The sequence below is a fragment of the Phyllobates terribilis genome, unplaced genomic scaffold, assembly GCF_046119375.1.
Source record: "Phyllobates terribilis strain yellow unplaced genomic scaffold, ASM4611937v1 Scaffold_11__3_contigs__length_659146591, whole genome shotgun sequence".
In the NCBI taxonomy this organism is placed as follows: Eukaryota; Metazoa; Chordata; class Amphibia; order Anura; family Dendrobatidae; genus Phyllobates; species Phyllobates terribilis.
The window spans coordinates 307,460,504-307,604,682 of record NW_027362771.1 but is presented as its reverse complement, the minus strand read 5'-3'; the positions used below and the strand labels follow the sequence as shown (position 1 = coordinate 307,604,682).

At 43.7% G+C, this 144,179-nt stretch overlaps 2 protein-coding genes and 1 long non-coding RNA gene across 3 annotated transcripts; 2 read left to right on the top strand and 1 right to left on the bottom strand.

Annotated features, from left to right (window-relative positions):
- Positions 1-28,475: 28,475 nt before the first annotated feature.
- LOC141166127 (carboxypeptidase A1-like) lies at positions 28,476-50,654 on the top strand. Its single transcript, XM_073652495.1, has 11 exons — positions 28,476-28,626; positions 30,267-30,348; positions 32,371-32,505; positions 32,888-32,992; positions 33,708-33,809; positions 41,455-41,553; positions 42,958-43,068; positions 43,189-43,279; positions 43,408-43,607; positions 43,735-43,819; positions 50,430-50,654. Exons 1-11 carry the CDS (start codon positions 28,562-28,564, stop codon positions 50,612-50,614), a joined length of 1,260 nt encoding a protein of 419 aa, XP_073508596.1. The 5' UTR covers positions 28,476-28,561; the 3' UTR covers positions 50,615-50,654.
- On the bottom strand, positions 32,060-53,893 carry LOC141166130 (uncharacterized). Its single transcript, XR_012251251.1, has 3 exons — positions 53,547-53,893; positions 53,353-53,434; positions 32,060-32,561 (listed from the first exon to the last, which is right to left on the bottom strand). It is a non-coding gene; the product is annotated as an uncharacterized lncRNA (long non-coding RNA).
- A 57-nt stretch (positions 53,894-53,950) lies between these two features.
- Positions 53,951-120,991, top strand: CEP41 (centrosomal protein 41). Its single transcript, XM_073652496.1, has 11 exons — positions 53,951-54,104; positions 70,459-70,522; positions 79,956-80,003; positions 82,523-82,584; positions 87,353-87,428; positions 87,980-88,136; positions 98,632-98,801; positions 107,166-107,233; positions 109,701-109,815; positions 111,414-111,632; positions 119,480-120,991. The coding sequence occupies exons 1-11, from the start codon at positions 54,069-54,071 to the stop codon at positions 119,617-119,619; spliced, it is 1,155 nt and encodes a 384-aa protein (XP_073508597.1). The 5' UTR covers positions 53,951-54,068; the 3' UTR covers positions 119,620-120,991.
- Positions 120,992-144,179: the final 23,188 nt, after the last annotated feature.

Below are 144,179 nucleotides of genomic sequence, written 5' to 3'. Positions count from 1 at the left end.
GTATTGCAGCTTTGGATAGGGGAGAATTGCCTGTTCCTATTCAGGATTTTTGGAGAGTTTTTTCTGAGAAGGAATCGCAGGTTTTGCCTCCCCATAGAGACTATGATTGTTCTATTGAATTTGTCCCTGGAGCGACTCTTCCTAAAAGTCGTTTATTTAACCTTACTATTCCTGAGAGGAAGGCTTTGGAGGAATACATACAGACAAGTTTGGCCGCCGGTCACATTAGGCCCTCTAAGTCTCCTGTGGCGGTTGGATTTTTTTTTGTAAAAAAAAAGGACGGCGGTTTACGTCCTTGTCTGGATTTTCGTGAGATTAACAAAATTACTGTACGCAATCCTTACCCACTGCCATTGATTCCTGATCTGTTTAACCAGTTAATGGGGGCCAAGTGGTTCTCTAAAATTGACCTTAAGGGGGCATACAATCTGTTGCGCATGAAGGAGGGTGATGAATGGAAGACTGCTTTTAACACTACTGTGGGTCATTTTGAGAATCTGGTTATGCCTTTTGGTCTTACTAATGCTCCTGCATTTTTTCAGAATCTGATTAATGACATCCTTAGACCTTTGATCGGCAAAAATGTGGTTGTGTATTTGGATGACATTTTGATTTATTCGCCGGATCTGGAGTCTCATTGGCGGAGCGTGCGTGAGGTATTACAGTTATTAATGGACAATTCGCTTTTTGCTAAGCTGGAGAAATGTGAGTTCGCTGTACAGAGAATTAGTTTTTTGGGCTACATTATCTCCAGCAAAGGTTTTGAGATGGATCCGGTTAAGGTTCAGGCTGTGCAGGAATGGCCTAGGCCTATTGGTTTGAAATCGATACAGAGGTTTTTGGGTTTCGCCAATTACTACAGAAAATTCATAAAAAAATTTTCTAGTATTGTCAAACCTCTGACTGATCTCACCAGGAAAGGTGCTGATGCTGTTCAGTGGTCTTCTGAGGCCATTGAAGCTTTTGTGTATCTCAAGGAGAGGTTCACCTCTGCTCCCATCCTTATGCAGCCTGATGTTACTAGGCCGTTTTTGGTTGAGGTTGATGCTTCCTCTGTGAGGGTTGGCGCAGTATTGTCTCAGGATAACGGGGATGGATTACATCCCTGTGCCTTTTTTTCAAAAAAATTTTCTGAGACTGAACTGAATTACGATATTGGTAATCGGGAATTATTGGCTATTAAACTCGCATTTGAACACTGGCGCCACTTCTTGGAAGGTGCGGAATTTCCCGTTCAGGTTCTTACGGATCATAAAAATCTGATATATCTTGATGCTGCCAAGCGCCTGAATGCCCGTCAGGCTAGGTGGGCACTGTTTTTCTCGCGGTTTAATTTCTCCGTTACTTACATCCCTGGTACTAAGAATGTTAAGGCGGATGCCTTGTCTCGCAGTTTTTCTCCCATAGTCGGTGCTGAGAAAGAGGAGAACATTTTACAAGAAGGTGTTGTGATAGCTGCTTTGGACTCCATTTTGGAAAATGAGATTCTTAAAGCACAGGAGAATGCCCCTTCTAACACTCCTCATGGGAGGTTGTTTGTGCCTGGGACCTTTAGGAGAGATTTGTTTGTTGAGTGTCACGAATCTCGGTTGGCAGGTCATCCCGGAATCTCTGAGACCAAGAGACTGGTGGGTCGCAGTTTTTGGTGGCCTGGATGGCAGAAGGAAGTCATTAAGTGGGTGCGTCAATGTACTATATGTGCTAGATCTAAGTCCTCACATACTCCTGCTGCGGGGTTGCTTTGTCCTTTGGAGGTTCCCAGTGCTCCTTGGACACATTTGGCTATGGACTTTATAACTGACCTTCCCCCCTCTGAGGGTTTTACTGTCATCTGGGTGGTCGTGGACCGTTTTAGCAAGATGTGTCACTTGGTTCCCTTTGTCAAACTGCCCTGCGCTAAAACTCTCGCTAAGGCCTTTGTCAAGGAAATTGTCAGACTTCATGGCGTTCCTACTGACATTGTTTCTGATAGGGGTCCTCAGTTCGTGGCTCGTTTTTGGCGTGCCTTTTGTGACAGGTTGGGAGTTCATTTATCGTTCTCGTCCGGATATCATCCTGAATCTAATGGCCAGACAGAAAGGAAAAACCAGGATGTTGAGCAGTTCTTGCGTTGTTTTGTGACAGACAATCAAGAGGGGTGGTCTGAGTTTCTGCCACTTGCTGAATTTGCTCTGAACAATCATACATCTTCTTCTGCTGGTTGTTCGCCTTTTTTTTGTTGTTCTGGGAGACATCCGTCGTTTGGGTCGTTCTCCAAGTTGGGATCTGCCGTGCCTGAGGAGGAGAAGTTTTCCGGTGATTTGGAGAGAGTTTGGACGGATGTGCGTGGTAATCTTCAGGAGGCCAACAGAAAATCTAAGGACTACTTTGATAGGAAACGACAGGAGGTTTTGTTCGCTGTTGGTGACATGGTTTGGTTGTCCTCTAGGAATCTGCGGTTGAGGATTCCTTCTAAGAAATTGGGTCCCAAGTTTGTAGGGCCCTTTAAGGTGCTTCAGGTTGTCAACCAATCTGCTGTTAGGTTGGAGGTTCCTACCTCCTGGAGAATTAATCCGGTATTTCATGTCTCTCTGTTGAAAAAAGCTGTTGTATCGGATTGTGACGCCTCTGCCTCTGTTCCTCCGGTGGTGGAGGACGGGGAATATGAAATTTCTCGCATCCTTAACTCTAGACTGTATAGAGGTAGTTTGCAGTATCTAGTGGCCTGGAAAGGTTTCGGACCCGAGGATAACTCTTGGGTGAGGTCGGATGATGTTTCCGCGTCCAGACTTATCAGAGCGTTTCACAGGAGATTTCCTGATAAGCCTGGTCCTAGGGGATCCGGAGGATCCTCTTAGAAGGGGGGGTACTGTTAGAACCTTGCTCTTAGTTTTTTTTTCCTTTGCTGGTCACATGACCTTGTTGGCCTATTTAAGCCTGCTCCGCCCTTCTGGCTTTGCTGGACTTCATTGTATATCTACTTTCTAGCTAGCCTGTGCTCTGTGTCTTGCTCTGTTAGTTTGCTTGGTCTACTGACCTCTATGTTCTATATATTTTGTTTGTTCGTCTGTCTGCTACTATTTCTGTTAGGAGGTGTCCCATATTCCTCCCAGTCCTTAGTACTTGTAGGGATTCCTTCCCCACATCTATAGGTCTCCATACAGACTAGCTTAGGACTTTAGCAGGTCTGATCGCAGGATCAGGTCCCCTGTTACATCGTAGGGATTAAGCTGAGTTCTATCGTAGGGACAGATCTCCTCTCTTTCCTTAGCTCTGGTAGCAGAACATAACAGTTGTCTTGTTGGAAGATGAAATTACGACCCATCTTAAGATCCTTGATGGAGGAGCGGAGGTTCTTGGCCAAAATCTCCAGGTAGGCCGTGCTATCCATCTTCCCATGGATGCGGACCAAATGGCCAGGCCTCTTGGCAGAGAAACAGCCCCACAGCATGATGCTGCCACCACCATGCTTGACTGTAGGGATGGTATTCTTGGGGTCGTATGCAGTGCCATCCAGTCTTCAAACGTCACGTGTGTGGTTGGCACCAAAGATCTCGATCTTGGTCTCATCAGACCATAGAACCTTGAACCAGTCTGTCTCAGAGTCCTCCAAGTGATCATGAGCAAACTGTAGACGAGCCTTAACATGACGCTTTGAAAGTAAAGGTACCTTACGGGCTCGTCTGGAACGGAGACCATTGCGGTGGAGTACGTTACTTATGGTATTGACTGAAACCAATGTCCCCACTGCCATGAGATCTTCCCGGAGCTCCTTCCTTGCTGTCCTTGGGTTAGCCTTGACTCTTCGGACAAGCCTGGCCTCGGCACGGGAGGTCACTTTCAAAGGCTGTCCTGGCCGTGGAAGGCTAACAGTAGTTCCATAAGCCTTCCACTTACGGATGATGCTCCCAACAGTGGAGACAGGTAGGCCCAACTCCTTGGAAAGGGTTTTGTACCCCTTGCCAGCCTTGTGACCCTCCACGATCTTGTCTCTGATGGCCTTGGAATGCTCCTTTGTCTTTCCCATGTTGACCATGTCTGAGTGCTGTTCACAAGTTTGGGGAGGGTCTTAAATAGTCAGAAAAGGCTGGCAAAAGAGATCTTTAATCCACACATGTGAAGCTCATTATTCTTGGTGCCTGAACTACTTCTTAATACTTTTGGGGGACCAAACAGAATTCTTGTGGTTTGAGGGGTTGAATAATAAATGACACTCTGAATTAACTTTTAAAGTTTTTAAAAAAATAAAAAATAAAAAAAAAAATTTGCTGCAGTGCATTTCCCACTTCCAGGCTGATCTACAGTACAAATGTCACAATGCCAAGTTAATTCCGCATGTGTCAACCAGCTAAATCTGCAGGGGGTTGAATACTACTTGTAGGCACTGTATATACTTAACAAAAAAGTGTGAAACAACTGAAAATATGTCTTATATTCTAGGTTCTTCAAAGTAACCACCTTTTGCTTTGATGACTGCTTTGCACACTCTTGGCATTCTCTTGATGAGCTTCAAGAGTTAGTCACCGGAAATGGTTTTCACTTCACAGGTGTGCCCTGTCAGGTTTAATAAGTGGGATTTCTTGCCTTATAAATGGGGTTGGGACCATCAGTTGTGTTGTGCAGAAGTCAGGTGGATACACAGCTGATAGTCCTACTGAATAGACTGTTAGAATTTGTATTATGGCAAGAAAAAAGCAGCTAAGTAAAGAAAAACGAGTGGCCATCATTAGTTTAAGAAATGAAGGTCAGTCAGTCCGAAAAATTGGGAAAACTTTGAAAGTGTCCCCAAGTGCAGTTGCAAAAACCATCAAGCGCTACAAAGAAACTGGCTCACATGAGGACCGCCCCAGGAAAGGAAGACCAAGAGTCACCTCTGCTTCTGAGGATAAGTTTATCCGAGTCACCAGCCTCAGAAATCGCAGGTTAACAGCAGCTCAGATTAGAGACCAGGTCAATGCCACACAGAGTTCTAGCAGCAGACACATCTCTACAACAACTGTTAAGAAGAGACTTTGTGCAGCAGGCCTTCATGGTAAAATAGCTGCTAGGAAACCACTGCTAAGGACAGGCAACAAGCAGAAGAGACTTGTTTGGGCTAAAGAACACAAGGAATGGACATTAGACCAGTGGAAATCTGTGCTTTGGTCTGATGAGTCCAAATTTGAGATCTTTGATTCCAACCACCGTGTCTTTGTGCGACGTAGAAAAGGTGAACGGATGGACTCTACATGCCTGGTTCCCACCGTGAAGCATGGAGGAGGAGGTGTGATGGTGTGGGGGTGCTTTGCTGGTGACACTGTTGAGGATTTATTCAAAATTGAAGGCATACTGAACCAGCATGGCTACTACAGCATCTTGCAGCGGGATGCTATTCCATCCGGTTTGCGTTTAGTTGGACCATCATTTATTTTTCAACAGGACAATGACACCAAACACACCTCCAGGCTGTGTAAGGGCTATTTGAGCAAGATGACCTGGCCTCCACAGTCACCAGACCTGAACCCAATCGAGATGGTTTGGGGTGAGCTGGACCGCAGAGTGAAGGCAAAAGGGCCAACAAGTGCTAAGCATCTCTGGGAACTCCTTCAAGATTGTTGGAAGACCATTTCTGGTGACTACCTCTTGAAGCTCATCAAGAGAATGCTAAGAGTGTGCAAAGCAGTCAACAAAGCAAAAGGTGGCTACTTTGAAGAACCTAGAATATAAGACATATTTTCAGTTGTTTATCACTTTTTTGTTAAGTATATAATTCCACATGTGTTAATTCATAGTTTTGATGCCTTCAGTGTGAATGTACAATTTTCAAAGTCATGAAAATACATAAAAATCTTTAAATGAGAAGGTGTGTCCAAACTTTTGCTCTGTACTGTATGTACCATACGCTCAGTGTGGGTTCCCCAATAACCAGCCTAGTAGTGGAAGCAGCCACGACCTTGTTCATTACTCATCAGTGAATTGCGTAATTGTCCTGACTATTGGAGGCAGACTGGCAAACTGATGGCAGCCATGGGATCTACGTGACCTCCCCGATACATCCCGTGACACTCCCATTTTATTACTCATCCTACGTTTATAAAGTTTTGAGTAAAACAAAAAAAGAAATTATTTTGTAGTGCTGAGACAGAAAAAGCATATAGACTGACATTAATTAACAAATTCTTATTTAAAAGAAAACCCCTAGCCACAGGCAGTGTGAAATAATGATGGGTATATTGACTTTAATGAACGATGCTAGGTTTCAATGATTATATCATAGAGGGACATTTACTAAGATAGATGTGCTAAAATTTGGTCTCAAGTAGCAACAAAAAGCTGACATACTTGCTTTCCAACATGTTATTTAGTGCTTTAGACACTTTTTGGATTGTACTTGACAAGGGGGGTATGATTATGTAAAGGGATTGTCCACTACTCAGACAACCCCTTCTCAATCCCTATGTTTCCCCCTTGTAAAATAATAACACCTATACTCACCTCCGGTGTCGGCGCCATTTTAGTCTCCGCACTGGCTCTCTCGGGGATTGCGTGACATAATGTCACGTGATCCCTTAGGCCAAACAGTGCTGGCTTCACCCTCCTCACCTTTGGATGAATCACATACATCCGGAGGAAGTGAGAGCTGCAGAGGTGAGTATAAATGTTATTATTTTGCTAGAGTGAAACATAGAGATTAAGAAGGGGTTGTTCAAGTAGTGGACAACCCTTATAAAGGAAAAGATCATGGCTAAGAGGAAATAGGTTGTAGCTTTGTGCCAAAAATTTGGTACAAATTATTGGGGTAAAGTAAGCAAACCAAGGTTTTATAAAGCTAGATTTTTCAATGAGCCAGCCAATTTTCAGAGTAAAACATAGTTCATTGTAACAAAGCAGCTCTCTGGCAGGTTCCCTTCAAAAAATCTACATGACTTCATCACTGATGACTTATCAATGTTAGGATAGACCATCAAGAATAGGGGCTTGCCCTACCAGATTCCTGATGATTAGCAGAATGAAAGTGCTGTTGGGCTTTATTAGCCCTCATTGTTTATATAGGCACAGTAGTTTGTATGACCTTAAGATAATGCAGAGAATAAAGCTATAGTTCCTTAAAGGGAATGTGTCATAAAACATTTTTTTCAACAATTTTAAAAAAATGTTAAGTTTTAATATTTAAAAAACAATTTTGTAAAAAATATGAAAAATAATGTAAAAGTTTAGCTCTTTTCAAGTTTCAAACAGTGGGGGGAGCAGCAGCTGAAATTTGACATGAGAATAACATGATGACGAGGGCAGTGGACATTATTACAGGATTGGGGACATTATTACAGGGCAGGAATCAATATTACAGGACAGGGGACATTATTACAGGATTTGGGACATTATTACAGGATTGGGGACATTATTACAGGATTGAGGACATTATTACAGGACAAGGGACATTATTACAGGACAGGGGAAATTATTACAGGATTGGAGACATTATTACAGGATGGGGGCCAGAATTACTATAAGGGGCTAATTATAAAACATTAATAGTGTATGGGGCCTATTGAGGGACAAAAGAAACGGAAAACATTTTTTTTAAATATTTAAAATAAAGTATGAAAAAATAAGAGAAAAGTATTTGGCCACTAAAAATGCTGTTTTATGTAAAAGCTGAAGTAAAAAAAGAAGTCCTGGACCATAACCCATATGATAATCACCATTAAAAAGAATTAAAAAATGCCAAAAATAAAAAAAAATGATCAAAAAGTCATATAGAAAAATAATGGTATCACTGAAAACGTTATCTCCTCCCACAAAGAACGTGGCCCTTCATATTCAAATTTTTTCTATGTGAGGTTTACTAGAAATTGAGACCCCTGGTATAAAGCTTGAATGTGCTGCTCTAAGGCTGGTTGGATCACTGGATCAGGCCAGTATCCATGTGCTACTCTGATGATGCACAGCAAAAGTTGCCTCTGCCTGCAAGTTTGGAAAGTACATAATTCAGGTCTGCAAATTGTCTCTTCTGAGCGGAAGAGGACTTGAACTCTAGTGCCACCTTTTGGAAGTAGCAATCCTACAAGTCAATATCGACCCTTTAACGAGCCTTGCAATATGACTTAGGATAAAACCCAAATCAGAATCTCAATTTGCAGACACAGTGTTTCGGGGTACTGCCCCTTGTCAGTGCAAAGTATGAGATCTGATTTGACTAGTTGAGAGGCTAAGACTGGGATCTAAGGGGTAAGGTTTCTCCTTGTGGAGATTGACATGCCAGTATGAGGAGACTTAAACGCCTTGCATGCTCCTCTGGGAAATTAAATATGCAAATTGTCTCTTCAGAGAGGAAGAGGAATTGAACTCTAGTGCCACCTATTGGAAGTAGGAATCCTACAAGTCAATATCGACCCTTTTACGAGCCTTGCAATATGACTTAGGATAAAAGCCAAATCAGAATCTCTATTTGCAGACACTGACGAGGGGCAATACCCCGAAACACCATTGCATGCACCGCGCACTGTGAGGATTCTCCAGTGTCAGCGCCAGAAACGGCGGTCATGTGACCGCAAGTATGTGATATTCATACTCCCAGCTACATTCCGACTAGACTGTTTCCGCTCCAGCAAATGAATGATGTCACTTGCGGGTCAGTGTTGGCCTCCACACCAGGTATTCTGACAACACGCCCTCCTGTCAGCTCGTCACTGCTGATCTGAACGGCGAGAGAGCGCACTATCATTGTGCACGTAGCGCAGGGACTAGCTCAGCCTCTGAAACAAGCGTCACTCATGACCCTTCGTTTCAGGAAGGGGCAAAAGTTGCGACAGTGACTGCAGCCTCTGCCCCTGATGACGATTTGGCTGAGTATCCCAGCATGCACTGGGATTTTCAAACAAAGTGTCATCAAAAAGGAAGTAGGGAAAAATAGAATACCAGTTAGATAGTGTTGTTAGGGAAGTATATTATGTTAGGCAAGTACAGTACAGACCAAAAGTTTGGACACACCTTCTCATTTAAAGATTTTTCTGTATTTTCTTGACTGTGAAAATTGTACATTCACACTGAAAGCATCAAAACTATGAATTAACACATGTGGAATTATATACTTAACAAAAAAGTGTGAAACAACTGAAAATATGTCTTATATTCTAGGTTCTTCAAAGTACCCACCTTTTGTTTTGATGACTGCTTTGCACACTCTTGGCATTCTCTTGATGAGCTTCAAGAGGTAGTCACCAGAAATGGTCTTCCAACAATCTTGAAGGAGTTCCCAGAGATGCTTAGCACTTGTTGGCCCTTTTGCCTCCACTCTGCGGTCCAGCTCACCCCAAACCATCTCAATTGGGTTCAGGTCTGGTGACTGTGGAGGCCAGGTCATCTGGCGTAGCACCCCATCACTCTCCTTCTTGGTAAAACAGCCCTTACACAGCCTGGAGGTGTGTTTGGGGTCATTGTCCTGTTGAAAAATAAATGATGGTCCAACTAAACGCAAACCGGATGGAATAGCATGCCGCTGCAAGATGCTGTGGTAGCCATGCTGGTTCAGTATGCCTTCAATTTTGAATAAATCCCCAACAGTGATACCAGCAAAGCACCCCCACACCATCACACTTCCTCCTCCATGCTTCACGGTGGGAACCAGGCATGTAGAGTCCATCTGTTCACCTTTTCTGCGTCGCACAAAGACACGGTGGTTGGAACCAAAGATCTCAAATTTGGACTCATCAGACCAAAGCACAGATTTCCACTGGTCTAATGTCCATTCTTTGTGTTCTTTAGCCCAAACAAGTCTCTTCTGCTTGTTGCCTGTCCTTAGCAGTGGTTTCCTAGCAGCTATTTTACCATGAAGACCTGCTGCAAAAAGTCTCCTCTTAACAGTTGTTGAAGAGATGTGTCTGCTGCTAGACCTCTGTGTGGCATTGACCTGGTCTCTAATCTGAGCTGCTGTTAACCTGTGATTTCTGAGGCTGGTGACTTGGATAAACTTATCCTCAGAAGCAGAGGTGACTCTTGGTTTTCCTTTCCTGGGGTGGTCCTCATGTGAGCCAGTTTCTTTGTAGCGCTTGATGGTTTTTGCAACTGCACTTGGGGACACTTTCAAAGTTTTCCCAATTTTTCAGACTGACTGACCTTCATTTCTTAAAGTAATGATGGTCACTCGTTTTTCTTTACTTAGCTGCTTTTTTCTTGCCATAATACAAATTCTAACAGTCTATTCAGTAGGACTATCAGCTGTGTATGCACCAGACTTCTGCACAACACAACTGATGGTCCCAACCCCATTTATAAGGCAAGAAATCCCACTTATTCAACCTGACAGGGCACACCTGTGAAGTGAAAACCATTTCCGGTGACTACCTCGTGAAGCTCATCAAGAGAATGCCAAGAGGGTGCAAAGCAGTCATCAAAGCAAAAGGTGGCTACTTTGAAGAACCTAGAATATAAGACATATTTTCAGTTGTTTCACACTTTTTTGTTAAGTATATAATTCCACATGTGTTAATTCATAGTTTTGATGCCTTCAGTGTGAATGTACAATTTTCAAAGTCATGAAAATACAGAGAAATCTTTAAATGAGAAGGTGTGTCCAAACTTTTGATCTGTACTGTATATTAAAAAATAGTTTAAATTATGACATTAAATAGATAGGGATTTATGATGCAAATAATTTGGATTTCGGACCACCCAATTAAATTGGCTCAGGTCCTAAAACCTATGCAACATTCTTCTATTGATTGGATGGGACCAGAACCTTTTTAAGAAGGGTGAGTCACACAGGGTTAGACAGTCATCAAGAATTAGGCACCACACTTTTGGACTACAGGGAGTTGCTCACTTTAATTCCATTCTCCATAGTTAGTCACTCTCCCACTGTATAATTAAGGGGTAAACTCCATCCTACAGGATAAAATCTGCAAGAAACTACTTAAGGGTATGTGCACACATTGAGTATTTTTTGTGCAGAAATTTCTGCATCTCTTGGCAGGAAAATGCAGCCTCAAAAACATTGCTTTTTTTTTTGCCGCGTTTTTGCCTTCCTTTTTTCAAGTGCATTCAATGGATGAAAATCGCAGGCAAAAACACACAGAGAATTGACATGCTGCAGATTATTTTCTGCACCAAGTCAAAAATACTCTTTAAGTTCCTCATTCAATGCTGGCATCAGGTTTTGCTAGCAAATCTGAATGGCAAAAACGCACCAAATCTGCAACGTATGCACACAGGCTAAGAGCATCAATCAACAATCACTGCAGGAAAGATGATAGAGCAGCTCTGGTCAGCGGCTTTGTTCTTTGGGCACCAACAGAGCAGAGCTGCAGAGTAACTGAAATTCACTACATGAAGCAACACGTACTCATATTACAGAAGACAGATTTTTTAAAGCAGAAAGATATAACTGATGTCCTTTCCAGAGTAAAATACTTATTTGTTTTGCACACATAACTGGATCAAAAAGTATTAATATTAATTTTAATTGAAAATATAGCATAATACTAAAGGTAGGGATGTTATATAACTGTCTCAGGCTAAGACATTAACTACCTGTGAAGTGTGGGAATGAAGCACATTGTGAATTTTCCATTTTACAAGCAGATTAGTAAATTTTGCACTTGGCCCGCTAAATCATGTGGCCTTGTTTCTTTACAAGCACATGAAAACAAGCCTCATCTCGATAAGCCGTACAAGCTAAGGAATACTGCCTGTGTGATGAATACGTCTTGTGTGCAAAAGGAGTATTTCTTCAATTTAAAGGCAATGTACCACTTCACAACAATTTTTGACTGTTCCAACAATCCTTAAATTAAGCAACTTTGCAATAGGTCTTAGTTAATAATTTCTTATCATTGTGTTTTTACAGCTCCTATGTATACTATGCTTCTCCATGTTATCAAACAGCAGATATTGTGGAGTGTGATCCTGGAGACTCCCATGAAAGTTCTGAAGTTTTTATTTTTGCAACTTGAAAAAGACACCGGTATGGCTTTGAAACGCGTTGTCTGAATAAGAGAACCCTCATCGAACCATCTTGTAGCAAGAGACTTTCTTCCATCTGCGCAGCCCATTTTTAAAGTGTTTTATTACTTTCACAGAAATTAGTGCTAATTTATAATGCAGTTTACACCTGATTCGGTGGAAATTGTATAACATTGAAAAGGCCTCTAAAATCGTATCAGAATTACGACAAAACTTGCAACATTTACATTTACACTCTAAAAAAAGAAAACGGACAAGAAAAGTAACTGTGCTTGAGCTGTAAAGCTACTTTTAGATTCTTTTATCAAAGGCAAAGGTTAAAAAGAGCAAATATTAGTGGAACAAATGTACAGCAACTTATGCCAGAGTAAAAAGATATTTCACCAGGCAGTTCCAGATATAACAGATTTATTAGGAGGAATGTGCCTGTTAATAAATTACGGTAGGTGCAGTTCTCACCAACAAACCTATGCAATGTCATCTGTGTAAAAAACACCACTAATAAATGCTGTGGACAGTTTTTGCCTCTATCAAATAGCAAATTTTTGTGTCTTTTCATCTCTGCTTTTTTTGAGAGCAATAACAATGTAATCTTCAATTCTTTTGCAGGATGAGTTAATATTTTCGTTGGTTCCCTTTTATTGTACCTACAACATTTTTGAAGACATTTTATTCCAGTTTTGGGTGGCGAGATAAACTAAAGGCAGCTGCCATGTTTTTTATTTTATTTGCAGCCTCCACTGCTTCATTATGGATGTGGCGATAAAAATTAGCTTAGAATATCACAGAAGTACATCTCACAGGTATACAAATAATCAAAGATGAACTATTCTAAATCTACTGATTCATCAACAGAAACCAATAGATGTATGTGCAGCACAATCAGTTTGCTATACCTTAATAAAGACCTCTATATCTCTACAATCAAGGGGGAAAAATGTATATAGTGTCATGGATTAACACGATTCAACCCAACGGAACATCATTTGGTAACAGAAAACAATCACAATCAGGATAAAACATACTACATAAAATAAAACACAAGTATGCATGATAATATGAATTTGAATGAATGAATCAGAGTCAAAGCACAAGCACCAAGTACACTTATAATAAACTAGCTATTGAACCCATTCTACGCCCGGGTGGCGAGCATTTTTATTGTTATATGGTCTCCCATCCTGGTATGTGCTGCCCCCATCCTGGTATTTGTGCTGCCCCCATCCTGGTATTTGTGCTCCCTAATCCTGTTCCCCCATCCTGTTATGTGCTGCCCCCATCCTATCCTGGTATGCATGGCACTCCTCATCCCTATCCTGGTATGCATGGTACCCCTCATCCCTATCCTGTCATGCATGGTAGCCCTTATCCCTATCCTGGTATGTATGGTACCCCTCATCCTGGTATGCATGGCACCCCATCCCTCATCCTGGTATGCATGGTACTCCTCATCCCTATCCTGGTATACATGGTACCCCTCATGGTCCCCTCACCCCCAATCCTGGTATGCATGGTTCCCCTCACCCCCCAATTCTGGTATGCATGGTCTCCTCACTCCCCAATCCTGGTATGTATGGTACCCCCTCATCCCTATCCTGGTATGCATGGTCCCCTCACCCCCAATCCTGGTATGCATGGTCCCCTCACCCCCCAATCCTGGTATGCATGGTCCCCTCACCCCCCAATCCTGGTATGCATGGTCCTCTCACCCCACAATCCTGGTATGCATGGTCCCCTCACCCCCCAATCCTGATGGGCATGGTACCTCCTCATCCATATCCTGGTATGCATGGTCCCCTCACCCCCCAATCCTGGTATGTATGGCACCCCTCACCCCCCAATCCTGGCATGCATGGTCCCCTCACCCCCCTCATGGTATGCATGGTACCCCCTCACCCCCAAATCCTGTTATGCATGGTACCCCTCATCTCTATTACGCTGCACACATACAAAAAAATAAACACTTATACTCACCTTTCTTCCCTGTGCTCCAGCGCTGCGTCCCGTTCTGCCGGAGGTCGGGGGAGGAGTGCGGCGCCAGAGTATGCGCGTGCCCATGCCACGCTGTCTGGCGCCATTTTGCTGAAGACACACTGCAAATGTGTCTTCAGTAAAATGGCGGCGGATAGCGCTATGAGCATGCGCTGATTCCGCCGCCGCACTCCGCCGCCGGTCTCCGGCCAGAAGAGAGGTGCCGCGGCAACGCTCCTCCCGGTCAGGTAAGTATGTAAGTATGGCGCCGGAGATCGCGGTATGCGTTTAGTGTCTACTCATACCGCGATCTCCGGGGCCATACACACTCCTCTTACCTGTAACGGCTGGATACGTTCTTATGTCTGGAGCCAGACTGCGCAGGCCTGTCAAGCTTGCGCAGTCTATAAAGGCTTCAGACAGATGGATGCATCTCTGGTTATATTATAGATGGTAAAAAAGTCTACCAAACTAAGGGTAATGGTCACCAGGTTTATGCTGTACTACCTAAGAGTAGCATAAAGTAGGGGCAGATAAGCTGATTCTAATGCGGGGTCCTTTGCTGGGCTTCTTGCTGTAGTTTTAATCAAACACTGTTTTACCTACTACTACACTCCAAAAGGTGACACAGCATTAGAATCACGGTTTATGTCCTTTTATTTTATGTTTCCAACAGATTCCAACTGATTTTCCCTGGAAAGATGTTTGCCCCCCTCTAAAAAAAAGAATGGTATGGAAATTATATTTGGGATCAGTGTACAATCCTAACATACATTTTATAACGCACATATAGTTTGTGTACAATTGTTCTATGAGCAAATCATCTAAGGTGTAATGTCCTAAAGAGCAATCTAAGTACTCTTTGTATGATTGTGTTATGAGTGGTTTATTGGATAGAAGAATTTAGCAGTATTTTAACCCCCTTCACCCCGAAGCCTGTTTTCACTTTCCTGACCAGGCCAATTTTTCATTCTGACCAGTGTCACTTTACGAGGTAATAACTCTGGAACGCTTCAATGGATCCCACTGATTCTGAGAATGTTTTTGTCATGACATATTGCACTTCATGATAATGGTAAAATTAGTTTGATATGATTTGCAGTTATTTGTGAAAATATTGGAAATTCATCAAAAATTTTTGCAATTTTTGCAATTTTCAAACTTTTCATTTTTATGCCCTTAAACCAGAGAATTATGTCACACAAAATAGTTAATAAATAATGTTTACCACATGTCTACTTTACATCAGAACAATTTTTGAAACAAACATTCTCTTGTTAGGAAGTTAGAAGGGTTAAAAGTTGGCCAGCAATTTCTCATTTTTCCAAAAAATTTTCAAAACCTTTTTTTAGGGACTATATCACAATTGAAGTGACTTTGATGGGTCTATATGACAGAAAATACCCCAAAGTAACACCATTCTAAAAACTACACCCCTCAAGGTGCACAAAACCACATTAAAGAAGTTTATTAACCCTTCAGGTGCTTCACAGGAACTGTTGCAATGTGGGAAGAAAAAATGAACATTTAACTTTTTTTGCACTAATATTTTACTTTAGACCCAATTTTTTTCATTTTCACAAGGACAACAGGAGAACATGGACTCCAAAATTTGTTGTGCAATTTCTCCTGAGTACGCCGATACCCTATATGTGGCGAAACACCACTGTTTGGGCGCACGGCATGGCTCGGAAGGGAAGGAGCACCATTTGAGTTTTTGAATGCTAAATTGGCCTTAATCGAGAGCGGACGATATGTCGCATTTGGAGAGCCCCTGATGGGCCTAATCAATGGAAACCCCCCACAAGTGAACCCATTTTGAAAACTAGACTCTTCAAGGAACTTATCTAGATGTGTGGTGAGCAGATTGAACCCCAAGATGCTTTACAGAAGTTTATAACGTAGAGCCATAAAAATAAAAAAATAAATTTTTTTCATAAAAATTATCTTTTAGCCCCAAATTTTTTATTTTCACAAGAGTAACAGGAAAAATTTAACCCAAATATTGTTGTGCAATTTCTCCTGAGTACGCCTATACTCCATATGTGATGGAAAACTACTGTTTAAGCGCACGACAGGGCTCGGAAGGGAAGGAGCACCGTTTGACTGTTTGAATGCAAAATTGGCTGGAATGGAGAGCAGATGCCATGTCACGCTTGAGAGTTCTTGATGTGCCTAAACAGTGGAAAGCCCACACAAATGACCCCATTTTGGAAACAACACTCCTCAAGGAATTTATCTAGAGGCATAGTTTTATAATAATGATTATAATGCTTTTGGTTTTACTGGTGTCTGAATTTATAATGTGGTGGTATGTGTAAGTTGTGTGGAGTACATCAGATTATAAAAGTATGTTGTGTCAACAGGGTTAAAACAAATGTTATTAATTTATAGACGTGTGGTACGCTTTGAAGTAATCCTTAATGCATAGGCCAGGTTTCTCAGGGCAGGTTTCACAATGGTAAATTGTGTCTTTTCATATTCCCCTCTTGGACCATACTCTGCACTTTTTTTGTGATCTTCCCTTCTTCGCTGTTTGGGGAACCTGTCCAGGAAAATGTTGACCTGGAATGATACGGGCACCATCAATTTCAGAAATATTAGGACCTGCACCTTCCGGAGGGCCAAACATTAGGGCCTTGATGACTACCTCCTGAAGCTGAAGGAAGGTTCCCGTATTGCCTGCAGATCGAAACAGCACAAAAGTATTGTACAGTGCCATCTGTACAATGTGCATGGGCAATTTTTTGTATTATACTTTAGCTTTTCGCATGACACTGTGTGGTTTGAGGACCTGATCTGAGAGATCTACACCCCCCCTTGTACTTTTGATTATCCAGGATACAATCTGGCTTTGGGACTTGTATTGTAGTACCTCGGACAGTGACAAGGGAGCCGTTGTCACAGTGTATGGTGGTCAAGATAAGGACATCCCTCTTGTCCTTATACTTGACCATCAGCATGTTGTCGCTGCCATGGGCTCTGCTTTCGCCCTTCCTCTGCAGTTGCCCGATTAGCGGCTTAGGGAGAATGTCGGATTTTTTTGCATGGTGCCGAATGCAACTATACTTCTGACAGAGAGGGTCTTGAAGAGCTGAATGCTGGTGTAAAAGTTATCTATGTAGAGGTGATAACCCTTATCCAGCAGTGGGTGCAGCAATTCCCACACAATTTTTCCACTCACCCTCAGGACAGGGGGGCAATTCAGGGGGGTCAATCTGGGTGTCCTTCCTTTCTTAGACTCTAAATCTGTGGCACTCTTGCACAGCTTGTACAGTTTAATTCCGTACCTGGTTCTCTTACTGGGCAGGTATTGTTGGCATTTTAGCCTCACTTTGAAATGAATTAGAGATTCATCCATAGAGATGTCCCTTTGGGAGTTGTACGCCTCAGCAAATTTTCTGCTGAAGTGGTCAACTAGTAGCTGAATTTTACATTTACATTTTAAAATTACAGTGACGTTCACTACACTAATTCCCTACCTATAAAATTAATCGGCGCTAACTATTCTTTGTTTTGCAAAAGAAAAACGGACGTCACTAACACTGTGACGTACGCTCCCCTAATGCACTAGCTAAGAAGTTACCCGGCGATAATAATTCTTTTTTTTTTGCAAAAGAAAAATGCTACCTCCCTACCTATGAAGCTACACTGTACTAACTACTATTATTTTTTTTCCCAAAAAAAAATCAGTTGTCACTTAGACTGCGACATTTGCTACTCTAATGCGCTACTTCCTTATCTATAAAGTTACTTTCTACTAACTACTATTTTTTTTGTACAAAAAAATCGGATGTCACTTACATTGCGACGTCTGCCACTCTAACTATATCTAAAAAATAAAAAGTCCCTTGCCGCAGAGCAGCGATCTTGATCAGAGCGCTGCAGAAATGGGAAGAGCACAAACGCTCAGCGCAGAACGCCGAGCACACGGAAAAAGCGCAAAAAAGTGCGCCAAAAATTCAATTGGGATTGGGAAGGATTAGCGGTGGGGAACAGGAAGAGGGATTGGGGAACTGCTGCTGTGATCACAGATCAGTCACACTGCAGCCAGCACACAGCACAGGAGACAGATCGCAGGAGGCAGGAGACACAGCACAGATCGCAGGAGGATCGCACTGGCCACCAATGATTTTTCTTTCTCTCTGGTAACACAGGGGGTATACAATCACTCTGCACGCCAACTCTGAGGTAATGATGGCGTGCAGATCAGTGATCGCTATTTTAGATTACCCCTTTGGCGCTGATTGGTTAGTAACTATTGTTCAGCCAATCAGCGCAAAAGGGGTTAATCAGCTGAAGTGACGTCACGATCACCCCACCTCTTGTGACTGCTGTAATTGGTCTCAGACCGCACCAATCACAGCATGTCACATTGATTTTTTTTTTCAAAACTTTATTGTGACATCGCTGTGATTAGCTAATCAATTATGACCAGCCAATCACAGCAATCGCAGATGCGGGGAGCGGTATAGCCCCCCCAGGGCGACGTGCAGGGATGGCATGCTGTCAGAGATAGCAGCCATCTTAACTCGGTCACCGCGCTGCATATCTGTGCCGTATATATATAGTACTTCGCTTTGCGGGAACGCAACTCCCTCAGCGCAGTATATGTACGGTGCATGTCGGGAAGGCAAGAAATCCCACTTATTAAACCTGACAGGGCACACCTGTGAAGTGAAAACCATTTCCGGTGACTACCTCTTGAAGCTCATCAAGAGAATGCCAAGAGTGTGCAAAGCAGTCATCAAAGCAAAAGGTGGCTACTTTGAAGAACCTAGAATATAAGACATATTTTCAGTTGTTTCACACTTTTTTGTTAAGTATATAATTCCACATGTGTTAATTCATAGTTTTGATGCCTTCAGTGTGAATGTACAATTTCCATAGTCATGAAAATACAGAAAAATCTTTAAATGAGACGGTGTGTCCAAACTTTTGGTCTGTACTACATATATATATATATATATATATATATATATATATATATATATATATAAAATTAAACTGATTGAAACCATAAAAACCAATCTAGGTTTACACTAACCTCTGAGCCATTTCTGTGGCACAGGTTTAATACTTTTTCTTTTGTTATCCCTTTTCTTTCATGTGATTGTATATACCGTATTGTTAGTTCTCATTTTGTAACATCTTTGTATATTTTTTTATAAAGATTGCCTACCTTTTTGGATTAAATATATAAAATTTAATAGCTCTGTTCCTCTTGCTCTGTAAACCGCAACCCTGAAGACATACGCTACCTGTAATGGGTGTCCAATCGGCTTGTATATAAGATTGGTGGTGGCAGCTAGTAGTTCCTTTAGTTATTGGGACATTGGCAGTGATCGTATCAGGGTATATATACATTCCATGCGTTGGAATCAGAGGTGTATATACCATACACTCACTGTGAGTCCTCAGATAACGGGCCTAGTAGTGGAAGTAGCTGCATACTCATCCATCACCCATCACTCAGTTGCGTAATTGTCTTGACGATTTCTGGCAGCGGAGTTGCATCCCTTCGCATACTGGCTGGTGGCAGCGGTGGGGTCTGCGCGATCTCTCTGGTACACTCCTGCCAAACTGGTGACAGCGCTGGGATCTGAGCGATCCCCCTGCAGTTCTCCCTGATGAACTGGTGGGATATTACAGTGCATTAGTAATCTGTGGTGAGCAATCATCCTTGTCACTACAAACTTGCACGGTCCCTGCGAGGATTCTGTGCAGAGTTTTGAGGATCAGACTCAGTGTTTATTTTTACACGGGACAATACTGTATGTGTAGCAATTACATCCCTTCTCCCTCTCTTGTTTTTCTGTTCTATCTTTTATTTGGCAAGTGACTGCTAAGATAGCAGCTGCTTATAAGAAGAACGAAAAAGCTGTGCTGATGTGTTTGTGTGAGGAGCAAGGCGTCGATGGGTCAGACAAGACCAAAATGATATTGATCTGTGCCTTGATGGAGGATGATGCCAGGCACCAACATGATGTTGCACCAGAGCCTGGGACCAGTGGAGCACCGGGATGCCCTGTTGTGGATCCGGTTCCAGAACTGTCCAACTCAGAGGTGGCCAGCAGAAATAGCTCCCAGAGTTGAACAGACTCTTCTTTCCACTCATTCTGCAGCAAATGGGAGGATGTGACCCTCAAATGAGGATGCAGCTTGTGCATGTGCTACAAGAACGCAGAACAAAGCATGAGTTTTCAGAGCGGCAGGCGCAGGCCGAGCAAGAAGCTGCAGCGCAACAGGCCAAGTAAGAGGCTGTAGTGCGACAGGCCGAGCAAGAGGCTGCAGCACTAAAGGCCAAGTGAGAGTTTGCTGAGCGACAATCTGAGTGAGAAGCTGTGGAGCAACAGGCTGAGCGAGAAGACAGAGAGCACCAGCTGGAATTAACCCGACTCCAGAAGGAGAAATCTACCCCACTGATAAAACCCTGTCCCGAGCTTTTTCCTGTCATGGACAAGGATACTCATCTGGACACATTTTTTACGGGGTTTGAAAAGGCATGCAAACAGTACCAGTTGCCTGATGACCAGTGGGCTCGATATTAACCCCAGGACTACGAGTCAAAACTCTGAAAGTGTTCGCCGCACTCCCTCAAGTTCAAGATGGAAACTACTAGGCCATTAATTAGGCCCTAATAAGGAAATATCAGGTGACTCCTGTGTACCGAAAAAAGGTCCGGACCCTCCAACGTGGAGATCCTGACAGCTACGGTGATGTGGTGAACGGGCTCAAAACCAACTTCAAGCCGTGAGTCCCGGGATTATCGGCTACCACCTTCGACAAATTGAATTGAACTGATGGTGAAGTACCAATTTCTTCATCTTTTCCCTGTGGAGGTGCGACAATTTGTGATGGACTGGGAGCCAAAGCAGGCTGCCAAGGCAGCACAGATTGCTGATACCTATGAGGCTAACCATATACCTGAGGTGCGAAGTCAGCCATCACCAGCTGGAAGGGGGGTAAGCCGACACCTAATGCCCCTGCCAACCGTTCCTGCATTTGACTCCCACTGGTGTTTTTTCTGCAAACAGATCGGCCACATCAGCCTCACCTGCCTGGAGAGGCAGAAAGAAGAATCCCACATCCAAGGCCAAAGTGTTACACGCACGCCGCTAGGTTCAGATAGGGGCGAGACAGGTTACATGAATTCTTTGAAAACCTGGGGGAACCGTTACTTAGGGCGACCATAGACCATGTGCTGTAGCTTCTCTCAGGCACACAGGGGTATTGACCCTAAGGCACAGACACGTACAGTACAGACCAAAAGTTTGGACACACCTTCTCATTTAAAGATTTTTCTGTATTTTCATGACTATGAAAATTGTACATTCACACTGAAGGCATCAAAACTATGAATTAACACATGTGGAATTATATACTTAACAAAAAAGTGTGAAACAACTGAAAAAATGTCTTATATTCTAGGTTCTTCAAAGTAGCCACCTTTTGCTTTGATGACTGCTTTGAAGAACCTAGAATATAAGACTTTTTTTCAGTTGTTTCACACTTTTTTGTTAAGTATATAATTCCACATGTGTTAATTCATAGTTTTGATGCCTTCAGTGTGAATGTACAATTTTCAAAGCCATGAAAATACAGAAAAATCTTTAAATGAGAAGGTGTGTCCAAACTTTTGGTCTGTACTGTAGGTTGTTTCACTTGCTGACCAGACACACTTGACAAGAGTCCTCATAAATGGTAGAACAGTAGCATTTAATAAGAAGCCGCACAGCCAGTGCAAGTTAAGTCTTATGAGAAACAGGCTCCAGTGACAAATAGTACAGTTTCCTTAGCAGCACAGCAGTTTACAGTCTTCCCAGTAGCACAGGACAGCACAGGTCTAATGCAAAGGCACATTAATGAACACAGCATTCTTTCCAGCATGGTGAGATGGAGGAAGGGGGGAGGGTTTGCTGAGGGAGATAATCCCTGTGACACCATTTCTTCCAGTGCTTATCTTTCTGCCTGACAATACTCTGCACTGCTAGTTCAGGAACTCTACCTGACCTGTGCTTAGCTTCACTCCTGACTTGAATCCTTTTCACTCACAGGGGCGCTTCTGTGAGATACAGATCACACACACCTTTCACTTCGGCTGCAGCCAGACAGTAAACAACTTCCCCACAATATCCCCTGGGGTTCTGCTAAAACACTCCCCTTCTCCTGTGACTGTGTTAACCCCTCTAGTTGCTGGATGCTTCTGGAGCACAACTTCCTGTCTCATGTGCTTGTGTTACTTCTAATAGTTGCTGAATTCTTTAAAAGCAACATCACTACTTCTGCATGTCACCCTCTGCAAGAGCACTACTTCTGCATGTCACAAAAGGACCTAATTAAGCTGTCACAGGGGAGGTTGGGAGGGCCTGTGACAACTTGCAGGCAGTTACTGTGGGTGACACCGTCACTGTGGGACTCAAGGACACTAGTGCAGAACAAACCCTCATTTGCCCTGAATTGGTGTCCCCTGAAGACCTTATCCAGCTTGCTGTGGGTTCTGTCCGTTTTCCTAAGGAAAGACGTGTGAAATGCATCTATCCTTGAGAAAAAAAGCTAGCCTGCTAGTGCCAACCATTGCAAGTTGGCACCCTGTTAATCAATGTCTGAACCTTCAATAACCTTTGCTACATGACTTAGGATATATTGCAAACCAGTGTGTTTTCTAAAAGGAAAAGAAACCCAGAAATTATGTGGCAAGGCTTGTTAAAGGGTCAAACATTGACAAAGGTATTTCTAATGGGTGGCATTAGAGAGCCAGCTTTCTTCTTCTTGAAGGTGAGGTAATTTGCATACCTACATTAAAGCGAACCTGTCACAGGATTATGCTAAGTAAACTACATGCAGTGTAAGGTTGGCGCCGTTACACTGATTAAAATGATACCTGGGTTGATGAAATCCGTCCTGTGGTTGTTGTTTAATCTTTATTTGCAGTTGGAGATAATGAGATTCTCGTGCTCTGGGGCGGGGCTTTCTTTGGTGCTCTGGCATTATCCTCATTATTGTGGCGTAAATGACAGGTCACTGATCCTTCAGTGACCTGCCTCTTATTTTAAATACTGTGCTTGTGCAGCTCATATTTTAGTCTTTTAAAAATATTTTTTTACCTCCAGCAAAATGGCAGTGTTCTGGTGCTTTGTGCTACTTCTATGCTCTGCATCAGTGGTTTGACTGCTGTAGTGTACTGGACAGGATGTTATGTGAAGGCTTGTGTGATGCTGGAGGAGTAGTGGGAGGGTTTTAGGCAGAGTTACAAGGGGGTATTGTCACTGCTGGCTTGCAGCCTAGCATTAGGATTGATGGGAAATGTAGTCAGAAAGGAGTAGAGATGGCTGAGAAAATAGCTGATGCCAAGGAACAGGAAGTGAAATAGAAAGGCATAAAACTAAATTCAAGTGGCAGAAAAGTATATGGGGTTCTTTAGGAGCATTATCCTTGAGCATTTAATGCAAAAACAGTAACTGAGTTAGGGTAGCGGACAACCTCTTTAAGCTTCGCTTCTTAAAACAATGTAGGTATGTAAATTACCCCTTCTGCAAGAGGAAGAAAGCAGGTTCCCTAATGCCACCCATTAGAAATACCTTCGTCAATGTTTGACCGTTTAACAAGCCTTGTCACATAATTTATGGGTTTCTTTTCCTTTAATAAAACACACTGGCTAAATATCCTAAGTCATGTAGCAAAAGTTATTGAAGGTTATTGAAGACTTGAAGACATTGACTAACAGAGTGCCAGCTTGCAATGGATGGCACTAGAAGGCTAAGTGCCCACGATGCAGAAATGCTGCATATTTTTTCCGCTTCTCCCTGGCAGGAAAAACGCATGCGTTTTTTACATGCGTTTTTCCAGCCAGGTAGAAGCGTTTGTCAAGCGTTTTTGCATGCATTTCTGCATGTGGGTTATCAAGCACTTTTCAAAGTGATTTTAGCATCACTTGGAAAAGTGCTTGACAACTTGGTCACACTATATAAATCCATGCAACCGGCATGGATTAAGGCTATGTGCCCACGTTGCATTTATGAAGCAGAAAATTTCTGCTGCATAAATGCAAGTCCTCTCCCGGAAAAACGCATGCGGAATTCCGCACGCGTTTATCGTGCATTTTTCGCGCGTTTATCACGCGTTTTCCACATGCGGAATTGCCTTGCGTTTTTTATGCATTGGACAAAGGCAATTCCGCTTGCGGAAACGCAAAATTAAATGACATGCTGCGGATTTTTGAACGCGGCATAAACGCTGCGGAAAAATCCGCAGCATGTGCATAGAACTTGCGGAATCCCATTGGGGACCATGGGGTGCGGATATACATGCGTTTTTCAAGCGTTTACGCTGTGGAAATTCCGCAGCATATACGCTTGAAAAATGCTACGTGGGCACACAGCCTTACAGTTAGGCTGTGTGCCCACGTAGCATTTTTCAAGCGTATATGCTGCGGAATTTCCGCAGCGTAAACGCTTGAAAAACGCATGGTAATCCGCACCCCATGGTCCCCAATGGGATTCCGCAACTTCTATGCACATGCTGCGGATTTTTCCGCAGCGTTTATGCCGCGTTCAAAAATCCGCAGCATGTCATTTAATTTTGCGTTTCCGCAAGCGGAATTGCCTTTGTCCAATGCATAAAAAACGCAAGGCAATTCCGCATGTGGAAAACGCGTGATAAACGCGCGAAAAATGCGCGATAAAAGCGTGCGGAATTCCGCATGCGTTTTTCCGGGAGAGGACTTGCATTTATGCAGCAGAAATTTTCTGCTTCATAAATGCAACGTGGGCACATAGCCTTATGCAGCAGAAATTTTCTGCTTCATAAATGCAACATGGGCACATAGCCTTAGGTCCATATATATTTGGACAGAGACCACATTTTTCTAAAAACAGGGTGGCACATGTTAAGGAGCTGAAACTCCTAAACCCTTCATCCAATTTTAATGTGGATACCCTCAAATGAAAGCTGAAAGTCTGAACTTCAACTGCATCTGAATTGTTTTGTTTAAAATTCATTGTGGTAATGTCTAGAACCAAAATTAGAAAAATGTTGTCTCTGTCCAAATACAGTACAGACCAAAAGTTTGGACACACCTTCTCATTTAAAGATTTTTCTGTATTTTCATGACTATGAAAATTGTACATTCACACTGAAGGCATCAAAACTATGAATTAACACATGTGGAATTATATACTTAACAAAAAAGTGTGAAACAACTGAAAATATGTCTTATATTTTAGGTTCTTCAAAGTAGCCACCTTTTGCTTTGATGACTGCTTTGCACACTCTTGGCATTCTCTTGATGAACTTCAAGAGGTAGTCACCGGAAATGGTCTTCCAACAATCTTGAAGGAGTTCCCAGAGATGCTTAGCACTTGTTGGCCCTTTTGCCTTCACTCTGCAGTCCAGCTCACCCCAAACCATCTCGATTGGGTTCAGGTCTGGTGACTGTGGAGGCCAGGTCATCTGGCGTAGCACCCCATCACTCTCCTTCTTGGTCAAATAGCCCTTACACAGCCTGGAGGTGTGTTTGGGGTCATTGTCCTGTTGAAAAATAAATGATGGTCCAACTAAACGGAAACCGGATGGAATAGCATGCCGCTGCAAGACGCTGTGGTAGCCATGCTGGTTCAGTATGCCTTCAATTTTGAATAAATCCCCAACAGTGTTACCAGCAAAGCACCCCCACACCATCACACCTCCTCCTCCATGCTTCACAGTGGGAACCAGGCATGTAGAGTCCATCCGTTCACCTTTTCTGCGTCGCACAAAGACACGGTGGTTGGAACCAAAGATCTCAAATTTGGACTCATCAGACCAAAGCACAGATTTCCACTGGTCTAATGTCCATTCCTTGTGTTCTTTAGCCCAAACAAGTCTTTTCTGCTTGTTGCCTGTCCTTAGCAGTGGTTTCCTAGCAGCTATTTTACCATGAAGGCCTGCTGCACAAAGTCTCCTCTTAACAGTTGTTGTAGAGATGTGTCTGCTGCTAGAACTCTGTGTGGCATTGACCTGGTCTCTAATCTGAGCTGCTGTTAACCTGCGATTTCTGAGGCTGGTGATTCGGATAAACTTATCCTCAGAAGCAGAGGTGACTCTTGGTCTTCCTTTTCTGGGGCGGTCCTCATGTGAGCCAGTTTCTTTGTAGCGCTTGATGGTTTTTGCAACTGCACTTGGGGACACTTTCAAAGTTTGCCCAATTTTTCGTACTGACTGACCTTCATTTCTTAAAGTAATGATGGCCACTCATTTTTCTTTACTTAGCTGCTTTTTTCTTGCCATAATACAAATTCTAACCGTCTATTCAGTAGGACTATCAGCTGTGTATCCATCAGACTTCTGCACAACACAACTGATGGTCCCAGCCCCATTTATAAGGCAAGAAATCCCACTTATTAAACCTGACATGGTACACCTGTGAAGTGAAAACCATTTCTGAGACTACCTCTTGAAGCTCATCAAGAGAATGCCAAGAGTGTGCAAAACAGTCATCAAAGCAAAAGGTGGCTACTTTGAAGGACCTAGAATATAAGACATATTTTCAGTTGTTTCACACTTTTTTGTTAAGTATATAATTCCACATGTGTTAATTCATAGTTTTGATGCCTTCAGTGTGAATGTACAATTTTCATAGTCATGAAAATACAGAAAAATCTTTAAATGAGAAGGTGTGTCCAAACTTTTAGTCTGTACTGTATATATGGACCTAACTGTATATAGTGTGACCAAGTAAATAGTAAAAAAAAAAGAATAAGAATGATAAAAAATAAAGATTATACTTACCTTCTGATGGCCCCCGGTCTCCTTCTCCGGTCCATCCGGTGTGTTGGGCGGCCTGCAGTGGTGTGAAAGGACCTTTCATGACGTCATTTAGTCATGTGACAGGTCACGCGACCGCTGACATCAATGCATGCTGCGTACATCGGGGACCATGTGGCACGTATTACCAAGCGTTTTTTAAGCGTTTTCGCTGCGGAAATTCTGCGGCAAAAACGCATAGTGGGCACGCAGCCGAATGCTAGCTTTTTTTCTCTTGGAGGATAGATGCATTTCACACGTCTTTCCAAGGAGACTAGGACACATTGCCTTGGAGTAACTTTTAAGTTTTTGGGTCCCAATGCAAAACCTGTAACAGCACCCCAGGTGTCGCAGGTTTTTAATACTATTCTTCTTTTTATATCGGTCAAAGGGTCCTGTTGGACCCCTATGCTCCAGGGTCTGGGTGCGACTGAAACCCTTGCACCAACTATAGTTACACTCATTATTGCCAGGCCTTTAGGTTATCCGAGGACAAACAGGACCCCCACATCTACTTGTTTGGTCTGAATGTCTGAGTATTATTAGATAGTGTTCAACCGCTGCTCCCTTTAAGCACATCCTCACTGCCATCATGCACTGAGTATGGAAAATAATGGTGTACTCTTCCAGGAAAGCGCCACACCTGTCCTGAGTGTCTTACTGCAGCGAAGTTCCATTCAATTCCGTTAAGCCAGTGTTTCTCAACTCCAGTCCTCAAGACCCACCAACAGGTCATGTTTTCAGTATTTCCTTAGTATTGCTCAAGTGATGGGATTATTGCCTGTGCAATACTAAGGAAATCCTGAAAACATGACCTGTTGGTGGGTCTTGAGGACTGGAGTTGAGAAACACTGCTTTAAGCTGATCTGTAAATTTAACACACCCAAAAAATCTGGACGAAATTTATTTCCTAATGTACATCATGTTTTAAAATCTATACTAGTGATGAGCGAGCGTGTTCTGTTAACCCTTTCGGCGAGCATGCTCAAGTGCTCACCGAGTATTTGGGGCGTGCTCGAATGTTATGTTTGAGTCACTCCATGTGCCTTATTTGCAACTGTTTGACAGCTTTAATACATGTGAGGAATGCCTAACAAACATGCATTCCTCACAAGTATTAAATCTGTCAGTCGCAAATCATGCACACGGACTGATTCAAACATAACATTTGAGCATGCCAAAGATACTTGGAAAACACCCAAGCATGCTCGTAAATCTCGAGTAACGAGCATGCTCTCTCATCACCTCATCATGTACCTATGTTTTTATTACCTGTGAATAAGATTTTGAAAACTCTTCTTGTGCATTCTCCTAGAATTTGTTGTAATTTTTTTGGTGTGAAATCTAACCTCACCCAATCAGGAGCTGTCACACCACAATCTGGAATTTTGTAGAACCTGCTTGGGCACCTGCGAAGTGACCCTGGAATAAAACATTACCAGCATAACCAAGTGGAACGAAGAAGAACAAATATACAGGGGGAACAGTAACGAGTAGAGAAGGGTGAATTTGGGTTATGATCTTATCAGCCCCCTTGTCTATAAGAAAAGGCTAACTTATTTCTTAACGACAATCATGAGATATACAACTTTTTGAAGACACATAAACACATCAGTATTCTGAACAAAATGCATAATCATCTTATTTCCTAGTATGTTGCCACAAAATTGCAATTTCATGGAAGGACTTCTGATAATAAAACTAGCATTTAAATATAGTAACCGAGCCAGCAGGTGGTTTGTTCCCGCCATGTTAATCAGGTACAAGTGGGAATAAAAGCAGGTGTACAAGAGACGCTGGCCAATCCCAGAGTAGGCTCTCTGCAGTTTATGAAGACAGAACAGTATATATACAGCACCCTGTATGCTAACATCCTGCAGAGTTCAAGATGAGGGGTGTTCTGGCGTTACTTGCCTTGGTGGCAGCTGCCACGAGCATGGAGGATTTCAGCGGGTAAGTACAAAATCTCTAGGTTTCTGTCCATTGCTTATATTTTTGGGTACATATAAGAGTTCTAGCACCGTGTTTTTTCTGTGCAGCTGTCACAATACAAACTACATACACTGTTAAAAGGAATCTGACACCAGGTTCTTTTTGTTCCATCTGAGACCCTGATTCCAGAGATGTAACACTAACTTGCTTGCTGCAGTTTTGATAAAATCACTGTTTTATCTGCTGCAGATCTTACAGTTCTCTGAAGGCTGAGCTCTGGAAAACACACAGACCACTGATTCACAACTTTATATGTACACTGTGCATAGGCAAAAAGCTGCCAATCAGTGAAGGGGCGGGGATATACAGAGCTCATAAATATGTAGAATGACATAGCAAATAGTCCTCTAATGATAATTTTTCTGCTGATAGAACTGTGACAAAAAACATAGAAAAAATTCCAGCGCCAACGAAAAAAGTAAAATGTTGACATTTATTTATGTTCCATAAAATCACACATCCAAAATCATGAAAAGGGCAAAGAAAAAGCAAAAAACATGGGGGAATGGGGAAACCTTACGCGTTTTGGACTACCATGTCCTTATTCATAGGTCCGAAATGCGTAAGGTTTAAATTCCCCCATGTTTTTTGCTTTTTCTTTGCCCTTTTTCATGTGTTTGGATGTGTGATTTTATGGAACATAAATACATTTCAACATTCTATTTTTTCGTTGGTGCTGGAATTGTTTCTATGTTTTTGTTTGCTGTGCTGGGGACACTGGCCCCGTCTGTTTTGAGCATCACTACATGGACTACATGTTGCCGTGATCTACCTTTCTTTGGTCAGCTGATATTTCCCTTGTATCTATTAATAAAACTGTGCTTTTATCAAGACTACAGCAAGCAGCTCAGTAAGTGACACATTACTGGAATTAGGGTCTCTGTCTCTATATTATGCTGCTCTCAGATTAGGTGGCACAAACCTGGTGACAAATTCCCTTTAAACAGATCTCTTAGACCTGCCTGCCTATTCCTTGCCTATTATTAACATGCACTCTAGCTGAACTCATAAAATTATTTTTCTTTTGAGGATTATACCGTCATTCTCACATGAATTTTACATGGATATCTACACCAGCCTCATCAGGTCTAAGCGATATATTTAATAATGTATGCAGTCTTTATTGAGAACTCCAGTGACAGATCCACTTTAGACAAATGTTAAAAACAGGCACCATGCGATCAAAGCCGCGGCAATCGGATTTACAGCTGCAAGCTTGGAATTGCAAGTACATTTGTACAGAGAAGTAGAGAGATGTACGATTTTAGGCCACGGCCCCACTATCAGTATTTGGCCAGTATTTTTTCTCAGGAGTGGGAGCCAAAACCAGGAGTGGGTGATAAATGCAGAATTGGTGACTTGTTTCTATTATACCTTTTCTCTGATTGTTCCACTCCTGGTTTTGGCTCCCACTCCTGAGAAAAAATACTGATCGAATACTGACCAAATACTGATAGTGGGGCCGTGGCCTTAAACAGAGAATTACTCAACCAAGCTCTAGTTGTTCTGCGTTCATTGTTTTACAGTGTGCAACACTATTAAAAATGTTAAGGATATGTAACTGGACACTGATGCTATATCATTCCTCAATGTCTCTACAGACAACAAGTCCTGCGAATCATCCCAGCCGATGAAGAACAGGTGAACCTGGTCCGTGACCTGGAAAACTATGAGGATCTGCAGGTAACAAAATCAATTACATTTTAGGTACTCTAAGAGAACCTGTTTTTACATGAAAGTAGTGGATTAGCTAGTTTGGCACTTGCCCCTCAATGAAAATGATACTTTTTTATTGAGATTCGATGTGCAAGTCATGAGAAATCTATAGTGGAATCCATATGCAAATCAGGTTGGAAGTGCACTGGGGGTGTGTCAATGCACTTGGAGTAAGCAATCCAAGTGCACTGATACGCCTCCACTGCACCTCAAACTGTGCATAAGGCTCCTGCTCTAGAACTCTCATGACTGGCACATCGGATCTCTACAAAAAAGACACCACACAGCCAGACCACTGCTTCCATTGATAGAAATGTGCTGACAGCTTCCCTTTAAAGCATGACTGATTCTGATCTTTTTTTTTTACAATTATATATAGACATGTAGCCTAACATTTATTGGAAGTGGCTTTATTTAGCATCTAAGATGCACCTAGATTAATTCATTGGTTTATGATGCAACAGATTGATAACCGTATGAGAATGCCTTGATTATTCTGTCATACGGGATAAAATCCAAAATTTGTTCTATGCTACTGCCTGTGTGGAAATGCAACTTTTTTTAAAATTTTGTTTCTAAATAGTTGCACATCTTAAAGGGGTTGTCCGGTCCAAATCGATAAACCTGCAGTCACACTGCAGACTTATGAATCCCCCCAGCGTACGCACTGTGCCCTGCGAGGATTCGCTGGTTTCTGAGCCGGGACCAGAGGGTATATATGCGTTATACATACTCCCGGCCAGAGCCCATCTAGTGGGTGCAGCCTCGCTCTCCGGACACTTGTATGGAGCGAGGCTGCGCCCTCTAGTTGGCCACGCTCACTAAACGGCCGTGTCACTAGTCGGGGCACGGCTTCGCTTAATACAAGTGTATGGAGAGTGATGCCACGCCCATTGGATGGGCTCTGGCCGGGAATATGTATAACGCATATATACCCTCCAGTCCTGGCTCGGATACCGGTGAATCCTCGTACCGCACAGTGGGGATTCATAAGTCTGTAGTCACACAGAGTAACTGCAGACTTATTGATTTGGACTGGACAACCCCTTTAAATGTGTCTAATTCCAGACAGTTTGCCAGGTCTAAATTGTCTCTAAATACTGTTGATATTTGTTAATACATATGTCACACAGCGATAAGGCACTATTGTGGAGTAAAAATTGCCCCAAAAATGAAAATACGCTGATAAATGTGGACCAAAGTGTTTAAATGTCTCCCACTGCTGTCGGCACATGTGCATGTCACACTGCTATACTTAGGTGGGGGGAATCTTCTCAGCAACGCACAGGAGCCGGTCTTCAGGTGTCCACGAGAGTAAGAGGTAGACAGCGGGATGTGGATAACAAAGGCTGGACAGAGTTGGTGGAGTAACAAAAAAGAAATAAAAATTGAAGTATATTACAGTCACATTAACAGTGAGAGCCATTTAGATCAGGAAATCCTGATGACAGGCTTGCATTAAATATTAAGGACATGTTCAGATCTTGCAGAATTCTGAAATATAGTGGTATATATAACCTACTATAGTACAGGATTTCTCATATATTTCTACTGGGGTGTAACCAGCCAGGTTGTGATGCTGAGCCTCATCCCCAGAGATCAAAGTCCAACCACAATTACAGTATATACAGTATAAAAGTAATGTAAGGAGAGAGATTTGTAAAAAGCAATAATGAAAGCAACAATTCAAATCATCTTATATAATTGTATTAAAAACAACGTAATTCTTCCTGAAAAACAATGGAGGAGGAAAAATCTAGCAATATTCACTATGATCCCATCAGACATTTCACTTGGCGTTCACTACCCTGCCAGTCCTTATTGGAATGCCTCACAACAGGACATCAATCGAAAGAAATCTCTACAATGGGGGCCTGAGATCTTTCTGACATTTTATTAGGGCATTTTGTGCACTAGGAAGCGAACACAGGTGCTGCAATTCTACTTCTATAAATTATTGTATTAACCCATTCATGTTTGGTTTTACAGCTGGACTTCTGGCAGGGGCCTTCCAGACCCGAGAGATTCATTGACATCCGTGTACCATTCTTCAGTCTTCAGGATGTAAAGGTCTATCTGGAGTCTAACAATATCCAGTACAGCATCATGATTCAAGACCTGCAGGTAGGTGCTGGTTTCCACAATAGAATGGATTCAAAGAAATGGAATGTAGTAGGTAGCTGAAAGAGATATGGGATTTCAACATGGTCAATGACATGTTAACTGTATTGGCTATATAATAAAGTGGAGTTCTAAAAATGTAATATAGGTTGGAAATTAATCGTACAGTTGAATATTGGCCAACAAGACTTGTGTGCAATGATACAACTATTAGAAGAAATGTAGGGTTGTGTATTAGTTATTAATTATTATATATTTATCGCTACAAATGCTTTGCATATGAAACACCAAACATTTCATTTGTTAAAGTACGAAAGTGAATTCTGCTAGCGAATGTATACTGCTAAATATCTTTATTTTTAGATATTTTTTCTATTCTTAACAGACCTTGCTAAATGAAGAAAAGAAAGACATGAAACTTGGACGTTCCATGGAAAATACTCGTTCTACTGACACATTTAACTATGCCACATACCACACCTTCGATGAGGTAAGAGATGATGCCTGTCAGTGCTTTACTACACATATCACGCTCTTTATATTGACTGGATGCATGCTGTAAACAATGGGGTATACTGGTCAGGGTCCTGTGTTGCCACTTGCTTCAATTTAATAATTTTAGTTAAAATAGCATAACCCGTGGCATAATGTGCATATAGAGAGCCAAATTCATAATTTGCAATTCATCGTAGTTACTTTTATTTATTTTTTTGTCTTGTGGTATTGGCTGATGTTTTTTGCACCAAATTCTTAAAAATAGTGCAAGTGGTTCGTGAATCAATAAAAGATCTTTATTTTTCTTTTTAACCAGTTCTTGCAAATTTTTAGCACCAACAGTCACAATTTCAAATTCTTTAAAAAGTCACAAAAATGCACCAGAATAAAAACTCCTCCAGAAACCTTACTCCGGCCAGGGACTGGAGAGAGATGCGCCAAAAAATGAGATATTTGGTAAAAATTTCATGAATCTGTCTGAAACATTTGGATGAGCAAAGTTGTTAAGGGAAAATAATAAAATAAAAGAGCAACTTAAAAAGTGGCGCAAAACGTAAGGCGCAAATACAAACGCCAATAAAAAGGGAGGAAATTACTCCAAAAAATGGGGAAACAACAATGATGAATCGGGTCTATGTGTTAAATTTTTCTACATGTGATAGACTGTGTGCAACAAAACAATGTAATGCTCAGATTTTATGTGTTCACAGATTAACAACTTTATTGACACTCTGGTGGCTGAAAATCCTGGATTTGTCAGCAAAATTAGGATTGGCTCAAGTTACGAGGGTCGCCCACTGAATGTTCTGAAGGTAAGAGTGGTCTACACTGTTGACAGACATACACTGTGTGCACAGTTATTAGGCAAGTGAGTATTGTGACGCCAATATAGTCGAGAGACATACAGTGCCTACAAGTAGTATTCAACCCCCTGCAGATTTAGCTGGTTTGATAAGATGCAAATAAGTTAGAGCCTTCAAACTGCAAACGAGAGTAGGATTTATGAACAGAAGCATAAATCTTACAAACCAAAAAGTTATGTTGCTCAGTTGAATTTTAATAAATTTTAAACATAAAAGTGTGGGTCAATTATTATACAACCCCTATGTTTAATATTTTGTGGAATAACCCTTGTTTGCAATTACAGCTAATAATCGTCTTTTATAAGACCTGATCAGGCCGGCACAGGTCTGTGGAGTTATCTTGGCCCACTCCTCCATGCAGATCTTCTCCAAGTTATCTAGGTTCTTTGGTGTCTCATGTGGACTTTATTCTTGAGCTCCTTCCACAAGTTTTCAATTGGGTTAAGGTCAGGAGACTGACTAGGCCACTCCAATACCTTGACTTTTTCCCTCTTGAACCAGGCCTTGGTTTTCTTGGCTGTGTGCTTTGGGTCGTTGTCTTGTTGGAAGATGAAATTACGACCCATCTTAAGATCCTTGATGGAGGAGCGGAGGTTCTTGGCCAAAATCTCCAGGTAGGCCGTGCTATCCATCTTCCCATGGATGCGGACCAGATGGCCAGGCCCCTTGGCTGAGAAACAGCCCCACAGCATGATGCTGCCACCACCATGCTTGACTATAGGGATGGTATTCTTGGGGTCGTATGCAGTGCCATCCAGTCTCCAAACGTCACGTGTGTGGTTGGCACCAAAGATCTCGATCTTGGTCTCATCAGACCATAGAACCTTGAACCAGTCTGTCTCAGAGTCCTCCAAGTGATCATGAGCAAACTGTAGACGAGCCTTGACATGACGCTTTGAAAGTAAAGGTACCTTACGGGCTCGTCTGGAACGGAGACCATTGCGGTGGAGTACGTTACTTATGGTATTGACTGAAACCAATGTCCCCACTGCCATGAGATCTTCCCGGAGCTCCTTCCTTGTTGTCCTTGGGTTAGCCTTGACTCTTCGGACAAGCCTGGCCTCGGCACGGGAGGACACTTTCAAAGGCTGTCCAGGCCGTGGAAGGCTAACAGTAGTTCCATAAGCCTTCCACTTACGGATGATGCTCCCAACAGTGGAGACAGGTAGGCCCAACTCCTTGGAAAGGGTTTTGTACCCCTTGCCAGCCTTGTGACCCTCCACGATCTTGTCTCTGATGGCCTTGGAATGCTCCTTTGTCTTTCCCATGTTGACCATGTCTGAGTGCTGTTCACAAGTTTGGGGAGGGTCTTAAATAGTCAGAAAAGGCTGGCAAAAGAGATCTTTAATCCACACATGTGAAGCTCATTATTCTTGATTCCTGAACTACTTCTTAATACTTTAGGGGGACCAAACAGAATTCTTGTGGTTTGAGGGGTTGAATAATAAATGACACTCTGAATTAACTTTTAACATTTAAAAAAAAAACAACAATATTTGCTGCAGTGCATTTCCCACTTCCAGGCTGATCTACAGTACAAATGTCACAATGCCAAGTTAATTCCGCATGTGTCAACCAGCTAAATCTGCAGGGGGTTGAATACTACTTGTAGGCACTGTATATACATAAGGTCTTGTGCACTAGAGATACACCAAACCTATGAGTAAGGCATGAAAAATAACCAGCTTAAAAAAATCACAATTTTTATTGATACAATATATAAATAAAACTAATGAAAACAAGAGATAAAAAATGAATCCACACAATGAATAAAACAGTGGAACAACTTGAGACCCTATAGATATGCATATATTGCTGAAGGCATATGAAGGTAGCATCACAAGAAGTTACAGTATACAAATTGCACATAACTAATATAATAAATAAGGTAATGAGGTATAAGTACAAGGAATTAATTTATTAATAGTAAATGAGTCTCAGTACCAGTAACAAAAACAATAACACTACACATCAGACACCACGCATAAACCATAACTAGATACCATAACACGTGGACATTAGCTGAAGAATGATATAGACAAGTGCATATACATAATACTGGGGATGTCAAACTCAAACACACAAAGGGCCAAAATGAAAAACTTAATGGGCCCCACATAGTCCTCCATACAGAATAATGGGCCCCACATAGTCCTCCACGCAGAATAATGGGCCCCTTCATATAGAATAATGGGCCCCACATAGTCCTCCATACAGAATAATGGGCACCACATAGTCCTCCTTACAGAATAATGGGCCCCACACAGTCCTCCATACACAATAATGGGCCCCACATAATCTTCCACACAGAATAATGGGCCCCACATAGTCCTCCATATAGAATAATGGGCCCCACATAGTCCTCCATACAGTATAATGGGCCCCACAAAGTCCTCCATACATAATAATGGGCACCACATAGTCCTCCTTACAGAATAATGGGCCCCACATAGTCCTCCATACATCAGACACCACGCATAAACCATAACTACAGACCATAACACGTGGACATTAGCTGAAGAATGATATAGACAGAATAATGGGCCCCACATAGTCCTCCACACAGAATGATGGACCCCACATAGTACTCCATATAGAATAATGGGCCCCACATAGTCCTCCATACAGTATAATGGCCCCACATAGGCCTTCATACAGTATAATGGGCCCCACAAAGTCCTCCATACAGAATAATGGGCACCACATAGTCCTCCTTACAGAATAATGGGCCCCACACAGTCCTCCATACAGAATAATGGGCCACACATAATCCTCCATACAGAATAATGGGCCTCACATAGTCCTCCATACAGAATAATGGGCCTCACATAGTCCTCCATACAGAATAATGGGCCCCACAAAGTCCTCCATACAGTATAATGGCCCCACATAGTCCTCCATACAGAATAATGGGCCCCACATAGTCCTCCATACAGAATAATGGGCCCCACATAGTCCTCCATATAGTATAATGGGCCCACATAGTCCTCCATACAAAATAATGGGCCCCACATAGTCCTCCATACAGTATAATTGGCCCCACATAGTCCTCCATACAGAATAATGGGCCCCACATAGTCCTCCATACAGAATAATGGCCCCACATAGTCCTCGATACAGAATAATGGCCCCACATAGTCCTCCATACAGAATAATGGGCCCCACATAGTCCTCCATGCAGAATAATGGCCCCACACAGTCCTCCATACAGAATAATAGCCCCACATAGTCCTCCCTACAGAATAAAGGGCCTCACATAGTCCTCCATACAGAATAATGGGCCCCACATAGTCCTCCATATAGAATAATGGGCCCCACATAGTCCTCCATACAGTATAATGGCCCCACATAGGCCTTCATACAGTATAATGGGCCCCACAAAGTCCTCCATACAGAATAATGGGCACCACATAGTCCTCCTTACAGAATAATGGGCCCCACACAGTCCTCCATACAGAATAATGGGCCCCACATAATCCTCCATACAGAATAATGGGCCTCACATAGTCCTCCATACAGAATAATGGGCCTCACATAGTCCTCCATACAGAATAATGGGCCCCACAAAGTCCTCCATACAGTATAATGGCCCCACATAGTGCTCCATACAGAATAATGGGCCCCACATAGTCCTCCATACAGAATAATGGGCCCCACATAGTCCTCCATATAGTATAATGGGCCCACATAGTCCTCCATACAAAATAATGGGCCCCACATAGTCCTCCATACAGTATAATGGCCCCACATAGTCATCCATACAGTATAATGGGCCCCACAAAGTCCTCCATACAGAATAATGGGCACCACATAATCCTCCATACAGAATAATGGTCCTCACATAGTCCTCCATACAGAATAATGGGCCCCACATGGGCCTTCATACAGTATAATGGGCTCCACAAAGTCCTCCACACAGAATGATGGGCCTCACATAGTCCTCCATACAGAATAATGGGCCCCACATAGGCCTTCATACAGTATAATGGGCCCCACAAAGTCCTCCACACAGAATGATGGGCACCACATAGTCCTCCTTACAGAATAATGGGCCCCACATAGTCCTCCATACAGAATAATGGGCCCCACATAATCCTCCATACAGAATAATGGGCCTCACATAGTCCTCCATACAGAATAATGGGCCCCACATAGTCCTCCATATAGAATAATGGGCCCCACATAATCCTCCATACAGTATAATGGCCCCACATAGGCCTTCATACAGTATAATGGGCCCCACAAAGTCCTCCATACAGAATAATGGGCACCACATAGTCCTCCTTACAGAATAATGGGCCCCACACAGTCCTCCATACAGAATAATGGGCCACACATAATCCTCCATACAGAATAATGGGCCTCACATAGTCCTCCATACAGAATAATGGGCCTCACATAGTCCTCCATACAGAATAATGGGCCCCACAAAGTCCTCCATACAGTATAATGGCCCCACATAGTCCTCCATACAGAATAATGGGCCCCACATAGTCCTCCATACAGAATAATGGGCCCCACATAGTCCTCCATATAGTATAATGGGCCCACATAGTCCTCCATACAAAATAATGGGCCCCACATAGTCCTCCATACAGTATAATTGGCCCCACATAGTCCTCCATACAGAATAATGGGCCCCACATAGTCCTCCATACAGAATAATGGCCCCACATAGTCCTCGATACAGAATAATGGCCCCACATAGTCCTCCATACAGAATAATGGGCCCCACATAGTCCTCCATGCAGAATAATGGCCCCACACAGTCCTCCATACAGAATAATAGCCCCACATAGTCCTCCCTACAGAATAAAGGGCCTCACATAGTCCTCCATACAGAATAATGGGCCCCACATAGTCCTCCATATAGAATAATGGGCCCCACATAGTCCTCCATACAGTATAATGGCCCCACATAGGCCTTCATACAGTATAATGGGCCCCACAAAGTCCTCCATACAGAATAATGGGCACCACATAGTCCTCCTTACAGAATAATGGGCCCCACACAGTCCTCCATACAGAATAATGGGCCCCACATAATCCTCCATACAGAATAATGGGCCTCACATAGTCCTCCATACAGAATAATGGGCCTCACATAGTCCTCCATACAGAATAATGGGCCCCACAAAGTCCTCCATACAGTATAATGGCCCCACATAGTGCTCCATACAGAATAATGGGCCCCACATAGTCCTCCATACAGAATAATGGGCCCCACATAGTCCTCCATATAGTATAATGGGCCCACATAGTCCTCCATACAAAATAATGGGCCCCACATAGTCCTCCATACAGTATAATGGCCCCACATAGTCATCCATACAGTATAATGGGCCCCACAAAGTCCTCCATACAGAATAATGGGCACCACATAATCCTCCATACAGAATAATGGTCCTCACATAGTCCTCCATACAGAATAATGGGCCCCACATGGGCCTTCATACAGTATAATGGGCTCCACAAAGTCCTCCACACAGAATGATGGGCCTCACATAGTCCTCCATACAGAATAATGGGCCCCACATAGGCCTTCATACAGTATAATGGGCCCCACAAAGTCCTCCACACAGAATGATGGGCACCACATAGTCCTCCTTACAGAATAATGGGCCCCACATAGTCCTCCATACAGAATAATGGGCCCCACATAATCCTCCATACAGAATAATGGGCCTCACATAGTCCTCCATACAGAATAATGGGCCCCACATAGTCCTCCATATAGAATAATGGGCCCCACATAATCCTCCATACAGTATAATGGCCCCACATAGGCCTTCATACAGTATAATGGGCCCCACAAAGTCCTCCATACAGAATAATGGGCACCACATAGTCCTCCTTACAGAATAATGGGCCCCACACAGTCCTCCATACAGAATAATGGGCCCCACATAATCCTCCATACAGAATAATGGGCCTCACATAGTCCTCCATACAGAATAATGGGCCTCACATAGTCCTCCATACAGAATAATGGGCCCCACAAAGTCCTCCATACAGTATAATGGCCCCACATAGTGCTCCATACAGAATAATGGGCCCCACATAGTCCTCCATACAGAATAATGGGCCCCACATAGTCCTCCATATAGTATAATGGGCCCACATAGTCTTCCATACAAAATAATGGGCCCCACATAGTCCTCCATACAGTATAATTGGCCCCACATAGTCCTCCATACAGAATAATGGGCCCCACATAGTCCTCCATACAGAATAATGGCCCCACATAGTCCTCGATACAGAATAATGGCCCCACATAGTCCTCCATACAGAATAATGGGCCCCACATAGTCCTCCATGCAGAATAATGGCCCCACACAGTCCCCCATACAGAATAATAGCCCCACATAGTCCTCCCTACAGAATAATGGGCCTCACATAGTCCTCCATACAGAATAATGGGCCCCACATAGTCCTCCAAATAGAATAATGGGCCCCACATAGTCCTCCATACAGTATAATGGCCCCACATAGGCCTTCATACAGTATAATGGGCCCCACAAAGTCCTCCATACAGAATAATGGGCACCACATACTCCTCCTTACAGAATAATGGGCCCCACACAGTCCTCCATACAGAATAATGGGCCCCACATAATCCTCCATACAGAATAATGGGCCTCATATAGTCCTCCATACAGAATAATGGGCCTCACATAGTCCTCCATACAGAATAATGGGCCCCACAAAGTCCTCCATACAGTATAATGGCCCCACATAGTGCTCCATACAGAATAATGGGCCCCACATAGTCCTCCATATAGTATAATGGGCCCACATAGTCTTCCATACAAAATAATGGGCCCCACATAGTCCTCCATACAGTATAATTGGCCCCACATAGTCATCCATACAGAATAATGGGCCCCACATAGTCCTCCATACAGAATAATGGCCCCACATAGTCCTCGATACAGAATAATGGCCCCACATAGTCCTCCATACAGAATAATGGGCCCACATAGTCCTCCATACAGAATAATGGGCACCACATAGTCCTCCATACAGAATAATGGGCCCACATAGTCCTCCATACAGAATAATGGCCCCACATAGTCCTCCATACAGAATAATGGGCCCCACATAGTCCTCCATGCAGAATAATGGCCCCACACAGTCCTCCATACAGAATAATAGCCCCACATAGTCCTCCCTACAGAATAATGGGCACCACATAGTCCTCCATACAGTATACAGGGCCCCACATAGTCCTCCATACAGAATAATAGCCCCACATAGTCCTCCCTACAGAATAATGGGACCCACATAGTCCTCCATACAGAATAATAGCCCCACATAGTCCTCCCTACAGAATAATGGGACCCACATAGTCCTCCATACAGAATAATAGTCCCACATAGGGGTGGTGGTTCTGGTGTCGAGGGCCAAATAAAACCACATTGCGGGCCAGATTGGTCCACGGGCCAGAGTTTGACATGTATGGCCTAGAGGAAGAACATTTATGCAGACATCATACAAAATCATGTAACAATATGGATCTAACCAACTATGGTGTTCATTGAAAGAAAAACGAATAGATTATTAGGTTATATATGCATTTTGTTTTCTATTCTAGTTCAGCACTGGCGCTAACCGCCCAGCTTTCTGGATTGATACTGGAATTCACTCCCGTGAGTGGGTTACTCAGGCCAGTGGTCTGTGGTTTGCTAAGAAGGTATGCAGTCACAATTTTTTTTACATTTGCAGTGTGTTTGTCGACTGGAGAAATCTGTTATAATATATATATATATATATATATATATATATATATATATATATATATATATATATCATGGCTTGACAATTATTATAATCAAACTTCTTAAAGTAGCACTCCAAGTTCTTTTTTTTTTAAATTTATCCTGTCATTAGTCCCTCAACATAAAATTAATATATTATTACTTTATTTAGTTGTCTCTTTCTAACTGGAAATTCATGGCATACTGCTCTTAAATCAGGTCATGTGATCACATGGTGACCCCCCCACACTGGGAATTACATGGCATTGTGTTGTCTGAAGGGGGTCACCACCTTAGTAACCAAAAGCTGCTATATAATGAAATTTCATGGACTATACCAGGGTAGGCAGGGGAAGAAGCTCATATCAAAGATAATGATGATGACTGCACAGTGCCTATCACACAATAATAATGTAGAATATCACGGTTCAGCCTCCCATACTGTATACTTATATTAGTTTATTTAGGAAAATATAGAGGGAAGAATGATCACAGCATCATCCCAACAGACAAAATGGAACTGGTTGTATTATATCATGTAATTCTGTATGGATGCATCATGGATTAATAGTAAAACATGGAGGAATAACATGCAGGATGAAAGCTAGGGATCAATATGGAGACTGAAAGGAAGAAAATAGAAAGTTTCAATGCATGAAAATAAGTACACTGTATATAAGAATAGAGCGGAGGGTGATAAACAATCAGGTGGGGATGCAGTTATAGAAGAAAAAACTGGAGTGTTTCTTTAAAGGTGTATTCCCATCTCCAAGATTCTATCCCAATATGTAGTAGGTGTAATAATAATAATATTAGCAAATACCTCCAATTAGAAATGTAGTATTGTTCTTCTGATAAGCTATGTTGTTTACCCTATGTACAGGGCATTGCAGTAGCTTAGATATCCATGGCTACGACCACTAACAACTAACTGTCACTATATGAGTGGTCGTAACCATGGATACCTAAGCGACTGCAATGCCTGCACATGGGGTAAGTGACATAGCAAATCAGAAGAACTATACTACATTTCTAATTGGAGGTATTTGCTAATATTAATACTACATATTGGGATAGGATCTTGGAGATGGGTATACCCTTATAAGTTTGTTCCCTACTGCATTTTATGGAGTTAAAAGGTTGTAATTTTACCTAACCAATTTATTCATTTGAACATTATTTGTTTCGATATTGGAACAATGATTACAATTAAGAACAACAGCATTAGGGAAAATTAATGAAGCACATATATATATGTAAGGGCTTAAGAAATATGTGGGGGACAGAAAAACGTAACGGTTATGAGATATTAATGATCTTATGTATTTCCTTATCTATAGATCGTTAAGGATTTTGGAAATGACCCATCTCTTACTGCCACTCTGAACAAATTGGATATCTTCCTGGAGATTGTGACCAACCCTGATGGCTTTGTTTTCACCCACACCTCAGTAAATATCCTCTGAGCTCAATGTCTTCCTTCTATACATGCATGACAATTTATAGCAGTGGTGGTGGATATTTTTTAATTGATGTGAAGCTCTTCGCTCATTACCATTATTACATGACAGAACCGTATGTGGCGTAAGACCAGATCCCCCAACTCTGGCTCTACCTGTATTGGAGCTGACCCCAACAGGAACTGGGATGCTGGTTTTGGAGGTAACATGCTGAGTTTATTCATGCGTTATTAATCAGGAATATACAGTATCTAAAACCACAATATCAGAACCTAATAACCGAGTAAGTGACTTCTACTTTTCTAATTACATTATACCGTTGATATCTAGGTGGTGGATCAAGCTCAAACCCTTGCTCTGAGACCTACCATGGACGTTCTGCTCATTCTGAGCCAGAAGTCAAGTCTATTGTTGACTTTGTGAAGAGCCATGGCAAAATCAAGGGATTTGTTTCCATCCACAGCTATTCCCAGATGCTCCTCTATCCATATGGCTACACGAGTGTTCGTACCCCAGATAACGCTGAATTGGTAATTTTTTTAAACTTTTTTTATAATGTGTTATAATAAATCAAAAATATACAATTTATTTATGAAGATACAGGAATCTGATTTTTATTATCGATATTTTCATCTTATTCTGCCTCTTTGTACGCAGGACCGTGTTGCTAAAACAGCAGTAACTGCATTGACTTCTCTGTATGGAACTCAGTACACATATGGAACCATCATCACCACCATCTGTAAGTCATGTTTTCACTCTGTGCACTTTTTTAATTCAAAATATACAGGAAATATGATTTTATTAAATTGGATCTGTCAGCATACATAAAATGTTCTATGAAGGGCAGCATGTTACAGATATGGGTCCAGGCTCCTAGTAGCCAAAACAGCACAAAAAGACCTTCTTATTATAGGACAGCAGAATAAGGTGACAGATCCTATTTAAAGGGTTATCTCAGGACGATCAGCTGTTGGGGAACCAGTGGCGTAACTTGAAGCTTGTGGGTCCTAATGTAAAATCTCCAATGGGGCCCCCAACTAACACAGGTATTTATTAGTAATAGTCTTTTCATATGGGGCAAAGGGACCTTTGGGGCCCACCTAGTCTCCAGGGCCTGGGAGCGATTGTAACCTATGCACCTATTATAACTGTTATGATCTGCTACAGAGACTAAGGAAAGACAGGAGATCTGTCCCTACAATAGAACTAAACTAGATCCCTACGATGTAACGGGGAACCTGATCCTGCGATCAGACCCGCTAAAGTCCTCGGCTAGTCTGTACGAAGACCTATAGATGTGAGGGAGGTATCCCTACAAGAACTAGGGACTGGGATAAGTTGGACACCTCCTAGCAGAAATAGTAGCAGTCAAAGACAAACACACAACAAAAAGCATAGAGGTCAGAAGACCTAGCAAAACTAACAGAGAACGGCAACAGAGCACCAAGCTAGCTCAAGAGTAGTAAATACAATGAAGTCCAGCAAGGCAAGGAGGGCGGAGCCGGATTAAATAGGCAAAAATGGTCATGTGACCAGCAAACTCAAAAAAACCTAACAGGAGAGTTCTAACAGTACCCCCTCTTCTAAGAGGATCCTCCGGATCCCCTAGGCCCAGGCTTACCAGGAAACCTCCTGTGAAACGCTCTGACAAGTCTGGAAGCAGAAACATCATCCGCCCTCACCCATGAGTTATCCTCAGGTCCGAAACCCTTCCAAGCGACGAGATACTGCAAACTCCCTCTACACCGTCTAGAATTTAGGATGCGGGAAATTTCATATTCCCCGTCCTCCACCACCGGAGGAACAGTGGCAGAGGCGTCACCATCCGACACATCAGCTTTTTTCAATAGAGAAACATGAAACACCGGGTTAATCTTCCAGGACGTAGGGACCTCCAACCTAACAGCAGATTGGTTAACTATCTGAAGCACCTTAAAGGGCCCTACGAACTTGGGACCCAATTTTTTAGAAGGAATCCTCAATCGCAGATTCTTAGAGGACAACCAAACCATGTCACCAACAGCAAACAAAACCTCTTGCCGTTTCCTATCAAAGTACCTCTTAGATTTTTTGTTAGCCTCCTGAAGATTACCACGCACATCCGTCCAAACTCTCTCCAAATCACCGGAAAAACTCTCCTCCTCAGGCACAGCCGAAACCAATTTGGAGAATGACCCAAAAGACGGATGTCTCCCTGAACAACAAAAAAAAGGCGAACACCCAGCAGAAGAGGATGTATGGTTGTTAAGAGCAAATTCAGCAAGTGGCAGAAACTCAGACCACCCCTCTTGATTGTCTGCCACAAAACAACGCAAGAACTGCTCAACATCCTGGTTCTTCCTTTCTGTCTGGCCATTAGACTCAGGATGATATCCGGATGAAAACGACAAATGAACTCCCAACCTGTCACAAAAGGCACGCCAAAAACGAGCCACGAACTGAGGTCCCCTATCAGAAACAATGTCAGTAGGAACACCATGTAGTCTGACAATTTCCTTGACAAAGGCCTTAGCGAGTGTCTTAGCGCAGGGCAGTTTGATGAAGGGAACCAAGTGACACATCTTGCTAAAACGGTCCACGACCACCCAGATGACCGTGAAACCTTCAGAGGGGGGAAGGTCAGTAATAAAGTCCATAGCCAGATGTGTCCAAGGTGCACTAGGAACCTCCAGAGGGCAAAGCAACCCCGCAGCAGGAGCATGCGAAGACTTGGATCTTGCACACACAGTACATTGGCGCACCCACTTAATGACTTCCTTCTGCCATCCAGGCCACCAAAAACTGTGACCCACAAGTCTCTTGGTCTCAGAAATTCCTGGATGACCTGCCAACCGAGACTCATGACACTCAACAAACAAATCTCTCCTAAAGGTCCTAGGCACAAACAACCTCCCATGGGGAGTGTTAGATGGGGCATTCTCCTGAGCTTTAAGAATCTCATCCTCCAAAATGGAGTCCAAAGCAGCAATCACAACACCTTCTTGTAAAATGGTCTCCTCTTCCTCCTCAACACCGACCATGGGAGAAAAGCTGCGAGACAAAGCATCCGCTTTAACATTCTTGGTACCCGGGATGTAAGTAACGGAAAAATTAAACCGCGAGAAAAAAAGTGCCCACCTAGCCTGACGGGCATTCAAGCGCTTGGCAGCATCAAGATAGATCAGATTTTTATGATCAGTGAAAACCTGAATGGGAAATTCAGCACCTTCCAAGAGGTGACGCCAGTGTTCAAATGCGAGTTTAATCGCCAGCAATTCCCAATTACCAATATCGTAATTAAGTTCAGTCTCAGAAAATTTCTTTGAAAAAAAGGCACAGGGATGTACTCCATCCTTGTTTTCCTGAGACAACACCGCACCGACCCCCACCGAAGAAGCATCAACCTCAACCAAAAACGGCTTAGTCACATCAGGCTGCATAAGGATGGGAGCAGAGGTGAACCTCTCCTTTAGAAACACAAAAGCTTCAATGGCCTCAGAAGTCCACTGAACCGCATTAGCACCTTTCCTGGTGAGATCGGTCAGTGGTTTGACAATAATAGAATTTTTTTTTATGAATTTTCTGTAATAATTGGCGAAACCGAAAAACCTCTGTATCGATTTCAAACCAATAGGCCTAGGCCATTCCTGCACAGCTTGAACTTTAACCGGGTCCATCTCAAAACCTGCACTGGAGATAATGTAGCCCAAAAAACTAATTCTCTGTACAGCGAACTCACATTTCTCCAGCTTAGCAAAAAGCGAATTGTCCATTAATAACTGTAATACCTCACGTACGCTCCGCCAATGAGACTTCAGATCAGGCGAATAAATCAGAATGTCATCCAAATACACAACCACATTTTTGCCGATTAAAGGTCTAAGGATGTCATTAATAAGATTCTGAAAAAATGCTGGAGCATTGGTAAGACCAAAAGGCATCACCAGATTCTCAAAATGACCCACAGGAGTGTTAAAAGCAGTCTTCCATTCATCACCCTCCTTCATGCGCAACAAATTGTATGCCCCCCGGAGATCAATTTTAGAGAACCACTTGGCCCCCACTAACTGGTTAAATAAATCAGGAATCAATGGCAGTGGGTAAGGATTGCGTACAGTAATTTTATTAATCTCACGAAAGTCCAGACAAGGACGTAAACCGCCATCTTTCTTTTTTACAAAAAAAAATCCAACAGCCACAGGAGACTTGGAAGGCCTAATGTGACCGGCGGCCAAGCTTGTCTGTATGTATTCCTCCAAAGCCTTTCTCTCAGGAATAGTCAGATTAAATAAACGACTTTTAGGAAGAGTCGCTCCAGGGACAAATTCAATGGTACAATCATAGTCTCTATGGGGAGGCAAAATTTGCGACTCCTCCTCAGAAAAAACTCTCCAAAAATCCTGAATAGGTACAGGTAATTCCCCTTTTTCCACAGCAGCAATGCGCCCGTTACAACACTTGTCATAACACTTAGGGCTCCAGGACTTAATTTCATTGGTAGACCAATCCAATACAGGATTGTGCAATTTTAACCAGGGTAACCCCAATATTACTGGAGAAGGCAAATTATCCAATACCACCAAATCCAAATTCTCTTGATGAATACCATTAATAGTGAGGGGAAATTCACAGACCTTGTGAGTAACACTCTTCAAGGGAGAGCCATCAACAGAAACCACAGAAATAGGGGATGACAAAGTTTTAGGTTCTAATCTAAGTTTTTCCAGGAATCCCCCATCAATCACATTCAGAGTAGAACCACAATCCAAAAATACCCGAAATTCAATTAATTCATCCTGAGCAGCAGTAGTGGCAGATAGGAATACTCCCTTAGAATTTAAACAGGCAATACGGGCATGACTGACTATTTTTTTTTCTTTCTTCATACGAAGCACACAGCTCTTAATAAAATGACCAGAATTTCCGCAATAGAAGCACAGGCCTTCAGAAAGCCTGCGGTCTTTTTCCTGAGAGCGGGGTGCCATCGCCCCAATCTCCATCGGCTCTCCATTGTCAGCACAGACCCTCTCAAGACTCGGAGCTGACATAGCAGAGGATTTGCTCTCATTAATCCTTGCACGCAGTCTCCTGTCCACCCGCATAGCTAATTGCATTGCCTCCTGCAAGTTTCCAGGTGTGGGATAAGCAATCAGTAAATCCTTAACCCTTTCACCTAGCCCTGCAAGAAACAAGCTTTTCAAAGCTGAATCGTTCCACCCCACCTGGGCAGACCACCGACGGAAGTGAGAACAATATTTTTCCACATTACCCGATCCCTGCCTCAAACGTCTTAATTCAGACTCAGCAGATGAGACACGATCAGGATCATCGTACAACAAACCCAAAGCAGAAAAAAAACTATCCACTGATCTAAAGCACGGATCACTAGGTTGGAGAGAGAAGGCCCATCCCTGAGGATCTTTGCGCAAAAGTGACATTATGAACCCTATGCGCTGTGATTCATCACCAGAGGATCCGGGTCTCAAACGAAAATACAATAAACAAGCATTTTTAAAAGAAAAAAAATCTTGTTGTTCGCCAAAAAATAAATCAGGCAGACGTACCTTTGGTTCAACAAAATGTGCTCCAGGACAGCTACTCACGTGTTGTTGGAGCTTGACCACCTCCAGAGAGAGTCCCTGCAAGCGTTGAGCCAAATCTTGAACCGAGACCATGATGGAAAACTGGGTGTCTTTCCTTAGAGAAATTTTTTTTTTTTCTTTTAGGGCTGGACTTACTGTTATGATCTGCTACAGAGACTAAGGAAAGACAGGAGATCTGTCCCTACAATAGAACTAAACTAGATCCCTACGATGTAACGGGGAAACTGATCCTACGATCAGACCCGCTAAAGTCCTCAGCTAGTCTGTACGAAGACCTATAGATGTGAGGGAGGGATCCCTACAAGAACTAGGGACTGGGATAAGTTGGACACCTCCTAGCAGAAATAGTAGCAGTCAAAGACAAACACACAACAAAAAGCATAGAGGTCAGAAGACCTAGCAAAACTAACAGAGAACGGCAACAGAGCACCAAGCTAGCTCAAGAGTAGTAAATACAATGAAGTCCAGCAAGGCAAGGAGGGCGGAGCCGGATTAAATAGGCAAAAATGGTCATGTGACCAGCAAACTCAAAAAAACCTAACAGGAGAGTTCTAACAATAACAATACCAGACTAAACACAAGAAATGCTGCATTACCATAATTGCCATCAATAGAGGAGAGAGGTAAAGCGCACGCTGGATACTGGTCTGTGACGTGTGGTGAGATAACACCTAAAGCCCAGTTAATCGGGGGGGGGGGGGAAGGGGTGCATGCGACTGGGTCACGCCTCGATGATGCAAGGGAGTCCGGAAGTTGACGTGACATCAGCGGTTTACAGAGGTGGCTGCAGCCGGGGTCACGTGATCGGGACTGAGCGAGCAGCGATAGCGCCACTCACAGGCAAATATGGCAACTTAAGGTATTTAGAAAAATACTTATTTAAAAGGTTTAAATCAATGGGCGCATTAAACATTGTAGTGGACCACCTCTTTAAGTTTTTTGGGTGAGGTTTAGATAAACTCTGCCCCATTTTGGCCTATGACAGCCCAATTTTGCAGGGACTGTATATGAAAATTTGGGACAGTTAGCAAGTATGCGTTACATGATGGCTATTCTAATGAATGGCTGTTTTCTAATTACAAAGATGTGCCAGGCAGGCCACAGTGTGAACAGGTTTTGCAGAATGGCTCATTTTTCTATTTTATAGTAGAGATCCCCTAATGATATCCGTATGGTTTTATATAGGGAGATGCAGAAGTGGGTATACTGTTACAATTACAGATGAATTATAATCATGCTGTCAACTGTGCATGGTTTTCTTGAATATACCTAATCTTTAATGACTCCCCAAAAGAAAAAGTTCATCTGGGTAAGGCCTGGTGACTGTTGTGGCCATGCAACCACGCGGACACAGGCAGAAAAGGGCCCCTGTGCAAGAGAAATATATGGGCCCTTTGCAGCCAAAGAGCTCCTAAAAAATGCAAAATTGCACCTGCTTTGGACGTAGAAATGGGCCCCCTTACCTCTTGGGCCCCTGTGCGGCCGCACAGGTTGCACCAATGTTATGTCCGCCCCTGGTATGCACCCCCCCCCCCAGCTTGTATTATATGCAATTCACAGCAACACAATAACCATCAGGGCCACCCAGCAAACAACTGTATAGACAACTGCCCTCATAATTGTAAAGAAGGTAGATGAGTTATGGATGAATCAAGTTTTATTAGAAAACATGTATAACGAAGCAAATCTAGCAGGTAGGTAAGGCATCATGTTATGGACATTTCATTCTCTTGTCTATGATCTTTACCTACCATTCTTGTTTTACAGACCAAGCCAGTGGAGGTACCGTTGACTGGACCTACAACCAGGGCATCAAGTACTCTTACACCTTTGAGCTTCGTGATACCGGCCGTTATGGTTTTGCCCTGCCAGCCAACCAGATTATCCCAACCTCCGAGGAGACCTGGCTGGCCCTCACTAAGCTCATTGAGCATACTCGTGATAACTCGTAATAAAACGTGCAATGCAATAAAGATTATTACTGAGACTAAAGATCGTGTTGTTGGAATATTACACATCATATTGAAACATATCATGTAAAGACATATACCAAAAATCTAAGCAGATAAGCCATTCCTATGCTCTTCTAGCATTACAGTCCGGCCCATAGTCCTGAACAGCTCATTTACATATAAGAAAAATGTGAATTTCTCTAGAATAAGACATCGCATCACAGATATCAAGGTATCATTTTATTCAGCTTCTTATGACCTACATGTCCATGTAGACTGCTTAGGAGGGTTGATCTTACTGACAGATTCCCTTTAAGGGGGTTCTCTGGTGATAACTTACTGATTTGTGAGGGTACAACTACTGGGACCCGCACTGATTAGCAGAATGGAGAACTGTTATCTTCTATGGAAAACTTTTATCCCTGTTGCAAAATGGAACCGCAGGTTGGATGCCTGACTACTGCTCCATTCATACACTAAGGGGGTGCCAGCAAAATCCGAGTGCAGCTCTCGGCGGCCCCATAGGAGATGAATGGAGCAGCTATTGAGCATACAGTGGTGGCCAAAAGTATTGGCACCCCTGCAATTCTGTCAGATAATACTCAGTTTCTTCCTGAAAATGATTGCAATCACAAATTCTTTGGTATTATCTTCATTTAATTTGCTTGCAAGGAAAAAACACAAAAGAGAATGAAGCAAAAATCAAATCATTGATCATTTCACACAAAACTCCAAAAATGGGCCAGACAAAAGTATTGGCACCCTCAGCCTAATACTTGGTTGCACAACCTTTAGCCAAAATAACTGCGAACAACCGCTTCCGGTAACCATCAATGAGTTTCTTACAATGCTCTGCTTGAATTGTAGACCATTCTTCTTTGGCAAACTGCTCCAGGTCCCTGATATTTGAAGGGTGCCTTCTCCAAACTGCCATTTTGAGATCTCTCCACAGGTGTTCTATGGGATTCAGGTCTGGACTCATTGCTGGCCACCTTTGAAGTCTCCAGTGCTTTCTCTCAAACCATTTTATAGTGCTTTTGGAAGTGTGTTTTGGGTCATTGTCCTGCTGGAAGACCCATGACCTCTGAGGGAGACCCAGCTTTCTCACACTGGGCCTTACATTATGCTGCAAAATTTGTTGGTAGTCTTCAGACTTCATAATGCCATGCCCACGGTCAAGCAGTCCAGTGCCAGAGGCAGCAAAGCAACCCCAAAACATCAGGGAACCTCTGCCATGTTTGACTGTAGGGACCGTGTTCTTTTCTTTGAATGCCTCTTTTTTTTTTCCTGTACACTCTATGTTGATGCTTTTTCCCAAAAAGCTCTACTTTTGTCTCATCTGGCCAGAGAACATTCTTCCAAAAAGTTTTAGGCTTTCTCAGATAAGTTTTGGCAAACTCCAGCCTGGCTTTTTTATGTCTCGGGGTAAGAAGTGGGGTCTTCCTGGGTATCCTACCATACAGTCCCTTTTCATTCAGACGCCGACGGATAGTACGGGTTGACACTGTTGTACCCTCGGACTGCAGGACAGCTTGAACTTGTTTGGATGTTAGTCGAGGTTCTTTATCCACCATCCGCACAATCTTGCGTTGAAATCTCTCGTCAATTTTTATTTTCCGTCCACATCTAGGGAGGCTAGCCACAGTAACATGGGCTTTAAACTTCTTGATGACACTGCACACGGAAGACACAGGAACATTCAGGTCTTTGGAGATAAACTTGTAGCCTTGAGATTGCTCATGCTTCCTCACAATTTGGTTTCTCAAGTCCTCAGACAGTTCTTTGGTCTTCTTTCTTTTCTCCATGCTCAATGTGGTACACACAAGGACACAGGTTGAGTCAACTTTAATCCATGTTAACTGGCTGCAAGTGTGATTTAGTTATTGCCAACACCTGTTAGGTGCCACAGGTAAGTTACAGGTGCTGTTAATTACACGAATTAGAGAAGCATCACATGATTTTTCAAACAGTGCCAATACTTTTGTCCACCCCCTTTTTTAGGTTTGGTGTGGAATTATATCCAATTTGGCTTTAGGACAATTCTTTGTGTTTTTTCATTGAAGACAAATTAAATTAAGATAATAATACCAAAGAATTTGTGATTGCAATCATTTTCAGGAAGAAACTGAGTAGATTCAGACAGAATTGCAGGGGTGCCAATACTTTTGGCCACCACTGTACGTACTGCTGCTCAAATGTAATGGGGATAAGAGTTCTCCTGTTCTGCTGATTGGTGCGGGTCCCAGATGATAGTTTGTTTTAGCCAGACACCATGTTTAAAGGGAATCAGCAGTAAAAAAAATCAGCAGTGGAAATTTTCTGCAAGATGTGAACATGGCCTAAGACTACCCCTAAAACAAGTTGTGAATAGTGTTGAGCGAGTATGTTCTATTAACCCTTTCGCCCAGTATGCTCGGGCCGAGCTCCGAGTATTTACAGCTGCTCGGTGATATGGTTGAATCGCTCCCGTGTGCATGATTTGCAACTGTTTGACAGTTTTATTACATGTGAGGAATGTCTATTTCTTACACATTCCTCACATGTAATAAAGCTGTCAAACAGTTGCAAATCATGCACACGGGAGCGATTCAACGATATCACAGAGCAGCTATAAATACTCGGAGCTCGCCCCGAGCATACTCGAACAGAACATACTCGCTCAACCCTAGTTGTGATAGACAGTAAGTCACTCAGTGTAAAACAATTGTACCAATTTAAGAGTAAGTCCAAAAACCTACGTGATCAGAAGATCACCACGCGTATCGCTGCTTTACCGGCTTCCTCCGGGGTGAAGTGAATGGTTTGTGGTGTAATTCAAAACTGCAACAGATCACAAAATACAGCTCTCTTATGGTTATGTCACAGGGAGGATAAAACAGAAGCACAAGAATGAAAAATGTCTCAGACAGGAAGGGGTTAAGCATTTACTGACTTATCAGGACTGATGATGCTGTAAGAGCTGACTGTATAACAGGGTCATCCGGTAATCCAGAAAGTCTGATTAGCCAATGTTCCCTGCAGGATAAAGTGGCGCATCCCATAATGGACGCATATCCCATAATGCACGCACATCTATGTATTTAGCGGCAGCAGTGTGCAGTTGAGTGCACACGTCCCAGTCTCCACAGTCCGGCTCCCCAGCACTAGTAGACTGAATACTGACATGAAGGAATACTGAACCACGGGACCGGTGACTCTAGAGCCGCCCTCAGCCCCGGGCACCCAGGCGGGAACACAAGTAGTCACAACCAGGGTGGCCACAGCGTCCCTGTCGCCTAGCAACCACAGGGAACTGTCACTAGCCGCAGCAGACACGCCCCTCCGCTGAGTAACGTCGCCTCTCATTAGTTTCCTTTCTGCTTTCCACCAATCAGAGGAACGGTTGTTGGCGGGTGATCCGGCTGAGGCGGAGGAGGCGGTTGCGGAGTCTCGGGCTGCTGTTTGAAAAAAGGGAATGATGTCTGCGCGGAGGAACATCGGGGACCCGGAGGTGAGAGGGCGGTCTGGGCCCAGAATACAGCTCGGTGTAGGACCGGTCCTCCCGCACGTAGCGCTGGATCTGTGCACGGAGCGGGACCGCTGCTATGTGTATACTGCCGGCTGCCCTGTGTGATGTACAGCCGGTCACAGCAGATTACGTGACCGGTCACTATACCGTAAGGGCACAGGCTGTACGGCAGAGCGCGACCGGTCACTATACCGTAAGGGCACAGGCTGTACGGCAGAGCGCGACCGGTCACTATACCGTAAGGGCACAGGCTGTACGGCAGAGCGCGACCGGTCACTATACCGTAAGGGCACAGGCTGTACGGCAGAGCGCGACCGGTCACTATACCGTAAGGGTGCAGGCTGTACGGCAGAGCGCGACCGGTCACTATACCGTAAGGGCACAGGCTGTACGGCAGAGCTCGACCGGTCACTATACCGTAAGGGTGCAGGCTGTACGGCCGAGCGCGACCGGTCACTATACCGTAAGGGCACAGGCTGTACGGCCGAGCGCGACCGGTCACTATACCGTAAGGGCGCAGGCTGTACGGCCGAGCGCGACCGGTCACTATACCGTAAGGGCGCAGGCTGTACGGCAGAGCGCGACCGGTCACTATACCGTAAGGGCGCAGGCTGTACGGCAGAGCGCGACCGGTCACTATACCGTAAGGGCGCAGGCTGTACGGCAGAGCGCGACCGGTCACTATACCGTAAGGGCGCAGACTGTACGGCAGAGCGCGACCGGTCACTATACCGTAAGGGCGCAGGCTGTACGGCAGAGCGCGACCGGTCACTATACCGTAAGGGCGCAGGCTGTACGGCAGAGCGCGACCGGTCACTATACCGTAAGGGCGCAGGCTGTACGGCAGAGCGCGACCGGTCACTATACCGTAAGGGCGCAGGCTGTACGGCAGAGCTCGACCGGTCACTATACCGTAAGGGCGCAGGCTGTACGGCAGAGCGCGACCGGTCACTATACCGTAAGGGCGCAGGCTGTACGGCAGAGCGCGACCGGTCACTATACCGTAAGGGCGCAGGCTGTACGGCAGAGCGCGACCGGTCACTATACCGTAAGGGCGCAGGCTGTACGGCAGAGCGCGACCGGTCACTATACCGTAAGGGCGCAGGCTGTACGGCAGAGCGCGACCGGTCACTATACCGTAAGGGCGCAGGCTGTACGGCAGAGCGCGACCGGTCACTATACCGTAAGGGCGCAGGCTGTACGGCAGAGCATGACCGGTCACTATACCGTAAGGGCACAGGCTGTACGGCAGAGCTCGACCGGTCACTATACCGTAAGGGCACAGGCTGTACGGCAGAGCGTGACCGGTCACTATACCATAAGGGCACAGGCTGTACGGCAGAGCGTGACCGGTCACTATACCATAAGGGCGCAGGCTGTACGGCAGAGCGTGACCGGTCACTATACCATAAGGGCGCAGGCTGTACGTCAGAGCGCGACCGGTCACTATACCGTAAGGGCGCAGGCTGTACGGCAGAGCTCGACCGGTCACTATACCGTAAGGGCACAGGCTGTACGGCAGATCATGACCAGTCTACAGAATCGTGGAGTCATAGTCGGTATAAAATGGACTGACTCCGGCTCCTAAAATATATAATAAATTGGGTACATTAGTACAATACAGGATGTGTTTGTAAATGTTTTCATAAGAATTTGGGAAAGTTATGAAATGTCCTATAAATGTCTGTTCTGTTCCTGATCTAAGGATCTAGACTTTTAGTTGAGATGAATCTGTGCTGCAATTTATGTACACGCTCAGTAGTGAGGCAGGGCTGTGGAGTCGTGAGTCATGGGGTCAGTGGTTTGACTTAACGACCCCATACCATTAGGATGCAGCCTGTACAGCGGATTACCTGTATATGAAGTGACCCGTGTGGCACAGATCACCTGGAACCTAATGCTTTTCGTTATTCACATGTCCGTGATTCTCCCAGCCCCACTCCGGTTGATTAATTGGTTTCTGCCTATGTTCACACATGGGAAAGAGTTGTCAAACAACTGGAGCTATGAGAAGCCGATTGGGGGACCCCCTGGACTAGTCATGCCTTTACATACAGCCCCTGGTCGGCTCTTTCAACCATATTGTCTCTGAATGGCTGCAATCGTCAGGCTGAGATTCAGACTGTGGTTTCGGCAGCATGGATCTAGTGACAGGTTCCCTTTAATGCTTTGTACATTTGAATGGTTGAGTTCTGTATGCAAAACAGACCAGAGTAGGACGTTTCATTTTTTTTTTAATGGTGAATATATGATCTGTAAATAGTCACAAAGAATGTGTGTCATTGAAAAACACTGATGTGAATAAGGACGTAAGCTATATTCTGACGAGTGATGTAACACTTGTAGGTGTCGAAAGCAATGAATATTTGGCTACGTTCTATCCAAGGTGAATCCGTTTTGTCCATGTGCAGTCCTTTATTCATGGACCCATTGACTTTGAATGTGGGAGACTTAAAATCCAACCAAAGTAGTACAGCAATATACAGTGGTGGCCAAAAGTATTGGCACCCCTGCAATTCTGTCAGATAATACTCAGTTTCTTCCTGAAAATGATTGCAATCACAAATTCTTTGGTATTATTCTCTTCATTTAATTTGCTTGCAAGGAAAAAACACAAAAGAGAATGAAGCAAAAATCAAATCATTGATCATTTCACACACAACCCCAAAAATGGGCCAGACAAAAGTATTGGCACCCTCAGCCTAATACTTGGTTGCACAACCTTTAGCCAAAATAACTGCGAACAAGAGCTTCCGGTAACCATCAATGAGTTTCTTACAATGCTCTGCTGGAATTGTAGACCATTCTTCTTTGGCAAACTGCTCCAGGTCCCTGATATTTGAAGGGTGCCTTCTCCAAACTGCCATTTTGAGATCTCTCCACAGGTGTTCTATGGGATTCAGGTCTGGACTCATTGCTGGCCACCTTAGAAGTCTCCAGTGCTTTCTCTCAAACCATTTAATAGTGATTTTGGAAGTGTGTTTTGGGTCATTGTCCTGCTGGAAGACCCATGACCTCTGAGGGAGACCCAGCTTTCTCACACTGGGCCCTACATTATGCTGCAAAATTTGTTGGTAGTCTTCAGACTTCATAATGCCATTCCCTCGGTCAAGCAGTCCAGTGCCAGAGGCAGCAAAGCAACCCCAAAACATCAGGGAACCTCCTCCATGTTTGACTGTAGGGACCGTGTTCTTTTCTTTGAATGCCTCTTTTTTTCCCCTGTACACTCTATGTTGATGCTTTTTGGCAAAAAGCTCTACTTTTGTCTCATCTGACCAGAGAACATTCTTCCAAAACGTTTTAGGCTTTCTCAGGTAAGTTTTGGCAAACTCCAGCCTGGCTTTTTTATGTCTCGGGGTAAGAAGTGGGATCTTCCTGGGTATCCTACCATACGGTCCCTTTTCATTCAGACTCCGACGGATAGTACGGGTTGACACTGTTGTACCCTCGGACTGCAGGGCAGCTTGAACTTGTTTGGATGTTAGTCGAGGTTCTTTATCCACCATCCGCACAATCTTGCGTTGAAATCTCTCGTCAATTTTTCTTTTCCGTCCACATCTAGGGAGGTTAGCCACAGTGCCATGGGCTTTAAACTTCTTGGTGACACTGCGCACGGAAGACACAGGAACATTCAGGTCTTTGGAGATGGACTTGTAGCCTTGAGATTGCTCATGCTTCCTCACAATTTGGTTTCTCAAGTCCTCAGACAGATCTTTGGTCTTCTTTCTTTTCTCCATGCTCAATGTGGTACACACAAGGACACAGGACAGAGGTTGAGTCCACTTTAATCCATGTTAACTGGCTGCAAGTGTGATTTAGCTATTGCCAACACCTGTTAGGTGCCACAGGTAAGTTACAGGTGCTGTTAATTACACGAATTAGAGAAGCATCACATGATTTTTCAAAGGGTGCCAATACTTTTGTCCACCCCCTTTTTTAGGTTTGGTGTGGAATTATATCCAATTTGGCTTTAGGACAATTCTTTTTGTGTTTTTTCATTGAAGACAAATTAAATGAAGATAATAATACCAAAGAATTTGTGATTGCAATCATTTTCAGGAAGAAACTGAGTATTATCTGATAGAATTGCAGGGGTGCCAATACTTTTGGCCACCACTGTATAGGTAAATGTTCAATAGATGAGGGTCCCGGTGCTCGGACCCGCATGTGTCTTGAGAACGGGGCCCATTGCACACTTCTGTTAGTGGAGAAGTGACATCTTCATTCCACCCTTGTATCTCCCATCTTTTTTTCTCCTTTCAATGTTTGTAGCTCAATTGTCTTTTCCGATGAGCTGAATCTTCATATGATTTGTTCACCGGGTAGTCCAGATATGCATTTGGCTGCACCTTCATGTAGGAGTTTTAAGAGATTGAGGAAGAAGCAGTCGGGAAACTTATTTTTAATTTAAGGCACTTGGAGTTCTTTGAGGATTTTTTTAGAGCACAAACTGAACAGAAATAGTCTAAATCCTAAAAATCTCAAAACTCTTCCAAAACTTTCAGTTTCTGCTCTGAATAAAGCATTTAAAACATTTTGGATTTTGCTGAGGATTTTCAATATCTACTCTGTGGATGTCAAAGGATGTTTATCATCTATTCAGTGCTGGGACCCATCCCCATCCCACCCCATCACTAGACCATAAGTATGAAGCCCCCTTTACTCAACCTTCCTCAGTCTTCAGCCCAAAGAAGACTTGAGCAACCTTGAAAATCAGTTTGTTTGTATGAACATACCCATAGGATATATTTAGACAGCCCGATCGGCTACATGTAAGCCAGTTGGCTGTTGTTTAATAGCCTGTTTTGAGCGGCTGACATAATTGTGATACTAACGTTTGAGTATTCATCTCCAGACAGGCAGTGTGTGAGGTGAGGGTCAGTACAGCAGAGTTGACAGTGCTTTGAAAGGTGAAAAGCTGATAGAAGGGTTTGTAATGTGACACAGAGACTCATGTGCTGCCCCTCCCCCACACTGCCTCATGCAGGAGGTTAACCAGGGGATCAGGGCTGTCTGACATTACACATCTCTCACTCTGAGAAATCTGCTGTAAGCAATGGTGGGCATGTTCTTTCCTTTGACTGTTGCTACCTACTTATGATTGGTCAGTATCATACAGGGTGAAGAAGTACACGCCCCCAATGAAAGCTATCTGATCACACCCATTTGGACTTAATGAAAAATAACTCAGTAGGGTTCCAGATGCTTTGATAGATAATATCTTCACATCGGAGAGATTAAAAAAAAAACAAAAAACTAAAATTGTTTTATTCTGTTTTCCAACCAATCTTACATCTTTTGTCCCGTTCAACATGAAAGATTTGGTGAAAGGTCCTCTTTTCTTTTTAATGTTTTTGCTACCTTTTATAGCGCAAAAAGTCGCATTTTTTGTAAAATATTGCACCAAAATCTTAGGCGCACATAAAATCACTCTGGGTGGTCTGGAGTACATTAGCTACAAATTCTCCAACTTTTTTTTTTTTTTTTTATGTGCGAGGTGTAAAATATGCCATGGAATAGCATCAGAATATGTCATGAATGCTCAATAAATCAGGGTTGTGCACCAATCTTGAAAACGGTTTCCGCTCTCAGACATTTACTGCTTTCTTTATTCCTTTCTCTGAGAGCTAAAAAAAAATGCAGTGCGCTTTACTGGGGCTGTGTTTAGATGATTAGTAGTGATGGGCGAGTGTGCTCGGCACGAGTATCGCGTAGCGCTCGGGTCTCTGTAAGGAGCTCGATTATCACCAATGATTAGGTAACATAGGTAAAGACCTTGATATATGATCGGTATAAGGATTGTGACATTTATTGCACGTACTTGGATGAATTCCAATATATATGTATATACAGACTGAGATAATAAATATATAATGTGTATGTATATATACAATGGGGAAAATAAGTATTTGATACACTGCAGATTTTGCAAGGTTTCCCACCTACAAGGAATGGAGAGGTCTGTAATTTTTATGGTAGATATACTTCAACTATGAGAGACAGAATCTAAAAATAAAATCCAGAAAATCACATTGTATGATTTTTACATAATTAATTAGCATTTTATTGCATAAATAAGTATTTGATACAATAGTAAGACAGAACTTAATATTTGGTACAGAAACCTTTGTTTGCAATTACAGAGGTCAGCTGTTTCTTGTAGTTCTTGACCAAGTTTGCACACACTGCAGCAGGGATTTTGGTCCACTCCTCCATACAGATCAACTCCAGATCTTTCAGGTTTTGGGGCTGCATTGAGTTTCAGCTCCCTCCAAAGATTTTTGATTGGGTTCAGGTCTGGAGACTGGTTAGGCCACTCCAGGACCTTAAAATGCTTCTTACGGAGCCACTTGTTAGTTGCCCTGGCTGTGTGTTTCGGGCCACTGGAAGACCCAGCCACAATCCGTCTTCAATGCTTTTACTGAGAGAGGGAGGTTTTTGGCCAAAAATCTCACAGTACATGACCCCATCCACCCTCCCTTCAATATGGTGCAGTCATCCTGTCCCCTTTGCAGAAAAACACCCCCAAAGTATGACGTTTCCCCCACCCTGCTTCACAGTTGGGACGGTGTTCTTGGGGTTGTTACTCATCCGTCTTCTTCCTCCACACACGGCGAGTGGAGTTGATACCAAACAGTTCTATTTTGGTCTCACCTGACCACATGACCTTCTATGCCTCCTCTGGATCATCTAGATGGTCGTTGTCGAACTTCAAATGGGCCTGGACAAGTGCTGGCATGAGCAGGGAGACCTTGCGTGCCCTGCAGGATTTTAATCCATGATGGCATAGTGTGTTACTAACGGTAATGCTTGAGACTGTGGTCCCAGCTCTCTTCAGGTCTTTGACCAGATCCTCCCATGTAATTCTGGGCTGATTCTTGACTTTTCTCAGAATCATCTTTATTCCACGAGGTGAGATCTTGCATGGAGCCCCAGACCAAGGAAAATTAACAGTCATCTTGTGTTTCTTCCATTTTCTAATAATTGTGCTAACAGTTGTTGCCTTCTCACCGAGCTGCGTGCCAATTGTCCTGTAGCCCATCCCAGCATTGTGCAGATCTACAATTTTGTCCCTGGTGTCCTTAGACAGCTCTTTGGTCTTGGCCATGGTGGAGAGATTTGAGTGTGTGGACAGCAGGGCTGTGGAGTTGGAGCCCATTTTGGTGGAGTCAGTATAAAATGGACCGACTCCTAAAATTATATAATAAATTGGGTACAGTAGTTGAATGCAGTTTGTGGGGAATATTTTTTTTCATCAGAATTTGGGAAAGTTATGAAGTGTCCTATAAATGTCTGTCCTATTCCTGATCTAAGGGTCTAGACTTTTAGCTGAGATGAATCTGTGCTACAGTAAATTTATCACTTAAACATGAGCCATGTATGAGTGAGTCGTGGAGTCGAAGTCGGTGTCATGGAAATTGAGGAGTCGGAGTTGGAGGTTTGGCTTACCGACTCCACAGCCCTGGTGGACAGGTGTCTTTTATACAGGTAACGAGTTCAAACTTGTGCAATTAATACAGGTAATGAGAGCAGAGTAGGAAGACTTCTTAAAGAAAAACGGACAGGTCTGTGAGAGCCAGAATTCTTGCTGGTTGGTAGGTGATTAAATACCGTACTTATTTCATGCAATAAAATGCAATTTAATTATTTAACTTGACGCTGTTTTTGCGCTTTCGTCTGTTAGGCTATGTGCCCATTATGCAGAAATGCTCCGGATTTTTTCCTGAGTGTTTCTGCATCTCCCTGGCAGAAAAAAACGCATGCGGATTGTACATGCGGATTGTACATGTGTTTTTCCTGCCAGGGACATGCGGATGTGAAGCGTTCTTCACTTGCATTTCCGCATGCGGGTTGACAAGCGCTTTCCAAGCGATTTTAGCATCACTTGGAAAGTGCTTGTCAACTTGGTCACACTATATAAATCCATGCAAACAGCATGGATTTATATAGCGTGACCGTGAGAATGTCAAAAAATAAATGTATACTTACCCTCCGATGGCCCGCGCTGTCTTGCTTCACCGTCCCGGCTGCCTACAGCGGTGGATTGAATGACCTGCCGACGTCAGCGTCGCGTGACCCGTCACATGACTCTGACGTCAGCGCAGGTCCTTCATTCCATAGCGAAGTGCCGGGAAGCAAGGAGGAGCGTACTGCGGGCCGCCGGAAGGTAAGTATATATTTATTTTTTATTTTATTCTTTTTTTTACAACTTTTTTAATGGTACCTGGGTGTGGATGAGACTCTCCTCTCATATACACCTGGGTACCATCCGCACATTAGAACGCTTGGATTACGCATCTACATATACAGTGATGCGTGATCCATGCGGTCTAATGCAAGTCAATGGCGGCAAAAACGCAGCACTTCCGCAAAATAATTGGTAATGCTGCGTTTTTTTCCGCAATGATAATCCGCAGCGGAAATTTCCTCAGCATGTGCACAGCACATGCGGATTATCATTGGGGGACATGGCAGGCCTTCAACCATGCGTTTTTTAAGCGTTTCTGCAGCGTTTTTACCGCTGTGGAAACTCTTAAAAAATGCATCGTGGGCACATAGCCTTACTCCTCTGCTTTCCAGAGCCATACCTTTTTTATTTTTCGGTCAATATGACCATGTAAGGGCTTGTTTTTTGCGGGACGAGTTGGACTTATGAACGATACTATTGGTGTTACCATATTGTGTACTAGAGAATGGGGAAAAAAATTCCAAGTGCAGTGAAATTGCAAAAAAAAGTGCAATTCCACAGTTGTGTTTTTTTTTTTTAACCATGTTCACTAAATGCTGAAACTGACCTGCCATTATTATTCTCCAGGTGATTACGAGTTCGTAGATGCCAAACATGTATAGGTTCTTTTTTTAGTCAAGTGGTGAGAAAAAATCCAAAGTTTGTTTAAAAAAAGTCGCTATTTTTCGGGATCTGGGGCCGGGTGAGGGCTTAGTTTTTGCTCGCTGAGCTGACATTTTTATTGATACCTTTTTGGGTTAGATACGATGTTTTGATCGCCCGTTATTGCATTTTATTGCAATGTTGCGGTGGCCAACAACTAATTTTTCTCATTGCGCCGTTTATCGATCAAATTAATTCTTTTTTTATATTGATAGATCGGGCAATTCTGAACTTGGCGATAGCAAATATGTGTATATTCGATTTTTTTTTTTTTTTTTTTTGAATGGGTCGAAAAGGGGGGTGATTTAAACATTTTACATTTTTTTTTAAATATTTTTAAAAACTTTTTTTTTTTTTTTTTTTTTTTTACTTTTCACATACTTCAATAGTCTCCATGGTAGTCTAGAAGCTGTGATTTATCTGATCGCCTGTGTGTAGCAGAAATGCTCACTGGCTATGAGCGCCGACCTCTGGGCAGCGCTCATAGCTTCCTGGCAATGACAACCGCAGGGGTCTCCTGCAGACCCCGGGTTGTGATGCCAACCCATTGGCGACCCGCGGTCATGTGACACGTATCATTCACGAATGGCTGAGATGGGAATTGCCCTTTAAAAGCCATGCTACAATCATAGAAGTCATAACTAGCCTTTATGTATGTGGATCACAAGTCCAGAAAATTGAAGGGAGTTATGGAACAGGATCACGTGGGTCGGGGAGAGGCTGAATGTCTGCATGGTAAAATGTTCACCTTTTATGGGGACGAGCATTGTCAGGGGAATGCCGCAGTCTCGCTAGCTTGGTGCTGTAGGTAATACCCACAGGAATGGAGAAGACAGTCATGCAGATCATGTACTGGAAGTCATTTGAGATCAGGCTTTTATTTATATATACTCTGTTAGGGGACATTATGCAATGGGTAAATGTAATAATATTGCCAGGTGAATAAAATATTAAATCAAAATAAAGAATACACACATACATTTTTCTCCTTCCCCCATGACGGCACCACGGAGAGAGGGGATCCGCCCTTCAAGGACAGGAAACCTACAGATAAAAAGGGCGGTACCTCTCTCCCGCATCAGTTGGTTTCCTGTCCTTGACGGGACCCTACAGTCCGGAGGAGGCATACCTGCGGGGTGCCAGAAGATGGACGTCGTGGGATGCCAGGCCCGGCCAGTCCGATCCAGGCAGCGGGGGTCCCCCTGCCTCGGCTGGTGCGGTGTCCTGAAGCGCCACCGCTGAGGTCAGTGGGCCTTTAGGGTGTGCGGAGGGGGTCTAGACGAAGAGCGAGGATGGTGCTAGACCCCCCTGGTTGCGGAGGTGTAAACGCGCGCGGCCCGACAGCATGTATTTAGGCTTCCGGGTTCACCGCGCATGCGCGGGCGCCCCCGGATGACGCGGCGCCGCAAAGCATGACTGGGCAATCCAGTCTGCGCAGGCACGGGCGTCCTCCCCCGCACCACGTGCAGGGGCTCACCCGGATGACGCGGCGCCGCAATGCATGACTGGGTATCCGGTCTGTGCAGGGGGGGTGGCCAGGTCACTGCAAGCACTATGGGAGGGACTCCCAGTGCCTTAAAAAACAGCTGAGAACGCCAGTATTTTCTCTTCTGGGCTCTGGCACGCTGTGGAAAAAAAAATAATTTCTTACACTGTAACAATGAGTGACCAGGACCTACCTGAGGAGCAGCAGCTACATCCTCAGTCGCCACCACCACCGCCAACCCAACGGAAAAAGGGACCGGAAGGCCAGGACCGGAGTGGAAGCGGGCGCTCTGGCAGATCGTCGCAGCGCAGTAAGGACTCCACTTCGGCATCTTCCAGGAGGACTCCGGCTACAAAGATGGCTCCACCTCCTGAACCGATACCTGCTCTTCCGTCTGGTTGGTAAGTGAACTTCGTGAAAGTCCACTTTGTAACTAGGGGCCCTTGCTCTCTCTCTTTTGTCTCCCGTAGGGAAAAAAGAGTAAAGGGAAAACAAAAAATAGGACTTGTGCATTATGCACTGAGGACTTGCCCACTACTTGGGAAAAGAGACTCTGCAGCTCCTGCATTGAGCAGACCATATGCGAGGGAACCCCGAGATTTGCCTCTGATCTTAGAGACCTAATTAAGTCACAAGTGGAAAACACTATTAAATCTTTTCAGGGCAAAAGAGTAAAGAAAACTAAAAACATATCCCCCGAGTCCACGTCTAGTAGTTCTGAGGATGACGGGGATTCAGACACTTCAACCTCTTCCTCCTCCTCTTCCTCGTCTACAGTTAGAGGAGGTCGGAGCTGTTTCCCCGTTGAGGAAACAGATAGCCTCAAGGCAGTCAGGTCTACCATGGATCTAACAGATCCCCGGCCCAAAAAATCCATATAAGACTTGATGTTTAGCGGTCTAGAACAGAAAAAGAGGATGGATTCTGACCCTAATTCAATCAGGCCTGAAACTTCAGTTCTACAAAGTCCCTCAGAGAAACTTCATTATAGGAGCAACTAGCCTTGGAGCAGGAAATCCGGGGACTAGTAGGGAAAGCAGTCCTCCAGGAGGTCCCGGTTGGGGGGGGGGGGGGGCATGGGCTTCTATTCTCCACTATTCCTGAGAAAAAAAACAGATGGGACATACAGGACGATTGTGAATCTGAAAAAGCTGAACAAGCTGTTGAAGGTGGAACCCTTCAAAATGGAAACAATAAAATCTTCAATAAAAATGCTGCTTCCTGGTTGTTTCATGGCCGTCCTGGACTTAAAAGACGCTTATTATCATGTCCCGATACACAAGGACTACCAGAAGTTCCTCAGGGTAGCTGTTCCTATGGGTGGAGTGGTCAAGCACTACCAATATACAGCCCTCCCATTCGGCATCGCCATAGCCCCAAGGGTCTTCACCAAAGTGGTTGCAGAGGTGATGGCTCATCTAAGGGAGCAGAATACCCTGGTCGTCCCATACCTAGACGACTTCCTGATAATAGGCAGCTCCTTCCTGGACTGCAAATCCCATCTGGGAAAGGTCATGGATTCCTTGACTCGCTTAGGGTGGCTTTTGAATCTGGAAAAGTCCAAGACAGAACCATGCCAGATACAGGAGTACCTAGGCGTCATACTGGACTCAAAAATTCAGAAGTGTCGTCTCCCCTCAGGGAAAATTAAAAAAATCTTAAACCTGATATCACGGGCAAAATCCCACCCGTCTATGTCCCTTCGGAAGGTCATGTCCCTGCTAGGTTCCCTGACAGCGTGCTTTCCGGCCGTTCAGTGGGCTCAAATACATACCAGAACCCTTCAGTGGGAAATCCTAGAGGCAGAAAAAGCTCTAAAAGGGCGTTTAGAAGGGCGGTTAACGCTATCTGTAAAAACCACACTTTCCCTAGAGTGGTGGGGGAACATACACAATCTGGGCCAGGGGATTCCTTGGACAATCCCGACACCGCAGGTCCTGACCACAGGTGCAAGCCCTGGGGGCTGGGGGGCCCACCTCAACAGCCTGGTAGCTCAGGGGGTCTGGACAAAATGCGTGAAACTAATGTCCTCAAACATGAAGGAGCTCCTAGCAGTAGAGCAGGCACTCCGGGAGTTCATGCACACACTACAAGGACATCACGTGAGGGTCTTCTCAGACAACCGAGTAGTAGTGGCATACCTGAACCACCAGGGGGGTACACGGTCCCATTCCCTAATGCAGACGACAGAGGTCATCTTTCACGTAGCCGAGGAGAACTTGCAATCCCTATCCGCTCTACACATAAAAGGAGTAGAAAACCGCACCGCAGACTTTCTGAGTCGGACTCAATTGAAGCAGGGCGAGTGGGAATTAACCCCTTTCCAACCCATGCCGTATTAGTACGCACATTTACGTACCCCCATTTCAGTGAGGGCTGCTGCGCTGAGCCCTCACTGAACCGAGCACATGTCAGCTGATTCTTACAGCTGACATGTGCCCGCAACAGCCGCGGGTGGAATAGCGATCCACCCGCGGCTGTTAACATGTTAAATGCCGCTGTCAATCTCCGACAGCGGCATTTAACGCGCGCTTCCGGGTTGCGCGTCATAAGCCCCGCCCATCGGCGACCCCGTCACGTGATCGCGGGTCACCGATGGGTGGGCATGACAACCCAGGGTCTGCAGCAGACGCCTGTGGTTGTCATGATCTGGTCGCTATGAGCGCCACCTAGTGGTCGGCGCTCATAGCACAGGACCATTTCTGCTGCATGCAGGGGATCTGCTCGTCCCCTGTATGTAGCAGAGACGATCAGACAACTGCTGCTTCTAGTCTCCTATGGAGACTATTGAAGCATGCAGTAAGTGGAAAAAAAAATGTTTTTAAAAATATAAAAAAAAATATATATAAAAGTTTAAATCACCCCCCCCCTTTCGCCCCATTCAAAATGAAATATATATATATATATATATATATATATATATATATATATAACAAAAAACCCACATACACATATTTGGTATCGCCGCGTTCAGAATCGCCCCATCTATCAATATAAAAAAAGAATTAATCCGAACGGTAAACGGTGTAACGAGAAAAAAATTCTAAACGCCAGAATTACGTTTTTTGGTCGCCCCAAAATTGCAATAAAATGCAATAACGGGCGATCAAAACATCGGATCTACCCCAAAATGTTATCAATAAAAACGTCAGCCCGGCACGCAAAAAATAAGCCCTCACCCAGCCCCGGATCACGAAAAATGGAGACGCTACAGGTCTCGGAAAATGGCGCTATTTTTTTTTTTTTTTAGTTTTTTTTACCAAATTTTGGAATTTTTTTTCACCGCTTAAATATAAAATAACCTATACATGTTTGGTGTCTACGAACTCGTAATGACCTGGAGAATAAGAATGGCAGGTCAGTTTTTAGCATTCAGTGAACGTGGTAAAAAAAAATAAATAAACAACTGTGGTATTGCACTTTTTTTGCAATTTTACCGCACTTGGAATTTTTTTCCCGTTTTCCCGTACACGATATGGTAAAACTAGTAATGGCGTTGGAAAGTACAACTTGTCCCGCAAAAAATAAGCCCTCACACGGCCATATTGTCCAAAAAATAAAAACGCTATGGCTCTGGGAACAAGGGGAGCAAAAAACGAAAAAGCAAAAACGGCAAAACCCAAGGTTGCGAAGGGGCTAAGTCAGGCGGTTTTTCGGCAAATTGTACAAAGGTGGGGCCGTCCCTCCATAGATCTGTTTGCCAACAATCAGAACAAAAAAACGCGCTCTTTTTGCTCCCTAGATCCCAAAGGGAACCCGGTAGCCGTGGATGCCTTTATGATCCCCTGCAATTACCCTCTAGCTTACGCTTTTCCTCCGACCGCTCTGATTCCAGCTGTTCTGAGGAAAATCAGAGAAGAGGAAGCGAGGGTAATCCTAATAGCTCCCTTTTGGCCAAAGAAAGCATGGTTTTCATGGCTGAGGAGGTTGTCAATCTCCGATCCATGGGTGCTCCTGGACCTTCTTTCTCAGGGTCCGGTCCTCCATCCTCAGGTGTCAGGCTTACACTTGACAGCCTGGAATTTGAGAGGGCTCTTCTGAAGGACAAAGGTTTCTCCCCAAATTTGATCACCACACTACTTCAAAGTAGAAAACCAGTCACCACCAAACTATACGGGAAACCCTGGAAGAAATTCCTGTCAGTCTCCGGTTCCTGGTTGGGTGGGGAGGTTCCGTTGACAGCTATCCTGGAATTTTTACAGAGGGGTTTGGAGCAGGGCCTGGCCACAAGTACCTTAAAAGTTCAAGTTGCGGCCCTGGGAGCACTGTATAATTTTGACCTAGCCAGGGATAGATGAGTATCTAGATTTATTAAGGCATCCGCTAGATCCCGCCCTATCCCATCCCGAAATACTACACCCTGGGATTTGAACTTGGTCCTTTCAGCCCTAACTGAGGCACCTTTTGAACCCCTGTCAGAAGCATCCCTAAAAACTCTGTCTCTAAAAACGGCACTCTTGGTAGCTCTCACATCCGCACGTAGGGTTAGTGATATTCAGGCCCTATCGGCAGGCCCCCCCTTCACGCAAATCTTGGAGGATAGGGTTATTCTGAAAACTGATCCTGCGTATCTACCAAAAGTGGCGTCAAGATTTCACAGGTCCCAGGAAATCACCCTCCCTTCTTTCTGCCCTAACCCTAGGAACACGAAAGAGCGTGCCCTGCATACACTAGACGTCAGAAGGTGCCTAATCCAGTATCTAGAGGCAACACGAGTGTAGGCAGGATAGCTCTCTCTTTGTCTGCTTTCAGGGTCCTCGTAAGGGGAAGAAAGCTTCTAAGGGCAAGCTGGCCAGATGGATAAGGGAGGCCATCACATTATCTTACTCCTCACGTGGAGAAGCTGCCCCGGAGAAACTGAAGGGCCACTCAACAAGAGCGGTGGCAGCCTCCTGGGCGGAGAAGGCCGGTGCTACGATAGAGCAGATATGTAGAGCGGCAACCTGGTCTCCCCTCCCACCCCCCACCCCCCCTACCTTCTTTAATCACTACCGGCTAGACTTAACCTCTTCTTCAAACCTTACTTTCTGGAGAAGGGTTCTGGAAGCTGTGGTCCCCCCCCTAATGAGTCACTTCTCTGCAATTCTCTCCGTGGTGCCATCATGGGGGAAGGAGAAAGACGTAGTTACTTACCGGTAACGGGATTTCTCAGAGCCCATGACGGCACCCGTACATTCCCTCCCTTCACATGTGGGTGCGCACGCTTATTAGTTAATTATTGTAGCCACGTGGTGTGTCTAGCGAGGTCTTAAATTGTAAAATTTTGTTACTAACCTGGTGGTCCTCTCATGCTCTGTAAACAACTGATGCGGGAGAGAGGTACTGCCCTTTTTATCTGTAGGTTTCCTGTCCTTGAAGGGCGGATCCCCTCTCTCCGTGGTGCCGTCATGGGCTCTGAGAAATCCCGTTACCGGTAAGTAACTACGTCTTTCCTTAGCCTACCACGTCATGAGACCGTTCATTAGTGCGCTGCTTCTCACCTCCTGTTATAATGAGTGCAATCTGACCTTCAGCTCCTGGAAGCAGCCAGTACACAGTGGAAAGAGCAGGACACCGCAGCTCCATTCATTATTTACCTCCAGCCGCCACTAGAGCCTGATAACAGCTGATCGGGTAGGATATTGGACCTCCACTGATTTGATATTGATGGCCTATCCTCTGTTCCTAAATGCCAGGGAAGAGGCTGATTGAGTTGTCTGGATGAACTACCCACATCAATGCCCTGTCAAAAATGACGATAACCACAAATCCAACTATGGCTGTCATCTCATTCACTTTTCCACTAGTTTTTTTTTTTTTTTTTTTAATGCCCCCTCCCCCGCCTGTAGGACTATTAATGGATACTGTTTTTTAAACATTATAAAATATACAGTATATAAATGCACAACACAAATGTCACCAATATTTTCTGCTTTGTACATTAATCTTTTTCTGTTTACTGTAAATATTTTTTCTCTTAGATTCTTAAGAAAAGAATCCCGCAGAATCCAAAGTACCAGCATGTGAAGACAAGGCTTGACACAGGTCAGTGCTTCTCTAATATTATGTAATGCAAGGAAAACAATACGTCAGAATTATTAGTTTGGCTAAAGCGATCTAGATCTGTGGTTTGTTGGAATTAACATTAAGTTTAAATGTTTATTCTCCCTTCTCTTCTGGGGCGCACTGCTGCTCTGCCTCCCGGCTTTTTGCTTGCAGCCAGCGGGCTGGTATTCTCGTAAAGATTGAATGTTCAGGCTGGCAGCATGGCTGAGCCGCTGTCCTGACTTGTACTCCCTCCATGCTGCAAACATAGCTGACAGTGGAGAAGCTCAGGATATGGATCTGAGCAGCACTTGCAAGCTCTATAGTAATGAGCTTGCAAACCTGCTCCTTGTCTAGGAAACCAGCAGAGGTGGCTGGTAAGCTTGGCAATGAGCAGTACACAATAAAATTAAAAATCTCTCCATTCATGAAAACAGAGAGGATTTTAAATAAGAGAGAAATTGCAAAGCTCTTGTTTTTAGCATTTTGAAAGTTGACCCATTTATGACTATGAGAAAAGCCCAATGGTTCTATCTAGGATTTTGATCTTCATAGCCTGTCCTTAGGATAGGTCCTCAGCATCTCATTAGTGTGGAATAATTGGCAGCCAGACTTCCAAACTAAACTGAGCATGGAACCGGGAAACCACAGCTCCCTACACTGTAATGACTATTCATAGTCACTGGAGATCAGCTCCTATACTCTTCAGCTGTGATCTTTCAGCTCCATACACTACTAAAAGGGGTAATCCAGTGGCGCTCTCTTCTGCATTGGAAGTGAGCGGTGCAGATGACTGTGACATGTGTATGACCAGCAGTTATCGTGCACGTGTCCTACAGGACATGTACATGATACATGCCAATCAAACATGCGTCTCTGAAGGGGTGGGGGGTCGTAACTCCATTGGAAGTAGGCTGCTCGCTATAACCCCAGATAACTTCTGGCCTCCGCAGGACCTGCGAGCAGCTGGTATTGATGACCTATCCTAAGGATATTCCATCAATATTAAAGTCCTGGACAAACACTTTAATTCCACAATTTAGGAATTTATGTTTAGAATTGCTGAGCAGGTAAATGATGAAAGCAGTTGTACTTTACGCAGTTACAAGTGCTTCTCAAAAAGTTAATTTATTTCAGTTCTTCAATACAAAAAGTGAAACTCCTATATTATATAGAGTCATTACAAACAGCGTGATATATTTCTAGTGTTTATTTCTGTTAATGTTGATGATTATGGCTTACAGCCAATGAAAACACAAAAGTCATTATCTCAGTAAATTAGAATACTTTATACCAACAGCTTGAAAAATGTTTTTAAAATCTGAAATATTGGCCTACTGAAATGTATGTTCAGTAAATGCTCTCAATACTTGGTCGGGGCTCCTTTTGCATCAATTACTGCATCAATGCGGCGTGGCATGGAGGAGATCAGCCTGTGGCACTGCTGAGGTGTTATGGAAGCCCAGGTTGCTTTGATAGCAGCCTTCAGCTTGTCTGCATTGTTGGGTCTGGTGTCTCATCTTCCTCTTGACAATACCCCATAGATTCTCTATGGGGTTAAGGTCAGGCAAGTTTCCTGGCCAATCAAGCACAGTGATACTGTTGTTTTTAAACCAGGTATTGGTACTTTTGGCAGTGTGGACAGGTGACAAGTCCTGCTGGAGAATGACATTTACATCTCCAAAAAGCTTGTCGGCAGGGGGAAGCATGAAGTGCTCTAAAATTTCCTGGTAGACGGCTGCGCTGACTTTGGTCTTGATAAAACACAGTGGACCTACACCAGCAGATGACATGGCTCCCCAAACCATCACTGATTGTGGAAACTTCACACTAGACCCCAAGCAGCTTGGATTGTGGGCCTCTCCACTCTTCCTCCAGACTCTGGGACCTTGATTTCCAAATGAAATGCAAAATTTACTTTCATCTGAAAACAACACCTTGGACCACTGAGCAACAGTCCAGGTCTTTTTCTCTTTGGCCCAGGTAAGACGCTTCTGGCTTTGTCTATTGGTCATGAGTGGTTTGACACAAGGAATGCGACACTTGTAGCCCATGTCCTGGATACGTCTGTGTGTGGTGGCTCTTGAAGCAATGACTCCAGCAGCAGTCCACTCCTTGTGAATCTCCCACAAATTTTTGAATGGCCTTTTCTTAACAATCCTTTCAAGGCTGCGGTTATCCCTGTTGCTTGTGCACCTTTTTCTACCACACTTTTTCCTTCCACTCAACTTTCCATTAATATGCTTGGATACAGCACTCTGAACAGCCAGCTTCTTTAGCAATGACCTTTTGTGGTTTACACTCCTCGTGGAGTGTGTCAATGACTGCCTTCTGGACATCTGTCAAGTCAGCAGTCTTCCCCATGAATCCTTTGCCGGTGCTTTTTGTTAATTATTCTAATTTACTGAGATAATGACTTTTGTGTTTTCATTGGCTGTAAGCCATAATCATCAACATTAACCGAAATAAACACTTGAAATAGATCACTCTGTGTGTAATGACTCTATATAATATGAGTTTCACTTTTTGTATTGAAGAACTGAAATAAATAAACTTTTTGATGATATTCTTTAGTGAGAAGCACTTGTATATCCCAATTAAATCAGTTGGTTTCCTTCATTCTCTTAAGTGGCATTCAACACCAGCATGTGGCTCAGGTTTGTCTAAGGCTCAGATGAGTGCCAATTGTGGACATGGCTAGCTCCGTGCACTTCTCTGCGAGCTATTTACATGCACTAGGCTTGTAAATTGGACCAGACCAGCGCATTCTCCATTTTTCATTTCTTTGCGGAACTGAGAAAAGTGTGGAAAAAAGCTCTAGGACTAATAGAGGAGTTCCTCAGTACCCTGAACCTGCACATTATAAGGGATTATCTGTTGTGAATAATTTCTTCTTTGGGTTTTGGAACAAACATCACTTTCTAAAATGTGGAGATCAATGGATCGGGCAAGATTAATTGCACTCAGCATTTATATCGAGGTTAATATTAAAGAGCCTGTTTGGGCTCGGCTTTGTGTCTGGGGAACATTGCGCTCGCTTGTGTGTATTTGTGATCTACTCCCAGATGAATAGTTTATCTGGCTCTAGGCCTTTTCTACTGTTGGAAATCACAGATTTTCATTGCCTTTAGTAATAAAATATACATATCCTTTATACGAGGGGTATTGATATATAGTTAAACTGGCCTTGAAAAAACTTACATGTAGAAGTTACAACATAATCCCCTTTCAATACTATACATATATAGGGAATCTGTCAGTAGGATCTACACTCCTAAGCTGTCTACATGGGCACGTAGGTCCTAGAAAGTTGATACCTTGATATTTGCAATCTGATGTCTTGTTTCAGAGAAATCTATATTTTTCTTAAAATGTAAATGAGCTTTTAAGATCTATAGGCCGGACACAAATCTGCCTTCAGAGCTTGTGTTATATGTAATGGGGCATTACCAGTGTGAGACATGTAATGACTGACAATCTGCTACCCTGATTTCACTGCAGAGTTTTGTGTGATAACTAACAGCAGAGCTGAACTGTCTCTCATGGGTAATACTTCTAGCAGCTCTCTTCTTGTAGTGCTGTCAGCGTTACTGTACTGCCCCTCCCCCCATATTAGCTGCCCATGAAATGGAAGCTGAAGAAGTGTGAATTGTAATCGGACACAGCTCTGCACTGAGATCCGGACAGCAGATTCTCCTGTATGAGACATGTAATGACAGACAGTCTGCTCTCCTCACTGACCTCTGTTTCATTACAAAACTTCTAGACACTCTCCTCACAGTGCTGTCAGCTCTGCTGTGCTGCCTCTTCCCCCACACTGACTGAGATGAAAGCTAAAGAAGTGGATGTAATCACACTTATGTCTGCTCTACTTTGAACACTTTGTGATTAGGCATATCTTTGCAGTGAGATCTGGAGAGCAGACTGTCAGTCATTACATGTCTTACACTGATAACACCCCCTTTATCTATAATATAACCAGAGATGCGTCCCTCTGTCTGAAGCCCTTATAGACTGAAAACACGCCTGCGCAGTCTGGCTCCAGACAGAAGAACGCATGGAGCCGTTACAGGTAAGAGGAGTGTATGGCGCCAGAGATCACGGTATGCGCCATACACTCCTCCGGCGCCATACTTACCTGACCGGGAGGACTGTTGCTGCGGCGCCTGTGTTCGGTCCGGAGGCCGGGGGAGGTGTGAGGCGCATAGCACTATCCGGTGCCATTTTACTGAAGACACATTTGCGTACTCCGGCCCAACACTCCTCCCCCGGCAGAACTGGACACCGCTCTGGAGCACAGGGAAGAAAGGTGAGTAAGTGTTTATTTTTTTGTATGTGTGCAGCGTAATAGGGATGAGGGGTGCCATGCATACCAGGATTGGGGGGGGTGAGGGGTGCCATGCATTCCAGGATTGGGGGGGGGGGGGGGCGAGGGGTGCCATGCATTCCAGGATTGGGGGGGGGGGGCGCGAGGGGTGCCATGCATACCAGGATTGGGGGGGGGTGAGGGGTGCCATGCATTCCAGGATTGGGGGGGGGGATGAGGGGTGCCATGCATACCAGGATTGAGGTGTGGGGGGGTGAGGGGTGCCATGCATACCAGGATTGGGGGGGGGGGCGCCATGCATACCAGGATTGGGGGGGGAGCGGTGCCATGCATACCAGGATTGGGTGGGGGGGGAAGGGTGAGGGGTGCCATGCATACCAGGATTAGGGGGGAGGGGTGCCATGCATACCAGGATTGGGGGAGGGGGGGTGAGGGGTGCCATGCATACCAGTGAGGGGTGCCATGCATACCAGGATTGGGGGGGTGAGGGGTGCCATTCATAGCAGGATAGGATGGGGGCAGCTCATAACAGGATGGGCGAACAGGATGGGGGCAGCTCATACCAGCATGGGAGACCGCATACCAATAAAAATGCTCACCGCCCGGGTGTAGAACCGGTTCAATAGCTAGTTTAAAATAAGCTCTGGAGGCAAATTCTCTGGGAGATCAGTGTCATGCCCATAGATTTTAACAGCTCATTTACATATCAAGAAAATTGTAGATTACTCTGGAATAAGACTTCGGATGATAGATATCAAGATATGATTTCATTCAGCTTCCTATGACCTACATGTTCATATAGACTGCTTAGGAGGGTTGATCCTACTGACAGATGCCCTTTAATGCATAGAGTAAAAAGTAATTCTAATCCTTTAGTAATAAAATTATCCTGCTCTGCAAGCCATGACTACACATCATCAATTACCATCTTGGTCTTTGTCATCAATTTTCATCCTTTTTGATGATTTTTTTGCGATCATAATCAGATGGGACCAAATCAGGAGAATATGGCAGGTAACTGACCATTTCAAAACTGATTTCATTGAGTTTTTTTCCAGGGCAAAACGAGACTTGTTGGCCTCAAGAAAGATTTTGCTGAAGTTCCAATCCTCACTTGACATGGTTAATTTTTTCTTCATCACAATTTCATAATAACACCTTTTCTGCTGAAACCTAATAGGTGTGCTTGTCAAAGTTAAAGAGAACCTGACAGGTGATACATGCTGCGCAAACCATGGGCAGCATGTATCAGCCACTGGCTGTACGATCACAGCCAGATGTGTAATAAATATATGTAAATGGGGGTGCACCAGTGCCAATCATAGGGCAAAAAATAACCGGGTGCAAAATACCTACATTGACAAGATAATCTGAAGCAAAACAAGAGGAAAAAAACAATGCAATATGGAAATGCACACCTATGAGTCAATAGTATTAAATCAAAAAATTCCAAAATGTATTAATGTACACTGACACAAACATACTAAAACCAATTAAAAACAGAAACAATACAAAAAGACCATGTCCACAGGTAATCAATAACCTGAAAGTACAGATAATGACATAGATCAATTGCTAGGTACACTCTCCCATAAGAGCATGTTACAAATTACCGCCATGCATCCAATACTGCAGTTTGGTTAAGCAAAATGGCAGGTATAGAGGATCATGTAGGTATATACTGTAGTATAATAAAGATATAAAACTCAAGACTAGGCGTCCCTGGAGAGAATATTTAACCTCAGTATAGCACCTGTATAATGGCTCATATAACATATGTATAACTATTTAAAACCAGTGTGTGGGCAAAAAGCCTGAATTGCAGTCTAGTGTAGCCACTCCAACCCGTCAAAGTCAGTGTTACTCATATAGACCCCCATGTGGTGGGATGAAGAGGAATGCATGTGGATGTAGTGGGGAAAATGGGAGAGGGACCATAGGAGTGAGCAAAGACTAGTGGCTACACTAGTCTGCAATTCAGGCTTTTTGCCCGCACACTTGATTTATATAGTTATATATGTGTTATATGAGCCATTATACAGGTGCTATGCTGAGGTTAAATATTCTCTCCAGGGACGCCTGGTCTTCAGTTTTATATCTTTTATTATACTACAGTATATACCTACATGTTTCTGCGCATATGATCCGCAGCCTTCATTAATGCCTATCTCCCACGCTGCTCAAGATTCAAGATGGGCACCGCGCGTGTGTCACATGAGCATGCTACATCAGGACCATGATGCACCCGGGCCCGGCCGCGGCTTAAAGGTACATCACCCAATTCCTGCCACCGGGTGCATTAACAACACTATAGCTATATCTTTAAATCACCTTAGGTGATTTAACTATACAGTGTTGTTATGCACCTGGCTTGCGGCGCTGCCCTGGACTGTTGCCTCTGGGGCTCAGTGAGCGGAATCAAAGAGAGGGGGCCCCCGGCTGCCAGCGTGTTCGGGACCCCACTTTTTGCTTCAGTTCACCGGGCCCCATACACTAGTAAGGGCAGTAATGCCCTGATGGCGGCCCTGTATACAGTCACTGTCAGCTGGCAGGGAGAAGCCTGTACGACTAGTGCTCGGTGCTGCTCTGTCACGGTTGCTATTAAAAGTATGTGTTTCTCTGAAACTGCAGTATTTGAGACAAACCTAGATGGCTGTGATCGTACAGCCAGTGGCTTATACATGCTGCACACGGTCTAGGCAGTATATGTCACCTGTCACGTTCCCTTTAATACTTGTTTCCGAAGCAATTTGATTATTGTCAGAAATATTAAAGGCCTATTACTTATCTATACCAGTATTGATTAGATTTACTTGTAGGACGTATAGGTACAGTATGTATTTTATTCTTAGACGTTTTGCATTGGGACAGCAAACAAGCGTTACTTAGGCTTCGGGGGGTAAAGAATTTTGGCTTTGTCTGAATTCACTGGTGAGGACGATTGAAAGCAAATGGTGACTGTTGCTAGAATGTTTCACCAAACAGAGTATTTAACAGGACACGCCTGAGTGAAGAATAAAGGCGCTCTTCTCTCCCATCTCAGGTCATCTTACAGTCCCTTGTTCTCTGCCCAGGGCCTTCAGGAATTACAGAATCATTTAGACTTGGAAATGAAACAAATGAAACACTCGCTCTCATCTTGAATGTCAGCCTGAGGTGTTTTGTTTCTAAAACAATAAGTTGCGTTTTAACTTAAAGCACCACTCCAGTGTCTTTTTTTTACTTTAGCCCTGGAGTGGTGCCACTAATGTAAGTTTCCTGCCCCTAGTATTATACTTACCTGCTGCCGTCTTCATCTGTTTTCGGTGCCGTTCCAGTTGGTTTCCAGCAGTTTGTGACCTGCCGGATCTCTCCAGTGTTTGCTGGGCAATACAAAAGTCACTACTCAGTGTAAGTCTGAGAGACAGAACGAGGCTGTCATAGACTTACACTGAGAGCTTGTGACCGTTACCTCCGACTTCCGGACAGTCAGAAGTTGCGGTCACAAGATGGCGGATGAGGAAAGGATCGACGTCAGGAAGAGCCGAAGACATCGGCTTGTAAGTGTAATACTAGAGACAGGTAACTTAGATTAGTGGCACCACTCCAGCGCGTTAATAAAAAACAATGGAGTGGTGCTTTAAGGGGCTGAACAACCAGATATTAATGGGCCCAGGGTGCTGCATAAATGAAAAAACAATCTATACTTGCCTCCTGGACCGATGCCACTCCTCTTCTCAGCCCTGTGTCTTTGGCCGGTCTCCTGATACACAGTCACATGACAGCTGCAGCCAGTCTGCGACTGCCTTCATATTTCCATCCTATAGAAGAGTAGTGTTTCTTCTTCTTGGACTGAAATGATAAGGCTGCAGCCAATCAGTCAGGTGTCATTGTTTGTTAGGAGACCAGCCAAGGAGCGTCATCGGTCTGGAAGGGAAGTATAGATTTTAATTTATGCAGCACCCTCTGACACCTAAAAGGGGGTTCCCTGTAATGGACAACCCCTCTAAGTTACAGCAGAAAAAATGTATCTAAGGGCGCAGCCAAACAGCCGTATAACACAGACCATGATCGCATTGCAATGCTCGGACTGGCCGACGGTTCTACGGACCCGAGTGGGACAGCATGTATTTCTATGCCGCTGTCACGCTTGGGTCAGGATAACCGCCGGCCAGTCCAAGCATTACGATGCGATCGTCGTCTGTGTTATACTGCCGTCTGACTGCGCCCTAACTCGCTGACTACTGCATTTTGTAAAGCCAACATTTTCTAATAGTGTAACTAATACTGCACACGATCATTGCTACAAATCCATGCCTTCCACTAGTCCTTGAGTAGTGAGGCGCCCCCTAGTTGTTGGTGAGGTAAAGGCAGCCGTAATCACAAAAGTTATATGCTGATGCTCAGTCCTATCTCTGGCCGCAGTAATCTCTAGTTCAGCGGTATTGACTTATACCTAATACAGAGTTCAGGAGGTTAATATTATGTAAATTGAGTAGTCATTTTTATTTTGGCCTGGGCTTCCAAGACAGGTGAGGAAACCTATGTATCACCTTGGTCTGTCTGGTGAGGCCTCAGAATTTTTTCTATAAAATATATGGACTTTTGGCTAAAAGTTAGTTTTGAAACTGTCTTTCAGTAAAATCTTTGAACCCTTTTGCAGTATCACTGTACATAGCAGAATGAGTTAACAGTGAATCCATCAGTGAGCTTGTTCTGAAAGTTTGTATCTCTTCTGAAGTTGGTGATTTATGACCAAATCAAAGTTCAGCTCTAAAAGGCATCTAATTGTATGTAGAGTTTCTGTGGGCCAAACTTATGCCAAAAGGAGTATCCATATGCGGACTAGCTTAGTAACTTCCGTATCTCGGAGTAATATGTAATGTTTTCCAGTATGTATATATTTTTTATTTATACTATTATGTTACCGTGGTACATCTTCTTAGCATGTTTTATATTAAGCTGTTTGCACTCAAATAACAAAATACCAAACAAATAGGTATTTCCCTTTAAGCCCGGAATGCATGTGTCACAATGACCAGATAGAGGTGACGGTGACTTCACCGCGTGCAGAATCAGAACGTCTTGTTGAGCTGACATTCAGAGGTGCCTTGTCTCTTCTTCCAGGTAACAGCATGACCAAATATTTGGAAAAGATAGAAGAAATTAAGAGAAGTAAGTAAAAAAAATAAATGAAATAAAAAAAATAAGTGATATTTCTTTCTGCCAATATATCTGCATAACACAAATCCAGTATACCGGGACGCTGGCGTATAAAAAGTGGGTAACCGGACCACTTGTGATGATGTAGAAGGTTATACTTTGCCTCTGCATATCTAATACATAGGCCAACAAAGATTCGAATATGTTGGCGTGCCACCAGATGGCGTGTCATTCTCCATTATTATATGTCATGTAATAAGAATGGCTCATGAAGCGATGGTTTCCATTGGCCTGATAGACGCTGACATTACAATATTTGGGTAGCTTCTCTCCCCTTACCCCTCCGCGTTCTTCTCTGCTTTCCTCGCAGTAGCAGCCGCACAATTACGGTTTTGTTGCCGTCCAGAGTATAATTCCCTCTGTGCTCATCAGATTTCTCTTTATTTTTATACTCTTGTGTGGAGCACACACAGATCTTTGTCTGTCCCATGTGCTGTATAATATTCACCTTCTTGATTTACTAGAATAGGCACTTTTGTACCTCCTGGTAAGGGTACCTGCTATCCATGAGAAATCAAACCTCCAGGACAGTAATTCTGTCTTATGAGAACAACTCTGAGAATATGATGGCTGAAAGTATACAAATCTGATAAAAGCCAGCACAATGCTTGGGACTGTCCTGGGCATGGCTTATTGCAGGAATGTGGGACGAGAAGAACCATTCCTGCCGGCTCTCAGTCCTGTAGAGTCAGCGTAGTATTCCTTCCAGAACGTACACACTTGGATATATAACCCATTTATCAGTCATGTCACAAAGTTCTGATGAAGCTTCTGGCCAGACAGAACCAGGTAATGGATTTCTGCTCTTCCACCTCCACCATTACAGTGATCTATCTATATTACTTATATTGCTGCATATGATATCTAAAGCTGCAGGGTTGTGTGCGTATATGTGTATAATATTTATACTTGTTTATTAAATTACATTGGAAGTTTTTCAATATTGTTTGATTCCATAATTTCCTTTTTAGAAGTCCTTTTTGTTGTAAAAATTGACAGTATACTGCCTGTCACCGATCCATTTTAACCGAGTGGTCCATTTGTTTGCTTCTAATGGAGTTTCTGAATATTTGTTTTTCATTTTTATGCACAACTAGACTGGAAAAAAACAAGAATCCCCATATATTTGTCCTCCATACTACATAGGACTCAAAGTTGCACAGGATGCTCAGATATGAAGAGTTGTTTGAGAGCGTCCTGACCAGGGCTGTTGTGTAGGAGTCGGAGCCCATTTTGGTGGAGTCGGAGTCTGTATAAAATGGGCTGACTCCGGCTCCTAAAATATATAATAAATTGGGTACATTAGTACAATACAGGATGTGCTGTAAATGTTTTCATAAGAATTTGGGAAAGTTATGAAATGTCCTATAAATGTCTGTCCTATTCCTGATCTAAGGATCTCGGCTTTTAGTGGAGATGAATCTGTGCTGCACTTTATGTACACGCTCAGTAGTGAGGCCGTGCTGTGGAATCGGAGTCAGTGGTTTGGCTTACTGACTCCACAGCACTGGTCCTGACAATGAACCTTGGTTTTCTTTCCCTTATATAATTTCTGTGCAGTTATTGAGTCAAGACTGTTTCCTTTTTCTCTAATCCTGATATCTCAGCTATATGACATGAGGAGAGACTTGGATGCCTTCACAGCTGAATGTGAGTTGTTGTCTTGGCTTTTGTCACACTGAGACAGAGAGGAAAGCTCCTGGCATGTGAAATGCCTCCATATACAGTGGGGGAAATAAGTATTTGATCCCTTGCTGTTTTTGCAAGTTTGCCCACTGACAAAGACCTGAACAGTCTATAATTTTAAGGGTAGGTTAATTTTAACATTTGAGAGATAAAATATCCCCAAAAAAATCAAGAAAATCACATTGTTATAAATTAGATAAATTTATTTGCATTTTGCAGTGAGAAATAAGTATTTGATCCCTCTGGCAAACAACACTTAATACTTGGTGGCAAAACCCTTGTTGGCAAGCACAGCAGTCAGATGTTTTTTGTAGTTGATGATGAGGGTTGCGCACATGTGAGGAGGAATTTTGGTCCACTCCTCATTGCAGACCATCTCTAAATCATTCAGATTTTGAGGATGTCGCTTGGCAACTCGGATATTCAACTCCCTCCATAAGTTTCCTGTGGGATTAAGAAGGGGTGTAATTGGATACAAAACGGAAAGAAAGTTTCAATTTTTACATGGATTTGTTTGACCATCTGTCTATAAACAGAAGCTTTGGTATTTGTTTGGATCTGTTATCTATCTATGTGTCTATATATAATATATGTATTTTTTCTTTTACTGGAGCAATTACAAACGGATCCCAAACTGACATGTGAACAGAGTCTTACCCGCAATTGTATGTTTTCAATTCTGAGAAATGCTCCAAGCTTTTACGGATGGTCGGTACTGCAGTTAATTTTGAAGATTGTTCATGCTATCAGAGTTAGTTACATCTATTTCTTTTTTACTTTCTCAGATTACAGATATAAAAAAGATGAACTTTTCAAACGGATTAAAGTTACTACCTTCGCTCAACTGGTGAGTTAATATAGCAGTGATTTGTACATTGTATATTTTGCTGAATGTTTTTTATCGTATGTCTGAACTTGTATAATGGCAGCAGTTTTTGAGGTTCAGGTGCTGTCAATGTTGATACATTTTGCTGTTTTACAATTTTCACTCTTTGTTTCATTGCAGCCATTCAAAAGTTCATTTTTTCTCATTAAAGTACACTCTGCACCCCATCTTGACTGAAAAAAAAACAAATGTAGAAATTTTTGCAAATTTATTAAAGAAAAACTGAAATATCACATGGTCATAAGTATTCAGACCCTTTGCTCAGTATTGAGTAGAAGCCCCCTTTTGAGCTAGTGCAGCCTTGAGTCTTCTTGGGAATGATGCAACAAGTTTTTCACACCTGGATTTGGGTATCCTCTGCCATTCTTCCTTGCAGATCCTCTCCAGTTCCGTCAGGTTGGATGGTGAACGTTGGTGGACAGCCATTTTCAGGTCTCTTCAGAGATGCTCAATTGGGTTTAGGTCAGGGCTCTGTCTGGGCCAGTCAAGAATGGTCACAGAGTTGTTCTGAAGCCACTCCTTTGTTATTTTAGCTATGTGCTTAGGGTCATTGTCTTGTTGGAAGGTGAACCTTCGGCCAAGTCTGAGGTCCAGAGCACTCTGGAAGAGGTTTTCATTCAGGATATCTCTGTACTTGGCCGCATTCATGTTTCCTTCAATTGCAACCAGTCGTCCTGTCCCTGCGGCTGAAAAACAACCCCATAGCATGATGCTGCCACCACCATGTTTCACTGTTGGGATTGTATTGGGCAGGTGATGAGTAGTGCCTGGTTTTCCCCACACATACCACTTAGAATTATCACCAAAAAGTTCTATCTTCGTCTCATGACACCAGAGAATCTTATTTTTCATAGTCTGGGAGTCCTTCATGTGTTTTTGAGCAAACTCTATGCGGGCTTTCATAGGTCTTGCACTGAGGAGAGGCTTCTGTCGGGCCACTCTGCCATAAAGGCCCAACTGGTGGAGGGCTGCAGTAATAGTTGACTTTGTGGAACTTTCTCCCATCTCCCCACTGCATCTCTGGAGCTCAGCCACAGTGATCTTGGGGTTCTTCTTTACCTCTCTCACCAAGGCTCTTCTCCCACGATTGCTCAGTTTGGCCAGGTCTAGAAAGACTTCTGGTGGTCCCAAACCTCTTCCATTTAAGGATTATGGAGGCCACTGTGCTCTTAGGAACCTTGACTAATGCAGAAATTCTTTTGTAACCGTGGTCAGATCTGTGCCTTGCCACAATTTTGTCTCTGAGCTCCTTGGGCAGTTCCTTTGAGCTCATGATTCTCATTTGGTCTGACATGCACTGTGAGCTGTGAGGTCTTATATAGACAGGTGTGTGCCTTTCCAAATCAAGTCCTATCAGTTTAATTAAACACAGCTGGACTCCAATGAAGGAGTAGAACCGTCTCAAGGAGGATCACAAGGAAATGGACAGCATGTGACTTAAATGTGAGTGTCTGAGCAAAGGGTCTGAATACTTATGACCATGTGATATTTCAGTTTTTCTTTTTTAATAAATTTGCAAAAATTTCTACATTTCTGTTTTTTTTTTCAGTCAAGATGGGGTGCAGAGTGTACTTTAATGAGAAAAAAATGAACTTTTTAGAATTTACCAAATGGCTGTAATGAAACAAAGAGTGAAAAATTTAAAGGGGTCTGAATACTTTCCGTACCCACTGTAGGCAGGTAGTTAGCAACTACGTGCCTGTTCTGCCCCTCGCCGATCTCTGCTGTTTCAGACCGTGACTCCTGCTGCTTTTTGCCTCACATGAACAGAACAGCGCCTTCTCTTCCAGTCTGCTCTGTCAATAGAATGTCAAGGCCGATATCATGCTGATTGAGAGTTGGATCCCTTCTGTGTTAGGTTGTTGGCTGTCAATCAACATAACATTGGAAAAGATGTCCTGTCAACAGAGCTGAAGAGAAGGAACTGCCCTGTTGTCAACGGAAGGAGACTCGTCTGCAGGAGCGGTTTATGACTGCTCTGAGCTAGCACAGATCATTGTATTTAGTACGTACGTGCCTGTAAGTCATTAGCCTTGGAGAAAAAAATAACCAAAGTCCCAGATAACCCTTTTAATAACTGTGGGGTAAGGCTGCGTTCACTTGTTGCGGCTGTGTTGCATTTAAAAATGCACTGTTTTGCCGCATTTTTGGAAAATGCTTCATGCGAATGGAGTCTAATGCTGTCTCCTGCATTCTGGCATCATACTCTTGTACAACAGCAAGAGAGGAGCCATCTTCTGGTTATTCTACGCTCCTCTCTTGTTACCGAGCTGCCATCTGTCACTCATAGTTCAATGTCAGAATGCAGGACACAGCGGGGAAGCAGCAGAGCTCTAGAAGAGAGACTACAATATAGAGCATGGTCTACCTCTGGAACAAGAACACTCCTTAGGTGCCATTCCGTCAGCCGACACAATCTGTACTGCAGTTTACATGCACATGGAGCATGGATGTTACCCAACAGGAAAAACCTGCAGAAACTAGGGGTTTGGAGGCCAATTTCATCAGATTTTTGGACAGAAATGCAGCTGAATCGCCTAATTAAGTCCATTACAAATTTTCAAAACTTTCCATGCTGGACACAATAATGGAAAAAAAAAAGTTGTGTTACTGTTTAAAGGGGTTGGCCATTTTATCTTTATTTTAACAAATGTGTTGTGGACATGATATTTATGGCATGTACTAATGTAAAAGGAAAATTATCCTCCAATTTAAAAACACCGCACATGGAAAAGCTGTTGGAGGAGGGTGATGGACAGGTCTGGTCTCGCGCTCCTCCACCAAAAGCCATATTAAGAAGAGGAACACAATGAGGAAGGCAGCACCAACAAGAGAGGGAGAAGAACCTGTAATACTTCTAGATTAGTAAGTGCCATAAAATCATGACCCCAATATATTTTTTAAAGGTGCTGTCCAGTCTAAATTGATAAGCCTGCAGCCATTCTGTGTGACTGCAGACTTATGAATCCTCCCATAATTACCTTTTATAAAGATCAATGGGAATTTTAATGGTTTAATACTTGTTGCATAGGTTATTGATGATTCCTGCAGTGTAGCATTGGTGACTGAGCAGGTTTTGTGCTTGCAAGCTCTTTTTAATAGCGCTTGTAAGTGCTGATCTAAAGCTGGCTACAGCGCATGATCTGGCCTACTTCTGTGCACCTCCTATCCTGCTGCAGCATTGGAAAGTTCTCCAATTGAAGCAGTGATGCAACTATACTGCTAGTTCCGACCTGTCAATCATCAGGAGCGCACCGCATCGCACCCTGGCAAGCAGAAAGCTGAGAGACAGGGGTACAGTGCGCTTCTGAAGATAGAAAGTGAAACATCTCCTTTAAAGGGAACCTGTCAAGTCAGAATTTTCTATCTAAGAAAAGGCAGGGAAGGCTAGAGGAAATAATTAGACCACCGGCTTTTTTTCCTGAAATAGCTTTGCCTAGGAAAACCTTGGCGGGTCTGCCGGTGTCTTAAAGATGTTGTGTGCACATTAATCTTAGATAGGGAATTCTGATCTGACAGGTTCCTGGTAAAGCATCATTGCTGACGTATTAGGGTGGACATAAGCCTGTCTGAATAAAAATGGAATTGTTTAAATATGTTAGGCTGACTATACGCGGAAGACTGTATATGACCACCTTTATTCTCTGGAAAGTCTCCAAGGCACCAACCCCTGTATACGCCCCCAATCGCTGAGGAACTTGCCACTGAAAAGAACTATATATACAGCTCTGGCAAAAATTAAGAGACCACTGAACAGTTTTCTGTTGGAAAGCATGGAAAGACTGGTGGAAAGCATGGAAAGGCGCATGAAAGCTGTGATTAAAAATCATGGTTAGTCCACCAAATATTGGTTTCTGAACTGTTCCTGAGTTAAAACATGAGTAATTCATGGTCTGCAAGCACCGTTTGTTTTTTTTTAGTATTTTGACACGTTATCATTTTGCTTCGAATAAATGCAAAATCTTTAGCTTTGAATTTCGGAGATATGTTGTCAGTAGTTTATAGACTAAAACAACGATGTACATTTTACTCAAAAATATACCTATAAAGAGAAAAATCAGAGAAACTGAAAATTTTGCAGTGGTCTCTTCATTTTTGCCAGAGCCGTATATCACTGTACACTAGAACTTGTTTTGTTCTCGATTCCTTTAGGATATATTCACACATGTTGGGTTTTTCAACGTTTTTTGCTGCAGATTTTTATGCAAATTTTCAGCTTCGTTTTGTAGTACCAGCAAAGTCTATGAGAAACCAGAATTCTCTGTTCACACATCTTGTACATGCATAAATTGAGACAGAAGGACAGTGAAAAAAACGCTGAAAAAACCCAGCAAAACTTGAGTTTTTGACGCCGCTGATTTCCTGCCAGAGATTAGATTTTGCTGCAGATTTGTGACGCTGAAAACCCCAACATGTGTGAACATAGCCTTAGGTTAACATTATCACCAATCTGGAAATGTAGTCTCTCGCCATAAAGTAGCTAAGGTCACCTGTGAGAAGACCGCTGTGTTGGCACGGCTTTTGTAGCTCGTGCACATACAATAAATTGAGGCGTCTTACATTATGTGATTACTAAACCTGATTGGTTTGTTGGATTCAAATATATTATTGAAATTTATGTAATATATCAGGTTTACATCAGGTAGGGTTGTCTAGTCCAGGCTTTAGCTTAAAAGCTAGGTGTCATGTCTATATTGGATCTTAAAGAATCTGTGTGTCGTGTGTTCAGGTACTTCAAGTGGCATCTGTATCGGACGAGAGTGAGCCGGCTGACATTACGAGCGAGGAGCTGCTGAGGCTCGAAGGTAATGAATATTTCACTGCTGTGTGTATTGAATATCGGGCTCCTGATTCTCTTAAGGACTTGATGACAGATGTTAAGAATCTGACTCTCATTGTCCCCTCGCATTGTATTCTCGGTTTTCTTTTGTAGCTGTCATGGCTCACTGCAATTTATAGCGGGTTCACATTGGAAATATTTATAAATATCTCCTTCCCCCATGAAACCTTTCCATGGCCCCTTAAGTCACATACTTTTATACCTTTCTAAAAAACTATTACATTAAGTTGAGTTTCAATCCAGTGATATTTAGTTTGAAGGGAAAGTTTGTGGTTATAGGTTACATAATATGGATTATGTAAGTGTTTCAAGTATTTAAATGAGTGCAGCCAAAATGACAGAGAGTAGCCTGTAGCAGCTGTCATTTACAAGGTACAGCACTGGCTTCTAACTGAAACTCCCCGAGTTCCCCCAGTGATATTATCTGATTTGTGCCTATGAGAAATCTTTTTTCCGTACGCTTTAATATTCAAATAGTTAAAAATATCTATATTTTTCATTATAACCGTTTCTTAGGGAGTAATTCTGTCCTTTCGGAAGTTGATACAGAACTCGCAACTGACGGGACTAATGGAAAAGGAAGTCCTGACGATGTCCCTTTAAGTCCAATCCTGTTAATTGGCACCATAGGAGGAGGAGAATGCATTAACTCTGCAAGATCTACGCTGCAGAGGTGAGTAATAGTCGTAGATTTCTGTGTGTTATACAGGGTGATGCATTCGCTACCTTACCCGGAAAAAATGCTGTAGCTTCTAACAGAGACGATCGACCATGCTGAAATTTGGATTGTGCATACTTTGGTTCCTGAGACGTGAGAGTAGAATGAACTTCAGCGACAAGAAACATCCTTGCTCCAAGTGGTCTCGCTGACTTGTCGCCCCGCCGGTTGTCATAGACTTGCTGCACACCTTTCTGCGTGTCAGGAGTTTGTGTGGTGCTCGCATTTCACTCCTGCCAAATTCCTTCTGCATTTGTTACAATGTACAGATACAGTTTGGAGGAGAGTGTTTTCATTGTGAAAACTAATTGGAAAACTGAGTTTTTAAACAGGTACCAAAGTGAGTTTCTCAAGAAGTTTAGAGGTTGAAATCCTCCATCCAAGCAGTGTTTTCTGTCATTGGTGAATAAGTCGGAACGTACAGGAACATTACTGGATAGGCATGATCAAGGATGTCTGAAAATGGAAACAATTCAAGATGTGAAACAGCGACTTCTATCTCCACGTAAATCGTTACACAGGCTTTCCCAGCAGACAGGCATGTCATATTACACATGTCAACGAGCGGCCAAGAAAGGTTGTGCTCGTCCCTACTGAGTCACTGTACTGGTTTAACACCACCAGATTTTTTTCCTTTGGGGCCATTTGAAAGGTCGGGAGTACAGTAACAGGCCATGAATATTACAGGCCTCCGAGGAACATACAGCGGGAAATTCAGGCTATGACCCCAGACATCCTGTGGAATACATTCAACAACATGGAACGGCGTGTGCAGACCTGCAAGAAACAAAAAACCAACCAGCACCTCCATATAGTGTGAACAGGTGCAAGCTGCAATGACTGCAAAACATACAAAAAAAGGAACATAGCAGCCTCTGTAAGGGCCAAGATATCTGCGAACACACTGAGTGCATGAGCTCTAAACTGCATTGTTGTTAACCTTCATTTTTGTAAGTACATTATATTTATTAGTGCATAAATTTGCCAATTCAGGGATGCCCATCAACCACAGCAAGGTGACCTTTCTCTGATGGGTACCTATCCTGATAGAGCAATACCATAGTATTGCCGCATATAGTATAAGTCACAGTCTCCTTTGAAGCCCTGCCGCAGGCTGTGTTTTAAAGGAGCTCCGTAATGAGAAGCACAGAGGTCTTCAACAGACTTAGCGCCAACCGCGGTTGTTAGAGGCAGGTCCTGGCTGTAACACACAGTCACTATCTACTGGGTAAGGGGCAGGCTCACCCTGTGAGCCCGCTCCATACACCCGCTACCATACATGTACAGCGGATGTCAGTAAGGGTTTAAGCTCATTCGAGCTAAAACTTCACACGGGTTAATAAAGGGTTAATTTTACTGGATGTACTGCCTCACTCTCCATATTTTTTCATTAGAAAATGACTGATCAGTTAATGGAGTATTCCCATCTCTTATATTTATGTATTATAGATATAGGTCCCACCTCTGGGAACTCCATTTTTCTTTAAAACTGGGCCATGCTGCATGTCATCAGAGAATGCTATGCATGATATGGATATGCTATGTATGATATGGATATGCTAGGAGGGACAACTAGCTTAAATCAATTCTTCAAGATAAAGGGTTATTCCAACTCTTTTCTGATGATGACCTAGTCTTAGGATAGGTGCGTCAGATCACAGGGGGTCCAACGCCTGGGACCTCCTCCACTGATCAGCAGTTCTCAATGCTGGCAGCGGCTGGGTGTTATCAGTGGCAGAGCTGAACAGGACCTATCCAATCACTGTGTAGTGGCTGCAAAATATGTGGAACAACCCTTTAAAATATACCATAACCAGGTACAGAATATAGAATAAAATAATTGCTAAATTATATCGTTTTTGTTTAATACTTGTGTAGGCTTACTTGATGCAATTTCTTTTTCAAATCTGTCGCACATATAAAAAAAAAATGTATGCTGTCCACCCATCCATTCTGTTAAGGAATAGATGTAGTTTCAGATGACTTTACTACAGTCTGTTCTGTTGATACTTTAGGTCTAATACTATTTCTGGCCATGATATGACTTGTATCCTTTTCTCCTCTGCTGGCTCTATCTGTAATTTTCAGTTGTCTCTGACCTGGTGGGTAGATACTAGCTGCTATAATGTCTCCAATAAACAGATTGCAGAGACATGAGGGATTCCTACTCCGCTATCCCCCTGTAGCAGACCACCGAAGTAGCAGCATGGAAGACATTATACAGTAATGAGGAATAGTGTAGATGAGAATTCAGTAATGGGGTGAGAGTAAACTCTTACTAGAAAGCAGCGCTATCTGTGTGTTTCTCTGTCAGGCTACATTCACACTATCAGTATTTGGTCAGTATTTCATATCAGTATTTGGAAGCCAATCAGAGGAAAAGTATAATAGAAACACATCACCACTTCTGTATTTATCACCCACTCCTGGTTTTGGTTTACAAATACTGATGTAAAATACTGACCAAATACTGATAGTATGAACATGGCTTCACTCTCACTCTGCTTCTCCTCCTTTTTCCATAGGCTTCAATAGGTAGATGCAACCTGATCCCTCAGTGAGAGTGAATGATCAGTTCAGGAGGCGGATAAAAGGGAAAGGCTTAGAAGTGGAGAAAAAAAAATATTTCTCATGATATATTAGAACGTTTCTTATATTCACATGTACTTTTTACTGACCTGCGATATAAGAGACTAGCATTCCCCAACAGGTGACAATCCTGTAACTGTCACCTGTACACAATAGCTGACAACTTGTTGCGTCAGCCATGATCAGTTTTGGCACCGACCATGGCCATTTAACCCCTTAGATTCTGCTGTTAATAGTGACTACAGAATCTAAATGGTTAACAGAGTGGGGGCTCCCTCTTTAACCTCATCGGCACCCTGAGATCTTGAGCATGTGGTCCTGATGTTTGCCATGGCAGATAACGGCCTTAGAGTCTGCCGGCTCTAGGCCTGTTCAGAAGTTATCACAATTTAGGTTGGTAAAAATAAACTTTTTCATTCTTGTCATGCCACTTTCCATTACTTCCTGAAAAGAACCAGAAGGGTTAATGAACTACCTGAAAGCAATTTTAAATATATTGAGGGGTGCAGTTTTTAAAATGGTATGACTTTTCGGTAGTTTCCAACATATAGGACCCCCAAAGTCCCTTCATAACTGAACAGGTCCTTATAAAAATAAGTTTTGTAAATTTCCTTGAAAAAATGAAAAATGACTGCTACATTTTTAAATGGAGCTGATGTAAAGCAGACGTGAGGGAAATGTTATTTGTTAATGTTTTTGTGTGAATAACTATCCCTTTAATCCCAATGGGCAAACCAAAGTTTGAAAATTGCAATTTTTAAAACATTTTTGTCAAAATTCTGATATTTTTTATAAATAAACGCAAAACGTATCAACCTAAATTTACCACTATCATAAAGTATAATGTGTCACAAAAAAAACAGTCTTAAAATCAATGGGATATGTTGAAGTGTTTGAGTTATTACTACATGAAGTGACACTGGTCAGATTTTAAAAAAATTAGTCCGGTCACTAAGGGGTTAATGCTACTTTAAAAAGTAAAATATTTTTACTCTGTGTTCCAGGATCTCCCTGTATGGATCATTGTTTGTCTCAGTATATGGATGGCAGTGACGTACTCATGTTACTGTTAGTGAGGACAGAATGATTGTAAACTACAAGGACTGATTTTCTTGCTTGTAGTTCATAATGATTCTATCCTTTACTGTTAATTAAATCAACACACCATATACTTTCTGACTTTGTTGTGAGATTCTTGTGGGCTTGTGCTGTTTCACAACAGCCAGTTTCAACAACCATACCTTCAGTGTAAAGTATTAGGGAGAGACTTAAAGGGGTATTCCCATATCCAAGGTCCTATCCCAATGTGTAGTAGGTGTAATACTATTAGAGAACACCTCCAATTAGAAATGTAGTATAGTTCTGCTGATTCGCTTATCTCATGTACAGGCGCATTGCAAGACCTTCGGTATCCATGGTTACAACCACTGATATAGTAACAGTTCATTAGCTAGTTGTTAGTGGTCATAACCATGGGTACTGGAGGTATTTGCTAATATTATAATTTACACTTACTACATATTGGGATAGGATATTGGAGATGGGAATACCCTTTTAACCCCTTTCCGACATTTGCCGTACATGTACGGCACATGTCGGGTCTCTCTTTGGTGCGGGCTCCGGCGATGAGCTGATCTGATCAGCTGTCATGTGCCCCTAACAGCTGCGGGTGGAATCACGGATGGATGTCATAAGTCCCGCCCATCGGCGCCCTTGTCACATGACCACGGGTCGCAGATGGGTTGGCACGACAACCTGGGGTCTGCAGGAGACCCCTGCGGTTGTTATTGCCGGGAGGCTATGAGCACCACCCAGCGGTCGGCGTTCATAGCCAGTGAGCAATTCTGATGATCGCAAAAGTTTGGACACACCTCATTTAAAGATTTTTCTGTATTTTCATGACTATGAAAATTGTACATTCAAACTGAAGGCATCAAAACTATGAATTAACACATGTGGAATTATATACTTAACAAAAAAGTGTGAAACAACTGAAAATATGTCTTATATTCTAGGTTCTTCAAAGTAGCCACCTTTTGCTTTGATGACTGCTTTGCACACTCTTGGCATTCTCTTGATGGGCTTCAAGAGGTAGTCACCGGAAATGGTTTTCACTTCACAGGTGTGCCCTGTCAGGTTTAATAAGTGGGATTTCTTGCCTTATAAATGGGGTTGGGACCATCAGTTGTGTTGTGCAGAAGTCTGGTGGATACACAGCTGATAGTCCTACTGAATAGACTGTTAGAATTTGTATTATGGCAAGAAAAAAGCAGCTAAGTAAAGAAAAACGAGTGGCCATCATTACTTTAAGAAATGAAGGTCAGTCAGTCCAAAAAATTGGGCAAACTTTGAAAGTGTCCCCAAGTGCAGTTGCAAAAACCATCAAGCGCTACAAAGAAACTGGCTCACATGAGGACTGCCCCAGGAAAGGAAGACCAAGAGTCACCTCTTCTTCTGAGGATAAGTTTATCCGAGTCACCAGCCTCAGAAATCGCAGGTTAACAGCAGCTCAGATTAGAGACCAGGTCAATGCCACACAGAGTTTTAGCAGCAGACACATCTCTACAACAACTGTTAAGAGGAGACTTTGTGCAGCAGGCCTTCATGGTAAAATAGCTGCTAGGAAACCACTGCAAAGGACAGGCAACAAGCAGAAGAGACTTGTTTGGGCTAAAGAACACAAGGAATGGACATTAGACCAGTGGAAATCTGTGCTTTGGTCTGATGAGTCCAAATTTGAGATATTTGGTTCCAACCACCGTGTCTTTGTGCGACGCAGAAAAGGTGAACGGAAGGACTCTACATGCCTGGTTCCCACCGTGAAGCATGGAGGAGGAGGTGTGATGGTGTGGGGGTGCTTTGCTGGTGACACTGTTGGGGATTTATTCAAAATTGAAGGCATACTGAACCAGCATGGCTACCACAGCATCTTGCAGCGGCATGGTATTCCATCCGGTTTGCGTTTAGTTGGACCATCATTTATTTTTCAACAGGACAATGACCCCAAACACACCTCCAGGCTGTGTAAGGCTATTTGACCAAGAAGGAGCGTGATGGGGTGCTACGCCAGATAACCTGGCCTCCACAGTCACCAGACCTGAACCCAATCGAGATGGGAACTCCTTCAAGATTGTTGGAAGACCATTTCCGGTGACTACCACTTGAAGCTAATCTAGAGAATGCCAAGAGTGTGCAAAGCAGTCATCAAAGCAAAAGGTGGCTACTTTGAAGAACCTAGAATATACCGTATTTTTCGGACTATAAGACGCACTTTTTTCCTCCAAAATTTTGGAGGAAAATGGGGGCTTCGTCTTATAGTCCGAATGTTGGGGGGGGGGGGGTATATATATATTCAACCTCTCTCCGCGCCCATGGACGTGGGGAGGGGGTGAATATTTGTGCCCTTTAATAAGCGGGCACACGAGATAGCCGGCAGCAGCAGGAAACGCAGCGCGACTACGCTGTGTTCCGGCTATGAAGGAGAGTGAAGTTACTGCTCCCCGCGCACACAGTCCCGGCGTGGGGAGCAGTGACTTCCGGCAGCTGATCTCTCCTGGTGAGCCTCGCATGGCAGTGACGCCATACGCGGCTCACATGGAGAGATCAGTGCAGGTAGACAGGACGCAACGCTGGAGGAGAGAAGAAAGGTGAGTAGGAGTGTTTATTTTTTTTTTTTTTATGTGCAGCATAATGAGGATTAGGGAGACCATGCATACCAGGATAGGGATGAGGGGTGCCATGCATACCAGGATAGGGATGAGGGGTGCCATGCATACCACGATAGGGATGAGGGGTGCCATGCATACCAGGATAGGGATGAGGAGTGCCATGCATACCAGGACAGGGATGAGGGGTGCCATGCATACCAGGACAGGGATGAGGGGTGCCATGCATATCAGGATAGGGATGAGAGGTGCCATGCGTACCAGGATGGGGACTGCTGTGCCATGCGTACCAGGACGGGGATGAGGGGTGCCATGCGTACCAGGACGGGGTGCCATGCGTACCAGGACGGGGTGCCATGCGTACCAGGACGGGGATGACGGGGGGGCCATGCGTACCAGGACGGGGATGACGGGGGGGCCATGCGTACCAGGACGGGGATGACGGGGGGCCATGCGTACCAGGACGGGGATGACAGGGGGGCCATGCGTACCAGGACGGGGATGACGGGGGGGGGGGGCCATGCGTACCAGGATGGGGACAACGTATAAAAGGAAGGGGGGGGGGCATATATACCAGGATTGGGGATATTGTCAGAATTGGGGGACATTACCCCTATACCAGTGTCAGCAGAAGACACCCTCCCCCTTAACAGTGCATCATGACCACATTTTTTTGCTTACATTTTTTTTTTTTTTTTTTTCCTCCTCTAAAATACGGTAAGACATATTTTCAGTTGTTTCACACTTTTTTGTTAAGTATATAATTCCACATGTGTTAATTCATAGTTTTGATGCCTTTAGTGTGAATGTACAATTTTCATAGTCATGAAAATACAGAAATTTCTTTAAATGAGATGGTGTGTCCAAACTTTTGGTATGTATATGTGTGTATATATATATATATATATATATATATATATATATATATATATATATATATATATACAGTACAGACCAAAAGTTTGGACACACCTTCTCATTTAAAGATTTTTCTGTATTTTCATGACTATGAAAATTGTACATTCACTCTGAAGGCATCAAAACTATGAATTAACACATGTGGAATTATATACTTAACAAAAAAAGTGTGATACAACTGAAAATATGTCTTATATTCTAGGTTCTTCAAAGTAGCCACCTTTTGCTTTGATGACTGCTTTGCACACTCTTGGCATTCTCTTGATGAGCTTCAAGAGGTAGTCACCGGAAATGGTTTTCACTTCACAGGTGTGCCCTGTCAGGTTTAATAAGTGGGAGTTCTTGCCTTATAAATGGGGTTCGGATCATCAGTTGTATTGTGCAGAAGTCTGGTGGATACACAGCTGACAGTCCTACTAAATAGACTGTTAGAATTTGTATTATGGCAAGAAAAAAGCAGCTAAGTAAAGAAAAACGAGTGGCCATCATTACTTTAAGAAATGAAGGTCAGTCAATGCAAAAAATTGGTAAAACTTTGAAAGTGTCCCCAAGTGCAAAAACCATCAAGCGCTGCAAGAAACTGGCTCACATGAGGACTGCCCCAGGAAAGGAAGACCAAGAGTCACCTCTGCTTCTGAGGATAAGTTTATCCGAGTCACCAGCCTCAGAAATCGCAGGTTAACAGCAGCTCAGATTAGAGACCAGGTCAATGCCACACAGAGTTCTAGCAGCAGACACATCTCTTCAACAACTGTTAAGAGGAGACTTTGTGCAGCAGGCCTTCATGGTAAAATAGCTGCTAGGAAACCACTGCTAAGGACAGACAACAAGCAGAAGAGACTTATTTGGGCTAAAGAACACAAGGAATGGACATTAGACCAGTGGAAATCTGTGCTTTGGTCTGATGAGTCTAAATTTGAGATCTTTGGTTCCAACCACCTTGTCTTTGTGCGATGCAGAAAAGGTGAACGGATGGACTCTACATGCCTGGTTCCCACCGAGAAGCATGGAGGAGGAGGTGTGATGGTGTGGGGGTGCTTTGCTGGTGACACTGTTGGGGATTTATTCAAAATTGAAGGCATACTGAACCAGCATGGCTACAACAGCATCTTGCTGCGGCATGCTATTCCATCCGGTTTGCGTTTAGTTGGACCATCATTTATTTTTCAACAGGACAATGACCCCAAACACACCTCCAGGCTGTGTAAGGGCTATTTGACCAAGAAGGAGAATGATGCGGTGCTACGCCAGATGACCTGGCCTCCACAGTCACCAGACCTGAACCCAATCGAGATGATTTGGGGTGAGCTGGACCGCAGAGTGAAGGCAAAAGGGCCAACAAGTGCTAAGCATCTCTGGGAACTCCTTCAAGATTGTTGGAAGACCATTTCCATTGACTACCTCTTGAAGCTCATCAAGAGAATGCCAAGAGTGTGCAAAGCAGTCAACAAAGCAAAAGGTGGCTACTTTGAAGAACCTAGAATATAAGACATATTTTCAGTTGTTTCACACTTTTTTGTTAAGTATATAATTCCACATGTGTTAATTCATAGTTTTGATGCCTTCAGTGTGAATGTACAATTTTCATAGTCATGAAAATACAGAAAAATCTTTAAATGAGAAGGTGTGTCCAAACTTTTGGTCTGTACTGTATATATATATATATATATATATATATATATATATATATATATATATATATATATATATATATATATATATATATATATATATATATATATATATATATATATAATATATATATATATATATAATATATATATATAATATATATATATTATATTATAATAAATATATATATAATATATATATATTGAAATCACCTCCTTTCGCCCCATTCAAAATAAAACAATATAAAAAATTAAATATACACATTTAGTATCGCTGCGTTCAGAATCGCTCGATCTATCAATGTATAAAAAGAATTAATCAGATCGGTAAACGACGTAATGAGAAAAAAAATCGAACAGAGAATTATTTTTCTTTAGTCGCCGCAACATTGCAATAATGGGCAATCAAAACATCGTATCTACCCCCAAAATAGTGTCACTAAAAATATCACCTCGGGCTTCAAAAAATAAGCCCTGACCCGGCCCCAGATTCCGAAAAATGTAGATGCTACGGGTCTCAGAAAATGGCGATGTTTTTTTTTTTTTTTCCTCACCACTTTATTTTTTATTTTGGTGTCTATAACTCGAAATGACATGGGGAATAATAATGGCAGGTCAGTTTTAGCATTCAGTGAACATGGTAAAAAAACTAAACAAAAAACAACTTTTTTTTGCAATTTCACCGCACTTGGGATTTTTTTTCCTGTTTTCCAGTACACGATATGTTGTTCGAATGTACAACTTGTCTCGCAAATAATAAGCCCTCACATGGCCATATTGACCGAAAAATGAAAAAGTTATGGCTCTGGGAAGAAGGGGAGCAAAAAACGAAAATGCAAAAATGGAAAGTGGCCCCGGGGGTGAAGGGGTTAAGCAGCGGCCTGTTGTTGTTTTATTAGGCAGGTTGTGGCTTTCCGACGACACTATTAGACAAGGCCACAGTAATGATTTTAGATTGATCGCCCTTGTTTTAGCTCTTGAAGCTTCACGACAGATATATCCGTCATGGAGTGGGCTCAAGAGCTGAACCCACATCACAAGGGGAAGACGCTGGCTGCTTTACACAGCCGGCATATGATGTCTCTAACAGAGATGGCACCCCATGATGGGATCTTGTTTTTGTTGGTATTCCTGGGAAGCCCAATCATGGGTTTAGCTTCATAAGAGACTGTGATTTGGACACGGTATTTAGAACAAGCCATCAAACAATTTCTGATAAGTTCTTTATGAAAACTAGAATAAAAAAAGTTGAAAATAGAGTTTTCGAAAGGTTTTAAGTAAACCTCATAAGAAGAGGATCTGCTCCACGGAATGAAAACGTTTCTTTATTTAGTGAACGAATATAAATCCAGGAGTGAGGTTAAAAACCTAGCATGTCATAACTAAAAGACGGATGCGAAGTCTATATAGTTTGGTGGGCAGATGAACTGTAAATTGCTGCTTTCAATAGGTGGCGCTAGAGTTCCACTCCTCTTCCTCTTTGAAGAGACAATTTGAATAAGAAAATAGGAAAAAATGAAAACACCAAAGCAAAATGTGCCTGTCATTAAGGGAGTTTTTTTTTATTTAAGTGTAAGATGTTTACCTACCTTTTCATGCGTTAGTCGGTTTTTTCATGATGCCGTTCTGCGACTTTCCCTTTCACAGTGTTATCAGTGGAGTTGGAGAATTAGACCTGGATAATGATCCAAAGATGACAAGTAAAAAAGCTCCTGGGTGCAGCCCCAGATCCCTGGAGAAGCCATACCAAGATTGCCCGTTCCTTCTCCTGGATGTCCGTGACAAGGACTGTTATGACCAGTGCCATATCATTGGAGGTCAGTGTATAATTGTACAAGTGATTTCAAGTTATTCATTTTTATTTTAGGTTACTATCTATGGGAATAAAGGGGAACATGGTTACAAAACTTGGCACTGTCCCTTTTGAGTTCAGGTGCCCGTTTTACATGATAACTCTGCGCAGTGATGTGACTGCTGGATAATTCACATTCAATCAATATTCTGGCCAAGGGGGCAGAGATCTGTAAGTGTATGTTCACACCTAGAAAAGCCACAGCGTATTTGCCATCAAAGTGTAAGAGATTATGCCAAATCTCATGCCCATGCATAGTAAAAATCTGCCGCAGAAATTGACCTGTGATGCGGATTTGGAATCCACGTTTATACAATCTATTTTTTGCTGGGGATTTACACCCAGATTTCACTTTTTGAAATGCATGGAGTATTTTGTGACAAATCTGCATTAAAAATGCCAGAAATTTTGATGCGAGTTTGGCTTGGAACTCCTATAAAGTTCAGTGGAACATCTGTATGTGCCTCGGTATATTCACAAGAGGCAGATTTAATGCAGATATTTTTGTGACTGTCCTACTCATTTGAATTGGTTATGAAGAAATAACCCTAGTCACAAGTATAAAATAATATTTCCTGTTCCAGAAATTGAATAAACACAACCTGGGTATGTATATAGCCCCAGAATAAGGAAGAGATATATGCGCAATATTTAAAAAAATATATTTTTATTGGAGAATAATTAAAATATATTAAGAAAAATGTAATATATTTTAATTATTCTCAAATAAAATAATATATTTTTAAATATTGCGTATATATCTCTTCCTTATCCTGGGGCAGCTCTATTCAGGTTAAATGCACTGCTGTCTAGTGAAAAGCTGTGAAAGGGTTAATTCAGTGATTCTGTGGGGGCCCAGGCAGCTGTACCTTTACTGATCAGCAAGTGATGGGATATCCTAGTGCTGTGCCAGTGCTTTCTGCTGTGGGAAACATCCTAATTAATAAAGGTATTCCACGGAAGGTTAAACCATGCTTAGAGTAATAAAGGTTTAGGGAAATAAAGAGAAAACGGCGGTGTTGTCCGGGTGCTGCCAAGGATGTAGCGATGGGCAAAGCATGGAGGGAATGGATTTATTAAAAAACTGCGCGTTTCAGAGATGGATCAACTCCTTCTTCAGAGGAAAAAAAGTGGAAGGTTTGAGGAACGATTATCCAGTGATTAAAACAAATATTTATTGAAAAATGTTAAACAGGTGGATCCATCAGATACAAGTTAGTTTTAACTTGTATTTGACGGATCTACCTGTTTTTTAACATTTTTCAATAAATATTTGTTTTAATCACCGGATGGTCGTTACTCAAACCTTCCACTTTTGTTCCTATGGATTGCTGTGCTCCACCAGCGGAATCGCCACCCACCGGTCAGATTTCTCGGCACTAAATATTAAGCAACGTGGTGAGCTCTCAACCCCCTCTCCTTCTTCAGGTATAATACACAGTAAAAACACCAGTCCCTCTATCGGGGTAAGGTGTGACGTTTTGTGTCACTGATGAATTATGGCACAATTTACAGTACTTTAATACAAAAATAACATATAACAGACCTGTAATTCTAAATTGCTTATATAAAAACATATTAGTTCAATCTGTATGCATGTTATATTATGATTTCATAGGAGGATATATGTATTCCTCAACGTATCCTGTCGATAATTTTATTTAACCTCTTAGCATGTGTTCTCAATGATTTCATTTAACCCTTCTGGGGTTAGAGCAAACAATTTAAAAATCCCGTAAGATTCAAGATTAATTATCTCTTGAAATCTATTGAGGGAATGATCAGGTATCTGTTCCAATGTGGCTAAGCGTAAATTAATTGGATGTTTGTTATACCGTATTTTTCTGACTTTAAGACGCACCGGACCATAAGACGCACCTAGGTATTAGGGGAGAAAAATAGAAAAAAAAATTTAAGTAAAAAATGTGTTCACGATGCACTTTTAAGGGGGAGGGGGTCTTCTGCTGACACTGGTATAGGGGTAATGTCCCCCAATTCTGACAATATCCCCCATCCTGGTATATATGCCCCCCCTTCCTTTTATACGTGGCCCCCATCCCCATCCTGGTATGTCTGGCATCCCTCATCCTTATCCTGGTATGCATGGCACCCCTCATTCCTGGCCTGGTATGCATGGCCCCTCATTCCTGGCCTGGTATGCATGGCGCCCCTCATCCCCATCATGCTGCACATAAAAAAATAAATAAACACTCCTACTCACCTTTCTTCTCTCTTCTCCAGCGCTGCGTCCTGTCTGCCCGCACTGATCTCGCCATGTGAGCCACGCATGGCATCACTACCATGCGCGGCTCACAAGGAGAGATCAGCTGCCGGAAGTCACTGTTCCCCACGCCGGGACTGTGTGCGTGGGGAGCAGTGACTTCATGCTCCTTAATAGCCGGCACACAGCGTAGCCGCAGCGTGGCTCCTGCTGATGCCGGGCGATCGCTTGTGCCCACTATTAAAGGGTATGAATATTCACCCCCTCCCCACACACCCTCCTCATGCCCTTTAACAGATTCTGGCAGCAGCAGGAGCCGCGCTGCGGCTACACTGTGTGCTGCTATTAAGGAGCATGAATATTCGGTGCTCCCCAGGCCTATGGGCGTGGGGAGCAGTGAATATTCATTTTCTTTAGCAGCGGGGACAGTGTAGGGTGCAGCAGGCGGCTGCTGCCTCCTGTGCCCTGCTCCTCTACCACTACCGCCCCCCCCCCCAGTGTGTGTAATATATATATATATATATATATATATATATATATATATATATATATATATATATATATATATATATATATATATATATATATATATATATATATATATATATATATATATATATATATATATATATTTATACATATATTTATACATACCCCCCCACCAACATTTGGACTATAAGACGCACCCCCCATTTTCCTCCAAAATTTTTGAGGAAAAAAGTGCGTCTTATATTCCGAAAAATACGGTATTCGTTATTTTGATTGTTTGTATGTTCTAATAAAAAATGTGTGGATAGACTAGGATTAAAAATACCATTCTTTGTTGTATCTAGGTTTATTGATATGGCAGTGGATGGGTTGTTTTTCTTTCTCTTGACAAATACACAATGAATGAAACCCTTCTCGGCGACATTATTATATAAAAGTAATACTTTTACTTGTAGAACTCCAACAAACTCCGTAGCATTTTACATTTCAATGGGTACAAATAATATTAGACATTACATTGAAACAGCCCCATGGGCTGCAAAAACTTCACTACATAAATATCTAATAGGTGTTTTCCATTTTTAAGACGCCCACCTCTCAGGAGGATAGGGGCCTCTTTCCTTCCATTTGCAGTCCAGAATGGAAGAGGCAATTGATTCAGCTTTATCCTTTGTAGTTTACGCGAGACGCTGACAGCCAGGTGTTTCCCTTCTACTCCTTGTATAGAGAATGGCATGGCCACACAGTACAACATTGTTACCCATCCCTACATTGTTTCATGCCAGTTCTCTACTCCCGAACATGGAAAATACATATGATCAGGCACTAGACAATGTGACTTGTTGAGGACCGCACAGAAGGGCATCGAGGGCCACATGTGGACCCCAAGCAGCAGGTAGTATACACCTATCTTCGAGGAATTGGGAACACAGACCCAGTAATAGAAGGCTATACCGTGAGCTTGTGGAGCTTAGTGATGGCTCATTATATTGTCTTGGCACTGACAGATAATTGGGAATGAGCAGTCATAAGAACACTTGTTTCCCGATTATTGGCCTGTGTAAACAGGCTGCCTACACTCAAAAAATGAGCAAAACGTTTGTCATGTGAAATGATTTTTAAGCGTGCTTAATGATCCTTGTTTTTGTCAGCACATATCCGTCAGCAAGTGATAACATGCTATTCTACATGCACTGAACAATCATGTTACTGACCGTTGTGTGGACATACAAGTCCGGTCAGCCTGTCAAGACAAGCTATGAAACAACCTCTGATCGGCCAGTGTAAATGTACCTCGACTGCCTGGTCATAGCGACAAGGCTAACGTGTGGGGTAAGGCGGCAGGGCACGAGTCTCAAAAGAGCACACGTAGAATTCATATTCCGCTTGTATGTGCCCTAATGCAACAGTGGTATTTTTAATTTACATAGTAACATAGGTTGAATAAAGACCTAGGTCCATCAAGTTCAACCTTCCTCCCTCAATTGTACTCCCCATACCAACACTACACTAACTTACTGGAACTAGGCCTCAAAAATAAAAATAGTAATTCATTTGTATCATTACTGCACTATTACAATTACAAATAAAACTAATTAAATTCTAAACTGGTTTATTTTTGTATTACTGTTACGGTATTACTAAAATCCCTATACCTAAATCTGTTGATCCAGAAGAAGGCAAAAAACCCTGGACACATTCAGCCAATTTGCATCACAGGGAAAAATTCCTTCTTGACCCCGAGAAAGGCGATCAGTACAAGAACACTGGATCAAAAGTACTATTATAGGTGTAACATTTTGTCTAATTTAACTGTAGCCCACAATGTTATGTATATCGAGGAAATCATCCAGCCTTTTTTTTTTTTTTACTACATTCCACAGTCTGACTGATCTGACTGTAAAGAACCCTTTCCTGTTTAGGTGCCGGAATCACCTTTCTTCCACAAGTAATGAGTCCCCCTGGTCCTTAGTATGATCTTTGGAAGGAATAAGTCATGTGCCAGTCCTTTGTACTGACCACACATATATTTATACATGTAAATGAGATCCTCTCCGAGGCGTCGTTTTTCTAAGGTAAACAAGCTCAACTTTTCCAACCTCTCATCATATGAGAGGTCTTCCATCCTTCTAATAGTCTAGTTGCCCACCTTTTGAACTGACTCTAACTTCTGAATATCTTTTTTTAATATGTGGAGCCCAAAACTGGATTCCATATTCCGAATGTGGCCTCACCAGTGATTTATAAAGGGGTAACAACAGTACATTGGGATCACGAGATTTTATTTCTCTTTTTATACACCCTGAAATCTTGTTTGCTTTTGCGGCAGCTGCTTGACATTGAGTACTGCTGCTCAGCTTACTCGTAACCAGAATACCCAAATCCTTCTCCTGTTCTGTAGTCCCGAATATACTCCCATTTAATGTATATGTAGCAATAGGATTACTCCGTCCTAGGTGCATTACTCTACATTTATCTTCCATTAAACCTCATCTCCCAAGTGTTTGCCCATTCAGTGATCTTATCCAGATTGTTCTGCAATATTGTAATGTCAAGATCAGATTTTAATATCCTACATAGTTTGGTATCGTCAGCAAAAACTGACTCTTTACTCACAATCCCATCCCCCAGGTCATTACTAAAGAGGTTAAAAAGAATCGGTCCTAGAACAGATCCCTGCGGTATCCCACTGCTGACTATGCCCCATTTAGAGAACGTACCATTTATGACTGTTTCCTATCATGTAGCCAATTCCTTACCCATCTGCATATAGTTCCCCCAAGTCCTTGCTTCTGTAGCTTCAGTATAAGGCAGCTATGTGGTACAGTATCAAAGTCCAGATAAATCACATCAGCCGCATTCTCAACATCCAGATTTACACTTACCTCCTCATAGAACCCCAACATGTTGGTTAAACATGACCTATTCTTCATGAATCCGTGCTGATTATCATTTATTATATTATTCTCTGCGCTATAACTCTGCAGGTCATCCCTTATAATGCCCTCAAAAACTTTGCACACTACTGATGTCAGACTTACTGGACAGTAGTTACCTGGATCCACCTTCTTACCTTTCTTAAAAATCAGTACCACATTGGCTATCCTTCAATCCTGTGGCAATATCCCTGTTACAAGAGAGTTTAAGAATACGAGATACAGCGGTTTATCAATTACTGAGCTCAATGCCCTCAGTATCCGTGGATGAATACCATCTGGTCCAGGGGATTTGTCAATGTTTAATTTGTTCAGACTCAGGTGTACTTCTTCTTGTATTAAACTAGTTATATCAGGTGGTGAACTTTGATTTTTTTTTCCCTGTTGAAAGATCCCTGGAACAGACTGTTTGTTGGTGAACATGGATGAAAAGTGTCTGTTTAATATCTCAGCCTTTTCTTTGTCCTCTATAATTATCTTACTATTATCGTCTTTTAAGGAGCCGATACCATCTGATTTTCTCTTTTTGGCATTGATGTATGTATAACATTTTTTGGGATTTAATTTAATGTCCCAGGCGATTTGTTGCTCTGTAGATAATTTTGCTAGCTTGATTTCTTTTTTACATTTTTTATTTAGGTCTTTTATACCCCTGAAATGCTATTTCTGTATTTTCGGCCTTCAAGATTTTGAATGCCCTTTGTTTTTGTCTTATTAAAATTTGTACTGTCTTATTTATCCATAATGGTTTCTTTTTATTCCTGGAAATTTTATTACCAGAGTGTATAAATTTTCTACAGGATTCTAGTATTTCCTTAAACCTGCCCCATTTACATTCGGCATACCCAGATTTTTGCATTTCCTTTTTGAAATGTTTTATTAAATATTACATTGAAACTTGCCATATTATGGTCGTTGTTTCCTAATTGCTCCCGGACCTGTAGATCTGAAATTGTATCTGGTCTATTTGACAGCACCAGATCCAGCAGATTACCTCCCCTCTTTGGTTCATCTATCAGCTGAGAGAGGTAATTGTCCTGAACTGTAGATAAGAACTTGCAGCTTTTAACACAACTGGAAGATTCTTTGTCCCATTGAATATCTGGATAGTTAGGATCCTTATTATGGGGGATTTTCTTATTATTTGCTGCATTTTGTCCTCTACCTGTTCAGCTATACTAGGAGGCTTGCAACAAACTCCAATTAGCAGCTTTCCATTATGGCCATCCCCATGTACATTTACACAGACTGACTCTACATTGTCGCAGCTTCCCCCAATGTCGTCATTGATAACAGGTTTTAAGTTGGATCTTACAAAAATACACACCCTCCACCTTTTTTGCCTTTTTTCCCCCAGCATAGCTGCACCCTCCCCGTTGAGATGCAGCCCCTCCCTATTGTAGCTGACAGCGAAGTCGGCCCAGTTCTCCATGAACGCAAACCCTTCCTTCCTGCACCTATTTCTGACTACAGAATTTGTAGACTACATTTATAGATACAAGAAACAAGAATCAGTAACCAGTGTATCTCAGGCAGCATTAATCTGAGACTGGCCCATGCATTACGAATATCTATGTTTTACGCTGAAATACCTAGGCACTTAAGAGAGAAACATATTTGAAAGTGCAGACAGAGACAAGGTGACTAGTCGAAGAGGCAGGTTTCCGCCGGCTTCTCCTTACCCGCTGCCTTTGTATGTGCATATAGGAAGAGAGCAGTCAGTGTAGCCGAGTGGCTGGCGGAGACCTGTTACTTGGACTAGTCTTCTCATCCCTGGATGGGGGAGGGGGGGGGGTGCCACAATGTTTTGTACTTATATGATTATAGATCCTGGCCATTACAGTGGGATCTGAGATGTAGAGACCATGACTAAATATGCGCTCAGAGCTTTTGCATCATCATAGTGCAGTACATGTATGGAACTATGCAGAAACTATCTCCAGCCTTTGTTCTGTACATTTGTGGTACGTAAAGGGGTTAATTGACAAAGCTGGGGTCACCTTAAAAGACAGCACAGAAATGCTGGACAAAAATAAGTAACTGCATTACATTACAAAGACTTTTGTCTCCTGCACTAGAAGATTAGAAAAGTTTCTTACTTGAGTTCAACAAATAGTATTTATCTAGTTATATGGCAAATGGGAATTTGCACCTAATAGTTACAGAACCGATGCCCTTGGTCAGCAATGGCATAGGCAGCATTTATATAGTGATGGTGTTCCCTTGCGTATATATATATTTCAAGGAGACTGTTTTCTTCGTGCTTCTCAAGACAGATTGGTAGGGCAGTGAAAGAGATTTACTAGGCAAATTGGGAAGTACGGTGACTCAGTGGTTAGCACTGTTGCCTTGGAGTGTCGGGGTCCTGGGTTCAAATCCCAATTTTTCAAGGCATTTGCGTGGGTTTCCTCCGTGTACTCCGATGTCTTCTTACACTCCAAAGACATTCTGGTAAGGAATTTAGATCGTGAGCCCCATTGGAGACAGCAATGATGAGATCTTTAAAGCACTGTGGAATATGATGGCGCTATATAAATAAATAAATTGCACCAATAATAAAGTACATGGTATTCACCAAGTGTATTGGTGAAAAGCATTGCAACCTATTTATAAAGAATACTATATGCTGTGTCACAATAATGTGATCTGCTTTAATTTATGCTTTATATATTTTTCTTTGCAGCTTACAGCTATCCTACTGCGATGCTTTCCAGAACAATGAATCCATTCACACCAGAAATCCTGAGTTATGTATCCTTTTGTGTCCCTCCATATACTAAAAATAATATATGGTAATCTGGGCCATATTTGGTGGTCATGATGCCTTAGGCACTTTAAATGGTCATGCCCTCTACTTGAAAGTCAGACTAAAAGTGCCCATACCCTTTAGAGAGTAGATACTGCCCCCATACACATTAGACTAATGTCAGCTGAGCCAGCCATTATTGATAGATTCAGCTGACCGTCTAATGTGTATGGGGCCCCCATGCAAATGATTGTCTGGGAAGATAAGGATTCAGTATGTACAATTTTGGACTGCAAACCCTTTTGAACTCCTGTGTATGATAAAGTTGGGTGAGATAACTGGCAGCCAAACAATCGGCTGAACGTAGTTATCTAAGTGTATAAAGGCTTTAGTTAAATACTTGTTCAGCTTGCATACATATTTGGCCTCGTTAAGGCAACGGTATTTTCAGTCTTTGTATTGTCCATGTTTGCAAAGGACAGCACCCTGACTGCTGGCTGGTAGCTATATTGTCAAATCTGACAAATTTAAGAATTATCTCATTTACATGACTAAAGGACCAGAATCACCATCAGTACAGGAATGCAGCACCAGAACCATCATCAGTATATGAGTTCATCACCAAGCTTAGTACGGCAATCAATTGCAATTTTTGGTCAGCCCCCTCCATATACAATTGTATTGCATGAAACTGCAACTCCCAGTATATTTTTAACAAGGGTAAGGAGATTATTGAAGCTGTTGTTAACAGCCATGTTCAGACTGCGCACCATACAGGAACCACAGTACTAATAAAACGCAGGCAGTAGCGATATTACATATTTAAAGAATAACTTAAGTTTGGGAAGATATTTTATGTTTAAAGCCATTTAATTCTGAGTAGATTGGTCAGGATCCAGGTCCTGAGATCTCTCCTAAGATTTCTTATAAATGTGCAGGAGACAGGAGCCTATGACTTTTTTACAGAATTCGTAAGAGTTCTACTACACTTCCAAGAGGTCTATAGAGCGATTGGTGGGGGTTTCAAGACACCTACCCCAACCAACCTACTCATAATTGAAGGGCATAAAACCTATTAAGAAAATCTCCCAAAAAGTTTAGTTATTCTTTAAGAGTTCGCTCACACTAGCGTATAAAAAAATCTGTTCCATTCTCATCCAGAAAAGTTGGACGAGTGGAATCTGTTTGCTTTACCTTTCGTCATGCAAGTGAAATGTGAGTGTGCAATTATTTTCTCGGCTCGGATCCATATGCAATACGTTTTTAACATCTTTTACATACTATAATAGTCTATGTAAATGTATAAGCTAGTTGACAAAAATAAGAAAGCAATCATACATAAAGCGAGAGATGATAAAAGGCTATTAGATAGATATCCTACAGATAAAACATTTCTAAACCCACTTACATATTATAAACTTGCACCCTCTAGTGCCTTTCATATGGAGTTTATTCTACAGCTTTTTATGCTTTTTTAACGTAATAAATATTTTTTTATTTTTTTTAAAACGACGTGGCTGTGAACTTCTTGTACTTGGCTGATGCAATCCTGGTTCCTTTTGAGATGTTTTTCGTAAAAATCGAACGCCATTCGCATGATTCGTGTGCTGTCTGTGTTTTTTTTTTCCTTGTACCCATATACTTGCATTGGCGTGTCTTATCTGATTTACTCATCCATACACCGCATGCTTCGATGTTTTTTTCCTCATGTCGAATACCGGTGAGAAAAATATGGCAGATCTGCACTGCCTCAGTGAATAACATTGGTCTGAGTGCAGTCCGATTTTTTTATTTTATTTATTTTTTTTAATTTATCGGATTGCACTCGTCCGATTTATTCGCAATTGTGAGTTAGCCCTTAGGTGCATTTATACTGGCTAATTTCTAACAGGCTACCAATCACGAGCAAAACATTCGTTCATTGGGTGAAATGATTTTTAAACTTGATTACGTTTAATCGTTCTCGGCAGATGATCATTCTATGTAACCTTAAATCTACATCAAATGATCTTCTATAGAGGTCTGCCTGTGGTGGAGTAGCCATTTAACAGTCTGATGAATAATTTCTCCATCATCCTTCAAACTGGCCATGCACATTTGATGACAGAGGGTAAAAGAAAAGTAATCCTTCTGGAAACATTTTATCAAACAAAAATTTTTTGTCCAAAAATTTCAAAGATTGTCTAGTCTTGACTTTTATCCGAAGTCATGTGATAAAGACTCGTTAAAGGGTCAGTATTGACTTTTAGGATTGCTACTTCCAATAGGTGGCACTAGAGTTCTAGTCCTATTCCTATCTGAAGAGACAATTTGAAAGATTGTCGATCTTTTCAGACAATGCTGGTCTGTCATCGGTCCGCTGAAACAATCATTGTGTCCATTTTCAACTTTTAGTATAATGTGTATGGCCATCTTTTAGACATTTAGTGCAATAACTACCACTTACCTTTTCTACTTAACAACTGTAATAAGAAAAACGCCCATGGCAAAATTATTATCCTCTATGATGAAGATGAGAGGATAACCAGCCAAGCCGCAACAACAATGTGTGAGAGAGGATTTGAAAATATATTCATGCTTTCCGGAGGTAAGGGACTGATTTTATTTACAGTGAATGCTCCCATTATAATATGGTTCTAAAAGTTAATGAATGTAACCGATTCCTGATTCATGTTCAGCATTAGCATTGTTACTTTGGAAAGATAAACGGGCAGCACGTTGGCTCAGTGGTTAGCACTGTTGCTTTGCAGCGCTGGGATCCTGGGTTCACATCCCACCAAGGACAACATATGCAAGGAGATTGTATGTTTGCGTGGGTTTCCTCTGGGTTCTCCAGTTTCCTCCCACACTCCAAAGACATACTGATAGAGAATATAGATTGTGAGCCCCAATGGGGACAGTGCCCATAATGTCTGTAAATCGCTGTGGAATTATTGGCGCTACATAAGTGAGTAAAATAAATAAAAATGCAGTCCAATACACAATCTGTCTGAAGGGTCATATCCTTTTCCTGTTCTTTTATATGCCATTTCATGAAATTTTACTAGTATTCACGGTCACCTCACATTACAGCGATGCTGCTACCACTCCTGGTAAGGGATCATAGGGAGTAGCTTGTTTATTGCTCTTTATGCAAGCTAGCTCCCTATCCAAGCATTCTCTTCAGTCACAGATCAGTGGGCATAGCTTGCAGTTTTCTTCTTATGTGAGCCAGCCCCTCAACCAAGATTTATTACAGGTTGTAGGTGGGTTTGATATCCCTCCTCTCCCTCACTTTCCTCTGTGTTATACATCTACTGCTTTTTCAGCTTTCACGTCATGTTTCTTGACAGATCAGATACAAGTTATGAAGGTGCAGGCAGGCTGCACAAAAGCCATGTCCATACACATTATGCACATTCATAGCTTGTTCTGCACTCCAGCACAGTTCTTATGTGATATTATAATGATGGCTGCATAGGACAGCAGGGAGAATGAAGGGGAGGAAGTAAATCAAACCTGTACACAGCCTGTGATGAGGCTTGGACTGAGGGCTGTCTTGAATGTAGCAAACCAAGACCCCTGATCTGTGACTACAGAGAACAGACTTGGTCAGGAGCCTTGCTTGCATGAGATGCAAGGTTCAAGCCCTTTCCACTGATCTGACATAGTGCACCGTAATTAGTGATGGGCAGTCTGGCTCTTTTTGGTGATCTGGCTCCGCTCACCAAAAAGAGCCGGCTCTTTTGAATTCTAAATGGATCCCTATTAAATGTGTGTTCACCATAGGTGAACATATATTTAATATGACGATGACGCAGCCGAAACTCCGCCCACTCGCGATTAACCAATTAATTTGGGGAGTAGGCGGAGTTGGTTTGGATGGACGGAGTTACGTTCGACAAACCCCGAAATTTAACGCACAGTGAGACTTATCTTGAATAGTAGTAAAATCACATGATATGGCGTGTATGATCAGGAAGAGGGCTATGAGCCTTTATTGTTTTAAACAAAATGTACATAATAACAGTAATATTAATTAAAAGGTATACTTAGGGGAGATTGAAATACATTTTTACTTTTATTTTTCAAGCATATAATGGGGGATTGTGGAATACAAGAAGTGTTAAAGATTCTTGAAATGTAGCAACACTGTAGAGATCATATAATCAAAGTTGGCTTCTGACCCAAGTGGTTCTCGCACAGGTTTGAAAGTCATAGCTCAAAAATTCCAAGATGGCCTTACAACTGGTTCATTCCCAGTCACCTGCCTACCCCAACCAATCCAAGCCAAATCTGCTCGCAAATGGACCACTCCAAAAGAACCTGTCCCAGCTGCAGAGAAGAAGTGCAGATTTTCTTGTGAAGACCTGGAGAAAATAGAAAAACACCTGGAGAAATTGCTCATGCCAACAGACACTGCCAGTGAGTACTCACTAGTATATCTTCATGAAATGAAACCTTGACTTGTTTAGGAATATGATTTATGGCAGAGATTATTTCTGATATGTAGAAAGGCTGTTGCCACTGCTTCCCTGCGTTCATGTTCCTAGGATTCACCTTCTCATTCATAATATATGAAGTTGTGATGGAACAGGAGAGCAAGAAGAACATAAACATATGCGAAGATAACATTTGCTTGTGACTAGTGTTGAGCGATACCTTCCGATATCAGGAAATATCGTATCGGATTGGATCGGACCGATACCCAAAAAGTATCGGATATCGCCGATTCTGATACCGGAAACCAATGCAAGTCAATGGGACACAAATATCGGAATGAAAATAAACCCTTTCTTTCCTTGTAGGTTAATTCTATATGAAGTAAAACAACTAAGAATAATGTAGAATGTATTACATGAAAAGCCAGTAATTCATCAGCGGCATACACCGGTACCCGACAATTTACAACAGAAAGAATAGAGCTTCACACATAGATTAGATAGATAGAAACATGTCAGTCACATATATAATAAGTACAGTGATAGTGTTGGTTACTGTACTTGTCATTTAGTGTAAAGGATTTATTTAAAAATATAATAGTGTTTTCATGCACCGTCTCTTTAAAAAAGCCGGCCGGCAATTCAGCATCGGTACCCGACAATTTAGAATAGAAGGAATAGAGAATCATACATAGATTAGATAGATAGAAACATGTCAGTCACATATATATGAAGTACAGTGACAGTGTTGATTACTGTACTTGTCATTTAGTGTTAAAATAAAGGATTTATTTAAAAAAAAAATTGGCGTGGGGTTCCCCTTAATTTTAGGCTCTAGCGGAGGTTAAGCAGACGGCTGGGGCAGATGTTTGAAGCCTGGGAAGGGGGTAATACCCACGGAGCTTCCCAGGCTACTAATATGAGCCCCCAGCTGAATACCTAGCCTTTACTAGCTATTAAAATGGGGGACCCCCTCAAAAAAATGACGTGGGGTCTCCCCTAATTTAATAGCTAGCAAAGGCTAGGCAGACAGCTGGGGGCTGATATTAATAGCCCATGAAGGGTGCCATGAATATTGGCCCCCTCCCAGGCTAGAAACACCAGCCGTCAGCCGCCCCAGAAATGGCGCATCCATAGGGTAATAGGGTTGGGGTTGATGTCAGCTTATAATGCCAGCTGACATCAAGCCCAGGTTAGTAATGGAGAGGCGTCTATAAGACACCCAGAATAAAGTCCTTTAATTGAAATAAACACACAATTCTTTATTGTTCTAAATTAAACTCTACTTACCATCACGCCCATTCCAGCTGAAGCCAACGATCTCCTGCAATAAAAGAAAAATAATAAAGCAACCTCATCCTTACATTTCCATGGTTCCCAGGACAGCTTCAGTTCTGCTACATCGAGATGACAGGCTGGACCGCAGCAGAACGCTGCCATCCAGCCTGTCATCCCGCAGACACTGAGAAGCGCAGGCATGCTTGCGCTCCTCAGTGTCTCTCTGTGACGGCATCCAGATGAGCCGAGTTAATGTCCAATGAACTCAGCTCACCTCATGCACGTCACTGACAGCGTGGGAGAATTCTCCTGCACTCAGCGCTTCAGCGTGAGAATTTTCCCACGCTGTCAGTGACGTGCATGAGGTGAGCTGAGTTCATTGGACATGACCTCACCTCATTCACGTCACTGACAGCGTGGGAAAATTCTCACGCTGAAGCGCTGAGTGCAGGAGAATTTTCCCACGCTGTCAGTGACGTGCATGAGGTGAGCCGAGTTCATTGGACATGACCTCGGCTCATCTTTATGCCGTCACAGAGAGACACTGAGGAGCGCAAGCATGCCTGCGCTTCTCAGTGTCTGCGGGATGACAGGCTGGATGGCAGCGTTCTGCTGCGGTCCAGCCTGTCATCTCGATGTAGCAGAGCTGAAGCTGTCGTGGGAACCATGGAAAGGTAAAGATGAGGTTGCTTTATTATTTTTCTTTTATTGCAGGAGATCGTTGGCTTCAGCTGGAATGGGCGTGATGGTAAGTATAGTTTAATTTAGAACAATAAAGAATTGTGTGTTTATTTCAATTAAAGGACTTTTTTCTGGGTGTTGTGTTTTTTTTAAATACTTTACTAGAAATTCATGGTGGTCATGTCTAATATTGGCGTGACCCCATGAATTTCGGGCTTAGGGCCAGCTGATAATGCCAAGCTGGCCTTAACCCCTTTATTACCCAGTGAGCCACCGCACCAGGGCCCTGGATGAGTTGGGTACAGCGCCAGAAGATGGCGCTTCTATGAACGCGCCATTTTCCGGGGTGACTGCGGACTGCAATTTGCAGCGGGTGGGGCCCAGAAAGCTTGGGCCTCCCTACGCTGCGGATTCCAGCCCCCAGCTGCCTAGTTGTATCTGGCTGGACACAAAAATAGGGCGAAGCCCCACGTATTTTTTTTTTAAATTATTTCATGAAATTCATGAAATAATTAAGAAAAAAAGGGCTTCCCTATATTGTTGTGTCCAACCAGGTACAAATAGGCAGCTGGTGGTTGGGCGCAGCCCGTTCCTGCCTGCTGTACCTGGCTGGACGCAAATATAGGGCGAAGCCCCACATCAATTTTTTTTAAATTATTTCATGAATTTCCTGAAATAATTTTAAAAAAATTGACGTGGGGCTTCGCACTATATTTGTGTCCAGCCAGGTACAGCAGGCAGGAACGGGCTGCGCCCAACCACCAGCTGCCTGTTTGTACCTGGCCGGACACAACAATATAGGGAAGCCCTTTTTTTAAAAAATTATTTGATGAAATAATTTTAAAAAAATTGACGTGGGGCTTCGCCCTATTTGTGTGTCCAGCCAGGTACAACTAGGCAGCTAGGGGATGGAATCTGCAGCGCAGGGAGGCCCAAGCTTTCTGCCCCCCCCCCCCCCCCCCCGCTGCAAATTGCAGTCCACAGCCACCCCGGAAAATGGCGCGTTCATAGAAGCTGGATGCTGTACCTGGCTGGCATACAAAAATATGGCAAAGCCCACGTCAAAATTTTTGGGAAAAATTAATTAAAAAATAAATAATAATTTAGGGACTGCATCTTTATTAACTCCTCAAATGTCATTTAGTGTTAAAATAAAGGATTTATTTAAAAAAAAATTGGCGTGGGATCCCCCATAATTTTAGGCTCTAGCGGAGGTTAAGCAGACGGCTGGGGCAGATGTTTGAAGCCTGGGAAGTGGGTAATACCCACGGAGCTTCCCAGACTACTAATATCAGCCCCCAGCTGAATACCTAGCCTTTACTAGCTATTAAAATGGGGGACCCCCCAAAAAAAATGACGTGGGGTACCCCCTATTTAATAGCTAGCAAAGGCTAGGCAGACAGCTGGGGTCTGATATTAATAGCCCAGGAAGGGTGCCATGAATATTGGCCCCCTCCCAGGCTAGAAACACCAGTCGTCAGCCGCCCCAGAAAGTGCAACTCTGGCACTTAGCCTCGCTCTTCCACGCTGCCCTGGTGCGGTGGCAGGGGGTAATAGGGTTGGGGTTCATGTCAGCGCCAGCTGCCATGAAGCCCAGGTTAGTAATGATGGGCGTCTATAAGACACCCCCATTACTAACCTACAAAGTGTTAAAAAGAAAAAACACACTACACCCAGAAAAAAATAATTTATTTGAAATAAAACACACCATTTTATTTAATTCTTAGTTTACTAAAAAAAAATAGTTACCTGTCCACGTTCCAGCGCTGATCTCCCATGCACAGCTGTCACATCTGGAGATGGTGACAGCTGTGCATGGCTGCTGTAAGCTCACACTGCCGGGAACACGTCCGCTCCCGGCAGCGGGAGCCACTGACTGAGGTCACCGGAGTGCATTCAGGCAGCGCAGCTCCGCAGACCTCCTTTACGGCACTTCTGTACCATGGGAATTTCTCACGGTACAGCAGGGCCGTAAAGGAGCTAACCGGAGCAGCGCTGCCTGAACTCCGGCGAACCCGCTTATGAAATGACGGGGCTGCTTTACGGCCCCATTATTCTAGCGGCGGCAGCGGTTCAGAGCGGTCACATTCTATGTGGCTGCTCTAAACTGGAGATCATCGTGGGACACTCGTGGACTACTACGGAGGGGTAAGGATAAGGTTGTGGTTTATTATTTTATATTTTATTACAGGAGATCGATGGCTTCGGGGAATTAGGTGTATAGGTGTAGTTTTTTATTTTTTACTTTATTTTAGGTGGCGATCGGCGGTAATGTATGAACTAATTTATTGTAGGTAACCACTGGCCACCAATGACATGTATTTAAAATTTATTGGGGAAACAGTAGGGCAATTTAAATAACAGGATCAGGCTGATGGGAACTACTGCTCCCATCGAGCTGATCCTGCTGGCACGAGTGGACGGGGGACAGACATAGGCCGATGGGAGTAGTAGTGTCACATCGGCCTATGTCTGCCTGCACGCACACACCCGCACACACTCGCAGACATCGCACAGACACCGCAGACACCCCGCACACATCGCACAGACACCCCGCACACATCGCACAGACACCCCGCACACATCGCACAGACACCCCGCACACATCGCACAGACACCCCGCACACATCGCACAGACACCCCGCACACATCGCACAGACACCCCGCACACATCGCACAGACACCCCGCACACATCGCACAGACACCCCGCACACATCGCACAGACACACGCACCAATCATGACGGGCTGATCGTCTGGGAGGTGAGGCTGACCTGTGCGGCCGTGGGAAAGTTCATGTGAGTTCATGCAATGCAGTCAAGCATGAACTCGCGTGAACCCTCTGAGGGCACCGCGGCTACTTCAAATGAACAGCTGATCAGCATCACCTGATACCTCAGCTGTTCATTTGAAATAACCGGCGGGAAAGCACAGCACAGAACGGGAAAGCCGGCGGTGAAGTCTTTTCACTGCCGGCTTCCCCGCCCGGGTCCTTCGCTCCCCGCTCCTTGGTGCTGCGCTCCCCGCCCGGTCCTAACTTACGATCGGGATGGGAGGTGGCGAGGGGAGCGGAGGATCGGGGTGGGAGGCTGCGGGGAAGCAGTATGGGGCTGTGTGATTGTTTAAAAGCCGGCGGCTTTTTACCGCCCGCCGGCTTTTAAACGATCAGGAGAATTCTCCCACGCTGGGATGGCATTCTGATGACAGGCTGGATCGCAGCTGAGCGCTGCCATCCAGCTTGTCATCCTTCAGAGACACTGCAGAGCGCAGGCATTATGGAAACTTCCAATTCCGGTATTCGATATTGTAAAAGTATCGGAATTAAGTATCGGAATTCCGATACCGCGAATATCGGCCGATACCCGATATTTCAGTATCGGAATGCTCAACACTACTTGTGACTTGTAATAGGACTCTCTGTACAAGCAAATTGAGTTCTTCCCATATATGCAGCCAAAAGTGAAAGGTGGGGTATTGTAGTTAGATGATTGACAGCGGGAGAGCTGGGACAAGCGTGCAGAGAACCAGAGTGGTCTGAGTGCCGGAGGCAGGGAATCTGCCCATACCCAGATAACCTGACACCTACTAGTCGACATAAACCCAGAAACCAGGTTCAAAATGGCACATGGGGTACAATCCTAATTCCTGAAGGAGGCAATAGAGGAAAGTCTGTTTCTATAACCATGGATGGCTTTGTGCGAAAACAAAACTCATTTTACTCATTTGTAAATGCTTACAAAAATATTCATATGTTTATAGAAAATAACAGGGAAACTGCTAGTACTGCTGCTCTATTGCCCTTTCAAGGTCAGTGCTGATTTTAGAAGAAAAATATTTATGTAAATGTGTAAAATTATTCTTTTTATTAAAGGGAAAATGTCATATAAAATAACGCAATTGACCTGCAGATATGAGGTTAATCTGCAGATTAGTGTTCTGACACCATGTGGTGCACATACTGAGAGCCCCTCTGCCCCAAGGAAATGCACTTTTGTGACATCCTATTCTAAATCCATAGGCAGTAATATAGAGTTGGTCCCACTTTGAGGCTAAAATACCTTCTATTCTGAAAAGACTTTCTACAGTATATTTGAGCTTGATCTGTAAATTTATGTGGTCTCACTTTGTGGCTGAATTACTGTGGTTCCTAAAAACTTCTGCTTTTCAGTAATAATGTTGACAGTTGATTGTGGCATGAGGGAAGAACTTTCACTATTTGACTTGTTACCGCGGTGGTTGCCTATTGCAGGGCCATGGGATCTGTCACCACATTTGACCTATCTATAACCTGTATGCCCATATTAATAGTTTAGACAGCTGAAAGAAGTCCTACCGGTATGCCTCATATCAGATGCCTTGTTGTGGAGAAATCATCTTTTATCACTTTATATAAATGACCTCTTTCAAGCTATGGGGAGGACGCTGCTTGGAAGATAACTCTGCCTCCACAGCTTATTATACATGAAGGGGGAGTTACCAGTGTGAGACAAGTAACTAACACAGAACAGAAGAAATGAAATTTTGTCTTCTTGCAAACACATTTTTTTGCTTCTCTCTGACCTCTGCTGTAACAATATTACAACCCTGTCTGCCTGTGAGATGGAAGCTGAGAAGAACCTGCAGATGTATCAGGTATAATCACACACAGCTCCGCAGTGAGACCAGGAGAACAGAGAGCGGCCATCACACATCACACTGGTAACTCCACCTCATGTATAATAAGCTCTGGAGGCAGAGTTATCTACCAGGCAGCGTCTGCCCCCCAGCCTGGAAGAGGTCATTTATATAAAGTGATAAAAGATGTTTCTCCACAAGGCATCTGATATGAGACCTACAGGTATCACTCTCCTCACCAGTCTATAATCTATATGCCCATATTAATAGTTTACATAGGTCAAATGTGATGACAGATTCCCTTTTAAATTCAGTGAGCTGTTTAGGACGACTCATTCATTCACAAATGTTTGTAAGGCCAAATTCCATATCCATGCACTGATTTCCTGCGCGTCTTCTGACCTGAACTTGAGAGCTATTGAGTTTGGGTTTGGAGAACTACAGTCTATGAATAACGGGCCGTGACACACAGATGTGTGATTGACAAAACTGGTGACAGGCTTCTTTAAGGCTGCACTTATGAACTATGCCCATTACCTTTAAGATCATAAGAATGTTGTTCCTGCAACCCCTTTGTATCCTCAGATGTGCCCCTAAATACCTCAGAAAAAGTGTTTTATACTTGTCCCCAGGGCTGTGGAGTCTGTAAGCCAATCCTCCAACTCCTCAATTTCCCCGACTCCACAGCACGGCCTCACTACTGAGCATAAAGCGCAGCACAGGTTCACCTCACCTAAAAGCCGAGATCCTTAGATCAGGAACAGAACTAACATTTATAGGACATTTCATAACTTTCACAAATTTTTATGAAAACATTTACAGCACATTCTGCATTGTACTAATGTACCCAATTTATTATATATTTTAGGAGTTGGTCCATTTTATACCAAATCCACTAAAATGGACACAGACTCCACAGCCCTGCTTGTCCCTCACTGTATGTAAATTGTCCGGTCGGTGTTTCCAGATTGTGATCAGCGCCACCTCGGTCCCTCCGGGCGTGAGACTTTGTGCACTACGTGGATGACGGGGAGATGTCATCCACTTATATGCAGTTAGAAGAGGCGGCGTTTAGATCCCTGGTGTGCTACTGTTGATTATTTTTTTTATTTTTTTTTATACTGCTCTTTCACTTACTAAATATATGCCTAAAAGAAAAATTGCTGTTGGGTCTCATTATTACCGGGGACCCTAAACTTTGAATATAATATATATTGTTTGCAATATAGATGGTATCACTACTTTCTGTTGCTTTTAGGTCGTCTCAGCAGATTATCCACTGGAAGATCAGAGTCTAAAACAGCCAACTCCAGAAACAGCCAAGTCCCATCGTCTGCCAGTTCCGCCAGTTCCCGGTCTATCCGCAGCATCAGCCCACACTCCAGACCATGGAAATAGTGTTCACCCTATGTAATAAACATCTGTTCTCGCTCATCCCCACATGTCTGTGCCCAGTAGAGCCGTTCTTTTCCATGCTCCAGCAGTATTGCTAGCTTGTCTCTGGTGGGAGGGGGTGCGGGTCAAATAGAACGCTGTTTACAGGTTATTTAAGTCAATGTATAGAAGAAACGGTTAATTTAAGTTGTTTTTATTTATATGTAGTTGGTTGCAGTTTTCTTGTAGGTCATAGAATAGGTCCCCGAGGGCTTTTGGACTCTTCAGGTTTAGAGATTGCTGTTACTTTTACTCTTGTACATAATACTACTCCATGGTCTACGTATGACTACCTGACTTTGTCCGTCTTTACAACCGTCACAATTGTGACTGAACACTTAGATTATCCGTGCAATGTTTTTTGGGTTTTTTTCTTTACTGTTTGATCATAAAACAAAGTGTTCATGGTACTGGGCATTCAGCCTGATGGGATGTGTGGGCACGGTTTTGAGGCTTCCCCACGTATGACTATCTGACTTCATATCTGTCCTTACAACCCCAAGTCCTGTATGATAAACTACAAGCAAAATTAGTTGTTTATGATTTTTTTTTTGAGAAGCATAAATGTCACCTTTATTGTGACTGAAGACTTTTTGCTTATCTGTGCATTTTTTTTCAAATTTTTTGATCTTATTAACTAACAATATGTGCATGATACACGGCATTAAGTCTGGTAGCATGTGTAGGGACAGCTTTGACTTCCTCTCTTTTTAAAGGGGTATTCCCCTCTCCAACATCATATTCAAATATGTAGCAGGTGTAATAATAATATTAGCAAATACCTCCAATTAGAAGTGTAGTACAGTTTTTCTGATTCACTAGGTCTCTTTCCTCATGTGCAGGCCATTGCAGGACTTTAGGTATCCACGGTTACGACCACTAGCAACTAGCTAACTAACTGTCACTATATCAGTGGTCGTAACCACCTTAGGTCCTGCAATGCCTGCACATGAGGAAAGAGACATAGCGAATCAGAAGAACTGTACTACATTTCTAATTGGAGATATTTGCTAATATTATTATTATTACACCTACTACATATTGGGATAAGATCTTGGAGACGGGAATACCCCTTTAAGTTGTTACCTTTCCTAATTTCAGATTCTCAGCACATGCCTCCATAGAGTACAGGCTATAGTTTGCCAGCATTGTACTACAGACCTCCATAAAACAAATGTAAATTCTGCATTTAGTGTGGCTCCTTCTCCCAGCAATTAATACTGGATAACTGCACTGCATCAGAGAATCGCTATTTAAACAATTCGCTAATATGTTTTCATTTTATCTGTGACCAAAATAAATTACAATTTCAGAATGTCTTAAATTAAATTGGAAAATGTTTTTTTTTATGCTGAGATGTGCAACTTTATGAAAATTTAGCCACTTTCCAATAGACAAAAATAAAGAAATTTTGATCCTTTGCCAGTAATATACTGCAGATACAAAGTGAACTTGCGTGACCACAACACCAAATAGTACTAGGGCTGTGTGTGAAACAAATAGGAGCTGTTCTGCAGTACTCTGCAGCTGCCACAACGCATTGAACAGCATTGCACTGTGCAGCTCTATTCAGTATGTGTACATCCAACCGCTGCCTGTGCTTCTTACAGCTGATTGGTAGGAGTGTGGGGTGTTGGACCCCCACCAGTCTGACACTGATGTCCTAACCTAAGGGTCATCAACATCCTGTCATTCACTAATTCTGGAAATCCCTTTAAAACATGATAAAGAAAAGGGAGTCTCTGCAGCTTTTAAACCATACATTCTTGTACTGTTTTTGCAGCAGCATAAATGTGAAAATGAAAATTACATTTTAGTTTAGCATGCACGTGCTTTGACCCCGGCCCTAAAGGTTGAAGTGGAAGCTTGTGTATTAGGAGATCCATAACCATCTTACAAGCATCAGGCAACCTGAAGCTCGCAACAGCCATCAATCGAGAAGTGGAGAGTCGAGGGCACTTTAATCTTAGCAACTGCCTTTGGAGCTCTTGTGGGAGCATCACACACCAAAATAGAATGAAATGTAATTATATTGCTTTTAAAAAAAATATAGAAAGGTAAGTTTAAACACATCTCTCCTACATCAGTATAGTGCTCCTATCAATTTTGCACTGGCAAAATTGCTCACACACCCTTTAATTTGATGTTTATATTCCTCAAAAATGAATGTCTCATTTCTGTAAAACCATTGGACCAAATCATGTTTTATTTTCTATAATAATAATAATAGACCTATCTGCATGACATACTTGCATTTAGACAATCCAGTTCTAGCTTTTGCATGGCTATGTCGTTCTGCATTCCTGAAGCTTAAAAGGGAGTCTAACACCCCAGAAATGCAAACTGAACTAATTAAACAGTTATGATTTTTATTGGAGCCAAGTCCCCTACATATCAGCAGTATACATTTCACTGTTGTAATTAGTTTGAAAACTCTTTATATAACATATGCAAATGAGTGGGGTTTGGTGCACTCTTGGAGTGGCAAAGAGCCAGTGCATCGTTAGACCTCCCTCCTGCATAGTCAGAGTACACACCCATCTCCGTGGTTAGGGCTCAGGCAGCACTCGCTCTGGTCAATAAAGTGCTGTCAATCAGAGTCAGGGAACTGCTCAGTATGCAAATTGAGGGAGTTGTAATGATGCTCCAAGCTCTCGGCCACGCCTAGAGTGCACCAAAGCACCCTCATGTGCATATGTTATATAAAGCATTATAAAACGAACTTCAACAGTGAAATGTGTACTGTTGATATGCAGGGGACTTCCTCCTATAAAAATCATAACTGCTTAATTAGTTAAGTTGCATTTTGGGGGTGACAGACTCACTTTAATTTGGGAGCTGCCATTCTGGAGATTACTCTACTAGGGCTACAGTTATGCCTAGGCTGGGTATTTTCCCCAGGTGGTATTGTCATGAGCCACTTAAATGATGTTCCAAGAAATTTTCAATTGGTGGCATCTATTTGTCAAAGTTTTTGTTTCGACTTGCTATGATTCATAAGGTTTGGGTTATGGCTATATATAGTTTTTATTGTATAGGATATGGCTGCAATTGTCCCTTTATAAACAGGATGAGCGTTATTTTAGGTTTTAAATGCTTAAACTCAAATATATCCAAAGTGACTTTCTACTAAAATATTCTTCTAAATGGGAGTTTTCTCGTCTTCTATATAAAGTGATAACCTATCTCTAGAATATGCCATCCCCTTAAAATCAAGCAGTCCATCCACTGAGACCCCAATGATTCTGAGAACAGACAATAATGCTGGTTTAGGGCTGTGTTCTCTTTTAACTGTTCCATATAGAACGCCATGCTCTTCACCACTTCAATTGGGCAGTTTCTTGCATAACAAATCAAGGAAGCACTGTCCTTCAGAAAAAATAGAGGTTCCAGCACTACACCAGCATCACATTCACTTCATTCTCTGGATTGGTGAGGGTCCTAGAGGTTGGACCTTCACAGAACATAAAGTGATGGCATAGCTTCCTGGTAAGTAATCACCTGCCGCAGTCGGTGCTTCATGGGAATTCTAGTTTTCCAACGGCTGGATAGCGACTGGTTTAGAAAAGTGTGTTTTACCATGAGAAACCCCCTTTGAGCTTGTCCCAGATATGGTATAATTTGTAAGTATGTCACATAAACCATGAAATTAATTTGTAAATCATTGAGGATAGTATGGGCACAGATACTTATGTGCTTACCACTGTAAACCAATTGGCTAGGCTACATTTACACACATTTTTTCTCGGACAGCTCACCACCCCATGAATTTACATTTATCCATACACACATACGAATGAAAAATGGATCCGTCTGATCCGTGAGTCTCCGAGCATGTCCTATTCTCAGCCGTTTTGTGTATCAGACTTAGCCATTACAGTCTTTGGGAATCTGATAAAAACCAGGGTCCGTATAAAGAAAAGTTCATGCAGTCTATCGGCTTTAGTTTTAAAAAAAAAGGATGAGAAAATAATAACATGGAAAATGGATGAAACGTGTGGGAAAATTGGTTTGTTTTTTGATTGCTGTAAAAAGAAACGGATGTGTGACTGTAGCCTTACATAGATTAAAGAATTCTGCACTCCACTATGAAAGGCAGGTTAGATAATTTATTCATATGCAATCCAAAACAGAAAAAAGTAACGTTTCAGTCCACACTTTGGACCTTGGTTTGACTCAAACCATTTGCCACGATGAGACAATAGTAGAAGAGGATGAAAAGCGCAAAAGTAAATATGGCAGCTGTCGCTGTATGTGGTGCGCCAGTTCTATAATCTATGCTAGAACACGGAGGGGATCCCTACTCAAGCACCATGAATAAAAACCTGGAATGCTGGATACTGCCTACTTTACTACTGAATGTAGTCTAAGGCTGCGTGCCCACCATGCGTTTCCGCTGCGGAATTTCCGCAGCGGAAACGCATCAAAAACGCTTGGTAATCCGCACCACATGGTCCCCAATGGCATTCCGCAATGTCAATGCACATGCTGCGGATTTTTCTGCAGCGCTCATAAATCCGCAGCATGTTCATTAATTTTGCGGAAGCGCAGTGGAATTGCCGCCATTGACTTGCATTGAGACGCATAGAATGCGCGTCTGTACATTTGTACACGCGGATAATATGTGTTTCAATGTGCGTATGGTACCCAGTTCTGGAGGAGAGGAGACTCTCATCCAGACCTGGGTACCATTGTACCTGTAAAAAAAAGAATAAAATAACAAATAAAGTTTATATTCACCTGTCCGACGGCTCTCTCTGCATGCCGGCAGCGCTGAAGGACCTTCGGTGATGTCACAGTCATGTGACCGCAGGCCATTCACCGCTGTGTCTCGCGATATGCCGGCAGACAGGAACGAGCGCTGCAGCACACGCCGGGGCATCGGGGGTGAGTATAGCTTTATTTTAAGCATCGTTTTACGGTCACACTATATAAATCTATGCTGTTTGCATGGATTTATACAGTGTGACCTAGTTGACAAGCACGTTCCCAGTGATGCTAATCGCCTGGAAAGCGCTTGTCAATCTGCATGCGGAAACGCATGTGAATCCGCATGTGATTCCGCATGTATTCTGCAGGAAAAACGCATGTACAATCTGCATGCGTTTTTTCTGCCAGGGAGATGCAGAAATGCTGCAGAAATTTTCAGCTTCATTACTGCATCGTGGGCACATAGCCTTAGGCTTCTCGAGGAGCCATAAAGGCATTTCACCAGTATTTTCCTTTCATTGCTGTGCTAGTACCAAGATACCAGTTAACTAAACAATTTTTTTGGCTGACTTCTCTATGAAGCGTGCTTGGTTGGACCTGAAATGGATTCTATTTTGAGGGAAAGATGGATAAGCAGTTGCCAGTTAACTTTGATGCTACTTAGTCTTCGTTTCTGGTAGTGCATTATATCATGAAGCATTTAGGCTGATCTCAGGTCATTAGTTTTTGCAGATCCATTAAATTTCTTCATGATTTGCCAAGCATCCAATATATACTTTAAGTCTTTGTGACTTGTTTAAACAGTGGAACATTTTGATCACTATTCAAGTTCAGGTTTTTTATTCTTTCCATATAATAAAACATGGCTAAAAACAGGACAAGATCAAAGACCATCGATGGGGCAAACTTCTATGAATTGCAGTGAGTGGTAGTTAAATGCCTATCTCCAAGATCCTATCTCAATATGTAGTAGGTGTAATAATAATAGCAAATACCTCCAATTAGAAATGTAGTATAGTTCTTGTGATAAGCTATGTTGCTTACCCCATGTGCAGGGCATTGCAGTAGCTCAGATGTCCATGGTTACGACCACTAACAACTAACTGTCACTATATAAGTGGTTGTAACCATGGGTACTTAAGCTACTGGAAATACCCCTTTAAGGATAAACAGAATTTTGCTTGTAGAATTTGAATTGTGTTGGCAAAGACACATCCTAAATTGTATGGTGACTTCTGAACACCCTTCATAATTAATTTCAATAAAAAGTTGAGTACCTTTCTAATATGTGGCACCCCAGGGGTCTGGTTTCCACAGTAACGGCAATGTTATGTCTGAGAGCAGGTGGGAGGTCTCTTGGTCAGGGATCCTGTGCATGCCACACCTCCTGCCCAGTCCTGGGAGGGGAAGAACTTCCCCTATATAAACCTAGGGCTGAGGCAGGGTTAGTGAGTAGAGAAGAAGTAGAGACAGAGAAGAGAAGCAGATATAGGAAAGAACATCAGGAGCTCTGTGGGAGCAGTGCTACAAGGAGTCAGGGGCTGGCAGCTGCAGAGCTCGCCCTGACTGAGAAGTTATCACCGGACCCGGAGTCCGAGGCTGTGGGGACTAACTCCTATCCAGCAGCAGAAACCGACCGGCAGGGGATTGCAGGTCCTCTGGCCCAGAAACCCGAAGGCACGGTCACACGCGTGGGACCAGCACCGCCGTCGTGGAGCGGAAGCTACTAGAAGGCCCCGAGTCACCGGCCATACGGGTGAGCACCACACGGTACACTCAGGGACGTGGGCTACTTATACCCGCTTCTAGCAAGGTAGCCAGAAGAGTATCGTTAGTTTGGGAGGCCTACAACTCCGCCTGGCCAGGGGAGATCCCATCTGCTCAAGGACTGACCAGGCCCCAATCGCTAGCCAGTACTCCGGGAGGGTCTATCGTTGTCACCAGTAAAGACCCTGAACTACACCGTACCGTCTCTGAGTGGTTCCTGCTACCCCCATCATCCACGTCGGCTGCCCTGAGGCCATACCCCTCCCGTTGGGGGTTATACTATCACGCTGCACAATCCTACCACCGGCCTCAGCGGTCTGCCCTGCAGCAGCAGCTCCTTAGCTGTACTCAACGGGTGGCGTAGTCGTCCAACATCTACCGCTAATACAGCACCACTTAGTCTGACTCCCTGGGCACGGACCGGATCACCGCCACGAGACTACAACCCTCAAGAGATCCGGCTCCGGGTAAGCTCCCGCATGCGCAACGCAGCGCGACACAGGCCCAGGGGCGCGTCAACTTTTGGCGTAGTCGGCAGGATTTCGTGCCCGCAACCACCGGGTACTGCGTGCCTGAAAAAGACTGTTCAAACTTACCTGTGGTGAAGATTCCCGCCATCCGGCGCCATCTTCCGCTTCCTTCCCGCCATCGGTGGAGTTTTCCCGCCATCCGGCGCCATCTTCGGCCTTCTTCCCGCCATACGTGGAGTTTTCCCGCCATTGGACGCCATCTTGAGGACGCCGCGCGGGAAGAAGAGGGGCGTGGACTCCGAAAGCGCGCGAGAACTGAAGCCCCGCCTCACGTCCGGACGTTGCGTAAGGTCCTGGAAGGAGCCCAGCAGACGCCGACGTCACAGGAGCGCGACGGAAGGTCCTCAACCCTGACGATCCACTGCGGAGCCGCGGCCTACGGAAGAGGATCATCGCAAGGTAGGCCACGGTCCACTAGGGGGGAGAAGGATGTCGGATACGGAGGAGAGCTTCACCGCTTCAACCCCCGCCAGTGCCACCGCTGTTGCGGTCATGCCTTTCACCATGCCCTATATCCCGGGGGCAGCCTGGCTACCCCAGTACTCAGGGGAGTCACATACCCTGCATGACTTTAGAGAAAAGCTGGATAGCCTCTTCCAGGTGTACCCCCTCACAGAGGAGCAAAAAGTGAGCATCCTGGTGGCCCAATTAACCGGAGCAGCCCAAAGGGAGGTAAAGTCCTGGCCACCTGGGGGGAGGACTGTCGCAGGGATACTAACCCGGCTGAGGGACACCTTTGATACCCGCACCTCAGCCGAGATCAAGCTTAGATTCTACGGGTGCAAACAGCGGGCACATGAGAGTATAAGGGACTATGCCCTGAACCTACAAGAGGCCCTGAGAGCCATTAAGCAGACCGACCCTGACGGCGTGGGAGACGAGGACAGGCTGTTGACTGAACAATTTATAGAGGGTTTATATTGCAATGCCCACCGAACCCAGTTGCGGGCAATGGCCTTACAGGACCCTCATCTGGGATTTGCACAGTTCAAGGACAGAGCCATCCGGGTGCTTCGAGAACCGGCACCAGGTGGCGTTGTGACCCCCAGACGCCCCACTACCACTTACCACCAGGAGGCGGCGCCCTTGTCGGCAGGGCCTGTGGGAGCTGATGCGCAGGCTTTGAACAATGACCCGGCTCCAGACCTGCACCATCAGGTCCAAGAGCTAGCTAAAAGCGTTGCTGCGCTAACCCGAACTGTGCAGTCTTTACAGGTTTCCACTCCAGGGAAGATCCAGCTGGCATCCAGACCGGAGGACATCCCGTGGCGTCGACCAAGGAGGACCCCACCGGCCAGAGGAAGACCCAGCGACCGATACAACGAGGACGGACGACCCATCTGCCGTCGCTGCAATCAACCCGGACATATGGCAAGGTACTGTCCTTTAAACTGGCACAACCTGGGGTAGAGGGCCAACCCCCAGGAAAAAGATCACCAGGCCCATCGAACTGGCGCGACAAATATGTGGGAGGACGTCCAGTCTTACCCGTGGTACTGGATGGCATTCCTATGAGTGCCCTACTGGACACCGGGTCACAGGTCACCACCATCCCGTACGTGCTCTTCAAGCAGTACTGGAATGACTCGGATATCACCCGCTACCCTGACGACGACTTGAGTATCATCGCCAGCAATGGTCAGCCCGTGCCACAGATTGGATTTAAAGAGGTGACCATTAAAATCGGTAGAGTCGAACTGGCAGCACAGGGACTGATCATTGTAGACATTGACAAACACGAGAGTCACCCAAAGATAACTCTAGGAACTAATGTAATTGAAAATTGTCTTGCAGAGGTGATTTTCCTTTTACAGCAGGTTGCCAAGAACGCCAGCTCCGGCCAGCAGCGAGTGCTCCAGAAAGAGATCCGGGCACTGATGCGACGGCAACAGCTAGAACTCTCCGGTGGTGAGATTGGTAGCGTGCGAATGTGTGACCCTTTCCCTATTGCCATGCCCCCGAAAAGTGAAATGATGATTTGGTGCCGGGCAGATATTGGTCTGAGAGGTAGAGATTACCAGGCAATGGTAGAACCAGTTTACTCAGACAGTAGGCCCACCATTTTGACAGCACGGGGGGTGGTCAATGTACGCCATGGGAGGGTGCCCGTTCGCATAATAAATATCGGGAAGAGGGAAGTGTACCTGCCCCGGTATGCCACGCTAGCCAAATTGTATACCATCAATCAAGATTCCATACAGTCCGTAGAACCCTTGCCTTCATCTTCCCCGGAGGAAGGTAACGGCTCTCAGAAAACAATGGAGGACTGGTGTCAGCAACTACATTTGGGTACTGACTCCACTCCCTCACACCAGAAACAGGGAGTCTATCGGGTGGTGCAAGAGTACGAGAGAGTGTTTAGTAAACACCCGTTAGACTTCGGGCGAGTCAAGGGGGTAGAACACCACATCCCCACGGGAGACCATCCTCCCATTAAAGAGAGGTATCGACCCGTACCCCCTGCACACTACCAACACGCCAAGGGGATGCTTAGAGACATGAAGGAGGCTGGGGTGATCAGGGATAGCTGTAGCCCCTGGGCAGCTCCACTAGTCTTAGTCAAAAAGAAAGACAACACCATGAGGATGTGTGTAGATTACCGGAAAATCAACCGTATCACACACAAGGATGCGTACCCCTTACCAAGGATAGAGGAGTCTTTGGCTGCTTTAAGATCTGCTAACTTCTTCTCTACCTTGGATCTCACTAGTGGGTACTGGCAGGTTCCTGTAGCAGAGGCGGACCGGGAGAAGACCGCATTCACCACCCCGATGGGACTTAGCGAGTTTACCTGCATGCCGTTCGGACTCTGCAATGCACCAGGAACCTTCCAACGATTAATGGAGTGTTGTCTGGGCCACAGAAACTTTGAGACGGTCCTGTTGTACCTGGACGATGTCATCGTATATTCCAAGACGTATGAGGACCACCTGAAACACCTGGCGGAAGTGTTCGAAGCTCTGGCAAGCTACGGCCTAAAGGTGAAACCCTCCAAGTGTCACCTCCTGAAACCAAAGGTGCAGTACCTGGGACACGTGGTGAGCGCTGATGGAGTGGCTCCCGACCCTGATAAGATCACCGCAATTAAGGAATGGCCAAGTCCCTCCAGTGTAAAGGAAGTGCGGCAGTTCCTCGGGTTGGTAGGCTATTACCGCAGATTCATCCCCGGTTTCACCAAAAAGGCAGCTCCTATGCAGGACCTCCTGATAGGCCAGTCCCGGAAGGCCAAGAACCAGAAGCCACCCTTCAGATGGGAGAAGTTAGAAGAAGAGTCCTTCCGCCAGCTGAAGATGGCCCTCACGGGGGATGAAATCCTGGCGTACCCTGATTACAGCCAGCCCTTTATCCTCTACACCGACGCAAGTAACATCGGGCTAGGAGCCGTGCTGTCCCAGATCCAGCAGGGGAAAGAACGAGTAATCGCTTACGCCAGCCGAAAACTGCGACCCACCGAAAGAAACCCTGAGAATTATAGCTCATTTAAGCTAGAGTTCCTGGCAGTGGTGTGGGCAGTCACCGAACGCTTTAAGCACTACCTCGCTTCTTCCCGGTTCACCGTGTACACGGATAACAACCCGTTGACACACCTGGACACTGCAAGACTCGGTGCCCTAGAGCAGAGATGGATGGCCCGTCTGTCCAACTACGAGTTCACAATCAAATACCGGGCAGGACGCTCCAATACCAACGCGGACGCCCTGTCCAGGATGCCAAACCTACCGGACGTAGGAGAAGATCCAGAGGGACTGGAAGAAGTCGAACTCCCCGCGTTCCACCGTCATGGGACTATCCAGTATTCCCATCGGGTAAGGAGTAAGCAAGCCGCTACGTTTAACCCCTTGCCTCACTACAACTGGGAGGAAACGCAAGACAGTGACCCTGCCGTCCGGCTGGTGAAGGAGATGCTGACTCGGCCAGAGGCTCGCCTTGACCCAGACGCTCCGGAGGAAGCCAAGCAACTGTGGGCTGAGAAGAGTCGACTGTTCCTTTACAAGGGGAAGTTGTGCCGCAGAATGGTTAACTCCCGGACGCATGAACTAATCTGGCAAGTAGTGGTGCCACGGAGAGACGCAGTCATGGTGATGGAAGCATACCACGACGGGGCTGGACACTTTGGATGGAAGAAGCTGGAGTTCCTGCTGCGTGGGCGGTTCCACTGGGTAGGCATGAGGGGAACCATCGAGAGGTGGTGCAGAGACTGTGGCCCGTGCAACCTAAGAAGGAAGGACCGTGCCAGCCAGAAGACTCCCCTGCAGTCCATCGTCACCCGGCAGCCGTTGGAACTGGTAGCCTTGGATCATGTAAAACTGACCCCAAGCAGAAGTGGCTACGTCTACGCGTTAACCATTGTGGATCATTACTCCCGGTTCTTGGTTGTCGTCCCCGTTAAGGACTTAACGGCTCAAACAGCAGCTAGAGCCTTCCAGCAGCACTTCTGCCGTCCACACGGGTACCCGGACCAAGTGCTGACGGACCAGGGACCTGCCCTTGAAGCGGAGGTCTTCCGGGAATTCTGCAATCTGTATGGCTGCCGGAAGATAAGGACGACACCCTATCATCCGCAAACTAATGGACTTTGTGAGAAAATGAACCAGGTGGTAATGGATCTCCTGAAAACGTTGCCCCTGGAAGAACGCAGTCTGTGGCCTGAGAAGCTGCCCAATCTAGTGGACCTATACAACCACATCCCGGTAGGTTCCACCAACTGTACCCCGGCTTACCTAATGAGGGCGAGACCTGGTAAGTTACCTGTTGACCTGGAAATGGGAGTCCTGACACCCGAGGACACTTCACCAGAAGCAGACTGGGACACAGAGAGGCAGCAGCAGTACCGGAAAGTACAGGAGAGCGTGGAGCGAAGTCTCTGTCAGGCTAGGGAAAGACAAGAGAAAACTTACAACCAGTATGCTCCCGCTGTTCCCCTGGTACCCGGAGAGCAGGTCTTGAAGAGGAAAAGACGGCTCAACAAGTTGGACGACCAGTGGGAGAAGGACCCGTACACCGTACTGCCCTCAAGCCACGAGAACCCGAAAGTCTGTACCATCAGTAAAGACGGAGGGGAGACCATAGCCATTGTATCCCGGGATCACCTGAAGAAATGTCCTGAACAGCTACGGAACCCTGAAGAGGAACAAGAAGACCATCGACCCGTAGAGGAAAGGGAAGATATGGTTAGTACTGTGCTCGGAGACTTCCCTCGGTCCTGGACTCAAGTCAATGGTGCAGTTGTGGTACCCGTCCTCACGTTCCTCCAACCAGCATCCCAAGTGACTACGGAGCAACAGGAAGAGCTGGAAGAGCAGCCGGTCCAGGAGGCAGAAGACTCCACACAAGCAGAACAGGAGGATCAACCCTCTGCTTATAGTGAGCCTGCCGTACCCCTAGTGAGTCAAAGAGCCGGTAGACAGCTGCCCAGTTTACCCTTGACAGCTCCTACACCCTGTAGTTCAGGGCTAGACAGTCAGCTCCGTAGGTCCACTAGGGCCACTAGAGGCCAGTTACCCGCACGTTGGAGGATTTGAAGTGTATAAATTGTTTTATTTGTGGTTACCTGTTTTTCTTGTTGCTTGTGTATAATTATGTGTTTCTAGTTATTTATAGGAGTCCTTGGTGGATTTACCGGGAATCCTTTGTGTATAGTTGGAGCGTAACCCAGGACGGACTAAAGACTGTTAAGGACTCGGGGCAGGACAGACCCCTACCTGGTTACGTCTCCCTGTTTTGGTGAAATGGACACCTTGCTTTTCTTCAAAGACTGCACCCGGTTGCGGACACGCCGTAACCATCTTTATGTGTTTTTCTTATTGTATTATTATTGTTTATACCTTGTTATGTTTTTCTAAAAATATGTTTAGTCCCGGAGTACTAAATTTCACTAGGGGGGAATGTGGCACCCCAGGGGTCTGGTTTCCACAGTAACGGCAATGTTATGTCTGAGAGCAGGTGGGAGGTCTCTTGGTCAGGGATCCTGTGCATGCCACACCTCCTGCCCAGTCCTGGGAGGGGAAGAACTTCCCCTATATAAACCTAGGGCTGAGGCAGGGTTAGTGAGTAGAGAAGAAGTAGAGACAGAGAAGAGAAGCAGATATAGGAAAGAACATCAGGAGCTCTGTGGGAGCAGTGCTACAAGGAGTCAGGGGCTGGCAGCTGCAGAGCTCGCCCTGACTGAGAAGTTATCACCGGACCCGGAGTCCGAGGCTGTGGGGACTAACTCCTATCCAGCAGCAGAAACCGACCGGCAGGGGATTGCAGGTCCTCTGGCCCAGAAACCCGAAGGCACGGTCACACGCGTGGGACCAGCACCGCCGTCGTGGAGCGGAAGCTACTAGAAGGCCCTGAGTCACCGGCCATACGGGTGAGCACCACACGGTACACTCAGGGACGTGGGCTACTTATACCCACTTCTAGCAAGGTAGCCAGAAGAGTATCGTTAGTTTGGGAGGCCTACAACTCCGCCTGGCCAGGGGAGATCCCATCTGCTCAAGGACTGACCAGGCCCCAATCGCTAGCCAGTACTCCGGGAGGGTCTATTGTTGTCACCAGTAAAGACCCTGAACTACACCGTACCGTCTCTGAGTGGTTCCTGCTACCCCCATCATCCACGTCGGCTGCCCTGAGGCCATACCCCTCCCGTTGGGGGTTATACTATCACGCTGCACAATCCTACCACCGGCCTCAGCGGTCTGCCCTGCAGCAGCAGCTCCTTAGCTGTACTCAACGGGTGGCGTAGTCGTCCAACATCTACCGCTAATACAGCGCCACTTAGTCTGACTCCCTGGGCACGGACCGGATCACCGCCACGAGACTACAACCCTCAAGAGATCCGGCTCCGGGTAAGCTCCCGCATGCGCAACGCAGCGCGACACAGGCCCAGGGGCGCGTCAAATACATTGCATTACTTATATTGTAGTCTATATTTCTGTCTATATATTTCTGGTTATACCATGTTATGCCCTGAGATACTTAACCCTAGAACGCATACCTGGGGCCTCGCAGGCCCGCCCTGTTAATGGTTTTCTATTTTCTGCAAGATTACTTTAGTTAGAATTTTGAAACTCTAGGTATTCCTCAGGTATATAGTTGTTTGTCATTTTTGTTTGAGTTATTCCATGTTATTTGCACACGGGCCTAAAAGGCCCCAGGTATGTGAAAAAGTAGATTTTTATGGTCATGCGTTCTAGGGTTAAATGAACACCATGCAGTGGCATATTTCACCTATTGTAAAAACAATAAAACTGACTAAAGCAGAGTTCTGAAGGCCGCATCAAAAAATGGCTAGTCATGTCAGCAAAATGCTGGTTTCTGCATCCACAACGTAACCTGTGTGAACAAATCCCTACCCTAACAGCAGAAGGTGATCCAGCTCTTTGTTCTATAATAACATACATCACAATGTAGATTAACCTGTTTTTGGTAGAGTTGAGTTATAAGATTTCCCGCTGTCCTTGTCCGACATCCAGTCCGATCCTCAGTGGCAGCTGGACCAGGACAACCATTACTTCTGTAGACGGTCTTCTCTGCCTGGTATCCTGGACACCTCTTATGCTTACTAGGATCCGCAATGTCATAACGCTGCATATCCTAACAAAGGGGCGCACAGGATGCGTGAATCTTTTTGCTCAATTATCTTAAACTTAAATGGAATTTGTCAGCAAGTTTTTGCTATGTAATCTGAAGACCTCCATGAGGTAGGGGTTAAAATGCATATTTCAACGATGCCTCTCTTATCAAGCTCTGTGGTTTTGATTGCTTGCGATGATTGTTTTAGCACCTGTAGCTTATCATTGCTGGGACAAAGCAGTGAGTGCATGCTTGCCAGACATGCCCCCTCCTGTGATAGGCAGCTCACTGTCTATAGACATTGTATATACAGAGCCTGGTGTGGGCGGGTTAGCTTCCTCAGCTCTGCTTCATGGTATATCTAAAAACTCTGATTGTGTCAGAACAGCTGCACTCCGATGAGGTAGCAAAAACGTGCTGACAGATTCCCTTTAAAGTAAAGTTTATGTTCAGCATCTTCATACACAGAGAATAAAATAAGGTGAAGAAATGGATTTTCAAGTTCCTTTATGCTCACATTACGACAGCCAAAGTTTAAAAAGCCATTCTAGTTGAGTTTACTAAGAGAATATAGGAGAAAAAGAGCCCTTTTGGGTAAGGGGGGGGGGGGGGGATTAATTGCCCCCCTCCCTTTCAAGATAAAACTTCTATTATTATCCATGTTGCGGACCAAAAGTTGTCTATACAAATAAATGGCTGAGTGAAACACTGCAAAAGGAGAAGCTTCGGAATTTTTTTTTCTCCGTAGGAAATGGAAACGGATAATTCTCTGTTTGTAAAAACTGATAAATGGACCAAAAATGGATCCAGCATACTGAAAAAACAACAACAACAAAAACATGTTTTTCCCATATAAGAAAGAAATTGTGTGAATTCGGCCTTAGCCAAACGTTTGTGTTTGGGGAGATCATTTGCTTGAGTGACGATTAGTGTTGAGCGATACCTTCCGATATCAGGAAATATCGTATCGGATTGGATCGGACCGATACCCAAAAAGTATCGGATATCGCCGATTCCGATACCGGAAACCAATGCAAGTCAATGGGACACAAATATCGGAATGAGAATAAACCCTTTCTTTCCTTGTAGGTTAATTCTACATGAAGTAAAACAACTAAGAATAATGTAGAATGTATTACATGAACCATGGAAAGGTAAGGATGAGGTTGGTTTATTATTTTACTTTTATTGCAGGAGATCGTTGGCTTCAGCTGGAATGGGCGTGATGGTAAGTAGAGTTTAATTTAGAACAATAAAGAATTGTGTGTTTATTTCAATTAAAGGACTTTTTACTGGGTGTTGTGTTTTTTTTAAATATTTTACTAGAAATTCATGGTGGTCATGTCTAATATTGGCGTGACCCCATGAATTTCGGGCTTAGGGCCAGCTGATAATGCCAAGCTGGCCTTAACCCCTTTATTACCCAGTGAGCCACCGCACCAGGGCCCTGGATGAGTTGGGTACAGCGCCAGAAGATGAAATAATTAAAAAAAAATTGACGTGGGGCTTCGCACTATATTTGTGTCCAGCCAGGTACAGCAGGCAGGAACGGGCTGCGCCCAACCACCAGCTGCCTGTTTGTACCTGGCCGGACACAACAATATAGGGAAGCCCTTTTTTTCTTTATTATTTCATGAATTTCATGAAATAATTTAAAAAAAAAATGCGTGGGGCTTCTCCCTATTTGTGTGTCCAGCCAGATACAACTAGGCAGCTGGGGGCTGGAATCTGCAGCTCAGGGAGACCCAAGCTTTCTGCACCCCCCCCCCCCGGTGCAAATTGGAGTCCGCAGCCACCCCGGAAAATGGCGCGTTCATAGAAGCTGGATGCTGTACCTGGCTGGCATACAAAAATATGGCAAAGCCCACGTCAAAATTTTTGGGAAAAATTAATTAAAAAATAAATAATAATTTAGGGACTGCATCTTTATTAACTCCTCAAATGTCATTTAGTGTTAAAATAAAGGATTTATTTAAAAAAAAATTGGCGTGGGATCCCCCATAATTTTAGGCTCTAGCGGAGGTTAAGCAGACGGCTGGGGCAGATGTTTGAAGCCTGGGAAGTGGGTAATACCCACGGAGCTTCCCAGGCTACTAATATCAGCCCCCAGCTGAATACCTAGCCTTTAATAGCTATTAAAATGGGGGACCCCCCCCAAAAAATGACGTGGGGTACCCCCTATTTAATAGCTAGCAAAGGCTAGGCGGACAGCTGGGGGCTGATATTAATAGCCCAGGAAGGGTGCCATGAATATTGGCCCCCTCCCAGGCTAGAAACACCAGCCGTCAGCCGCCCCAGAAATGGCGCATCCATAGGATACGCCAACTCTGGCACTTAGCCTCGCTCTTCCACGCTGCCCTGGTGCGGTGGCAGGGGGTAATAGTGGTGGGGTTCATGTCAGCGCCAGCTGCCATGAAGCCCAGGTTAGTAATGATGGGCGTCTATAAGACACCCCCATTACTAACCTACAAAGTGTTAAAAAGAAAAAACACACTACACCCAGAAAAAAATAATTTATTTGAAATAAAACACACCATTTTATTTAATTCTTAGTTTACTAAAAAAAAATAGTTACCTGTCCACGTTCCTGCGCTGATCTCCCATGCACAGCTGTCACATCTGGAGATGGTGACAGCTGTGCATGGCTGCTGTAAGCTCACACTGCCGGGAACACGTCCGCTCCCGGCAGCAGGAGCCACTGACTGAGGTCACCGGAGTGCATTCAGGCAGCGCAGCTCCGGAGACCTCCTTTACGGCACTGCTGTACCGTGGGAATTTCTCACGATACAGCAGGGCCGTAAAGGAGCTAACCGGAGCAGCGCTGCCTGAACTCCGGCGAACCCGCTTATGCAATGACGGGGCTGCTTTACGGCCCCGTCATTCTAGCGGCGGCAGCGGTTCAGAGCGGTCACATTCTATGTGGCTGCTCTAAACTGGAGATCATCGTGGGACACTCGTGGACTACTACGGAGGGGTAAGGATAAGGTTGTGGTTTATTATTTTATATTTTATTACAGGAGATCGATGGCTTCGGGGAATTAGGTGTCTAGGTGAGTATAGGTGTAGTTTTTTATTTTTTACATTATTTTAGGTGGCGATCGGCGAGGACAGGTAATGTATAAACTAATTTATTTTAGGTAACCACTGGCCACCAATGACATGTATTTAAAATTTATTGGGGACACAGTAGGGCAATTTAAATAGCAGGATCAGGCTGATGGGAACTACTGCTCCCATCGAGCTGATCCTGCTGGCACGAGTGGACGGGGGACAGACATAGGCCGATGGGAGTAGTAGTGTCACATCGGCCTATGTCTGCCTGCACGCACACACCCGCAGGCATCGCACAGACACCGCACACACTCGCAGACACACGCACAGACACCCCGCACACACTCGCAGACACACGCACAGACACCCCGCACACACTCGCAGACACACGCACAGACACCCACACACACCAATCATGACGGGCTGATCGTCTGGGAGGTGAGGCTGACCTGTGCGGCCGTGGGAAAGTTCATGTGAGTTCATGCAATGCAGTCAAGCATGAACTCACGTGAACCCTCTGAGGGCACCGCGGCGACTTCAAATGAACAGCTGATCAGCATCACCTGATTCCTCAGCTGTTCATTTGAAATAACCGGCGGGAAAGCGCAGCACAGAACGGGAAAGCCGGCGGTGAAGTCTTTTCACTGCCGGCTTCCCCGCCTGGGTCCTTCGCTCCCCGCTCCTTGGTGCTGCGCTCCCCGCCCGGTCCTAACTTACGATCGGGATGGGAGGTGGCGAGGGGAGCGGAGGATCGGGGTGGTAGGCTGCGGGGAAGCAGTATGGGGCTGTGTGATTGTTTAAAAGCCGGCGGCTTTTTACCGCCCGCCGGCTTTTAAACGATCAGGAGAATTCTCCCATGCTGGGATGGCATTCTGATGACAGGCTAGATCTCAGCTGAGCGCTGCCATCCAGCTTGTCATCCTTCAGAGACACTGCAGAGCGCAGGCATTATGGGAACTTCCGATTCCGGTATTCGATATTGTAAAAGTATCGGAATTAAGTATCGGAATTCCGATACCGCGAATATCGGCCGATACCCGATATTTCAGTATCGGAATGCTCAACACTAGTGACGATACGTGTTCTGTATAATGGCACGGCCTGCTTGAGTCATGCTGTATACATTCTAAAGAAAGAGGCACACAGATAAATATCAATTATATGTGCACAAGACGTCTTTTTCATGCGGACTACGCCTGGAATCTGCCTGAAAAGGCACCGAAAAAAATGAACATAATGCAAAACAAAGTAAAAATGATATTGCTGTGCGCCATGTTCAGTCCTTTTTTTTTACTTTTAAACGCTTCAGAGATCGGAAACTGAAGTAGTTAAAAAAGTAGCATGTTCTTTCTTCTTTATTATTGGAAGTATATGGAAAAGAATCCTACGGCGGAGCTGCCGAATACAGTGATGTCAACTCAACCAGAGAAGCAGCTTCAGGGAAAACACTGCCAGCTTTTTCCTGCAGCGGCTTCTCCCTTAGAATACAGACATTATGTGCACTTACCCTTACACCATAAAAATAGCTAAAAACATTACTGAAACACTATTACAAAATAAATCATACATCATAAATGTCTAACGAACTGAACTGCTTCTACTTCTTGTGTGTGATCTTTAATTTCTAAGATGTGATTTTTTTTTCCCAATAAGCAAATTGTCTCTATAGAAAGGAAGAGGACTGAAAATCTAGGGCCACCTATTGTAGATAGGTGGGAAGGCACGGTGTGGCTAGCTGAGCTGCCAAAAGACCGTCCATCTACAGCAGCCAATCGGTGAACAACGATTAACTTAATTCGTGCAACCATTGGTGGCCAACCAGGTGGGCCAAGTGGCCAGCCACAGTGTGCGTTCTCAAGCTAAGGTCACGGCCCCACCATCAGTATTCGGTCAGTATTTTTTCTCAGGAGTGGGAGCCAAAACCAGGTGAGGAACAATCAGAGAAAAGGTGAATTAGAAACAAGTCACCAATTCTGCATTTATCACACACTCCTGGTTTTGGCTCGCACTCCTGAGAAAAAATACTAACCAAATACTGATAATGGAGCTGTGGCCTAAGACCTGGACTACACTGCAATTTTTTTGTAGTGCTACTGATTGATTGTAACTTTCAGGAAAATATTAATGTCAGGGACATATTAACAGAATATTAGCCCCTTCTCCCATGCACTCTCCTGTAGTGTTTGTCCAGAGATGACAATTATACAGTGTCTTACTGCAAATTATCACCACTTGTCAGCACCGAGCTGTCCCATTTTCCTCAGCACAAAAGCCCCAATTAACACACGCCTGGGAAATAGCTTATGCAAACAATGCCAGCCAAGGAGTGTTATAACTTCATTAGGAAGCAAGCATCTTGTCTCTGAAAGACGCAGGAGGTAATTAAAACGCTGGCTTGCACTAATTTGCGTGTAACTGTGAGGATGCTTCCTGAGCCTCAAAGGGAAATTTGCAGACGAACTGACTCCGATATGAACTATGAAATATTATGAGTTCCATATGTTCGACAGTAACGGGACCCATATGTTTAGTGACCAAATCAGCCCAGGAATGTATAGGTAGTTTTTCAGGGCTGTAGGCAAAATCAGGGAGCTGTAGCGCAAAAACACCAGAATAGCAGACTGCAGCTATGCGATGTGTGGTCTCTAAATAAAGATAGAATCATAAGGGAAAAAAATGGCGTAGTTTGCAAGCTTCTGCGATCAACGAGCAATCAGTCATTGCAGAAGTTAGCGTTTTTAATAAAAATGTACAGGCTGGAGACCGGCCCACATGATGTCACCACCAGGGGCTTGTGGCCACATCTCCCCTTAGGTATAAGAGAATCCATGGAGAAGACAGGAGCATTGATTGCCAGGGAGGAATAAGAATTATAGGCAACGGGTCCTGTTCAATAACAGCATAATCCAACTGGAGAGCCCCTCCTCCACCTATATTGAATCGTCTCCGTGATCGTATAGTGTAAGTTGTCTTCTTTCTACCCTGTTTATTTTATGCAACTGCCTATGTATTTTAATGCCTCCTTTGTAACATCCTTGTATATATTTTTCCTAAACACTGCCTCCCTTTTGGATTAAATATAAAATGTAATAGTTCTGTTTCTTTTGTTCTGTAATCGTTCCCTTCCCCGAAGCCATATACGCTACCAAAACGCAGGGGTCCTGCCAGGCCTGTATTATATTTCAAACTCGGCCGGTGGTGGCAGAGAATATTAATAATTGGGTTATCGTGAAGCTGACAGTGACCGTACGGAGGGCGTTTAACACTGATTCCATGCTTTGGAATCCACGAGGTGTGGCGCCATACGCTCACTGGTCGCTTGCCGATATCCATGTAGCGAGTAGTCTGGAACGCGTGCTCGCGACTCCGAATGAAATACGGGCAGCGTGACGGCACGGTGAGATATTGTGTGATCTCCCAGGGGACGTCCCTCTGTGTGTGTTGGAATTCCTGACAAATTGATGGCAGCGGTGGGATATTGCGTGATCTCCCCGGTGTCGTCCTCTGTGTGTGTTGGAATTCCTGACAGTAACTATTTAGCTACAGCTGCAGTCCAAAGTAATACATTGAGTTGTATGCAATTGGTGGACTGCAACTGCCATTTAATGGTTAAAATTAATCCGTAGCGCTATAAAAAGTCACAGTGTAGCTCAGGCCTAAACTATATTATGGTATAGTTGATTTTGCTGAATTCATCGTTTTTTTGTAAGATCTAGCATCGGAATTAGCTAAAACTGTCCCGTGTGAACTTAGTTCTGCACAATTTGTGTCTTATTGAAAGCACTTGAAAGTGAATGTCCATCTGTGATCACCTGATTTATTTTACATATTTAACAATTCTGTACCAATTAATTTACTTTTTTTGGGGGGGGGGTAATCATACTGTTATTTATGTTTGGCCATATACAATGGGGAAAATAAGTATTTGATACACTGCCAATTTTGCAGGTTTTCCCACCTAAAAAGAATGGAGAGGTCTGCAATTTTTATTGTAGGTACACTTCAACTGTGAGAGACGGAATCTAAAAATAAAAAAAAAAAACAGAAAATCACATTGTATGATTTTTAAATAATTAAATTGCATTTTATTGCATGAAATAAGTATTTGATCACCTGCCAAGCAGCAAGAATTCTGGCTCTCACAGACCTCTTAGTTTTTTTTAAGAAGCCTTCCTACTCTGCACTCACTACCTGTATTAATTGTAATTGTTTGAATGCATTACCTGTATAAAGACACATGTCCACACACTCAATCACACTCCAACCTCTATACCATGGCCAAGACCAAAGAGCTGTCTAAGGACACCAGGGACAAAATTGTAGACCTGCCAAGGCTGGGATGGGCTACAGGACAATAGACAAGCAGCTTGGTGAGAAGGCAACAAGTGTTGGCGCAATTATTAGAAAATAGAAGAAACACAAGATGACTGTCAATCTTCCTTGGTCTGGTGCTCCATGCAAGATTTTGCCTTGTGGGGTAAGGATGATTCTGAGAAAGGTCAGGAATCAGCCCAGAACTACAAGGGAGAACTTGGTCAATGACCTAAAGAGAGCTGGGAACACAGTCTCAAGCATTACCATTAGTAATACACTACGCCGTCATGGATTAAAATCCTGCATGGCACGCAAGTTCTCCCTGCTCACTCCAGCATATGGCCAATTTGAAGTTTGCCAATGACCATTTGGATGATCCAGAGGAGGCATGGGAGAAGGTCATGTGGTCAGATGAGACTACAATAGAACTTTTTTGGTATCAATTTCACTCACCATGTTTGGTGATGAAGAAGGATGAGTACAACCCCAAGAACACCGTCCCAACCGTGAAGCATGGTGGGGGAAAAATCATACTTTGGGGGTGCTTTTCTGCAAAGGGGACAGGATGACTGCACTGTATTGAAGGGAGGATGGATGGGGTCATGTATGGCGAGATTTTGGCCAACAATCTCCTTCCCTCAGTAAGAGAATTGAAGATGGGTCGTGGCTGGGTCTTCCAGCATGACAATGGCCTGAAATACACAGCCAGGGCAACTAAGGAGTGGCTCCGTAAGAAGCATTTCAAGGTCCTGGAGTGGCCTAGCCAGTCTCCAGACCTGAACCCAATAGAAAACCTTTGGGGTGAGCTGAAACTAAATGTTGCCCAGCGACAGCCCCAAAACCTGGAAGATCTGGAGAAGATCTGTATGGAGGAGTGAGCCAAAATCCCTGCTGCAGTGTGTGCAAACTTGGTAAAGAGCTACAGGAAACGTCTGACCTCTGTAATTGCAAACAAAGGTTTCTGTACCAATTATTCAGTTCTGTTTTTCTATCGTATCAAATACTTATTTCATGCAATAAAATGCAAATTAATTATGTAAAAATCATACAATGGGATTTTCTAGATTTTTATTTTTTAGATTTTGTCTCTCACAGTTGAAGATAAAAATTATAGACCTCTCCATTCTTTGTAGGTGCGAAAACTTGCAAAATCGGCAATGTATCAAATACTTATTTTCCCCCAATGTACCTGGGTACTGAAGCTTGAACCATGTGATGCTCCACTGATCTTTCATTAAAATTTCATACTGCACTTTAGGAAAAAATGTCATTGCTTTTTTTAGAGGAGGATGAACCTATATCAAATGTGCACATGATTGAAGTGTTCTTGCTCTCCTTTTGGTGTGTAATCGGAGAAATTATTTGTAGACCTGTTGACATTCGCTTGTGTCTGTATTCAGAGACTCAACTGCAGAGCAAATTAATAAGGTTAGTGGAAGTGGATAAGAATCATCAGATGGTCTTTAGGGTTCATTTACTGGTGCTTACACTGCCATTTCATGAAAAGGAATAAAAAAAAAAGTATTCTATTAATGTTTTTGCCCATTGATTTTACAGTATAATTCAGTTTCTGAGTTTCCCAATTATCTGCTACAATTTTACGGGGCATCTGTCATTGATAGGATAGGTTCCCACAACCGTATAAAAAATCGTTCAGTTTCATCCAGAAAACTCAGACGATTTTTTTTCTCACTTGTCATCCATATTCAATCAGTTTTTTTACAGCAGCAGCTATTAATCATTTACAAGACCAGATAAAAGGTATGAAGGCGCTGGTAGGTAGGCCTGGTTGTACCTGCTGCGAAAACAGACAACCAACCACAGGTTGACAAATTTGGATGAATCCAATATTAAAAATAGATATATAGGGGGTCTTGCGCTGGTAAGATTAGGCCTTACTGTAAAGGTAAGATGAGTAAATTAGTACAAATATTAAAAATGTGGGTATGTTTCATACACAATGTTTATTAAGGTTATTAGAGGGGAAGAGAGAGGGGAAATAAAAGGTTAAAATGTAGTCCCTGAAGGGTAAAGTGAAGCTATATGCGGGATTCTTTTTGCAGTAGACCCGTGGGTCTTTGAGCTGGTTGGAGTTGAACGTTGTAGGGATAGTCCAGGTGGTTTCCTAAGTTAAGATAGATGGGGAAGAGGAGTTAGTGAGCCCACTTACTCACCACATGGCCGAAAAGGAATACAATTTACCTGATTTGGGTGTGGATCAGGGTTGAGTCCGTAGGATGAGACAATTTGGATGGCTGTAGCATGTGGTAATAAATCTCAGACTGTGAACGGATGTAAAGGATAAATGCTGGAATATTAGATGATTGACAGGGCTATAGCTCAGGAAAAACAATAATTTTTTTATATAACACTAGCTACTGTAGCATCGGCGTCTCTGCCTCCTGCTAGGCAGAGACGCCGCCCCTCTCACCTTCCTGTTCAGCGCGCGGCGTCCTCCAGCACTCCTTCCCTCGCTGCTGCCGGCACGTGCTTCTTCCCGGGCACTGTGCTTAGGGCGCGCGCGCGCGCTCCCCCTCTCTTAAAGGGGCCGCACGCGTTGTCCTAAGGAGTCCCCGGCCAATTGCCGGAGGA

Excerpts from the sequence above, each read along its gene's own strand:
- LOC141166127 (XM_073652495.1), top strand. The coding sequence starts at position 28,562 with ATGAGGGGTGTTCTGGCGTTACTTGCCTTGGTGGCAGCTGCCACGAGC. Across the intron at positions 28,627-30,266 it reads AGCATGGAGGATTTCAGCGG|ACAACAAGTCCTGCGAATCA; the intron begins GTAAGTACAAAA and ends ATGTCTCTACAG. Across the intron at positions 30,349-32,370 it reads AAAACTATGAGGATCTGCAG|CTGGACTTCTGGCAGGGGCC; the intron begins GTAACAAAATCA and ends TTGGTTTTACAG.
- CEP41 (XM_073652496.1), top strand. The coding sequence starts at position 54,069 with ATGATGTCTGCGCGGAGGAACATCGGGGACCCGGAG. Across the intron at positions 82,585-87,352 it reads TTACTACCTTCGCTCAACTG|GTACTTCAAGTGGCATCTGT; the intron begins GTGAGTTAATAT and ends TCGTGTGTTCAG. Across the intron at positions 109,816-111,413 it reads TATATTCATGCTTTCCGGAG|GTTTGAAAGTCATAGCTCAA; the intron begins GTAAGGGACTGA and ends GTTCTCGCACAG.